Here is a 139,342-nt window from a genome sequence, read left to right as displayed (position 1 = left end):
TTTATCTATTCCATAAATTTGGCTCTTTCCATAATTTGGCTATTGTTGAAAGTGCTGCTATAAACATTGGGGTCCATGTGCACTCCTGTATCCCTTGGGTAAAATCCCAGTAGTGCTATTGCTGGGCCATAGGGTAGTTCTATTTTTAATTTTTGGAGGAACCTCCACACTGTTTTCCAGAGCAGCTGCACCAGTTTGTATTCCCACCAACAGTGCAAGAGGGTTCCCATTTTTCCACATCCTCTCCAGCATCTATAGTCCCCTGATTTGTTCATTTTAGCCACTCTGACCAGTGTGAGGTGGTATCTCAGTGTGGTTTTGATTTGTATTTCCCTGATGAGGAATGATGTTGAGCATCTTTTCATGTGTCTGTTGGCCATCTGAATGTCTTCTTTAGAAAAGTGTCTATTTAGAAAAATGTCTTTAGAAAAATTTCTTCTGCCCATTTCTTCACTGGATTATTTGTTTTTCGGGTGTGGAGTTTGGTGAGTTCTTTATAGATTTTGGATACTAGCCTTTTATCCAATATGTCATTTGCAAATATCTTTTCCCATTCCATCGGTAGCCTTTTAGTTTTGTTGATTGTTTCCTTTGCAGTGCAGTCTACCAAACATTTAAAGAAGAGTTAATACCTATTCTTTTAGAAGCTGTTCAAAAAAACAGAAACAGAAGGAAGGATCCCAAACTCATTGTACGAGGCCAGCATGACCTTGATTCCAAACCAGACAAAGACCCCACTCAAAAGGAGAATTAGAGACCAATCTCCCTAATGAACATGGATGCAAAAATTCTCAACAAGATACTAGCCAACCGCATCCAACAATACATTAAAAGAATTATTCACCATGATCAACTGGGATTTATTCCTGGGCTGCAGGGCTATTTCAATATCTGCAAATCAATCAATGTGATACATCACATTAACAAAAGAAAGGATAAGAACCACATGATCCTTTCAATAGATGCAGAAAAAAGCATTTGACAAAATACAGCATCCTTTCTTGATAAAAATCCTCAAGAAAGTAGGGATAGAAGTAGGGAAACCTCAAGACCATAAAGGCCATATATGAAAGACTCACAGCTAATATTGTCATTAATGGGGAAAAACTGAGAGCTTTCCCCCTAAGGTCAGGAACATGGCAAGGATGTCCACTCTCACCACTGTGTTCAACATAGTACTGGAAGTCCTAGCCTCAGCAATCAGAAAACAAAAAGAAATAAAAGGCATCCAAATCAGAAAGGAAGAAGTCAAACCCTCACTGTTTGCAGATGACATGCTATTCTACATGGAAAACCCAAAAGATTCCACCAAAAAAAACTGCTAGAACTGATCCACGAATTCAGCAAAGTCACAGGATATGAAACCAAGGTACAGAAATCGGTTGCATTTCTACACACCAATAATGAAACAGCAGAAAGAGAAATCAAGGAATCGATCCCAATTACAATTGCACCAAAACCCATAAAATACCTAGGAATAAACCGAAGCAAAAAGGTGAAAAATCTATACACTGAAAACTATAAAAACTTATGAAGGAAACTGAAGACACAAAAACATGGAAAAACATTCCATGCTCATGGGTAGGAAGAACAAATATTGTTAGAATGTTGATACTACCCAAAGCAATCTACGTATTCAATGCAATTCCTATCAAAATAACATCAGCATTCTTCACAGAGCTAGAACAAACAATTCTAAAATTTGTATGAAACCAGAAAAGACCCCAAATAGCCAAAGTAATGTTGAAAGAGAAAACCAAAGCAGGAGGCATCACCATCCAGCTGTGTTACAAAGCTGTGTTACAAAGCTGTAATCATCAAGACAGTATGGTCACTGGCACAAAAAAAGACACATGGTTCAATGCAACAGAATAGAGAACCCAGAAATGGACCCATAAGTGTATGGCCAACTAACATTTGACAAACCAGCAAAGACTATCCAATGGAAAAAAGACAGTCTCTTCAGCAAATGGTGCTGGGAAAACTGGACAGCGACATGCAGAAGAATGAACCTGGACCACTTTCTTACACCATACACAAAAATAAACTCGAAATGGATGAAAAACTTAAACATAAGACAGGAAGCCATCAAAATCCTAGAGGAGAAAGAAAGCAAAAACCTCTTTGACCTTGGCCGCAGCAACTCCTTACTAGACATGTCTCCAGAGACAAAGGAAACAAAAGCACAAACGAACTATTGGGACCTCATCAAGGTCAAAACTTCTGTACAGCAAAGAAAACAATCAACAAAACTAAAGTCACTCAACGGAATGGGAGAAGGCATTTGCAAATGACATATCAGATAAAGGTTTAGTATGCAAAATCTCTAAAGAACTTACCAAATTCAACACCCCAAAACCAAATAATGCAGTGTAGAAATGGGCAAAAGACATGAACAGACACTTTTCCAAAGAAGACATCCAGATGGCTAACAGACACATGAGACACATGGTCAACATCACTCATCATCAGGGAACTACAGATCAAAACCACAATGAGATACCACCTCACACCTGTCAGAATGGCTAAAATGAACAGCTCAGGAAACGATAGATATTGACAAGGATATGGAGAAAGGGAAAGATTTTTGCATTGCTGGCAGGACTGCAAACTGGTGCAGCCAACTCTGGAAAGGAATATGGAGGTTCCTCAAAAACTTAAAAATAGGCCTCCCCTATGACCCAGCAACTGCTCTACTAGGTATTTAGCCAAAGCATACAAAAATGTTGATTTGAAGGGGCACATGCACCCCAATGTTTTAGCAGCACTATCAACAATAGCCAAAGTATGGAAAGAGCCCAAATGTCCATCAACTGACAAATGGATAAAGAATATGTGGTTTATATATACAATGCAATATTACTCGGTGATCAAAAAGAATGAAATCTTGGAGCTCCTGGGTGGCTCTGTCAGTTAAGTGTCTGACTTCACTCAGGTCATGCAATCTCACAGTTTGTGTGTTCAAGCCCCACATTGGACTCTGTGCTCTGACAGCTTGTAACCTGGAGCCTGCTTCAGATTCTGTGTCTCCCTTTCTCTCTGCCCCTCCCCTGCTTGTGCTCTGTCTCTCTCTCTCTATCTCTCAAAAATAAACATTAAAAAAATTAAAAAAAAAAAGAACGAAATCTTGCCATTTGCAACAATGTGGATAGAACTAGAATGTATTATGCTAAGCGAAATAAGTCAGCCAGAGAAAGATAAATATCATATGACTTTGGTCATATGTAGAATTTAAGAAATACAACAGATGAACACAGGGGAAGGGAAGGAAAAATAAGATAAAAATAGAGAGGGGGGCAAACCATAAGAGACTCTTAAATATAGAGAACAAATTGAGGGTCTCTGGAAGAGTGTTGGGTGGGTGGATGGCCTAAATGGGTGATGGGAATTAAGGAGGGCTCTTGTTCAGATAAGCACTGAGTTTATATGTAAGTGATGAATCACTAAATTCTACTCCTGAAACCATTATTACACTATATGTTAATTAACATGGATTTAAATTAAATTTAAAAAATAAAAATAAGAGAGGTGGAATGAAGGTATCTCCCCTCAGTGAAAAAAAGAAAGAAAAAAAAAAACGAATAAGGAAGCCACAAGGAGTGTTAGGTGGGTCTGGGTGTGGGTATAAATTTAAAACTCAAGCTCATGCACATGAAGCAATAAAGTGTGTGTTTATACTGCCAGCATGGTGCAGGACTTCCTGAACTGAGTAAGTAACCTGGAAACACATCCAGACTAATGACTAATGCAAACTTTGAGGTTCCAGGCAGGAATAAGTGCAAAACCACCGTTGAAGGAAATGTGGGTAATCCAGAGAGCACGCTGTCCACAAGACACCCAAATTCCACTCAAGATGAGCTTCCAAGTAAATGAAAACTTCAAGCCATATAAGGAAGCCATCTACCACAAGAGAGAGCTAGCAAAACACAATCAGTAAGAAGATAAGCACCCCAATGATCTGATGCAATAGAACAACCTGGACGAAACTACAAAGGAACTAGTTTTTCACTGATGAAGGAAACAGAACCATAATGAAATCGTAGGACTTCAGGGGTTAAAAAAAAAAAAAGAACAGTTAGATTGGAAAATGAACTCAATGGAAATTTCTAGAAATAAAAATTATTGATAATAAAATGAAAAACTCAGTGAATAAGTAAATGGGTTAGACACAGCTATAAAAAGTGAGAGAATTGAAAGAAGTATCTAAGGAAATGATCCAGAATTTAGCAGAGAGCTCATAAATAAACGGAAATTACAGCTGATCAGCTAAGAGGCACGTGGGATGGGATGAGAGGGCCCAACATACATCTAATGGAAATTCGAGAAGTTATGGGCCAATAGAACAGGGAGAGGCAGTAACTGGAGAGACAGTGACTAAGAAATTTCCAGAGCTGATGAAAGACATTGACTCCAAAATTGAACAATTATGCTGGGTCCAAAGCAACTAGGTTGAGAGGCAGACAGGGGCCAGATAATGTAGGACTCTGGAGCCCATGCAGAGAATTTTGCCTACATCCTAAGACTCTCGTTATTCTTGTTGAGTTTTTGGCATGCAAGTTTTGCTTCTTGAAGCTGCTGTGGGGAAGAGATTGTAGGGGATGCCACAATACAGGAAGACATCAGGATGCAGAAGGCTATAGATGAATCCCCATAAGAGATCATGGTAGCCTGACCTAGGGTGGAGATGGAGACAGAGAAAAGTGGGTAGGCTAGAAATATTGAGGACATAAGATGGACAGGAGTCAGTGAAGGGAATGAGCGAGAAGAGCAGGTCAAGGGCTGCATGCAAGGGAAAGAGAGACATTCCTAGAACTGAACTCAAGGGTTGGAAGGGGTTGGTCTGCAGGACCATGCTCTGTTAGAACAGAAGAACAACAGCAAGTTGGGTGTGTATGTGTTACAGGAAACAGGAAGATGAGGGAGAGGTTCTGTTGACAACACTGCCCAGCAATCTGGAAAGTAGGGCACAAGGCTGATTGCAGGGAGAGAGCTGGGAGATAGATAGGAGGGGGCAGCTGCAAATTTCAGGATGGTGGAGAAGGATCAAAGATATTGTGGCAGGTGGAGAGGAGGGTTGACCAGAAAGCTGAGGGAGGCCTTACTCAGGGCAAAGGTCTATTGGAGGTCATGGATTCTCAGTGGAACCTCACACTGGGGAGTGGATTATGGACACCACTGCCACTGGGCAGAGCAGGCATAACTTGTGATCTCTAAGGAGCCTATGACCTTCAAGGAGCTTGCCTGAGGTCGACTTTGGAATTGGGAGTAACCGATAGTCACATCCTATTGCTGGGACCCTCTGAACCTGAGTTTGGTCATGGGGTTGCAGCTCTACCACCCCCGCCCCCGACTAGGCCTTATGGCTTGAGTAATGCCCATCTAGCAGGGGCATGGAGCAGAGTCTTTGGGGGCATCATGGCTGGGCTCAAACCCCACTCTGGCACTTACTAACAGCTGTCCTGCATGTAAATGAAGAACATAAAAGTGCTTTGCCCATGGGATTTTCGTGAGCACTGAATGAAGCGATGCATAAAGCATCTAGCTCTGTGCCTCACACCTAGAAGGAACTTAGAGTTAGTTATTATAATGGTTGTCATTGCTATTGGCTCTAGGGGGTGCGGTGCTCCTGAAAAAAAAAAAACAAACGCAGGACTGGGTGTGCATGAGATAAAACCCAAGCAGGTGAGGAGGCAGGCCTTGGGTCTCCAGTGGGCATGAGGTGCATGATCAAAGGTGGGTCTCAGCAAGGTCGTCTGGGTAACAAAGACCAGAGGGCAGAGACTGGAGGCAGGGAGGCGGGAGGCCACTGGGACACACTCAGACTCTCGGACCCTTTGACTCACCCAAGCCCTCACCATGGGCCTGATCTCAGCCTGCAGAATACAACACAATGAAAATAGCTATTGCTACTGTGTGTCGGGCACTGCCCTGAGGGTTTGTGGGCATTTCCCACATTGATCCTCACAACGTCACGAGGTGGTTACTACTGTTGTACCCATAGAACACAGATGGCAATGGCTCAGAGAGCTTATGTGACCTCCAGAGAACTGGGATTTGATCCTGGGTCTGTCCCAGCCCAAATTCTGTATGTGAAGCCACTGTGATCTCATGTGCCCACCAGCGAAAATCCAGATATCCTTGGTGTTCTCCCTCTCTATTCTGTTCTATTCTTTTTTTTTTTTTTTTCTTTTCTTTTTCTTTTTTTTTTTTTTTTTTGCGAGAATGATATAAAGAATTCTCATTGTACCCATCATCCAGCTTCATCTAATGTCAGTCATGGCCAATCATATATTAACTCTATTCCACCCATGTCTGTTTTGGCTAACAATGATATATTAATGAGATTTACTCTATGGCAATCTGGTCTTACTGCATTATTGATGATTTATTAAGGGCAATCTTTCTTTTAACTTCTACGGGCACGTTTGCCATCTCTGACCTCTTGTGACATAGGTCTAAGTTGGCTTTATCTGCATTTTACAGAAGGGAAAATTGAAGACCAAGGTTCCACAGGGAATGAAGGACTGGATCTGGGACACCCGCACTCCAAACCCTGGCATCTGGTGCTTTCCTCCTGCAAAGTATGTGCGTTCCGGCATCACCAGCACCCCCTCGTGGCTGCAAGACGTTTGCACCGCTCCAACACCAGCTTCTCTGGGTAAATCTCATTCCACTGTGGTGAGCTTATTTCAGAGCAGGTTGAGGCGGAGGAGGAAGTTGCTTTTAGGACAAAGATAAGGTTTCTGAACAGTGTCTTCCCCACCCTTTGGGCCTCAGACGCACGGACACGGACTCAGGCTCAAGCTTTGTGCTCAGACCTGCGCTTGAGCCTGAGACTGCTGCTGTCTCCATGTGACCTCCAAGCTACTTGACCTCTCTGAGTTCCTGTCTCCTTGTTTGGTTAGCAGGGCTATTAACAGGACGTGATGAGGATAAAATGAGATCTGATTTGTAAAGGTGCCTGGCCCATTGCATGCTTCAGCACTTATGGAGTCAGGAGACCCATTTTGCTAGGCGATGTCATTACCCTGCCTTCCTTTACCAAAAATAAGACCCTCATCTGCCTAAGGCAGTGGAAAAGGGCTCTTTCAAGGCCTGAATCTTACTGGGGTTGCTGAAGTATATCCCCAGTATATCCAATCTATCCCCAAAGGGCATGTAAGGTTGGGGTAGATTGAAGAAGCATGGCCAGGGGGTGGGCGGGGGTATCAGGCTCCTGCTCGTGGAACCAAGTTAGGTGGGGAGGCCTGTGTGGGCTGGGGGAAAGTATCTCTCTGTGGGCTGGGGGAAAGTATCAGGCTACTCCCACGACCCCAGTGTCCAGCTTGTTCACATGCCCCAGGCCTGACTTACTCAAACAGATCATATTTGACTTGGCCAAGCATCATAATGACCTCTCACCCTTGTTATCTGGGTAGCTGGCTCTCTGGGCCACCTTAGTGGTCTCCTGGTTCACTAGAAGAGAGGGTAGGGGTGAAGGGCTACAGGCCCAGGCGCAGCCCCCTACAGGCACCCGCAGCCTTGGCCAAGGCTCAGCCTCTTTGGGATGAGGAGTTGGGCTGCGCTGCCTTCCTATGTAAGTCAGATGACTGTGCTGAAGGGACACAGAGACAGTCCTGACCCCTAACCCTGGCCAGAGATCCCGGTCATATGATAGCTTCTCGGTCCCCCACACAGTAGCCCTATGACCCCAAATGGCAGCTCCTGAACCAAGCCGTGGTAAGTCTAGCCTCACCCAGACCAACCTGGGACACCTCCTCCCCCCAGTACAAGCTGAGTGTACAGTCCTGGGCCTCAAACTTCTGGTACCCTCTGTGTTAGAGATCATCACATTTGGGCCCCCTATGTCCTAACTGTATTGAGCAAGAGGCTGAGGCCCAGAGAGGGAAGAGGAACTTCCTGGAAAAGTCACACAGCAGTCAGTGAGAGGGCCTCCCCACCCTGGGCTCTTTCGTCACCCCTAACCGGGGCGTTCAGGCCTTGGAACATTGACCCGTCCTCTCCCCAGAACTTCTGCCCTCCTTGGAGTCTCCCAAACCCTGTCCATCACCAACAGCCTGTCTCTGGGGGCAGGCTGAAGCCAGGGGCCCTCCTGGAATGCAGCTTCATGACCCCTTGCCGGCACCCTTCAAGTTTTTCTTGTTGTTACAGCTGCCCGGAATCAGAATTTTTCTGGGTGTCTGGACCACTCCTGCACCTGGGCTCCCATACTCTTGGCTTCCATACAGGAGGGGAGCACGTCTGAGTGAGTGCCTCCTGTGCCCAGGCTTGCACCGAACACTAACCATCACAGTGGCCCCCAGGAGCCCTACAGATGGGTGAACACAGGGCAGGAGAAGCCAGCACTCACCTGGCACCTCACAGGGGCAGCTCAGAAGGTCTGGGGAGCCTGGGTCCAGGGGGTAGGAGGCCTGGGGACACACTGAGAGAGTGGTGTGCAGGCCTGCCTCACATCCTAAGCTAGTAACAGGAACCAGGCTCATAACGGTCCTGGCTCCCGTGGCCAAGGTCTCTGCCTTTATGGCTGGTTGCTGCCCTACCCACTATAGGACTCCTTCCTTGACCACCCACCTTGCCCTGCCCTCCCGGATGAATTCTCACCGTATCTGCCACCGGACACAGCACTGTTGACCTTGATGAGCTCTTGTGCCATAACATTTTAAAAGATCGATCATATTAATTTTTAAAATATAAAATGGGTGCCTGCATGGCCAAGATGATACAGGGAAAAGGAAATCAAGCCACCCGATAGTCCTTCCATCCTAAAGCAGTCCTGTTTTGTGTGAGGGGTGGGGAGCGGGGGACAGAGGCTTTCCCCTAGCAGGTCTTTTCTGCTTCCACACACTCACTGGACAAATACTTACTGAGCATCTACTCAATAAATGGCCCCAGGCAGGGATGCAGAGGTGGGAGAAGAAGAGAGCTGCTCGCCCTTCCTCTCACGGTTCCACATTCCAGTGGGAGACACAGACACGGTCTTGGGCTCCCGTTCTGTGGCCTCGCCTCCACTGTCACAACCAGAAGGCCATGTGACTATCTGCTGAATAATAATGTCCACTGTTCATTGAGCTCTCTCCTGGGCCTGCTAGACCGTGAGCTCCTTGAGCCAGGATCGTGGCTGCATTGGATCCTCACGTAGTAGGTGCTTGGCACATAGCAGGCGCACGATAAATGCTTATTGGGTGAAGACTGAAACAGCAGGAGCCGTGCTGAGCTCTTCACCCACCTTATTCCACTGTCACGATCACTCTGTCAGCAGCCACTGTCTGTAATCTCCAGTTCCTAGGGGGGGGTCTGAGCCCAGAGAGGTACAGCAAGCTGTTCTAGACGATGCAGCTGGTGGCGTTGAGAGCCAGGACTTAGACGGCAAGGCCATACTCTGTGCAAGGCCCCAAGCCCGAGTGAGGTTCGGGTGAGGGCATTCACTGGCGTCAGGGGTGTGATCTAGCCACACCCTGACTCAGTTGCTGTGTCACCATGGGTTGGTCACTAGCTCTCTCTGAGCCTCAGTTTTCTCATCTGTAAGATGAGAAAGTATTGATTGCTGCCCTTTGCATTCAAAGAGATAAAGGGAGTAGGACCCATAAAGCATCCTACGTGTAGGCTTTCTCCTGATTTGCACACAATACCTCCGAGTGCGTGGCGCTGAAAACAGGGGCTGCCTCTGGGAGGAATTGGGTGTTTGGGAGAAAGGACAGGGATGCTTTTGTGCCTTTGGAATTTTGACTCATGTGAATGTGTTATTTTTAAAAACATTACAACATCCAGCATTTTACCCACAGCTGGAGCCAAGTATTCCCTTTGGCAAAAGACCAGTGGTCAGTTCCTCTTCCTCAGAGCTCCTGGGCAGGAATCCAGGCCCACAGGGATACGGCAGGACCTCTTGGGTGGGTCCTTCCTTAGGCCCATGTCATACTCCCGCTCACAGAGCAGGGTGAGCCTCGCTGATTCCCAAGGCCCAGCAGGGAGGCCTGTTTCTCCTGGGGCACCCACCTGGCCCTCGGGGGTTCACACCCACAGTAATTGCGGGGCTCCCCTTAGCTGAGCTGGTGTGTGCCCACTGGCCTCGCCAGGGCAAGGATTGGAGGGCATTGGTTTTGCCAGGCCTCCTGACACCCCCATCTGGATGGGGAAGCCCTGTTAACGGCTTCCCAAAGAGCAGGAGAACTTCCTGGCAGGCTGCTGTCCTGGCTGATGTTTCCGTTCTGCTCCTGGGCCCGTGGAGGGCAATGAATGTGAGTGCCCCTGGCTGGGGTACTGGTGGTCAGTGGCAATGCCTGCCAAGGAGCGGGAGGCATGTCCCTCTGCTGGTGCAGCGGGTGCTGGGACCTGGCACAGGAGTGTGAGAGGTCATGGGATCAAGGTTAAAAAGCAAAAAAGTAACAAATAAATAAATAAATACATAGATAGATAGATAAAACCAAACAAAACCCAGAAATGCCTATCCCTGCATCTTAGACTCTTAAAATGTCGTCGGCACCACCATCATCCCATCAGCTATATTTTTGAGTGACGCACTTTTTGCCTTCTCTCATTTGATCCTTGTTCTTCCTCTTTTTGTTGTGGTAAAATACACACACCTTAAAATTCATTATTTTAAAGAGAGTACAGCTCAACGGCATTCAGCGCATCCACAATACAACCATCAAATTCCAGAACATTTGCATCATACCCACTAAGCCCTTCTCCTTCAGCCCTCCCACCCCCACCACCCCCCGAACCACAGATCTCCTTTCTGTCTCCATGGATTTGCCTCTTCTGGGCATTTTATATAAATGCAATCATGCAATATGATGATTGCATAAGTACAAATGCCGGCCTTTGCGCCTAGCTTTTCGTAAGAAGTGTAATGCTTTCTTGGACCCTGTTGTAGCATGCATTGGTGCTTGGTTCCGTTATGTGGCTGGAGAGTGTCCCATTGCATGGCTAGACCACGCTGTGTTCAATCCTCATCCATCACAGACTCTTGGCTGGTTTCCTATCTCGTTCAATCTTCATACCCACTCCCTGAGGTACCTTGGTTGCTCCTGCTTCATCACAGCTCAAAAAATGGAGCAGAGAGAAGTTGACATGCCTCAGGTCAGGATTTGAACTCAGAGCTGGGCTCCAGAGTGGGCAGGCCAGTTAATGGGACACGCTTCCCCTTTGTTCCTTGATGCCCAGAATCTGAGAATCATGGAAACACAGGACAAGGACTTTCAGAGCATGACAGCTCCCACGACCCTCCTGGTGTGGCTCCTGGGGAAGGGGCTCCCTGGGGTGGGGAGGGCCAATGACATTTTAAGGTCATGATCCCATGACCTCTCACACTCCTATGCCAGGTCCCAGCTTAGCAGAATACATTCTACTTCCATCCATGTTGTTGCAAATGGCAAGGTTTCATTCCCTTTGATTGCCAAGTAATACTCCATTGTACATGTATATACCACATCTTCTCTATCCATTCATCTGTCGATGGACATTTGGGCTCTTTCCATACTTTGGCTCTTGTGGATAGTGCTGCTATAAACATGGGGGTGCATGTACCCCTTTTAAAGAGCACTCCTTTAACCTTTTGATAAATACCTAGCAGTGCATTTATCCAAAATTTTATCCAAATTGATCCAATTTATCCAATTGCTGGGTCATAGGGTAGTTCTATTTTTAAATTTTTAAGGAACCTCCATACTCTTTTCTAGGGTGGTTGCACCACTTTGCAGTCCCGCCAGCAATGCAAAAATCTTTCCCTTTCTCCATATCCTTGTCAATATCTATCGTTTCCTGAGCTGTTCATTTTAGCCATTCTGACAGGTGTGAGGTGGTATCTCATTGTGGTTTTGATCTGTAGTTCCCTGATGATGAGTGATGTTGACCATGTGTCTCATGTGTCTGTTAGCCATCTGGATGTCTTCTTTGGAAAAGTGTCTGTTCATGTCTTTTGCCCATTTCTACACTGCATTATTTGGTTTTGGGGTGTTGAATTTGGTAAGTTCTTTAGAGATTTTGCATACTAAACCTTTATCTGATATGTCATTTGCAAATGCCTTCTCCCATTCCGTTGAGTGACTTTAGTTTTGTTGATTGTTTTCTTTGCTGTACAGAAGTTTTGACCTTGATGAGGTCCCAATAGTTCGTTTGTGCTTTTGTTTCCTTTGTCTCTGGAGACATGTCTAGTAAGGAGTTGCTGCGGCCAAGGTCAAAGAGGTTTTTGCTTTCTTTCTCCTCTAGGATTTTGATGGCTTCCTGTCTTATGTTTAAGTTTTTCATCCATTTCGAGTTTATTTTTGTGTATGGTGTAAGAAAGTGGTCCAGGTTCATTCTTCTGCATGTCGCTGTCCAGTTTTCCCAGCACCATTTGCTGAAGAGACTGTCTTTTTTCCATTGGATAGTCTTTGCTGGTTTGTCAAATGTTAGTTGGCCATACACTTATGGGTCCATTTCTGGGTTCTCTATTCTGTTCCATTGAACCATGTGTCTTTTTTTGTGCCAGTGACCATACTGTCTTGATGATTACAGCTTTGTAACACAGTTGGATGGTGATGCCTCCTGCTTTGGTTTTCTCTTTCAACATTACTTTGGCTATTTGGGGTCTTTTCTGGTTTCATACAAATTTTAGAATTGTTTGTTCTAGCTCTGTGAAGAATGCTGATGTTATTTTGATAGGAATTGCATTGAATACGTAGATTGCTTTGGGTAGTATCAACATTCTAACAATATTTGTTCTTCCTACCCATGAGCATGGAATGTTTTTCCATGTTTTTGTGTCTTCAGTTTCCTTCATAAGTTTTTATAGTTTTCAGTGTATAGATTTTTCACCTTTTTGCTTGGGTTTATTCCTAGGTATTTTATGGGTTTTGGCGCAATTGTAATTGAGATCGATTCCTTGATTTCTCTTTCTGCTGTTTCATTATTGGTGTGTAGAAATGCAACCGATTTCTGTACCTTGGTTTCATATCCTGTGACTTTGCTGAATTCGTGGATCAGTTCTAGCAGTTTTTTGGTGGAATCTTTTGGGTTTTCCATGTAGAATAGCATGTCATCTGCAAACAGTGAGGGTTTGACTTCTTCCTTTCTGATTTGGATGCCTTTTATTTCTTTTTGTTGTCTGATTGCTGAGGCTAGGACTTCCAGTACTATGTTGAACACAGTGGTGAGAGTGGACATCCTTGCCATGTTCCTGACCTTAGGGGGAAAGCTCTCAGTTTTTCCCCATTAATGACAATATTAGCTGTGAGTCTTTCATATATGGCCTTTATGGTCTTGAGGTTTCCCTACTTCTATCCCTACTTTCTTGAGGATTTTTATCAAGAAAGGATGCTGTATTTTGTCAAATGCTTTTTTCTGCATCTATTGAGAGGATCATGTGGTTCTTATCCTTTCTTTTGTTAATGTGATGTATGACATGATTGATTTGCAGATATTGAAATAGCCCTGCAGCCCAGGAATAAATCCCAGTTGATCATGGTGAATAATTCTTTTAATGTATTGTTGGATGCGGTTGGCTAGTATCTTGTTGAGAATTTTTGCATCCATGTTCATCAGGGAAATTGGTCTTTTGTTCTCCTTTTTGGTGCAGTCTTTGATTTTGGAATCAAGATAATGCTGGCCTCATAGAATGAGTCTGGTAGTTTTCCTTCCATTTCTATTTTTTGGAACAGATTCAAAAGAATAGGTATTAACTCTTCTTTAAATGTTTGGTAGAATTCCCTTGGAAAGTCATCCAGCACTGGACTCTTGTTTTTTGGGAGATTTATGATTACTAATTCAATGGCTTTCGGTTATGGTCTGTTCAAATTTTCTACTTCTTCCTGTTTCCAGTTTTGGTAGTTCATATGTTTCTAGGAATTTGTCCATTTCTTCTAGATTGCCTGACTTGTTGGAAAATAATTGGTCATAATATTCTCTTATTATTGTTTGTATTTCTGCAGTGTTGGATGTGATCTCTTCTCTTTCATTCTTGGTTTTATTTATTTGGTGCCTTTCCTTCTTTTTAATAAATCTGGCTAGGGGGTTATCAATTTTGTTAATTTTTTTCAAATAACCAGCTCGTTGTTTCATTGATCTGTTCTACTGTGTTTTTTAAAATTTAAATGTTTATTTTTTTTTGAGAGACACAGAGACAGAGCATGAGCATGGGAGGGACAGAGAAAGAGAGGGAGACACAGAATCTGAAGCAGGCTCCGGGCTTATAGCTGTCAGCACAGAGCCTGACATGGGGCTTGAACTCACAAACTGCAAGATCATGTCCTGAGCTGAAGTCGGACGCTCAACTGACTGAGTCACCCAGGCGCCCCTGTTCTATTATTTTTTTTATTTCAACATCATTGATTTCTTCTCTAATATTTATTATTTCCCATCTTCTGCTCGTTTGGGGCTATATTTGCTGTTCTTTTTCCAGCTCGTTAAGGTATACGGTTAGGTTGTTTATCTGAGACCTTTCTTCCTTCTTTAGGAAGGCCTGGATTGCTATATATTTTCCTGTTATGACCCCCTTTGCTGTATCCCAGAGGTTTTGGGATGTCATGTTATCATTTTCATTGGCTTCCATGTACTTTTTAATTTCCTCTTTAATTTCCTGGCTAGCCCATTCATTCTTTAGTAGGGTGGTCTTTACTTTCCAAGTATTCATGGTGTTTCCAAATATTTTCTTTTGGTTGATTTTGAGTTTCATAGTATTGTGGTCTGAAAATATGCATGGTATAATCTCAATCTTTTTGTACTTGTTGAGGGCTGATTTTTATCCCACTATGTGATCTATTCTGGCAAACGTTCCATGCGCACTGGAAAAGAATGTGTATTCCGCTGCTCTAGAATGAAATGTTCTGAATATATCTGTTAAGTCCATCCAGTCCAGTGTGTCATTGAAAGTCATTGTTTCCTTACTGATTTTCTGCTTAGGTGATCTGTCCACTGTTGTAAGTGGGGTGTTGACATTCCCTACTATTATGGTATTATTATCAACGAGTTTCTTTATGTTTGTGATTCACTGATTTATATATTTGCGTGTTTCACGTTGGGGGCATAAATGTTTACAATTGTTAGATCTTCTTGGTGGATAGACCCCTTAATTGTGATATAATGCCCTTCTTCATCTCCTGTTACAGTCTTTATTTTAAAGTCTAGATTGTCTGATATAAGTATGGCTACCCCAGCTTTCTTTTGTTGACCATTAGCATAATAGATGTTCTCCATCTCCTTACTTTCAATCTAAAGGTGTCTTTAGGTCTAAAGTGGGTCTCTTGTAAACAGTGTATAGATGGGTCTTGTTTTCTTATCCATTCTGATACCCCATGTCTTTTGATTGGAGCATTTAGTACATTGACATTTAAAGTGGGTACTGAAAGATATGAATTTATTGCCATTGTGTTGCCTGTAGAGTTGGAGTTTCTGGTGGTGTTCCCTGGTCCTTTCTAATCTTTGTTGCTTTTGGTATTTTTTTGTTTTGTTTCATCTTTTCTCCCCTCAGAGAGTTCCCCTTAACATTTCTTGCATGGCTGGTTTAGTGGTCATGAACTCCTTTAGTTTTTGTTTGTCTGGGAAACTCTTTATCTCTCCTTCTCTTTTGAATGACCGCCTTTCTGCATAAAGAATTCTTGGGTGCATGTTTTTCCAATTCTTCACGGAATATATCCTGCCACTCCTTGGACTGTCAAGTTTCTGTGGATAAGTCTGCTGCGAACCTGATCTGTCTTCCCTTATAGGTTAAGGACTTTTTTCCCCTTGCTGCTTTCACAATTCTTACCTTGTCTGTGTATTTTGTGAATTTGACTATGATATGCCTTGTTGATGGTCAGTTTTTGTTGAATCTAGTGGAAGTTCTCTGTGTTTCTTGGATTGTGATATCTGTGTCTTTCCCCAGATTAGGAAATTTTTCTGCTGTAATTTGCACATAAAACTTCTACTCCTTTTTCTCTCTCTTCATCTTCTGGGACTCCTATGACTCAGATGTTATTCCTTTTTAATAAGTCACTGAGTTCTCTAATTCTTGTATCATGGTCTTTTGCCTTAGTTTTCTTCTTTTTTTTCTGCTTCATTATTCTCCATAATTTTGTCTTCTATATTGCTGATTCACTTCTCTGCTTCATCCATCCTTAATGCTGTGGCATCTATTCGCGGTTGCGTCTCGATCATAGCATTTTTAATTTCATCCTGACTAGATCTTACTTCTTTTATCTCCACAGAGGGGATTCTATGCTTTTTTTCCACCCCAGCTAGTATTCTTGTTATCATGGTTCTAAGTTCTAGTTCAGACATCTTGCTTATATCTGTGTTGATTAAGCCCTTGGCTGTCATTCCTTCCTGTTCTTTCTTTTGGGTGAATTCCTTTGTTTTGTCATTTTGGAGGAAGAAAAAATAACTAATAAAATTAAAAAATTAAAATTAAAAAATTAAAAACAACACAAAAAAATAAAATAAAGGAAGCTAGAACTTAGGTGTGTTTTGGTCTGGTTGTTGAAAGAAGCTTAATAGAAAAGAGAAAAAAAGGGAAAGAAAAGAAAAAAGACAAAGTTTAAAAGTTAAAAAATGTATATAATGATTAAAAAGACTACAATGAAGGAAGTGAAATAGAATAAGAAAATTTACAAAAAAAATAAAAAACAGAGTAAAAATAATTTACAAAAAATTTTTAAATGAAAATAACAATAAAATTTTCTCTTTCTGTATTCAAGAAAAAGAAAAGAGAGGAGGGGGGAAAAAAGCCAAATAGATGGACCAGCAAACAGAATGAAACCCAAATAAAGTTACATCCAGTTTTCCCTAGAGGTCAAACTATGAAGCATTCTATAATCCGTACACTAAGCAGATGGAGAGACTTGTGGCAGTCCTCTAGGCATGTGCTGGGAGGGCACAGTTGGACGGGATTTGGTGTAATGACTCTGTTCTCCACTATCGGCGCTGCTTAGCCTACTGGGGTAGATCAGTGTGGCACCCATGTACATGCATGTGTATGCACATGAACAGGAGAGGTGAAAATGGTTTCAGCCAGCTTTCTAGTCTCTGGCACAGGTATTCTGCGCCCCCACTGACCCGCAATCAAGCATCCCTCCTTTATCTTAGGCTTCCGTCCACTCCCTCCTTCAACACTGTCCATGTCCAAGCCATCAGCCTGCCAGGCAGCACCTCCCTCCAAGATTATATCTCAGATGGGGCTGTGTTTCCAAACCCCTCACTTCAGAGAACCCTGTGGCTTGGACCCTCTCCGACTCTCTGGGGTAGGGTCTCTCTGAGCAATGGCCAGATGCCAGCTTGCCCCAGAGGATGTTTGTGCAACTGCACTGCAGCAGAGGTTCAGAGATTGTGGCCAGGTGCTGTCTTGCCCTAGAAAAAGTCTATGCAGTCGCCCAATGGCAGAGGTTCAGAGATTGTGGCAAATCACAATACATAGCCAGTGCCAGGTTTCACCGCACTCTGGTGTCTTTGTTCTAATACCAGCAAACATGGCTGTTCTCAGTACGAAATTGTTGAATGTTGACTGTAGGGTATATGTGTCTGCCTGCATGTTCTTCAGCCGCTGAGTGGACAGGGAACCACAAGCACCTTCATGCTCAGGTACGCACAAATACAATGGGCATCAAAGAGTTTGCCCCCGTGCCTAGGCCACTGAGACTGCTGTGAGCAAAGCTACTCTTGGATGTCACCGAGTCGGAGACAGCATTCCCTACCCTCCTCCCCAGGTTCCTACGCCATTTATAGCCCACGACTTCTAGCCTAACACCTTCCTTCTCCTTTTTTATGGCCATGCAACATTCCATCGTATGTATATGTGTGTGTGTGTGTGTGTGTGTGTGTGTGTGTGTATATCTCACATCTACTTTTTTTATTAAAATTTTTTTTAATCTTTATTTTTGACAGAGAGAGAGAGAGAGAGTCAGTGTGAGCAAGGGAGGAACAGAGAGAGAGGGAGACACAGGCTCCAGGCTCTGAGCTGTCAGCACAGAGCCTGATGCGGGGCTTGAACTCAGCAACCGCAAGTTCATGACCTGAGCTGAAGCTGGAGGCCCCAATAACTGAGCCACTCCAGGTGCCCCTATGTTTATTTTATTTTTGAGAGAGAGAGAGAGCATGAGTAGGGGAGGGGCAGAGAGAGAGGGGGACAGAGGATTTGAAGTAGGCTCCGCACTGACAGCAGTGAGCCTGATGCGGGGCTCGAACTCACAAACCATGAGATCATGACCTGAGCTGAAGTCGAACACTCAACTGAGCCAACATATGCCACATCTTCTTAATCCACTCATCTGTTGATGGACACTTGGGTTGCTTCCATATTTTGGCTATTATGATAATGCTGCAATAAACATAAGAGTCCATCTATCTTTTCAAGTTAGTGTTATTATATTCCCTGGGTAAATATCCAGTAATGGAATTACTGAATCACATGGTAATTCTCTTTTTAATTGTTTTGAGAAGCTGCATGCTAACATAGTGGGGTCTTTTGAGTTCTGCGTGATTTTTTTAGGACAAAATGAGCTTTCCACCTTGCTGTGATAGATTCACGTCACTCAGACCAAGGCTGGGACTAGGGTGAGGCAAAGGATACACTCATCTTGGGCACAAAATCTAAGAAGCCAGAAAAATTAAGGAGTCAAGATAAAGATTTTAACGAAATACTTTTAGAAATCAGACTTAGGGAATCAAAGAGATATTTGTACACACATGTTCATAGCAGCATTATTTACAACAGCCAAAAGGGGGAAGCAACTCAGGTGTCCATCAGTGGATGAATGGATAAACAAAATGTGGCATACGTGTACAATGGGATATTATTCAGCCTTGAAAAGGAAGGAAACTCCGACACCTGCCACAACACGGATGAGCCCTGAAGACGCTGTACAAAGTGAAATAAGCCAGTCATAAAAGGACAAATATTATCGTATGCTCTCCCTTAACCCCCAGCGGCCACCATTCCACTTTCTGTCTCTATGGATTTGACTATTCTAGAAACCTCATGTAAGGGAGAGGGGAACGGGGAGTTAGTGTTTAATAGGGACAGAGTTTCAGTTGGTGAAGATGAAAAGTTCTGGAGATGGATGGTGGTGACGGTCCCACGACCATGTGAATGTACTGAATGCCCCCAAACCGCATACTCAGAAATGGTTAAAATCAGAAATATAGGTTATGTATATTTGATCACAATTTTAAAAATCAAAATTAATACAAAAGATCCATAATGAATACAGTGTCAAAACTTCAAGGAAAGACTAGGTCAGTATTACTGATTTCTCCCTTGTGTCTCAGGCTCCAACATGGCTTTGTCAAAGTCTATCCTGTGGCAGAGAAGGCGACAGCCCTTTTCCCCCAACATGTTCCTTTAACCACTCAGTGCTGCCTAAAATCACATCTTCAGAGGATACATCTAGGGGGAGAAATTTATGGCAAAACTGGACCCAGAACCCAGGTCAAAAATTCCCATTCTAATAGGGGGATTCCATTGACTTTGCCATTTAGTCAAGTACACAATAGTAAGAGCTAGCTAATAAATTTCCTTCCTAAGAGTAAGCATTCATCATGAAGAAAGGAAGAAGTATGTAGGCATTAGGTAGGAGGAAAATAAACTTAGGATGGGGAGACTGAGGCAACAGTGAGAACCGACTTTATCATTTGTCCCAGTGTGGGCGACTCTGACCAAGGATTTGGCATGGCAGGACCTGTACCCCAGCCATGGAGGGAGCGTGGATTAAAAGCAGCTGTGGCCTGAGCAGAGTCATGGCCCTGTGGCCTGGCCCCCTAATTCTCTTGGGGAGGGTCCCAGCCTGGGAGATGGAGGGTGGTTATGACGACCCCTCCCAGAAATGTTCGGCCTCACTTCCCGGGAGAGAGCTGGTGGAGGCCTCTACATTCACAAGAGAGGCAGGACAAGGGATCAGCCGGCTTGGGCAGGAAGGCCTCACCTAGGTTGCAGGGACTGAGCTGCCCCTTCACTGGAAGGACATGAGGCGCCCAAGGCCTCCTGTTAGCACCAAGGGCTGAGGCAGAGACTGGCATTCTTGTTGCAGGTCAAGGGCCTGGGGAAATGCACACTTGAGGACACAGCCCTGGCCATTGTCACGGCTCAACTCCAGTGGGATCTCAGGCTTGGAGCACCTCAAACTCCAAGAGATGGCTTCACGGAGTAGAGAGGAGACCTGACCTACCCATAGGAGTCAACTGTTAAATGTTTAGGAATTTTGCAAGCCAGTTATTAAATGCAGCTATTATTAGAAATTAAATGACGTAAGTGGTATTAAAAACAAACTTAACTCAAAACATCACTTCCGAATTATTTCACTTGGGGTTACTGGCATCCGCTGGATCTGTGGAGCGGCCGTAACTATAGGGTGCCATGCTACTGTGCATCTCTTGCCAACTTTGCATTCTGTGACATCATGTTGGGAGCTTGAACTTGGCCATGGTCAGAGTACTTACGCCCCAGAAGTTAGCAAAGGCTACTATATACCAGGCTTTCCGCTCTGCCTGATCACAAGAACTGATTTTTAGGCTTCTGCCAGCACACCACTGACTGGGAGCCCGAAATCTAGTCCACTGGCTCCCCCAACCCACCCATGGCTTCCTCCACCTCCCCCAGACCTCCCTTCCCAGCTCCGATGGCACCTCTTCCAGGAAGCCTCCCCTGAGTTCTTAGCCTGAACTCCCAAATTCTTTCTCACCTCTTCTGTCCTCACATAGTCAGTTTTGTACTTCAGCCTGGCCTTTTCTCCTCCTTAGACACTGTTTTATTTAATTATATATTTTTCTTTTTTTTTTTTTTTAATTTTTTTAACGTGTATTCATTATTGAGAGATAGAGAGAGACTGAGCATGAGCCGGGGAGGGGCAGAGAGAGGGGGAGACACAGAACCCGGAGCAGGCTCCACGCTCCAAGCCATCAGCACACAGCCCGACGTGGGGCTCGAACTCACGAACCGTTAGATCATGACCTGAGCCGAAGTCGGATGCCCAACCGACTGAGCCACCCAGGCGCCCCGTAATTATATATTTTTCTTTATTATAAATAGATTTTGTGCTCCTTAGAAAACATAAATCAGACAAGCAAAGTAAAGCAAAGCTTAGCAGCACCGACGGTCCCACTCACCTCTCACCACCTACAACTGCTGTGTGCACCTTAGTTTCTATCCCTGCAAACACTTTTCTTCCTATCTAGGTGATGATTAGTATTTATTTTTAAATGAGATCCTATTATACAAATTCTTTTATAACGGCCTTTCTTCTTACTTTTTTACTTCCTGCCTTCTTTTTTAAAAAAAAAAAAATCTCTATAGCAGTCGGTACATTTACACAAGATTTTTGTTTAAAAAAATCTGTACGTGGGGGAGCCTTGGGTGGCTCAGTCGGTTAAGCGTCTGACTCTTGGTTTCGGCTCAGGTCATGATCTCACACTTCATGAGTGCGAGCCCCACGTCGGGCTCTGCATTGACAGCGCGGATCCTGCTTGGGATTCTCTCTCTCCCTCTCTCTGTGCCCCTCTCCCACTCCCTCGCACTCTTTCTCTCAAAATAAACACATAAGCATCAAAAAAATAAACATCTACACAGTGTTCTACTCGGCAGCTGCATTATGATTTACTGAACCCTACTGGACTGGACTGGACACGTATAGCCTTAATTATGTCTTGAGTTTAAACGCCTTGCTGGGTAATGAGCATGTACGTGAGTCTCCCCAGTATTTTCCCATGGCTGTGTGGGTCCACACGCACACACACACACACGCCACATTTTTTACAAAAATGGGTTCCTACTACACATGCTTCTCTGTGTCCTGCCACTTAAAAATCGTTTTATTATTTTGATGATGATGATGATGATGATGATGATGTTGCTAATACGTCCTTCCTAGTCATTTGGTGCCTGCATTGGTCTCCTGCGGCTGCTAGGACAAATCACCAAGAACTTGATAGCTTAAAACAACAGAAATTTATCCACTTACAGTTCTGGAGGCCAGCCGACTGCATTCAGTGTCCCTGGACGGCACTCCTGCCAAGGCTCTAGGGTGATCCCGTTCCTCGCCTCTTCTGGCTTCTGGCGGCTGCCAGAACGCCTTGGCTTGTGGCCACATCTCTCCAATCTCAGCCTCCGTGTTCATGTTGCCTTCTCCTCTTCTGTCCATGAGTCCCATCTCCCTCTGCTTCTCTGAGACCGCATTTATGAGCCACCTGCCTAATCCACGGTGATCTCAAGTCCTTAATCACATCTGCAAAAAAAAAAAAAGAAAAAAAATATTTTGTGGCCATATCAAATAACATTCACAGGGGCCAGGGATCAGGACAGGAATATCTTGGGTGGGGGGAAGGCATTACTCAGCTTGCCACAGTGTTTTTGCGGGGAGAAGCCTATACATCATGACCCCATTTCCGCAAAGCAGATAATGATGACAGGCCCAGAGCTCGGTCTGTACAGGATTATTTGTGAGGACACACACTAGATTGTGTTGTAGAGGCTGCTAGGCAGTCCTCCCACCCTGCCCACACTGGATTATTAACTTGTCACCTGGGGCAGGGGTGGGAAGTAGCGTTACCCCTGAGATGCAGGGGACGGCCTAGCTCCTTGTGTTTGGTCACAGCCAAAGACGAGGCCGCCGTGTCCGGGGGTCTCTAAAGAAAGGGAAGGACTTCTGAATGAGAACAAGCTATGTGCGACTGCCAGCACGGGTCACTCACTGGCGGCGTGATCGGATGCATCAGGTAACCTCTCAGAGCCTCAGTTTCCTCAACCATGAAACGGGCTGGGCATACCCGTTGTGCGAACTCGAGGAGCTATTGCTTAGTACAGGCCTGGCCCACAGTTGGCTCCAGCGGGGAGGAAAGCCGCTGCCCATTCATGTATTCTGCCCCAGCGAGGCCTTGTCACCAAGGCGGCAGCAGAGGGAGCCGCCCATCCCTGGAAGGTGAGTGCCTGGCCCACAGGAGGACTTCGGTAAGGATTTGCGGAGAGAAGGGATCTGAGAAGGAGCTGGGATTTTTTGTTAAATGTTGCCGTGGCCTCCAGGCTGGCCTTGGGGTGGTGCAAGTGGTGGCCTCGGACATGAGGACATCTGAACAACACAAAGGCTGTAGGGTCCAGCGGCCCCTCTGATGCCCACTCTGGAGCCTCAGAGAGGCCCGTTCCCCACAAGCCCAAAGGTTTAGCAGAATTCTGAACAGGCTTAGGACTGAGAAGAGTGGAGACAGACAGCTACAGAGCAGCCCTGAAGAGACCCAGAGACAGAGTGACAGAGCCGAGGCTGTGGAGGAGCCAGAGGTGGCCAGGCTGGCTGACTCCCAGACGTCCAGGTGCCAGAACTCCAGGGGTCCAGACCAGGGGGGTCCTTTCTCCCAGGACCCCAGGAGACCACCGGAGGCTGCCCACGGGTCCCAACCCACCCTACAACAAACATTCCACTTTTTAGTCCTAGACCTTCCAGAAGGCCTCCGCCAGAGACAACTGGCAGAGGCCTGGGGGAGGTGGAGAGGGGCACAGAGAGACTTCGGGTGGCCTCCAGCGCCAGGCTCAGAGTGGAAGTGGAGATCCTGAGGCTGCAGGTTGAGGAGCCGGCAAAAGAAGGCCCCGCAGCGCCGTCTGCTGCCCCCTAGTGGCTACTGACCAACCAGCCGCAGACTTTCCGCCAGCCCAGTCTCCCTCGGGTAGAGCTGAGGGCTGGGGACGGGCAGGAGGCTCACACGCATTCTGGCGTCACTGTTAACCGCAGGGACTCAAGATGCACACACACCCGATGCACCCCTACCCACGCGCCTGCCCAGATAAAGCAGCGCACGTGCAGATAACCTTGTGCACACGTGTGCACAGATATGCCCACCCCCGTGCACAGACAGGACCCCTACTCACAGGCTCTTACACAGCAACCCCAGCGACATGTGCCTCTGAGACCCATTTGCCCATACACGTTCGTGTACAGCCACAGGAACCATCCAAGGCACATACAAACAAACGCACTGCTGTCCCTGTCTTTTTTAAAAAACATTTTCACGGGCCATATGTTCACAAAACTCTTGGTGTTCAGTGTCTCCGGGACGTCGATCATTCAAGAACTCCGATCATGATTTCTGTCATCTCTGTATGTGCTTCTATTTTTTTACACCACGAGGAAATTCTTTACTAAGCTATTTTAAACGCTTTAGAACTGCACTGTGCTTTATTCAGTCTATTATTTATTTAACCTTCGAAACTGACTTGGCTTTTTACTTAAATATATTTTTGAAGGGAACTTTATATTCTCACTTTAAGTGGAAAAATACACTTAACTAAACCATTTAAAAAGAAAATAGTTACTGGTGTTCGGGTGGCTCAGTCGGTTAAGTACCTGACTTCGGCTCAGGTCATGACCTCACGCTCTGTGAATTTGAGTCCCGCTTCGGGTAAACACAAGTCCCACTTCGAGTGAGCCCCACTTCTCTCTCTCTCTCCTTTTCTCTCTCTCTCCTTCTCCCTCCCTCTCTTTACCCCTCGTAGGATTCTCTCTTCCTCTGCCCCTCGCTCACCTGCATGCACCCTGTCTCTCAGAATAAATAATTAAATAAATAAAATGTATAAAAAAAATAACATGGTTATTAAAGGGTTCTACCATGGACCCTCTAGATTTGTTCTGCATGCCCATCCCAGGTCACCCCTGCCGACTTTGGAAAGCACTGCATTATTCTGAGCCTTGTGTCCCCCGTGTGGTGGGCAGAGCAGGTTTGATATGTCCCCAGGGGTCTGCGTTATAGGTGCGGAAGCAGGAGCTCAGCACGGAGGTTCAACTTCCCCGGGGCCCCATGGCTAGGGCTGAAACCAGCTCTCCTGTCCCCACACAGTCTGCCCTTCCCAGGGGACGACCCCTCTGGCCTCACCCCTCCCAACAGCTTCCTGTCGCAGGCCAACCCCAGCAAGAACACAGCACCGCCTTCCCTGCTGTCTCCCCGGTCAGCCTTACTCTCTCTGACCCCGCTTCCCCCAGTCCTGCCCTGTCATCTACAATCTCCATAATCCCATTATTCTCGCTCTTGTCTATGCTTTTATCCCCCCTCCCCCATGTCATTGTCCGTCCACTTGTTCCCTCACACAGTCTGTTATCCCACCAGGATGGAAGCTCCCTGAGGGCAGGGATCACCCGGCACCAGGTAGGTCCCCAGTGGGTGATCGTTGAGTGTTGACTGTAGGACACGTGTCTGCCCGCGTGTTCTTCAGCCACTGAGTGGACAGGGAACCATGAGCACCTTCTTCATGCTCAGGCACGCACGAATACGATGGGCATCAGAGAATTCACCCCTGTGCCTAGGCCACTGCAACTGCTGTGAGCCAAGCTACTCTTGGATGTTACCAAGTCGGAGACAGCACCCCCCACCCTCCTCCCCAGGGTCCCATGCCATTTATTGCCCACCACTTCTAGCCTAACACGTTCCTTCCAGTTGAGGCCTCCTCTTCCGGCAAGCTTACCCAGCCCCCTCCCCAGAACGGGAGACCTTTGCAAGGCACAGAGCGAAGCCTTCCCTGGAGCCACCCCGTATGCTTTCGGTCTGAAGCACAGCCAGAAGTGCCCCCTGAGTAAGGGACACAGCCTGCCTGGAAGCCACCTCCCACTGGCCAGCACGGCACACAAGGAGAAGGAGCTGGACGTGTAATCTCCAGAGCCGGGACCCAGTATCAGTCAGGGTTCTTTCCGAGAAACAGAACGGGTAGGAGATTAATGTTTTGTTTATTTCAAGGAAGGGGCTTACGTGATGGTAGAGGCTGGCTGGGTGGAGGCTGGCCCGGCAGGTTGGAAGTCACAGGGCAGGACGGCAGGCCGACCGGAAACTCCAGAGCATCTCCGCTGCATTCCATGGGCAGAACTGTTGCTTCCTCAGGGAAGCTTCTGTTTTGCCCTTCAGAACTTTCAGTTAATTGAATGAGGCCCGCTCAGATTATAAAGGATAATTGCCTTCACTTCAAATCTACTGATTGTAGGGGCACCTGTGTGGCCCAGTGGGTTAAGTGTCCGACTTCGGCTCAGGTCATGATCTCGTGGTTCGTGGGCTTGAGCCCCGCATCGGGCTCTGTGCTGACGCCCGGAGCCTGGAGCTTGCCTCAGATTCTGTGTCTCCCTCTCTCTCTGCCCTTTCCCTGCTCACACGCTCTCTCTCAAAAAATAAGGAAACATTAAAAAAAAAGATTAAAAGAAAATCTGATTGTAAATATTAATCTACACCTGCAAAATACCTTCACTGGCAACACCTAGCTAATGGTTGATTGAATAATTGGACCTAGACACATTGACACGTTAGACTAACCTTCCTCAAGATCACCCTTTGTCAATTCGGTACCCACGCACATGTTCTCAAACCACACTTAACCCCCAGATAAAGACAATAACAGAGTCATGATTGCTTTCAGTGTGATGCAACTCCTGTGTTTAAAACAAAAAACACGCTGAGCTTTTTCCCAGGAAAGGATGCCAAGTCCTTGGGTGATGATTACTTTGCTCCTGGATATCCTGTAACTAAAATCCTGTGATGTGACGTTAGGTATTATTAATTCACCTTATGTTAGAAGATAAGGAGATAAGGGAGGAAAACATAGGTAATATACAAGTTTGCATGTGCGTATAAACGTATACATAATATGAGGAATATTCATGACAGCTACAGTCTTCATTTCTACAACTAGTCACATGGTTGTAGTTGGTATTTGCAACTCTCTTCTACCACTATTCCTTCCGTGTCCTCAGCGAGCACCTCAGATGGTTATGGTTCTCTACCTGGCAGTGGGGGTGGGGGGGGAGGGGCAGTGACCCAAACTTTCACTCCCGAAGAGTCAAGGCCATTAGTAATCCTACCTGAATTGGGTTGTAACTTTCCATTGACTTTAATCACAGGGCATGGTACTAAAAGACACCCTGATGGATCTCCTGTATTCCCCAAATCTTATCTTCATTGTACGGTAACAGCCTAATTTCTTCCTGATAGCCAGGATCAATCCACCCAGCCAATAGAATAACGCCTATTGATTCAGAAGCATGAGGACCCCAAAGTGGCCAGGCGGTAGTCTTAGCTTCCAGTTCAATGGAATCATCGTTGTGTCTCCTAGCAGAAGCATTGCTCCCTGTTGTGGGTTAAACTGTGTCCCCCAAAGCTCATGTCCATTCAGAACTTTGAAATGTGAAAAGGGGCCTTTGCAGGTATAAATCCAATGACTGGCATCCTTATAAGAAGGTCATATAAAGCCAGAGACACAGAAACAGAGGGAAGAAAGCCATATGAAGGAGGCAGAAATTAGAGTCACACTGCTACAAGCCAAGGAGCACCAAGAATTGCTGGCAACCACCAGAAGCTGGGAGAAAGGCCTGGAACAGGTTCTCCCACAGGGACCCCAGAAGGAAGCAACCTGCCGACACATTGAGGTCAGACCTCTAGCCTCCAGAACTGTGAGAATAGATGTCTTTTGTTGTAAGCCACCCGGTTTGTAGAATTTCTTACGGTAGTTCTAGGAAACGAGTATTCTCTCTTAGGAACGAAGACCTCTGGAGCAGAACCTAAGACTGTGGGAAAGAGAAGCAAAATTTTTGCTAATGGATCAGTAGGGTGATAGTGGGTGTTATCACTCCCATTTCTACCCCTTGATTCCTGGACCCATGAATCCTGGCTATGGGAGAAATAGCACCGTACGTGGGACATTGATTAGAGCACAAACAGCCTTCTGGAGAAACTTGCCCCAGTCCTGCAAAGTATCCCCACCTAAAGGTGCCACGTGGTTCAGTCCTAGGCACCTTCAGAGGAAGGAACAGGCTGTAGACCATATGCCCTCCCCTTCAGGCCCGTCAGCATTTTGAAGGCCCCCGAAGTCCTGCAGTGGGATCAACCTGAGGTTTCCAAATTTACTTGACCATGGTATCTATTTTGCGATGTTTCTCCTTCGGAACTAAGGTTCAAGAAAACACATCTCGGAAAATGCAAACTCAAAAAGCTGTTACGGTTTGAGTGGAAATAAGGAAATGTTTGTGGTTTTCAGCTATTTAATTGCTACTTAATAATGGAGATCCAAACCAGTAATTTTCTAAATATTGAGTGACATGAAGTACATTATTTTACTACATTTAGCTACCTGCTGTGGATGCATTGACATTTCTGCCACATCCCCGTCAGCTGTCTTAAGCCTGATCTGTTGTCTGAACATTCCCCACTTTGTCCTGGTGCAGCTTGGGCCAAACTGAACGCTTGTCAGCTGTCCTTAGGAGCATCTTCCTGGAACTATTTTGGGCCCATGGAATCTGGAGGTTAGGGGTCACAAACTGACCCCCACCTCCTTTAGAAACAGGAGATGGGCACCTCGCCAAATGGTGATGCCCCCTCCTCTGAAAATGAACAGGCTTTTCTACCCAAGACTGGAGTATGAACTCCTAATGATCACTTTCATAAATCGCCAAAACTAAATATCAAGCATGCCAAGAATCCAGCTTTGAGGCAGGAGGCGGCAAATCTCACCTCTGCGCTTTTGCTTTCACTGGGACCCTTCATCTCCTCAGATTCCTTCCATTATTTCAGACCCACTTCCTCACTCGCAAAACCCTCAAATCCGCAATCTCAAGTCCGTTCTTCCGTCAGGCAGATCCTGCCTTCTTCATAACTTATCCATAATGGCTGCCTTCTCGTCGCTCCTCTGCTCTGGAGGCCCAGAGTTCTTTGAAACTCCAGGCCATTTAACTCCTGGCACAATTATATTTACTGGCTTTTTAAAGCACAACCGTACACAAAATACCTTTGTGTCTACCCAGCATCTTGCTTTGTTCGATGAAGGTATATTTGACGTAAACGTTTTCAGTAATGATTCATTTAAATGATCACACCACCATAGTATAAGAAGTGATTTAGTGTGCCAAAAACACACTGCCCAGGCCTTTAGCATTCTGCCTGTAACATTATTTGTGTGGAAAATACACAGGACTGTGCTTTTAAGATTAGTCTTAAATAGTTAAAAGATTAAAATCACAAAAGCAAGCTCAGCTTACAAAAGCCTGATATATGAGCAGGTGTAACTACCGCAGAATTGTCAAGGTGGAAGGTACTTAATGCCTTTTTTAAGAAAATTTTTTAAAGGAGGCTCCATGTCCAACATGGGGCTTGAATTCACGACCCTGAGATCAAGTCACATGCTCTACCGACTGAGCCAGCCAGGTGCCCCAATGCTACTAACTTTAAATCTGGAGAATTCAAGTTTGATGGGTTAGTATATAAGCCAGTACTGCTGGAAACAGGGAATGGGGACAAACACAGTATATTCTTAGTAAATTAAAACTTTCATGGCCTTACCTTATCATTCTTTATTGGTACAAATAGTCCTTTTATAAAAAGAAGCAAAACATTCAGATTACTTGCAAGTCAGCAACTCAACTATTGACCCTCCAGTGATAAGGGACATGAGCAAAATGCTAAGATGACAGGAGTCTCTTCCACGGTCATTCATAGTAAAACTTTATTGAACAGAAAACCCAGCAAAGGTTTTCACCTCTGCGAAGTTCCCTTGGTTTAAAGTAAAGCACTGCATTTTAAAAAGCAATTATACATAAGTCTTCCCTAGAAAAGTCCTGCTAAAACATGTCTAGCAATTTCATTGATTATATAAAGTAGTACACTTAGTGTAATTTAAACATTCCAACAGGAATCAAATCGTACCAGCAGAACCATTTCTGCATCTATGAGATCTATGTACAAACACACATGCAGACACACACATCTGAAAAGTTCCTCAGGCATAAGCATGCGACACTAATGCCTTCTACTTACAATGCCTATTAAACTACATACAGTATATATTAAAGCTCTTCAGAATAAAGACAGGAGAAGCCTTGGGCAAAATTTTTGTTCATCAATTTGTATCATGGCTTCACGTCTTAGTTTCTGCTTTTGCTTGACCACAAAAGCATGTCCTTCTCCTTGTTGGTTCTTTACTAATTCTGTGCCACTGCCATGGCTGGGTGAGGAAATCTAGCTGGAGCTAGATGATCCAGTCCACGCCTGTCGAGGCCTCCAGCAGCCAGAAAGCAAGCACCATCAGTTTGCTATGGCTGGGGGACCTTCCGGGAGAAGAGAGGCAAAGAAAGTCTTGAAGACAAGCCAGGCTGTGCTCATAAATGAAGGGCTGGTCTGCTCGTCATCCAGTACGTCCCTGTCTGGAGGGAGGTGGTTGGGGTCTTCGATTTCAGGATCGGGACCTTCCTGCAGTTATGAAATACAATGAGAACACAATCAGGACCTTGATAAATACCAAATAATGTAATAATGTTAGGAGAGGGCAGACTAAATCCCTGCCCCCATATTCAAAGCAGCCAGGCAGACAGGACCCCAGGGAATGGTGTCCTAGGCTGGATGGAGTTCTCAGGCCTCACAGCACAACCGTGCTAGTGACGTTCTCACAGTCCTGAAAGTTCCTGGCAGTAACATTAAAAGAAATGAGGTAACTACATCTTTATTATTAAACTCATGAATTAAGTTAACCACTTCATTAACTATGAATATTCTAATTTTGGCAGTATTCTGAGTTAAGAAACAAAAATAGAAACCCAAGGTGATAATTTATATTATAAAAATGGTAATAGGGTGATAATTAATAATATAAAAGAATTCCTTTAGGATTATGCATTAAACTGCTTTATAAATCTAGGGAAGTTCTCCAGGACATCTATTCTGTGAGACATGCTTATATTCTTAATCCTTAATTAGATTAACTATCCATTAGCTGGGGTGCCTGGGTGGCTTAGCCAGTTAAGCGTTCAACTTCAGCTCAGGTCATGATCTCATGGTTTGTGAGTCTGGGCCCCGTGTTGGGTTGTGCTGACAGCTCAGAGCCTGGAGCCTGCTTTGGATTCTATATCTCCCTCTCTCCCTGCCCCTCCCCCACCCATTCTCATTCTTATTCTCTCTCTCTCTCTTAGAAATAAACATCAAATTTTAATAAAAAAAAAATTATCTAATAGCAGTTTCCATGGTAGAACACATTGTTACAGACCACTGAACACTCAAAAACAGTGTGCTAAAAAAACCATTATTTACATATGCCAAAATGCAAACTGCAAAATGCCAAAAAATACCTGATGGATTTTATGGCACATTCAATGTTGTTGTTTTTTTTTTTTTTTTTTTTTTTTTTTTTTTTTTTTTTTTTTTTTTTTAACATTTATTTATTTTTGAGACAGAGAGAGACAGAGCATGAACAGGGGAGGGTCAGAGAGAGGGAGACACAGAATCTGAAACAGGCTCCAGGCTCTGAGCTGTCAGCACAGAGCCCGACGCGGGGCTCGAACTCACGGACCGCGAGATCATGACCTGAGCCGAAGTCGGCGGCTTAACCGACTGAGCCACCCAGGCGCCCCACATTCAATGTTTTTTAAAAATAGCTACTGCTCGGGGCACCTGGGTGGCTCAGTCAAGCATCCAACTTGGGCTCAGGTCATGATCTCACAGTCTGTGGGTTCGAGCCCCATGTCAGGCTCTGTGCTGACAGCTCAGGGCCTGGAGCCTGCTTCAGATTTTGTGTCTCCCTCCCTCTCTCTCTCTGCCCCTCCCCCACTCATGCTCAGTCTCTCCCTCCAAAATAAGCATTAAAAAAAACAATAGCTACTGCTCTAAGAATAAATTTGAAAAAATCTTGAAACTTCCGCCTAATGAAATGGTAAACCATGAGGCTAAATATCTAAAGGTTAAGGATTTGAGAGCCCGGCACTTCACATCAAGCTTGCTGGACTCCAATGGGAGTTCCTTACCTGTAAGTTATTGTTGGGGTCCTGATTTACAGCTTCATGAGGAGGACCATCATTGGGGAAGTTCTGAACTGGCCTCTGTCTAAATGGAAACCATCCAACGTGATGCCTTCAAAGGAAGCACATAAAAGCTCATCTTAGCTAATCACAGTGAAATTTACTCAAGAATTTGAGTCTTCTTGATCAGGTAACGTTCCCCTTGCTCCCCTCTTCCAATCAGAGCAGTGCTCTGACTATAAGCTCACAGCGGGCAGATCTGCAGAGATGTCCTGTCACACCATCTCCTAGACTTCCTCACTTGCCCATCAGCTTCTTCAAGGTCACTATGGGGACTATGTTTTATTCATCACTGTATGCCCGGCAACATTAACAGCACACAGTATGTGCTCTATAAATGCTTGCTCATCCAAACTAAACTTTACACATGAAAACCTGAACCGGGGTATGGGGGATGGGGGATGGGGGGTGGGGGGTGGGGGATGGGGGAGGGATAAATACACACACACACACACACACACACACACACACACACACACACAGAGGCAGGACTGGGATTACATGTAATAACCTAAGATAATAATACCTAAATTTGATCACTTAAATATATGATTCTAAAGACTATAAAACTTAAACTGACTAGAAGTTTTATTTGGAAAATCCAATTAAGTGCAAGTTTTGAAACAAATATGACAAAATATTAGTAATGATTAATTCTGGATTTATGAGTATTTTTTATTTTATTCAGGTATTTCTCAAGATTTTTAAATCTAAGTAAAAATTCTTTTTCACCACAGAGGAAATATTTGTCAATCTCGACCACAAAGAAGGACATGTCACTCGGTACCAGGGTTTCTTAACTTTGGCACTACTGACGTATTGGGCTAGGTATTTACTGGGGGGCTGTCCTATGCACTGTAGGATGTTTAGCAGCATCCCTGGCCTCTACCCACTAGATAACAGCAGGACCACCCCTTAGTTGCCAATCAAAAACGTCACACTCTGGGGATGCAAAATCATCCTGGTTGAGAACCACTACTCTGAGCTAAGGACAAGCCAAATGTCAGGTCTGTACAGGTTCCTTGGCCCTTTAGAGCTATGCTGACAGTCAGTGCCTGACCTTTATCCTGGAAAGCAGCAGCTGCAGCTTGGTAAACATGTTTTTATTCAAAACAAATCAATTTTCCCTTCCATGCCTCAGAACGGCCGTTATTATTGTGGTTCATGAGCCTGGCAGGTACCTTATCTAGAAGAAAACAGAATGTTCTCCTTGCATTCACACACGATTGATGTGTTTTCAGTAGTGCCCAAACAAGCCATCAGTTCCTTGGATTGAAAGTGCCAGAATGATATGCTATTGAAATACACTTCCATTAACAATGACCGAGACTGCTCAAAAAGAGAAAAACCTGTACTTGGCTTGAGTCACCATGCAGTGTTAATTTGTATTAAGGGAAAAAAGGAAAGCAAAATCATGTGCTTACAGGTACATAACAACGGTGGCCCCCATGACCATGAGGAACCTGCTCAGGGAGGAGTAGAAGTAGAGGATACTGAGAAAAACGGAAAACGTGGCTGCTGAATAGGTCCAATCCAACCAATCTCGATTTATCTCATCATCTTCTTCCACAATAGGGCCACCTTGTGCATTCATCCGCAAATTTTGATTCGCCCCAGGATTAACCACCACTGGAGGAGCAGCGTTCTGATTAGCTGGCTGGTTCTCGGCTGGAAACTGGTTGTGAATAGGGGCTGGAGCAGGTGCAGAAACCACAGGTATCTCTTGTGCACTTGGTGAGGGGACAAAAGCCCCTGAGGCAGCAGTGGCTGCTAAACTAAAATAAAAATGATAGAGGCGGATACTGTTGAAAGCAAATCACCGTGAAGACTGTGCTTCTCATGATCTTATTTACACAGGGTCTTTTACCCTGCGTTAAGAATTGTCCGTAGGTACATGAAAAACCTGACTTTTAAATTAGTGAAGAATTTCTTTACTAACAGTCATATCTATAAATGCCTCTTCTGCTCCTAAGAGAGACCGGCCATAAATTTCATCTGGAGTTAAACATTAAGGCCACGATAAAAGTATGGTGTGTTAAAAAAACTAATTAAACCTTCCACAAAACTTTAAAGCTACCACATACTGAAAAGGAAGTAAAGTAGGTACAGACACAAACACTCCTGAATTAACACACAATTTAGGTAGCAGATATCATTTATACTCTCCTCCACCCACCGAACCAGACAGAACAGAGCTCTGCAGAAACTGATGAAAGTACACTCCTTCCTCCATTCCTAACCCCGGGCGTGCCTAGCATGACGGGAAAGGACTCACTATTGCATGTAGTACTGCCGTGCGTAGATCTGCTGGAACCAGGAGAGCTGCAGCCAACCGTAGGTAGTATAGCCCGAGAAACCAGGCCCCAAGCCTTGGAAGGCTGGCTGGGCAGCTTCAGGCCTACGAAACATTGTTAAAAAACACTCATTTTGACTTGGTTTAGTATGAATAAATGAAGTCTAAATGACAATAAGGATTTCAAATCAAAGAGACAAAAACTCCATGACAGCTACATGGTAGATTACTGTGCGATGCCCCCGTGTGACCCACGCACGGAAAGTGCTGCCCAAGCCCTCCTACCATGGTCCAGACCCCACAGAGAAACGAGCACCCGTGGCCAGCACTGGGTTCTCATGCCATGTCGTTCTATGGCGTATAAACAAGCTGGACCCTTTCAGACTAGATGGATCCTCACTCCCATTTTTCATTTGCTGAGTCTCACTGCAGCTCGAAACCCATTGTTTATCCTTCAAAGGACAGCTCTAAAAAGCCACATCTTTCTCAAAGCCTTTCCTGAAGGAAATTCCCTCTTCCGACAGCCATTTCTCCCCACCCCTAAATCTGACTACATGGGGGGCAGAGTTCTGTGTATATGTGGCATCACTCATACATGCTTTCTGACCACTTGTGCCCTCTACAAGCTGCTGGGTTGTTGCCTCACTGGATTCCCGACAACCTTGTGGGGAGGGGGCTATCCCCTCCATTTCACAGAAGGGAGTCTGAATAGAGCTCAGGGAAGACAAGGGATTTGCACAAAGTCACTGAGCTGGTTAAATAGCATGCTGGATTTGAGACCTGTTTGACACCAAACTCCTGTTTCTTAAACAGCCTAGGGCAGAGCATAGGAGTGTCATCTTTGGCCTTGTGTGCCTTAACAGAGTGAACTCCTTTGGCAGCAATTCGCAAAACTGAAACTATAAAAATTATGGTAAGATCATGAATGGATTATGTCAACACCTCTGCTGGTTAACTCGCATCCTTAAACAAAGTTATATGTATTGACTGTTCAATAAATACGTGTTGGATAAAATCGGTAAGCTTTATCCAGGTGAAATTCACATAGATACGGGCCACAATTCTCAGGCTGTATAGCCAGAATAAGGGAGGCAATTTTAAGTGGTTCTATCCAATTATCCAATTTATATAGGCTGACAGTCTTTTACCCAAATTCCCTACCCAGAGTGCTTCTAAAATGGTATTCCAGTTCAAGTAGGTCTTGGTAGAATACTGGTTTTGATCATTCAAAAAAGTTGCAGTGCAAGGAAATGAGACCATAACAAAGTGCTTTTGTAGCTCTGATGAGAACAGCATTGTAGATATACAAGATAACTCTATGGTTTTACTCAAGTATGTAGGGGTGAACTGACATGATGTCTGGGAATTACGGCAAAAGGAAAAAGCAAAAGAGGAATAGATGAAACAAGCATGGCAAAACCTTCATCATTATTGGGCCTGGGGGACGGCTATGCAGAGATTCATTGCACACTTCCCTCTGCTTTTGCGTGTATTTGAAATTTCCATGAAGAAAAAAAACAACTCCTCATTCCCTAAAGACCTGACTTGTCAAAATCAAGTATTCAAAACTAGTAGGAAAAGGGAAGCAGGGGAATTGAGGGGTTATAGAATTTCAACTCATAGTTAATGATTTTTTTCTCATAAGAACTTTCATAATAAGGTGTTCCAGGAGTTATGAAATCCAAACATCAGAGCATTTAGTCTAGAGCTCTAACTGCTCTAAAGAAACGATCTTTTTTCTAGCACCACCAACTCAGTCCTTGGCAGAGCATTTCTTAAACAATTTTTCGCCTTTTGTCACCCATTGTTATGATAGACAAAGCACAAAGCCACTCAGCAAAGCAGCTGCGAGATGCTTACACCAGCTGTTTCCTCTGCAGCAGCACGAATTCCCTATCATGAGGTCAGCACAATGCAAAGCATCTCCATGTGGGAGGGGAGATGCCTACGTTGTCAACACACGCATCCCTATGTTTATATGTACTTAAAAGGCTACATATTAAGAAGAGTTAAATAAATAAAAAATCTTTAAAGTGAAACCCTTAAAGCAAAATTCTGTACATTAAGTTCTGCGACTATATACTATCAACACACTTTATTCTTAAAATTGACGCAAATGGTACACATCCATGTTGTATAAACCTGGTTCTTTATCATGACACTCACCTTGAGATGTTCTCCCATCCAGAGGGAGAAAGGTTCCGAAGAATCTCCCTTTGCCTTAAGCTATCACCTGAGGAATCCCCAGGATACTGTCCCTGATGAAGACCAGCAGGCTGCTCTGTGGATTCGGCAACCTAAATAAGTGGAAGATGAACATTAAAACAAAGGATCTGATGCAACAGTCTGCAACCAAACTGAAAGGATTATTCTGCTGTGAATGGCTTATATCCCTCACCCCGACCTCTGAACTTCACAAAATTGAACAGATGCAGTGTTATGTAAAAAATATTCTGAAATCTGTTCAACCCAAATTCAATATACAGATATTCTTTAAATCCGTATTTTTTCCTAGAATAACTATGCTGTAGTTTCATTAAAATCTTCCAATGAAGTTATCACTGGTGAGAAAGCATCCTGATAACGTTCTACAGATCCTACAGTGCTAAATTTACTAAATCAAGAGACTAAATCTGACCAACAAGATTTATAAATACAACCCAGCCAGCAACCTAAAGGAAAGAATGTTCTATACTATGTTCAGATGTTTTAGGAAGTAGAGCTGTAATGCTAATGTAGAGTCCATCACTACACTAGAATATTATTACTATATATTCAAATCAACACCATGAAATGAAAAATAAACAATTTTGACTGTCAAATGTAAGGCTTTAGAGATCACTTGATAGAGATTGTGGTCTTTTCCTATCCAATTAAATAAATCATGATGAAAATTTCCAAAGAAGGGGTGCCTGGGTGGCTCAATTGGTTGAACATCAACTTCAGCTCAGGTCATGATCTTGTGGTTCGTGAGTTTGAGCCCCATGTAGGGCTCTGTGCTGACAGCTCAAAGCCTGAAGCCTGCTTCAGATTCTGTGTCTCCCTCTCTCTCTCTCTCTGTCCCTCGCCTGCTCATGCTCTGTTACTCTCTCTCAGAAATAAACATTAAAAAAAAAAAAAATTTTCCAAAGGAAATATATTCACTTTTGTACTGTTTATAAAAATTAGTGATTCCTTAGAAGAAATTTATTATGTGCTAAATTTAATAAAAACCCATTTTGAGTGCCTTGCTAATTCAGAGAGCTGGATACACAGCTATTGTAGGCCAAATTATGTCCCAAAAGATAGAGTAATGTAGAACTCTACTCTTCTACTACAACGCTAATGGCATACAGTCTACTACTGTAATAATAAACACACACTTGTATTGATAAGTTTCTCATTCTTTATTCTCACTGGGGAGAAACAAAATTTTACTTGATAAAAAGGTAATAAAATCTCTTCAGAGTTTTATCCAACTCCCTTTATTTTTACCATGTGGGTCTGAATGACACAGATGGTTATAATCTTGAAAAAGCAGACATACCTTTGTACTGGTCTCTGACACTTTTGAAGGACCCTTCACATTGCATACCAGATGCAAAACATGCCGTTTTTCCTGCTAAAAGTAATAAGGAGGTACTTTAGGACCTGAATTCAACCTTGTAAGTGCTTAAACATTCAAAAGTTAATGTGTAAATGACGTACCTTTGGAAGCAAGTCCTTGAGACACTGGTGATCCAACAAGAGCTTCCCAGAATAAATTAACCTCTGGTCCTCTGGACGCTTGTCATGGAAAGAAAGAGTAGCACAGGTCAGTACTTAGCTCACACAAGTTCCCAAAAACAGAAGAAACTGTTTTATACAAACAACTTGAATATGTGTGTTTTTTTCCCAGAATCACAGGAAAACATTTTTTCAAAAGTCTCATATACACACCTTTCCTTCAGAAAGTGCTGAACTTTGAATTTCTAACATGCAAATAAATTTAGGATGGCAAAGTATCTCTAGTCCACAAAACCTACGGCGAACTACTTGACTTTTAAAGTCCTAAGGAAATTCCTTTCTGCCACTAAAAACACAAATTTTATTTGGGGATCCTACAGCCTAAGTTCAAAACCTGGTTTGGTCTCACACAACAGTCAAAGTACTCCCAACCAAGGTCAGCCTTCACCAAAACCACCTCGTACTGTCCTGAGATAACATAAGGCAATTCTAAATTAAGCTCTCAAAGAGACTTCCCAAAATACAAATGCAGTTATAGAGAAGACGGTGTGTAGGTACCATTTCATATAACCCTGTGAGATTTAGTATCCCTATGTGAAGGGAGGAAAAGTCTGAAATTGACTTGTCCACAGTCAACCTGCTGCTGAAGAGTCAATATTCCAAACCCGCTTCTCCATTCCAGTGATTTCAAAATCACAGGGACTCTACACACTTTCATACAAATCTGATTTTTAAAAATCTAGTTTTAATTCCTTTAAAAACCATACTTAAAAATAATGGCATCAAATGACACATACCAAAGTAGGTAGTGATCACCAAACAATGCCATTATAAACAATTTTGCAAAATTTGGAATAAAGCCGCTCCTGCCAAGTAGCTGGAGATTATAATGCAAACTGTTTAAAACAATCAAAATAACCGCATCTATTTATCTGCAAAAATCAGGATTTTTTGACACTGTGCACCTAAAACAAACTACAGAACCGAAGTGGATACTGCGTTCACCACTGTTCTGATTGACTTTATAGGGAAATCCCATACACATAATTTTGTAAAATGCTACTGCAGAGGTGGGATCCTACATTAAAGAGTTCCACACTAGTAAAGGTTTTGAAATCAATAGGTGCCTGTAATTTAAATTGTTTTCCTTTTTAAAGGGCTCACTTGATATTCTGTGCCTTTACCTAGAAAGCTCATTTGAAAAAAAATAATGTTAAACTATTATAAAAGTAAGACTTCTCAGGTTAGAAACCAAATGCTGAGTGCTCTCTAGCCATAATTTTTAAGCACCAATGTACACACCTGAGAGACCTTTTACAACTTTGGGTCTTCAGACTTAATAGGAGTCATGTTTGTCACCCAAGGAAGCCCTTAAGGGAAGCTCTCCTCCAAAACACTGCCTTTTACCAAGTGATGCAACTAGAGACGACGCCAAGCTGTATCTAAGCCATTCTCGCAGCAACACGGCCACCTGGTTTCTTGGAAGCAGGTGCAGTGAAACTACAAACGGTCCCAAGGTGAGTGCTAAGGAAATGCAAGCTTATTAGATAAATACACAAAATTCAAAAGAGTAAGTCAGAAGGAAAACTCACTTCTACATTCCACCTTGAACAAATCAGGAACAAAAACCACCTGACCCGTGAGCTACCACACACTGCAACTCTTCGGATAATGAGGAACAATTTCACAGTGTTTTTGGGGTCCCCATGCTTTCTCTGGTCTGATGGGGATTTACACTTGTGGGCAGTAAGGCACACTGCTGACACTTACATAATATCAGACAGAATAGAAAGTAAATACAGGAAGGTCCAGCTCACAGCCTCCATCACGTGGTGGGGAGAGAGGGCGGTGCTAAGGGTGATGTTGACAGATGTGTCAACCAAAACAAAGCGAGGAAGTCTAATTGAGGGGCCGAAGTCTTAAAACGCAGACTCAGGAAGACTCTTGCCGCCTGCTTCCCTTCTAACTCACTCTACCCAGAAAGCGCCAGGGGCTCCTCCCTGGGACTAGGCAAAGGCTGCGGAGTCCGGCGCGGCAGGGAGGGGCCCCGGGCGGAAGGTGGACAGGGCGGGGAAAGGCCACGTCTCGCTCCTGGGCGTGGGACCTTAAGTACACACTCCCTGGGCGCTCACCATGGCTCCCTAGCACTGGCCCAGGGAGCCTCCTCCGCTCCGCACCGACACGCTGCATTCAGAAAATTCACTTCCAACCATTTCCGTGTCCTCGCTTCTATCCAGTGGATGCATTCCTAATGCGGAACACCTAGTCGCCCTGTCTTTTCGGGGAAACTGAGGCTGGGAGGGTGAAATAATTCACCCAAGGTCAAACTGCTGTCTCAGCGGCGTGGCTAAGGCCGGAAGCCAGATCTAGGGGACGGGGCAGTGGTCCGGGTTGGGGGGAGGGGGCGAGGAGAGTGGCTGGGGTACAGCGGGAGGCGAGGTGACAGGGGAAGGCGAGACGACGGTGGCCTAGGACGTGGAGGTGACGGCCACTGGGCAAGGCGAGGCGGCGCCTACAGCGGTAGGACAGGGAACGGGGAGACCCCAGCCAGGGGAGGTGAGCGGGTGAGGGCCAGCCGTCCGGGGAGAGATGGCGAAGGGAGAAGAGAAGCTGTAGGGGAAGGGGGGACGGACGCAAGGAGGGTTGAGGTGAGGACAGCGGGGCCGGGAGTGGGCGCTGGCAGCGGGAGTCGGGGGCCCCTCTCACCGGGCGCTCGGGATAGACGCGGCTCAGATGGGCCTTGAGGCGGCCCACGCTCCAGCTGCGGTCGCCGCTCAGCTCCAAGTCGCGGTGGCGCTGGTTGGGACTCTTCACCAGGAGCGTGACGGGCTCAGGTTCGGGCTCGGGCTCGACCTCCATGTCGGCGGCGCTTGGGGCTACCGCGGCGCTCTTCAGATGCCAGGCAGGCGGCGTCGCAGCCGCCCCGCAACCTCCGCAACGACTGTACGCGCCTCTGGGACGCGCGCCCCCGCCTCGGGCGCCTTTTATAGGCACCTCGCACGAGGGCTCTGCGGCGAGAACACTCTGTGGCTGCCTCCCATTGGCTGAGGCGGAGGTCACGGCCCTAACGTGGCCCAATCAGCGCCCGGATCCGTGGGCGGAGGGACGGGCCGAGCACGTGGGCGCGGGCTGATGCAACCCGCCGCCGTTGCGTCACCCGGAGTCGCGGCCGCGGCCCCGGAACTCCCGTTCGGCGGCCATGTTGGGGTGCGCTTCGGCCCTGACGGAACCGGAGTGCTACGTAGCTTGGGCTGCTGCCGGTGCCTCGCGGAGGGTCCGGCCGGCGGACCGCCGATTTGGCGGCCTCTGCAAATTGTTTCCTCACAAAGCAGCAATCCCCGCCCCTTTTCACCCCCAGCCGCCGAGGCCCACCCACTTCCCCTTTCCCTGCCCTTGCGCTCCAACCAGCCCTGCTAGGGAGGCCTCCCCACGCCTACCGCCGCCCCAGCCCAAAGAACGGCTGGGTCGACCCGTTTCGAGCCCACCCGGAAGGGCAGCCCCACAGGCCTTCACAGGGCGAGGAAGAAGCCTGGCGGATTCTTCCTGGGGCTACGGACAAAGGCTTCCGAGCCGCACTTGCCACTTACTTCATCTGTGGCCTCAGACGTGAACCTTACACCCTCAAGCGTGGGAAATCACCTTTGTGCCTGGCAAACGGGCCACAGTCCAGCTTAGGCTAGGAGACCCTTGCAGAGGGCCTCGCCTCAAAGGATACTAACACATGCTTCCTTTAAATTGGAGTTGAGACAAGCCAGGGAGGGTTCTTAGTTAAGGCCCCTCTGACGTAGGCCCCCTCCCTCCCTCCCCTCTGTAGGAAAAAAAGATCTTGAAAAACAAAACTGACATTGCACGGGCCCCATCCTTATTACACTCCTGTTGGACATCTGTTTGTGCAGGTGTCGGGAACTTGACAAGGGCAGGAGGCTAATGGGAGGAGCCTGGTCTGGTTGGTGCCTATAGTACCACAAACCGGGCGCCCTGAAGGACAGAAATATGTCATCTCGCAGTTCTGGAGGCCAGAAGAGGGACATCAAGGTGTCGGGCAGGGTTTGTTCCTTCTGAAGGTTTTGAAAGAGAATCTGTTGAATGCCACTCTACTAGCTTCTGGTAGTTTGCAGGCAGTCTTTGGAGTTCTAGGGTGTGTGGCTGCATCATTGCGTCTCTGGCTTCGTGGTTACATGGCGTTCTCCCGGTGTGCATGCCTTCACATCATTTTCCCTGCATGCACGTCTGTCTCTGTCCCAATCCCCCCTCCATCCACCCTTTTTATAAGGACACCAGTCGTAATAAATTAGGGTCCACTCTAATGACTTCACCTTAACTTGATCATGTGCAAAGACCATATTTCCAAATGCGGTCACATTCACAGGTACGGGAGTTAGGAATTCAGCATCCTTTTACACAATTCAATCCACAACAGTCGGCCTTACTGTAACACAAAACTAGGATGGCTTCTTCTTTTTTTTTAATATTTATTTTTGAGAGAGAGAGATACACACCGAGCACAAATGAGAGAGGGGCAGAGAGTGAGAGAGACACAGAATCCGAAGCAGGCTCCAGGCTCTGAGCTGTCAGCACAGAGCCCGACTTGGGGCTCAAACTCAAGAACAGTGAGATCATGACCTGAGCTGAAGTCAGACACTCAACCGACTGAACCACCCAGGTGCCCCTCGGGTGGCTTCTTTTTCAGCAGGCTTTAGGTTAAGAAGGGAGGTGGAGGGGCGCCTGGGTGGCTCAGTCAGTTAAGCGCCGACTTCAGCTCAGGTCACGATCTCGCGGTCTGTGAGTTCAAGCCCAGCATCGGGCTCTGGGCTGAAGGCTCAGAGCCTGGAGCCTGCTTCCGGTTCTGTGTCTCCCTCTCTCTCTGCCCCTCCCCCGTTCATGCTCTGTCTCTCTCTGTCTCAAAAATAAATAAACGTTAAAAAAAAATTAAAAAAAAAAAAAAGGGAGGTGGAGGGCTTTAGAGAGAAATTGTCCCCATGGTGCTTCAACTTTCTGTGATTGGCTTTTCTCTGCTGAGGAGGATCTCTGTCCCTTTTCATCAGGGCTGGCTTTACAGAAGTGGGACCTATACAGTCACGTGGAACCCCACTCTTGGTTTAATGCTCTGCCGTTACCATGTGAAAATTCTTAATAAATTTTGAACAAGAAGTTCTGCATTTTCCTGTTTCTCTAGGTCCCCATAAATCATGTAGCTGGCCCTGCTTTTCATACATCAGGATGGAAGAAGGTGACTGATTATGATCTGGTAGTTTTGCACCTAGCTAGAAGCTGACAGATGGGGCCAGGCCATGTAAAACAAGCAGAGGCCTTAAAGGAGGCAGCCAGGCAGGTGATATTGACTTCCCTGGGAAATTAAGTATGCCACATGGCATGGTTTCCTCTAGCCTGCAGTGACCATTCTTAGGACCCCTTAAGACAGCCCATCCACTTGTACCCAGTAGTAAGAACGTAAAGGGGTGTAGTTTTTTTCCTTAGGGCAAAGGGAATCTAATTTCTGTGGTTCCCTTTTATCTTCCAACAAGAGAGCTCCTTTTATTTTTATTTTTTAAGTTTATTTATTTATTTTGAGAGAGAGAGAGAGAGAGGGAATGCTTGTGAGAGCACAAGTTGGGGAGGGGCAGAGAGAGAGAATATCAAGCAGCCTCTGAGCTGTCAGCACAGAGCCCGATGCGGGGCTGGAACTCATGCACCATGAGATCATGACCTGATCCAAAGTCAAGAGTCAGGTGCTTAAGTGACCATCCATCCAGGTGCCCCTAGAGAGCTCCTTTTAAAGGACTTTGGTGATTTTGCCTATAGCGTATTCAGAGAAACGTTGCCACAAATAGGAAGATACATGGCCATAAACATGCCAGAAATAGGAAGATAAACATGGAGTGACCCTATTCTTAGTAACCTTACAAACAGTATGGGCGTGATAAGACAGTACAAAAATACAAACTTAAAGGACAGCCCAAAAGTCTCCCACTTTCCTGAAGGAATCAGGATTACATTGAAGGACTCCACAGTGCCAGGAGGACAGGGGGAGTCAGAGAAATCTTGATGGAAAAGGTGGAATCTAAGCTGAACTTTGAACGATGCATGTTTGAATACAAATAATAATGGCAGCAATTACTGATTAAGCCCAACAGGGTGCCTGTATACAGAATTTGTGTAGGCAGTATAACTCAGTGATTAAACTCAGGGTCCCACATCCAGACTGCCTGTTTTCAAACCTAGCTTTTGCCACTTGAGAGCTATGTGACGTTAGGCAAATTACTTAATTTCTCTGTACCAAATTGTCCTCTTCTGCAACAGAAGAAAAATAATAGTATCTACTTTGTAGGATTGTTGTCAGGCTTGATGAATAGAACATTGCCGAAGGTCTTGCGACAGATGCAGACTGTAAGTGCTCAACAAATGTTGGCCGTTAGTACTTACCAAACTGAAACAAGTCCAGCCCAGTGGTCTTTAAACCTGGCTGTGAAAGAGGATCACCCAAGGAACTCTCTTATAAAGTGAAGACTCCCGCAAGACTGAGTATTGGCGAAGCTATGAAGCAATTGGAACTCTCATACGTGGCTGATAGGAGTGTAAAATGGTACCACCCTTTTGGAATTCGCTCTGGCAGTTTCTCATAAAGTTAAACACACTCCTCCCTACAACCTAGCCATTTCACTCATGGGGATTTACCCCAAATAAATGAAAGACTGGCACAAGAACAGCCATGACAGTTTTATTCCTAATAGCACCAAACACTGGGAAACAGTCCAGGCGTCCATGACCAGGAGACTGCATGAACAAACTATGGAACATCCACACGAGGGAATACTACTCACTAATAAAAAGGAACCACTGGGGCGCCTGGGTGACTCAGTCAGTTGGGCGTCCCACTTCGGCTCAGGTCATGATCTCGCGTTCGTGAGTTGGAGCCCCACATCAAGCTCACTGCTGTCAGCCTGTCCGCACAGAGCCCACTTGGGATCTTCTGTCCCCCTCTCTCTGCCCCTTCCCTGCTTGCGCTCTCTCAAAAATAAATAAACCTTTCTTTTTTTTTTTTTAAAAAAAGGAACCAACTACTGATACAGGCAGCAGCATGAATGATTCTCAAAACCACAAGCGAAAGAAACAGACAAAAAGAGTACCTATTATAAGGTTCCATTCATATGAAACTCTAGAATAAGCAAAGTTAATCTATGGTGACAGGAAACAGATTTATGGTTGCCTGGGGGGTGAGGTGACAGAGATTGACTTGGAAAGGACACAGCAGTGGTGTGCCGAGGTCACCTGGAACTGGGTCACAAGAACGCACTGTGAACCTCTTCAGTGAGAACTCTTTCAAGGGACATCCTATTGATAGCTTGAAATTGGCCATGCTGGGAATATTTACACCACAGAGATCAGCAAACACTACAAAGAGAGTCTGCTTTTTTTTTTTTTTTAATCCCAGGGAATCAGATATTAAAATTTACCAACACACCACCGGACACGAAGAAAATTTCTGGGGTGTTGAAATGCTCTGTCTTGATAGGGTGTGGGTTATACAGGTCCAGGCATTGGTCAAAACAGATCAAGCTGCACGCTTAAGATTTATGCATTTCCCTGTGTGCACATTATGCCTCAACTAAACGTGTAAATGAACAAACAAGAAACCCAGGATGGGTGTCTGGGTCCCTTTTTAGGCCTAGCAAACGGGGCCTGATGCATCTAAGTTGGTACTGGTTCAAGGGCCAGATTTGGAAGTCACTGGTCAAGTTTGACAGTAAGTACAGGGCTTATTTTAAACTAGTAATAATGATAATGTCAGCGAGAGGTAAGACTGGAAAGAATTCTCGGGACCACCTTAGGAAAGACTTTACACGGCCACCCTTGAGAGCGGGAGCCTCTTTTGCGGGCAGTGGGAAGTTTTCGAGCAGTAGTTCTGCCTGTTCTGGAAGTCCATATAAATGAAATCATATGTACTTATTTTGTGTCTTTCAAAGATAGAAATTCAAGCAGATCAGAAAAAAATATAGTGAGCTAAAGGGAAATCCATATTCTTATTTTTTAAATGCTTCTATTTATTTTTTGAGAAAGAGCTCAAGTGGGGGAGGGGCAGATTGGGAGAGGGGGACAGAGGATCCCAAGCAGGCTCTGGGCTGACAGGCCGACAGCAGTGAGCCCGATGTGGGGCTTGAACCCACGAACTTTGAGATCATGACTTGAGCTGAAGTCCAACCCTCAGCTGACTGAGCCACCCAGGTGCCCCAAGGGAAATCCATATTCTTTTCTTCTTCTTTTTTTTTAACGTTTATATATTTTTGAGAGACAGAAGGAGACAGAGAATGAGGGGGGAGGGGCAAAGAGAGAGGGAGGCAGAGAATCCAAGGCAGCAGGCTCTAGGCTCTGAGCTGTCAGCACAAAGCCGGATGTGGGGCTCGATCCCATTGACTGTGAGATCATGTCAGATGCTTAACAGACTGAGCCACCTGGGTGCCCCGGGAAATCCATATTCTTAAATGAGATTTCTGGAAATGTGGAAATTGAACGGACTATGGAGATATTTTAACTTGATTGTAGTAGCACCTCCGTGATGTTGTCTCTGCTGTGACCTAATTCATATTTAAATTCTGAGGAGGGGAAAGGGAAGAAGGAGCCAAGAACTGTTTTCCTTTACAGTCTGGTCGTGAAGGTCTGGAAGGGGCCTTTGCAAATCTCGAACAGGCAAAAGATCACTGACAGTGCACGTGCTTTATTCTAAACAATCTGGTGATTAGGGCCCACTGCACCTCTGTACTTTCTTCTTGGATCTCTTATTTTACTGGGGTGTTAGAGATTCCCCCAAGCTCCAACCCGAAACCTTGCCTTTTATGGTCATTTCTGAAGTCCCAATTTGGCCACACACACACACACACACACACGCGCCATCTTCTTTGGCCCAGGAAATGGACATCCTGTACTATACTCACGAAATCCATTCCATAGCAGCTCTGGTGCCCTTGCTAAGCAAGGCCGGAAGCAGCTTTCTTTCCTCACCAAAAGTAGCTACCCCGCCCCAGGCAAATCCTCCCTTTTGCCGGGCCAGTGATGGGGGGAAGTGTCTTTGCTTGATAAAGGAAAGAGGTATCTCAGATTATGGTTCTCAATCTTTGAGCAGTGTGGCATCCACTTCCTGCAGCTTCCCGACCGTGCTGCTGATCTCTTAAAAGTGTTTATTACATGCCTTTTTAATTCACAGAAAATTGAAACCGATTTTTGAAAACCCCAGGTGCCTCTTGAATGGGAGACACCAAGGGGCATGGCCAGTCAAGGTTGACCATTGTGGCCAACAACGGGCCTGACAGTTACCTGCAGAGTGCGTTTCTAAACCTGGCCTTTACAAGGTTTAAAAATACACCCGGGGTTCATTTACCGGGTAGGTTAAACATAGAATTACCATATGCCCCAGCAGTTCCACTCCTGGGTATATATCCAAAAGAACTGAAAACAGGAGTTTAAACAAAAACTTATCCGCGAGTATTCAGAGCGGCACTGTTCATAATAGCCAAATGGTAGGAACGACTCAAATGTCCGTCACCTGAATATGAATCTATTTATATGAAATATCTAGAGCGGCCAAATTCACAGAGACAGAATTTGTGGTTGGCAGGGGTTAGTGAGGAGGGATTGCTTAATGGGTCTGGGATTTCCTTTTCAAGATGACAAAAAAGCGTTTGGAGCTAGGTGGTGGTGACGGTCACACAACAGCGTGCGTGTACTAAATGTCACTGAACCATATGCTTTAACACCAAGCTGGGTGTCGGGGTGCAACGATGAGTCAGATGTGGTCGCCATCATGGCTGACGTGCACTCACTGAGCTACTTCGGCAGTTGAGATATTGAAATACCCCGTGCCGGTTGGTAAACAGCCTCTCCCCTGAGTACCCTTCAGCTGCCCTGGGCCCTCCCCTGAGACTTCTAGATCTCACTACCATCCACCCAATAACCCAGATGTTCACCCCACTTGCCACATTCACAGATCTCATAGTCAAATGGTGGACATTGGGTGCCTTGGTGGCTTAGTCGATTGAGCATCTGACTCTTGATTTAGACTCGGTTCACGACCTCATGTTTCGTGAGATTGAACCCCTCATCAGGCTCTGTGCTGATGGTGCAGAGCCTGCTTTGGATTCTCTCTCTCCCTCTCTCTCTGCCCACCCCCCTGCCCCACCACCAAATAAATAAAATAAACTTTAAAAAAAAGCTCTAGATTTTGCTAGAATATTATTACCTCCTGCAGAATCTCACACATACTAACCACAAACTACCTTATTCTTCTGTCTCCCTCTCTCCCACTTGCACCGAGCACCCTTTCTGTCCTCATGAGACCAGCCCCACAAATCTCAACTCTTGTGGTTCACTTCTGGCCTCTTAGCAACCTTGGAGTTCATGGTCAGCCATCTCCAGGTATTTTTATCATTCCCCTTGACTCCCTTCTGCCTTGGCCTTCCATTCTTGCTTGGCCAGCCCCATTGCTGGGGAACATGTCAGCTGCCTTCTGCATGTTCACTATCTGCCCTGGTGCTCAGGAGCCCCGCCAGGGAAAGTCACAAGGGCAGGTGTCCTGAGAGTTCTGCACCCTTGGGCTGGCAGACATCAGCGAGGCCTTCCCTTCTGACTGGCAAAATCCCGCCGCCCCCACCCCCCGCCAGTCATTTTCTTGATTCCCCATTACTGCCTCTTTGTCAATTATTTTCTTTCTTGCATCCTGAATCTACCCACCTCTGACCTGTAAATACACTCAGGTCTCTATTACTCACCCCCACCCTATAACAGAGACATTTGTGGCTCAGTGAATATTCAAATGTTCCCTCCAATTTTCCAGCACTCTTGCAGTGAGGTGGAGACAGGCGACTTATCTGGCTAATGCGCTTTGAACGGAAGTAACATGTTGCTTCTGGCCTGAAGCATTTGGAAGCCAGAGCACGACATTCCAGCTTTCTTTTCCCTTCCTCAGCTACCGGCTGGAGTGGTGTCCTCACTAGCTGGAAGTAGTTGGGATCACTGGCTGTTGATGTGGAGAAGAGGGGCCCCGAAGAGTTGCCTAACCAGCATAGAGATGTTCGGAAAAGAGAAATCAAACTTTGCCATGTAAGCCACTGACAATGCATAGCCTAGCATTGTCCTGACCGATACGCGCCCTGAGATAACAATAATCCGAACGTCTCTGGAATCTACTTCTCCCTCAAGTTTCCAACTTGTTTCTCCCCCACCTTCTTGTCCTTATGTTTCTCTCCCTTGCTGGGTCACTCATGCATAAGGTCTATATATGTATGTCTGCCGCTTTCCTTTTCTCTCTACAAATTATTCCTCAGTCCCTGGGCCCTGACTCACCACTTTACCAGATTATTCTCTGCAAAGCTCCCAGTGATGCCCAATACCCCAAATTCAACAGCACTTCTCAGCCGCTTCAGCCCCTCTGCAGACAGCTGCCCCGAGGGCTCTATTGTGCTTCTTTGACCCTTTCTCTGGGGTCTTCTGCGGGCTTGGTTACCTGGGTTTTCCTCCTGCTCCATCAATGCTGTTTTTTAGACTGCCCCTTCTTCTTTCTTCCCCCTAAATATAGCCCATCCCAGGGTCCAGTCTATACCCCTCTCCATCCTCTGTACTTTCTCTCTTGGTGATCTCACTCAAGCCTTGGCTTCAGTATTCCTGTTCGAGAATGTGACTCTCAAATCTGTTTATGGTCTCTGTTCTCAAAGAGCACCCAGCTAACAGTGGACACCCTGAGCTCTGGGAGCCCCAGGACCCCAATTCTGCCCACTGGGACGTCTTCACACTTCAAGTATTCAAAACCAAACCCACTCTCTCTTTCTCCACCAGAAAGCTTGGTACCTCATCCTCCATATTACATGGTTTCTCCATTCTTATAGCTGCCCAGGCTCTCTACCTCCACCCACACATATATCCAGGAAACCCATAGCTCTGGAAGGTATGGTTTCTTCATCCTCTTTTCCTTAGCTTTTGCCACTCCTAGAGCGTTGGGCCTTGCTGACTTGCCTTTGCAGTCTGCACAGCCTCCTCCCTGGGTGCCCTGCCTTCTCTCTTCCAGGCTCCTCCGTCTCTTGTCCAGCCAAGCTTTCTAAGGCTCTGCCCCTTCACCTTCAGTGGCTCCCCAGTGCCTCTGAGTCAGTCATGCGCTCCCCGGTCTGAGAGGGGGAGCCTTCCACATTATGACTTTCCTGATCTTATCACCACCCCGCCCCCCCCAGCTCTCATGCTCCGGGAAAACTGGCTTATTTCTTATTCTCCAAACAAGGGCTCTCCTTATTCGAGTCCTTGTTCAAACCACCGATGCTGCCTGAAATACCTCCTCCCAACCACAGTCCTTGTTTCTGTCTGTAGAATCCTACTGATCACTCAAACCTATTCTAAACACCATTTGCTCTAGAGAGACTGGCCTAATTCCCTTGCTCTTATGGGTTTTCTCCCTCCTTCGCATCCTTAGAGCCTTTGATTTGTAACTCTCTTATAAGCCGGGATCAAAAACACTTGTTCTCTGTTGACACTGTCCTTCATCCGTATGACATGTTGCTGTCCGTCCTCTCAGCCAGGTGGTTCTGCACAAGGTTCTGCCCACATGGCATTTTTAGAAACTGAATTTATTTTGGCTCCCTTTCAGGAAGCAGTGCTTACATGATGCCTTGTGCTTTCGATCATAGGTTTTGCCGTCACGTCAAGTGGGGAGTTACCGATGCAGGGGTGGCTGGGCTCTCCTGGGTCCTGTTTTTGTGAACACTTTTGAATTTAGCAGCATTTTTTGGGGTAACTTCCTGAGCTAAACACAGCTACAAGCGTAACCTGGCTGCTCTGCCTGTGCCTGGGGGCCTCGCAGCTAGGTGGTCCTTTTGGAACATTCCAGCTGGTCTCATCCTTGTAACACCCATCTCTCCCTTGCCACGCAGGAAAGGCCAGGCAGGTGTGTAAAAGGGAACCCAGTCCAAATGGGGACTCTCCATGTGCTAATGAGGCCCACAGCTTTCTGCCTGGGAGGTTGAACTCAGCAAGCCTATTGGGTGAAAAATGGGCCACACTGTGCTTACTTCAAAGCCACAACAAGTCTGAGCAGGAACTGAAGGAGGATGTGAAATCTGGAGGCTGAAATGGTGAGGGGAACATTGGGAGCTGACTGGGCAGTGGATCCTGGGGGGGGACATGAGGGAGGAGTCCCTGCTGAGGTGGCCAGTGTGGCTGCTGGCTGCCGCTGGGCTCCGGCCATACCCAGCCACTTCCCAGCCCTGAAACTCACGAAAGTGGAAGATTTTATCACTCAAAGGCAGACACACACACACACACACACACAGACACACACACACACACACACACACACACACACACGGGACTGAAATCTGTCACACCTGTGCTGCCCTGTGGGCCAAACAATGAGCTGGAGGACCTTGAGAGCCTCTGATCACACATTAAGGCAGGAGGCAGTGGTGGCTGAGGGTGGGGGGTGACTGAAGAATGTGGTTTTCGCCCCACCCCCAGCATTCACAACTTTGATCAACCATGTGTGGTCCAAACCATAGCCATCAGCAGGCAGCTGTCTGGTGACACCTGTTCTGGTCCAGTTCTCTCGTTCTACACAGAGGCCCAGAGGGGTTAAGGGGTATCCGAGGTCACACTGCCGGTTTGGGGAGGAGACAGAAACTCAAGTCCAAGCCTCTTGGTGGCCATGCTGTGACTCTTTCCGAGGTCACACTGCCGGTTTGGGGAGGAGACAGAAACTCAAGTCCAAGCCTCTTGGTGGCCATGCTGTGACTCTTTCCACTTAACCCCTCCACCTCTTGGCTTGAGGTAAGATTGAGATACTCAGAGACTTTTATTAAGACAGAAGATGGGGCACCTCGGTGGCTCAGTTGGTTAGGTGTCTGACTTCGGCTCGGGTCATGACCTTGGCAGTTTGCGGGTTTGAGCCCTGCATTGGCTCTGTGCTGACATCTCAGAGCCTGGAGCCTGCTTCAGATTCTGTGTCTCCCTCTCTCTCTCTGCCCCTCCCTGCTCATACTCTGTCTCTGTCTCTCAAAAATGAATAAACATTTAAAAAAAAAAAAAAGAAGAAGAAGAAAAAGAAAATGAGTTCCCTGTGAATCTGCAAACACAAGCCAGAGAAGCAAAGGGAAAATTAGTGGCTCCTGTAAATGTTCATGTGGAAGTCTGGCAATATGACCTAAAGATCTAGAAGAAGCTCAGAGAAAAGTTCAATCCAGGGTTGATAAAACAATACAGTTAATTTTTTCAAAACACTCAGCAGAGTTGAGAAACAGCATGCTCCAAAACAAATAAATTCTGTTGACCAAGTGAGCACATTTTTTATTCATTTGTTTTTGACCTTACTGTTAAGGCTTTTTAAAAATAATTTCTTTTTAATGTGTATTTATTTTTGAGAGAGAGAGAGAGACAGACAGACAGACAGACAGAGTGAGCGGAGGAGGGGCAGAAAGAGAAGGAGACACAGAATCCAAAGCAGGCTCCAGGCTCTGAGCTCAGCACAGAGCCCGATGCGGAGCTTGAACTCGTGAACCGTGAGATCATGACCTGAGCTGAAGTCGGACACCTAACCGACTGAGCCACTCAGGTGCCCCTCAAGGCTTTTTTTTTTTTTTTTTTAAACAAAGCTATTATCATTGCTCAAAATGCAGTTTCCAACAGAGTGAAAATTGGTTTTTTGTTTGTTTTTCTAACGCCCTAACCCAGAGCATTTTTTGTCCTTGGATCAGGGTCTCCCTGAGATCTGAAAAGGGAGCACCCATTCGCCAGGAAATGGTTTTCTATGTGGTTCTAGAAAGACAAGCGTTCCCTGACTGAAGCTTCACCTCATCTGGAGTTGGGGATTGGTCCCAGGTCTAAAGAATGGCTCAGAGGCAGGACCCCTCTCCGGTCCCTCAGGAGCAGAGGAGCCATCCCTAATGAGCTCAGCCAGGCACTAGGTGACCCTCACCAAGTCCCCATGCGGTGAAACTACTGTGGGGCTTGTAACAGCCTAGAAGCCCCCAGCCTTTGGTGTCTGCAGCGACAGGACCTGGGAGACTTTGAAGTCCCTTGGGTCCCGATCCTAAGAAAGAGATTTTTGCCTTCATGACTAAGTGGGCACTTCAGTGGGCTTGGAGGGGGCTTACCAGACCCAAAGATGCCTCGTTCCTTTGGCCGCCCTGAAGAAAGTGGCCATTGCAAGGAGGCCCAGCCAGTCATACCTCCCAACTAGTTGCAGGGGTGCATCTAGAGCTGAAATGCCCTTTCAGGGAGCCTCGCCCGCCAGCACGGGGCATCTCTTAATGTAGCTTCTGCTCTTGCGTCCTAGCTTGGTTGGCGCAAACGCTCTGTAAGTATCCAAACACCCTTACCTGAACAAGGCTCATCTTCCCCAGGTTCCCTCTCACTGCTGAGCCCCGTCTTGCACTCACCTCCACCGCAGCCCCTCTGCCCCTGTCTTTGGCTGGTGCTTCCTTACCCCTCGCTCTTCACCAGGCCTTGGACGGGGCGTGGACCTTTCTGATCCTTTGCCAATCTGGCCATCTTTATACCTCTTCTCTGCTTCTCCATTCCTGACCCACCAAACCTGCATCCTGAACATCCCTAACCAGACCTCCATCCTCCCTCCCCAACCACACCTGAAAATTAACATCCTTCCATGAGACACCCTAACTCTTGTCCCTCCTTTGAAGCTCATTCTCGACACGTCCACCACCAGTACCCCTCCTCACATGTTTTTTTCCTTCCTTTTCCTTCTCTATGGGATATGATGGAGAAACGCCAGTGATGCCCAACATGGCCTTTCTGCAAATATGGGTCACCACCCATTAGTGGATTGCAACCAACGACAAAAGAGAAAAAGAGGGGCACCTGGGCGGCTCAGTCTGTTGAGCATCCGACTCTTGATTTCAACTGAAGTCGTGATCTCAGGGTCATGGGATCAAGCCCTGAGTCTGGCTCCATGCTGAACATGGAGTATGCTTGAGATTCTCTCTCTCTCCCTCTCTCCCTCTACCCTCCCTTAAAAAAAAAAAGAGGAAACAAAATATAACAGAAGATATCAGAGCGCATCACCCATAGTAAGGATAGCTATCGTTTTGTGACACTTTATAGTTTCAGTGCATGTTTGTTTCAAGTCTCAACAAAAAATATATTTCTCACTGGGGGTTGCAGCCCAAACAAGTTTGAAAGTCCCTCGTCTACTAAAGAACCAACCCAAATGCTGAAGACACATTATTGAAAGTGAAGAGAGTGAGAAGTGGTTAAAGAAATTTGCATCATGGAGGCTCAGAGGGCCCTGTGATTCCTCCTTGGAAGGGCTGCAGGGGGGTGTCCATCCTCCTGACTGTTGGAGGAGGGAGGTACACTGAGGGAGCACTCCGAGGGAAGGTCTAGAAACTTCGAGATTCACACTCAGCACTCCGACTCAAATTTGCAGATAAATCAAAGACGGAAATCTTAATTCATTGTAATCAAGATCAAAAGAAAACTTAAAAGGAATATATATCCACCAGAGAACTTTCCACACAAATTCATCTGCTACTTCCCTAGCCTATAAAAACAAAGCCCAGAGGACGTGTCCGTTGGGAGTGGGGTCTAGCCAAAGTCTGGAAATCTACCAGCTTCTTCAGTCGGATCATCAGATGCTACCAGTTAAAGTACATCAGGACACGAGTCTTGTCCCCACCGACAGACAGATGTCCCAGGCCTCCTCAGCTTTGGGCAGGCGTGGCCATGCCTAGAGTTACTGGCAGTAAAAGGTGAGCACGTTTTCCTGGTTTCCTCGGATCAGGATGACCGGAGGTCTGAGGTCCTGGGACAGCGTCTCCAACCAGGCCATGTACAGCGAGCTCGGACACTTTCCTTTCCTCCCTATAGGCAAGGTACTGCAAGGCAGGAAGAAGCGGCAGATGAAAAATTACCAGGAGACCTTCCCCGCACAGCCCCCCCCAGCTCATGACTTGCTTTCTGAATAGCAACTCTGTTTATGGAGTCCTTCACCACTCCTTCTTCCTAGCCACCCTAAGAACGATCTCCCCTTCTCCTTGAAAGCTCGACTCCAATGTACCTTTACCCACAAAGCTTGTGTAAACAAAGCCATGGCCCTGGTAAGACTCACACGATCTGGTCTCCACCTATCTCCACAACCTCACCTCCTCCCAGCCTGGGCCTCGCTCACACCCCTGTGGACACAATGACTTTCTCTCCATTCCAGAAAAAAAAAGAAAAAAAAAATGGCAAGCTTGCTCTTGCCCCAGGGCCTTTGCATGTGATGTTCTCCCCACCCAGAAGGCAGCGCCTCCAGCTCTCCACTTTGTCTCCTCCTTCAGATCACTCAGGCCTTGGCTTACAAGCACCTCCTTCTCTGATCACCTTATCCAGAGCCAGCCTGTGAGGGGGGCGTTGGTGATACAGTGGTTAACATAGCTGCCTTCCAGAGCAGGCCACTGTCTCTCTTTATCACAGCACCCTGTTTCATTGTCCTCACAGCCCTTCCCACTCTCCAAAACCTCTTTTCATTTGTTGTCTGTGCTGCTCACTATCCTTTCCCTGTGCCTAGAGCACAGACTGGTACAGTTGGGCCATCGCACGGGTGATCTCACCCCCTCAGGCCCCTCGAGTCGTGCCAGCCTGTGGCCACAACAGTGTGATACGCTCACATGTTTCAGTGTGTTCTTGTCCTGCCTCCTGCCGTCTATGTGAGGCCCTGGGAGCAGCACTGTCCCCTTGCCTTGGGACAGCCCTTTGTCCGCACTGCAATGCCGTGCAAATAACGAGGTGCCCTGGGGCGGCCGTTCAACCACATAATTACGGCTATTTCAGGAAGTGACTTTTCCACCACCTTAAGATTCCAGAAATACTTCAGGATGACAGCGGCTGCCCTGCTCTTGGCTCCAGGAGAAGGCGAAGTATCTCACAGGCCCAGCGGGCATTACATGAACTTGAGACACCGGCATCTCACACGGGGGCTGCACTTTACAGTCTGTTTTCCTACGGTCCATCCCAACCGTTATTTCATCTGAACTTCAACACAACCCTGGGGGATGGGCAGGGCCTGCAGCAACCCCCCTTCTTCCCAGCTGAGGGCACCCGGGCAGAAAGGAAGACTGAGCAACTCTGGGCTGCAGAGCACGGGCGGGAGCTGGCAGCAGGGAAGCTGTGAGCAAGGCTCTGCCCCTCCTCGGTCACGTGGCTTTGGCAGGTGGCTCACTGCCCTAAGGTGAGGACACAGCAACCCCCCCCTCACAGGATGCTTGCAAGCTCTAACGAGGACAAAGCACACAAAGGGAGCCACACAATGCCTGGCACACAGCAAGCACCTCCTAACGCCAGCCGCTGATGTCGCACTCATTACTACTTAGCAGCCAGAAAGGACGGGGCAGAGCTGGGGCTCCAACCACGGTCTGGGATCACCCCCCTCTCCCCCGCCAGCTGCCTCTGCTCACTGCAACCCTCACCTCTGCTGAGAAGGCCAACCAGGGTCCCTGAGCAGCTGTCTCTTATTTAAAAGTCCAGCCTCAAAGCCTCCCTTGGGACCACCTCTACCCTCCTTTAGAAACCAAGTTCCCTAGGGGGTGCCTGGGTGGCTCAGTCGGTTAAGCATCCAACTTTGGCCGAGGTCATGATCTTGTGGTTCATAGGTTTGAACCCTGTGTCATACTCTGCACGGACAGCCCAGAGCCTGCTTTGGATTCTGTCTCTTTTTCTCTCTCTTTCAAAAATAAACAAACATTGCAGGGGCGGGGGCGGGGGAGGGGGGCGGAAAGCAAGTTCCCTAGGACTGGGAAAGGTGGCGGGAACAGGGGTATTTCAATCAGCTAGTGTCACCACAGTTAGGACATGTTTGTGTCTGGTGACACTCAGGGGAAGGGAAGTGGAAAGATCGAAACCCAACTTTTCTGATTTAACAGGCTGAAGTTTCAGTTACATTGAAAGACTCTCCGGGAACTCCCACGTCATTCTCAGGCACTGAAATCAGAAATTTCAAAGCTGGTGGCTCCATTACCAGGGGCAGGGGACACCCATCACTCCTGCTGTGGCCTTTCAAGCTTCAGCACCACGTTCCCTTCCCCAGCGGAGCCTGTCCACCTGTCCTCCCTTTGCGCTCCACCCTAGGCGCATCACTCCTGTTCCCAGGATTAACAGCTTTCAGCTGTTAATCTTTAGAAATAACGCTGCTCCAGAATAAAGGAACCTTTTGTTCAGATTTGCATCTGACCTGGATCCAAGGTTTCAGAAAACAATCCCCATTTCACAGCTGTGGGATCCCGGGCAAGTTGCCCTAACTCCCCTGAGACTCAGTTTCCTCATCTTCAATGTGTGTGTGTGTGTGTTGTGGGGGAGACAGGTGTAAAACAGAAGCACTTCACAGCGTTGCGAAAATTACTAAGGCCCAATGCCTGAGTGTGGCATAGAAGCTCGATCCACAAGATGCAATGTCGACGACTACTATTGCCTTTGAGGAGGGCGTCTTTATGGAAGAAAGACGGGTCCAAACCCAAAAGTGGGACCAGAGACAGGTTGTTCATCTCGACAAAAGTTATCGGGCTGGCTTATCATCCTATAAGGCTGGTTTATCAGCTGCTCAGGTTAAGCTGAACTCAAACACGGGCCATTAATCAGATAAACCGCTGATGGGTACAGAGCAAACACCAAGTTCTGCCCCAAACCTGCTCTAGAAAATGGTCCAAGTGCGCTCTTCAAGATGCTGAAAAATGTAATTTTATCTTTTCACCGCGGCCTGGGAGGATTCTTTTCCTTCCTCGGAATTTCTGGGGAATGCAGTTTCCTTGACTCTGCCCCAGACACTGATCTGGAGGGAACAGAGGAACTGGCCATTTTGCTCAGTGCCCCGGTGGTTCTGATGGAAGTGACCCTTGCTGAACTTGTAGAAACACTGGTGGGCGTGTCTCCGGGGTGGAGATGGGCAATGCCCAGGTGTGGCCGCCGTGCCCTCCCAGTGAAGGTGGCCCAACGTCCGGGGACCCTTTGTGCAGCAGATGTAGCTGGTCCCATGGGTTTGGACACCATGCACAGGCATCTTCTCTAAGATGTCTGGACCCATGATTATTTGTACCTGCCAATCCCACGAAGGTTGGTGGGGGTGGGGGACTGGCTTTCCCTCTGAGGTCCCGGGGATTGGGAAGTGGGAAGGGAGAGGTATCAGCGGGGGCTCATCTCCCAGGATGAAACTGCTCGACTTATGGCTTGAGAGACCGACTCATTTTAGTGGCAAGTAAACTTAGAATCACAGCATGTTAGAGTCAAGGACAACCTTGGAAATAATTAGGTTTAACTCTTCTCTATTATCAGGGAGACGGAGACACAGAGAAGTAGGGTTACTTGCTCAAGGCCACAGAGTGAGCTAACGACAGCAGAGACAAAATGCAAAAAACCTGCTTCTCAGGGGCACCTGGGTGGCTGGGTCGGTTAAGCCTCCAACCGGTTAAGCCTTCGGCTCAGGTCATGATCTCACGGTTCCTAAGTTCAAGCCCTGCATTAGTCTCTGTGCTGACAGCGTGGAGCCTGCTTGGGATTCTCTCTCTCCCTCTCTTTCTGCCCCTCCCCTGCTCATGCTCTCTCTCTCTCAAAATAAATAGGTAAACATTGAAAAAAATTTTTTTTGAAAATCCCACTTCTCTTGGCTCAGTTAAACATCCGACTTCGGCTCAGGTCATGATCTTGCGGTTTGTGGGTTTGAGCCCCGAGTCGGGCTCTGTGCTGACAGCTCGGAGCCTGGAGCCTGCTTCGGATTCTGTGTCTCCCTCTCTCTCTGCACCCCGCCCCCTCACTTTGTCTCACTCTGTCTCTCAAAAATAAATAAATATATTAAAAAAATCAAAAACAAAATCCCACTTCTCCGAACACAGGTAGCACTCATGAAGAGGTGGTTTCGCACACACCAGGTACCACACCCAAAGAAAGTTCCGGGGAGTCAACCCAGGATGCAGCCATCCCCACTGTCTTGCACTCTGACCCAGTCCACAGCCTAGTCCAGCCTTGCCCTGGGAGCATTCTCTGCTGGGCGTTGGCCAGAGGCTCACAAATAAACCCAGCTCTTTCTCTTACCACAGTTCGCACATCAAAGAAACACGAAGCGCTTCCTTTGTACAAAAAATGATCTCCCTACCGGCCCCGGGGAGCACTGCTCCCGCAGAGCCAGCCACGTGGGCGTGCAACCCGTGCAGTCGCGCGGGGCCCCTGCACTTGGAAGGGTCCCACGCTGGGTTTAATCCTCTGCTGCCGCCATCTTGCCATCCTTAATAATGTTTGAACACATTTTCATTTTGCTTTGGGGCCTGCAAGTGGTGTGCTGGATCCTGGTTTCAGGAGAGGAAAAACCAGTCTCCGCAGGCTTCTGGGCTGTCCCGAGGAACTCCCCGGTGACTAGCCCTCAGGAAACGTGAGCCAGGTCAGCTAGCTGCCTTGCCCCATAGCCCCATTCCCTGGGAGCTGGGCTTCTCTCGGGGAGGGCGCTCAGAGGGCTTGGCCGACCATGTTTTTCCCCCCCGCCTCCGAGAGAATAGAGCCACCCTGAGACCCTCAGTGCCCCTGCCACCTGTCCCCTCGCCTTCCGCATACTCAGAGGTGGCCCATAACCGGACACGGCCAGCAGCAGCGGAAGCCGGAGGGTCTGACGGGCATGGAGCCTGGGATGGCGAGCCTCTCCTTCTGCTGCCCGGGCTTGGCACCAACATCAGTCGGGGGTGGCCAATGGCCAAGAAGGGCCGGGTGATTCCCAAACAACCAGGAATTGATTTTCTTCTGGAATGGACTGGGTCCTCTTTGCCAAGCTGAGTTTGGCAGGAAAAGGAGGCGAACGAGGAAAGACCATGGTCAGGGGAGTCCGTGAGGCCTGGGACGTGTGAGGCCCTAGACCTCTGCCAGCTGGCACTCAGGCGAGGGGGGTGCGGCGGACGCAGGCCCAGCCACGTGCTAACGAGCCACCCGGACTGTGTTTCCTGGAACTTCGGGCCCTTCCGCCTCACAGGGGAGGGCTCGGGTCCCCAGCTCTCCTGAGGTGCGCACCTCCTGAATCCCTACCCAGAGCGGACGCCCCGGGCCTCTGCGACAGGCTTCCCCTCCCACCGGGGACCACTTACATGACCACTAGAGCAGCGTCCTGGGAGGAATCCAGCAGGATCTCGTTCAGCCTCACCTGCCGAAGGGACTGGAACGAAAAGCCACGTGGTCACTGCCTACATTCTTGGGAAACGTCCCCGCTAAGCCCACCAGCCTCTTTTAACATTCAAACCAGATGCACGAATTGTTCCCCCTAAACTATTACAGACTCTCCTTCCTCTGAGATGGAAGGGGCCCCTCAGAGTCACTGAGTGCCAAGTTCACCTTGAGAAGCCCTCCGTGGCTTTTCCTTGCCGGACCTTATTACCACGACTGGGGGCGTAGTCGGGGGGAGCGAGCGCCTTCTGTGGTGCGGAGAGAGCTGGGTCTGAATCTCAGCCCTGATAGCTCACAGCAGAGAGAACCCGGGCAAGGCATGCGGGCCCCCCAAGCTTCACTGTCTTCGCTGCAAAATGGGTAGGATAATCCCCTCCCTGGGGGAATTTGGGCAGCATCGAGAGCGATGACCCATGCAAATCACCAAGCCGAGGTCCTGGAGTGTGGAAGCCTCTCGATAAGGTAGAGTCGGAGCAGAGGTGGAACATGCCATCTCCTTCTCTGCACCAGGCTAAGCCAGAGCCTTCTGGGGACACTATGCTTTATCCGGCATTTCCCAAGGAGCTGTGGGCCCTCTGGGGTAGAGCCTCAGGGCTCTCACAGATCAGAACTCCCCAAAGCTTACGTGAGGTTGGGTTGGGAGGCTCCCTCCCACCCCAAGACCTGTCTCCAGATGGTTCAGAAATGATTGACACTCAAGAGTCTGACCGTGGGAGGACACCCCAAAGAAGGAGGGAAGTGAGTTCACTGAGATCCCAGACTCCAGATCCTGAACTGGTGACGTTTGCAGGGAGTAATTCTTCCTTGCGGGAAGGTGGGATGGGATGGTGTCCCAGAGTGTGCTACATGTCCTCTAAGGGGCAAAGTGGGGGTGGGGGGACCACCAACCCAGAGCACACAGGGAGCAGAACTGTGATCCCCAGGCGCTCCCACAGCTCGCCCCACCGCAGAGTGGCCACGGCAGCCACCACTTTCCTTTAGGCCTTGAAAGAGTCTGGAAGCTGCTACCTGGGCAGGGGCATCCATGGCTTTAGGCTGCTTGTGGGATGGGGTCCACAGGCTAAGGGGAGCCACCAGGCAGCTTGTTGGCCCATAGCACAAGGTCTACCTTGACCTTTGCCACCTGTCTCAGGAATCCCTCCCACCAGCCATAGAGAGGAGAGGAAGAGCTCCGGCCAGTCCTTTGCCATGGCCGGGGGTGACTCAAATGGGCAGGAGGACCAGGCTCTCGTGCCAAGAATGGCTCTGAGTTCCACGACTGGGCTACCAACATCTGTGGCTTGAGGATACCCCAGAGGCTGGGGCATGGTAGAGGGGGAGGGTTAAGAGGAGAACGTTAAGAAAGTTCAGATCAGGGGCGCCTGGGTGGCTCAGTGGGTTAAGCATCGGACTCTTGATATTGGCTCAGGTCATGATCTCACAGTTCATGGGTTCCAGCCCCTGCATCAGGCTCCATGCTGACAGTGCAGAGCCTGCTTGGGATTCTCTCTCTCCCCCTCTCTCTTTCTCTTTCTCTCTCTTCCCCTCTCCACTCACTCACTTGCTCTCTCCCAAAATAAATAAATGAGCTTAAAAAAAAAAAAAAAGAAAGAAAGTTTAAGACAGATACGGCACATGGCCCTGACCCAGAGGAGGGCCTTGACCCCCACCCACCCCGGCAAGGCCCTTCTGTCTCTGGTACCTTGACTCTGTTCTTGTTAATCTCCTCATCTGAGATCTTCCAGGGGCAGTCCCGCCTCATCTCGGTGACAGCAGCCTCATCCTTGAAGCCGTCATTCAGGCGGAAGGGTGCAATCATGTCCTCAAACCTCTTGGTGCTAGGGACAGAGAGAGGAGGTGAGACCAGGTGAGATGGCCCAGTTTCCATGGGAACCAGGTCCCCCGAGGGAGATGGGCATGGGAACCAAAGGGACGTTCTTTATAGGCTGAACCCATTCTGCCACTGCGGTTTACATCAAAGCAGCTTCTGCGCAGAAATCGGCACTGACGCTGGCTGTGGCATTCAGCCAACCTTCCGCAAGCTGTCCACACGACCGCCTCGGGATCCACTTCTACCCACTCGACCGGTCCCCAGGTAGCTCCTGAGTACCATCCTGGGCCAGGCTTTGTGCTACTTGCCAGGGAACAAACCCCACAACGTCCGCTATCTACAGAGCGCACAGTCTGCTGGGCAATAAACAGGCCAATATAGAGGGGAAGTTTCCTGAAGGCACAAACTGAGTACCAGGACTGGGAATATTTGGGGTGGGGAAGGCCTTCCTGAAGCTGAAGGATGCCTGTCCTTCTGAAGCCAGCTCCTCACAGGTCAGCGGGTGCTGAAGCACACAGAACTGGAGGTGCAAAGGCCCTGAGGCGGAAGTGTGTTTGGTGTGTTTGGGGAGCAGCAAAGGAGCCAGTATGGCCAGAGCAAGGTGAGTGGGGCACCCAGATCAGACAGGCCTTCGTTATTTGCCCTGAGTGAGACAGGAAGCTGTCTGTGGCTGTTCTGTGACTTGACTTACATTATTTAAAATAGAAATTGGGACTGGTCAGCATTCAGATGAAGCCGCCTGAAGCCATATGGATGGATGAGCTCACATGGGGGACAGAGTCAAGAGAAAAAAATGCCCAGGGCCCAATCCCAAGGATGTAGACTAGTTTATATCAGATAAAGGAGGAATAATCAGCAATTAAAACTGGAAAGTAGGATGGGGCACCTCGGTGGCTCAGTCGGTTGAGCGGCCGACTTCGGCTCAGGTCATGATCTCGCGGTCCGTGAGTTCGAGCCCCACGTCGGGCTCTGTGCTGACAGCTCAGAGCCTGGAGCCTGTTTCAGATTCTGTGTCTCCCTCTCTCTGACCCTCCCCCGTTCATGCTCTGTCTCTCTCTGTCTCAAAAATAAATAAACGCTAAAAAAAAAAAATTAAAAAATAAAATAAAAAACTGGAAAGAAGGATCACTAAGGTAGGAGAGATCCTGTCAAGGGCGACGTCTCCAGAGCCAAAAGAACTGTTTCAGGAAGGATCGCTGTGTCAAATGTAGTGGAGAGGCAGAGAAAGATAAGGACAAGGTGGTGCGGAGGTGAGCACTGACGCTGGCGAGGGTGATTTCCGTGAGGTAGTGGCCACGAAGGGCTTAAATCTCTTTGGAGAAGTTTGTGCAAAGGAGGAGACAGTGGGCCAGGAAGTGGAGGCAGAGAGGGGCCAAGGCGGGGGTTTTAAAGATCAGGGCTGCTGGATGGGGTCTGCGTGCTTTTGCTCTCAGTCTCCTCCCTGCTGGAAGGTATTCCCCAGTGTCTCTGCTCGAGGCCTTTCTCAAGGCTTTGCCAACAGAGACAGCTGCATTGTCTTGTGCGTTCTGGTCCGTGTCTGCAGCGTTCTGATGGCTCTTGACTTCCTCTAGCCTGCACTTGGGCGAGAGTAAACTCTGGTGGTGGGAGCTGTGATTACTCACCTCTGCCCCAACACACAGTAGGGCCCAGTATACCCATCACCACTGACTAGTTCCTTTCTTGATTTCCTTTCCTTTCCAGGAAATGGGGAACCTAAGGGAGAATTAAGAGGTCGGACGGACCTTACTTTTTACTAGGGAGGTGGAGTGCTGGAAAACCTCGATTAGACTGATTTGCAGAAAGCAAACCCTATTGTAAACGTCTTAGTTTCAGAATATGAAATTGAATCATTGAGCAAGCAAATAATCTTCCTTCTGACCCCACCATTGAGCCTAGCTACAAGTTCACATGGGGGTGTTGCTTGAAGTCTGTGTGCTTGCTGTTGTGGGGGTGGGGGGAGAGGAGGAGAGCCGTGGCCCAGACCATTCAACATTCGCCCCACTCTAAGCACCGATGTATTTATAAAAATAACATCAGGGGCTGTCGCTGCCATGTTTCTGCCTCAGGGACTTTGTTTCTTCAGTTCTGGAATGTGCCTCTGCCACGGCCCCTGCCCTCCAGCCATGTGCTTCTGGGCCTGTGACTCTGCCAACCCTGGCCGCAGCCAACTGGAGCAAAGGTAGCCAAGAAATAGGCTTTGCGGCAACCTCTACCTTCGCCTGGCAGGAAGAGATAAACTAGGCCAGTCATAGTTCCTTTCTCAGGAACTTAAATTAGGCAATGCCTAGAGAAGGAGTAAGTTCGTAGTGGAGCTGAGACCTCACAAAAAGGTCAAGGTCTAGAGCTCAGAAGCCACAAGTAGGCAGAAGCCATCAATCTGGCATTTTTGAACATTGACTCAGGACTGTCTTTAAGACAGTGGTTCTCAAAGTTGGGTGCCTGGACCAGCACCTGAGAGCTTATTAGAAATGCAAGTTCTCAGGCACTGACCCAGATCTGCCGACTCAGCATCTTGGGGCAGGGGGCGGGGGAGGGGGACCCAGCAAGCTGTGTTGTCATACACCCTTCCGTGTGATTTTGACAGGGGCCAAGGTTTGAGAACCACTGCTTTATGAAAACATTCAGGGTGTTGGAGAAAATTTAGAAACTTATGAGTAGCAAGCAGTGGGAAGTGTGAAGCCAGACATCCCCCCCACCCCCCGCAGGTCCTTGGGGAGGGTGGGGGGTGGGGTCCCTTCAGGATGAAACACCTGCCTCCCCTCGAGGGGCAGAGCAGCCGGGACGCGCGCCAGCGTGAAACACGTGCTCTGAGAAAAGCACGAACTGACCATTCACTATCCTCCAGCCCAGCTGTGTTTCTGGCAAAGCCCAGAGCTCTGATATGCAAAGGAAGAAACACTGGCAGGAAAAGAAGTGGCTGCAAACTCCTACCCCTTCCTCTTTCTTCCCCTGAGCCCCGTGTAGGTGGCTGCCTGCCCGTGGCTCACCAGACACACAGGGGCAACACGCACAGGGGTCTGCAGGGCACATGGCTGGTCCTTCTGCCTGGGAAGGAAGTCACCGCAGAGAACTTACTGCTCAGCCCGCGGCTTCTGGTTGATGTCGGGAAGGACGTGAACGTCGTGGAATCCCAGTCGGAACTTGCTCAACAGAGAAATGATCCTGGAAGGTGGAGAGTTCTAAACATGAGCTCTTCCCGTCAACGGGTTGGTCTTGAGTGTCTACCGAGGACCCCGCAGCGAGTACAGCAGATCAAACCCTGCCCTCAGGGAGTTTGCATTCAGGACAAGAGCCGAATATTGGTAGAGTAGGTCAGATGATGACGAGCAATGTGCAAAAGTGATGAAGCAGGGTTTCCCCGAGTATCTCCGTACTATACTAGCACACCTTACGGTTTAATGTGTCTATACATCTGCCGGGGACCTTGTCACAATGCGCAGTCTGATTCACCTGGTCGGGGGCGGGGGCCTGGGATTCTGCATTCTGATAAGCTCCCAGGTGATGTATACGGCTGCTCCACGGACCACACTTTGAGAAACAAGGGTCTAAGGGATGGGAAGGTAAACCACAGGAAATTACAGGGTGGGCTAAGGAAACAGAGATGCCACACATGAGCTAAATGCAGAACCAGGAGCGACAGCCACATAGCACTGGCTTTGCATGCAACAGGGGAGGAGACGCCAACGCCATGGTTTGTGGCAGTCAGGGAGGGCTTCATGGAGGAGGCGGCAAGCTAGCCGGACAGTGCCTGGTGTGTAAGATTACTATAAGGGGGTGTGGGGTCCACACCGGAGCCTTCTAAATAATATACCTGACTTGGCTCTAGCCCACCCACTGCACCAGAATTCCTGGACGGGACGGGACTTTGGGGATACTCCGGAATGAGCTGGCAGGGTTTGAGTGCATGGGGGTGGGAAGTCCCAATGAGTGAGAACATGGGGGTGCAGGGGGTGAAGGGGGGGCAGTGAGTGGCTAGCTGGGGGAGGCAGGAGGGAGGGATAAACCTTAAGGATCAGGCTGGGGCCCAGGTATCAAGCTGCTGTTGGCCCCTGAACTCGGGAGTGAAATTAGGAAGCAGATCTGTGGGCAGATGTGTTGGTGTGCAGTGTGGGGGTGGCAGGAGGCAGCACAAGCCTGGTCTTGGGGTCACAAAGAGGGGGGAAGAGGGCTTGGCCTGGTGGAGGGACGGTTGGGAGGCAGAGAACACTCTACAACCTTCCCATGCAGGACAGCCCGTGACCCCCACGGGGCCATGGCCTTGAGCTCAACTAACCCTGCTGAGCCCGGCTTCCATCGGGGGCTGGAGCTGGAAGCTGAGCCGGCAAAGCAGCCTTCCTGGCCTGTTTCTGGAGATCACAGAGAAGCTGGATGCTGCTCTTTCTTTTTTTTTTTTTATTTATTTTTGGGACAGAGAGAGACAGAGCATGAACGGGGGAGGGGCAGAGAGAGAGGGAGACACAGAATCGGAAGCAGGCTCCAGGCTCCGAGCCGTCAGCCCGGAGCCCGACGCGGGGCTCGAACTCACGGACCGCGAGATCGTGACCTGGCTGAAGTCGGACGCTTAGCCGACTGCGCCACCCAGGCGCCCCGAGATGCCGCTCTTTCTAAGCAACGCTTTCCTCGGCACTGCTGGGAAGGGCCTTCCGGTATAGAAGCTCTCAGCAGGGGTGAGGACAAGGAGATGGGGTTGCTGGGCACCCTTAACTCTCACAAGGGGTGACTGAGAAGGCATCATGGGGACGTAGTCCTGGTGCAGGACCAGGGTGGCAAGGCCACAGGGTCCCGGCCCTGGGGCGTCGTGGCTGGGATCGTTGCAGAGGGCACCAGAGGCTGGGCGGAGTTTCTTCTCTTTCCTTTTCGACTTAGAAACCTAGCCACATCTTAAAAGGAAATGTCACGTGGCAATGTTCAAGAGAAACCCAGCATCTCCTGCCGGAGAGAGGCGATCAGTAAAACCCACAAACCACCATGGCTACGTTGTGACCGGTAGCCGTTGCCGGCCAAGCTCCCCAGCCAGGCCTGTTCTTTCCGGGTGAGACAGATTAGCCTGGGTTTCCCGGCAGAGGGCCCTTCTCCTGTGGAGTGAGCCACACAATTGGAGGAGAATTAAACGTCACTTCTCACCAAGAAATTCAGTAGGATCTGCGGCCCCGTCTCCTGGCCACGGAAGTCACCTCCTGTCTCACCAGGAACAGCATCCCAAGCTCGGGGGGATGTCGCCCTGAAGGATCCTCAGCCCCCCTCACCTCTCAGCAGGAGGGGCCTTCTCCATCCTTCCTTTCACACAGATTTCTCCTTGAGCAGATTTTGTGGTTTTAAAGTGTAACACTCCTCCCCCTCATGGCTGGAACTAGAGCGCCTGCCGCTTATTAAAAGGGGGACAGGACACCGAAGCCTGCCCCGGCCCAGAGCCCCCTCACCGCTGCTGTGACCTGGGGAGAGCTGAGTCCACCCGGGGCAGTGGTGCAGGTGTGGGTAGCGGGGGTGGGGGCACCCCTGGGGAGAGCCGGGCTGGCGCTGGACCAGCAGCCCCCACTTACGCCTTTCTCTCCTGGTCCATCCTGTTGATCTGGCCCCCCACGAACACGCGGATCCTGCATTTGTTCCACCTCTTCTTGCGGCCGAGGAGATAGGGGATGAGGAGGGTGAGGCCTGGCAAGGAGGGTCCCCATAAATCAAGAGGGAAGTGCTCGCAGGACCAAACACCCTCCGGGTTCTCGCCCCGCTCTGCCACTGGCAAACCTCTTCCCCTGGCAAACCTCTTCCCCTCTCTGGGCCTCGGTTTACCCATCTGTATAACGAGGGTGCTAGACTAAAGCAGGGTGGCACACGGGGCTCTGTGGGCTGGGGTTCATTTGGCCTGCATGATGTTTTTATTCTATTTATTTGTTAATATAATGTATTGTCAAATTGGCTAATATACAGCGTGTCAAGTGTGCTCTTGGTTTTGGGGGTAGATTCCCGTGATTCGTCGCTTACATACAACCCCCCAGTGCACATCCCAACAAGTGCCCTCCTCAATGCCCATCGCCCATTTTCCCCTCTCCCCTAACCACCCTCAGATTGTTCTCTGTATTGAAGAGTCTCTTATGGCTTGTCTCCCTCCCTCTCTGTTTGTAACTATTTTTCCCCCTTCCCCTCCCCCATCGTCTTCTGTTAAGATGCTCAAGATCCATATGTAAGTGAAAACATATGATACCTTTCTCTGACTGACTTATTTTACTCAGCATAATACCTTCCAGGACCATCCACGTTGCTGCAAATGGCATGATTTCATTCTTTCTCATCTGCATGATGTTTTTAAATAAGTGAGCTGACATTTAATAATTGGGGGCTCCTGGGTGGCTCAGTCGGTTAAATGTCCGACTGCGGCCCAGGCCAGGATCTCACAGTTTGTGGGTTCGAGTCCCACGTCGGGCTCTGTGCTGACAGCTCAGAGCCTGGAGCCTGCTTTGGATTCGGTCTCTCCCTCTCTCTCTGCCCCTCCCCCGCTTGCACTCTGTCTCAAAAATAAATAAGCATTGGGGCGCCTGGGTGGCTCAGTCGGTTAAGCGTCCGACTTCGGCTCAGGTCACGATCTCGCGGCTTGTGAGTTCGAGCCCCGCGTCGGGCTCTGGGCTGACAGCTCAGAGCCTGGAGCCTGTTTCAGATTCTGTGTCTCCCTCTCTCTCTGACCCTCCCCCGTTCATGCTCTGACTCTCTCTGTCTCAAAAATAAATAAACGTTAAAAAATAAATAAATAAATAAATAAACAAGCATTAAAAAATATGTTTATAATAAGTGGGGGCTTTGCATGTGAAAATCTGGATTGATGGCATTTTTTGAAGATGAAAGATTTGACCAATGGATGGGAATCCTCATCCTTCCTTGTCATCCCTTCATAGAAGGCCAAGAGCAGCTGTCACTCATCACTGCATAACCCTGGACAAATTACGTCACCACTCTATGTCTCAGTTTCCTTATTTGTAAAGGAGTCTCAAACAACTTCCTACCTAGGGATTGCATTAGGTTAGCCCACGGAAAGCACTTAATGTCGAGCAAGGGTAAGCGTTCTCTCTATATTAACTTTCACCAACAGGATACATACTACTGGAGCGGGAACATTTTCTGTCTACCTGGGGCCCTATTTCTGTCTACATGGAATAATAAAGCTGAGAGGCATGTATCTTAAGAAAAATGGGAGAGGGTATATTTCTTTGGGAACAGAAGAACATTCCTACAGCTTTTCTGTGCACTGGCCCATCTCCCCCAGTTATGGCGGGTGCCCGTGGCTCCTAAGGCCCAGCTTGTCTGAACATTCCATCCTGTGCCAAACTCAGCTCCTCCTATAAAGTGCTCTATTTTACAGCTGAAACACTGGGGGCCAAGAGAGGGGCCCGGCCAGGCTCCCCCAAGCCCAGAGGTGGGCCCAAAGGCCCCTATTCCCCTTTTCTGGGCCCCGGGGTCCCTCTAGGAACCTTGTCCAGAGTGGCCAGGAAGGGTAGGCCATGTAGGGAAGACAGCCTTGGGGAGAGCTGGTGTCCAGGGGGGCACTGACCTCCGTCGTCAAATAGCCAGTAGATGTCTATGGTCTTCTTGCCCTGCTCAGACTGGAAGATGGTGCTGGCCTGCTCCTCCCGTACCAGGGCCTCGGGGTCCACTGCGGGAGCACAGGGGCAGGTCACCTCAGAGCAGTGCACATTCAAATGCCTGTGTCTGTCTGAAAACAGAGCCACCTGCCCTGTGAGGTGGGCTCGCTCTCACCCGGGCCACGCACACAGCGGCCAGAAGCACCCTGCTCAGGGCATGCATGGTGGGGACTGGCCCGGATCACCACCCGTGGCTCTCCTGACAGTGAGACCCTCATACCCGATTGTCAGGCAGGTGGACCAGGAGCGGCAGTCCCAGACATGCAGTGCTAGGACGTGCCCCTCCCTTGCTCCTAGCGTCTCTCTCCCAGGGTTCTGGTGGGCATTGGAGACCAGGGACCATTCTCTTAAAAACAACCCTGTGCCCCTCTCAAATGCCCACTGGATGCCCCCAACTCCTGTGCTGTTCCCCTGCCTCCCAGAGCATCAGTGGGAAAGGACTGAAGGAGAAGCCTACTCCTCTCCTCCCTGACATCTGAGTGTGGCCAGGTGCCTTTGGAGGGGTCGGACATGGGCTGCAGAGCCAGCTGGGTGGGTCCTCACAATGTCAGGATACTGAATTCCCAAAGAGAGCTGTGATGTTGAATATTGCCCCAGCCCACCTGCTCTGGCTCCCAGTTATCCACCCCCAAGGGTCTCGAGCACCTCCTGCCCTTGACCAGCTTCCCTCATGGCCCCCCACTAGCTGCCCCACGAGGTGAGAGCGCCTTGAGTGGGGTGGGGACTGACGTGTGCCTGAGACCGATGGCCTGGCCCCGCTGGTGGCGGCTTCTTTGCTGTCCTCCGCTGGGTCAAACACTGGGTCAAACACTGGGTTAACTGCAAGAGAGGGGACAGTTTTGTTCCCAGGCTCTCCTTGCCTAGGGCACTTCCAGGCTCCCCCTTATACTGGAAAGTCCTGACTCCTCACCTTCCACTGACCTGGCCCCTGCCCCTGAGCCAGGAGCCCTCACAGCATCTCCCCTTCTCAGCGAAAGTCCCCCTCCTCCGAGAGGCCTTTCGGACCACGAGCCCTGTGTCGGCGTCACTGTCTAAAATGACTTGTGGGTCCACTGCACTTCCTATGGGAACAGCAGCTTCCCAGGGGCAGACTTTGTTTTACCCCTGCAGTACCCCTAGCGCCTAGCACAACGTCTGTCAGGAGCACGGGCTGCTGTTCGGTAAATATTGGTTGCATCAATATTCATTGCACAGCCGCTGTGTGCCAGGCATGCTGTCTGCACAGGGTGACATGGGTCAGCACGCCCCGGTCCCCACCTGCCAGAACTGTAGCATCTGTACCTGTCAGCTCCCCCTGTGCCGCCCCCACTTATTTTCTAGACCATATATTATTTCCTTCAGCCCTGCAAACATGACTAATTCAGGGTCTGCAGATTCCCGCATGACTAAACGTAAAACACATCCCTCCTCGGTGCCCCAAAGACCGTCTCGGAGATGTCCTGTCTCCGTGGCCTTTCTCTGTGTATTTTCATATTCCAGTGTCTTTATCTGGGCATTCTCCTTTCTTCCCTCTTTTTCTTTCTCCTCTTAGATCCTCTTTATCTCATCTGGTTGCAAAAACCCTGATAGTGATTGGGGAGCCCTGAGTTCCAGTCTCATTTCTGCACCCAGCTGGAAGTGTGGCCTTGAGCTGATCACTTCTCCTTTCTGGGCCTCGGTTTCTTCATTTGGAAACCTGATGAGTTCTGAGAGGCCATCAAAAGCTAACTTTTTATGAATATATGAGCTTTTATTCCTTACTAACTTCTCTCTCTCTTCCCTCTACCACTTAAAAAAAAATCGGGTTCTAGAACTTTCTGGGCTCCTGTTCTGGCTTTTGACAGGCATGCCAATAGGTGGGGCGTGTACTCACTGTGTGCCTGCATCACTTCTGAGACGTTGAGCCCCTCACGCATCCTCATGACACACACACCGTAGTTGAAATCAAAAGCATCGCTGGGAGGAGAAGAGGTGGGGTCAGGTTCCTCTCGGTCCCAGCCCTCAGCCCCCAGCCCCCAGGAGACCAGATGCCTAGAGTTGGCCTTGCCTTCCACCATGCCCCTCTTCTCTGGGCCTCATCTCCCCCTCTCTGTGGCACGCAAGTGGAACTGGAGAGCCCCCCAGGACCCCTCTGGCTCTATGGTCTGTGGCACTATGGATGCTGTGAACCCTGTACTCAGAGGGAAGCCAAGTCAGGCCAGTCTTTGAAGCAGGCTCTGTCCTCCTGATACATTTGGATAATCTGCACAACCCTGCCAACAGAGGTGGGCATGGGAATCGCTAGCCCCATCTTATAGATCCAAAACTTGAGTTTTGGGGAGTAACTTGCCCATGATTGCACGCTAAGGAAGTGGCCAGCTGGGTCTGGAGTCAAATGGCTGAGACAGAACCCTGAGGGCAGGCACAGACACAGGAATGGCCTTGCTCAGGAAGGCAGCCAATAGCTTGTCTATGTGGAATGTCTAGAAGACTCCTACCCCGGAAGTGTATTTACTGCCCGGTTGACAGAGGGCCCCGGAGACCACCAGTAGGGCTTGATCTGATGAGCCAAGCATTGCCCCCGTGGGTTCTTTCAGTTACACATCTCTGGGACAGGGGCTTCTCAGGCCCCAGCATTTCGGGGTCTTGGAGCGCCGAAGCTGGGGGGTGGAGTGCTGAACAGACATCCCACCACTTCCTGCTGTGACTGTGTCCGCGGTGGCTCAGGTACACGGCTCAGAGTCAGGCAGCTGGTTCACAGCAGACCCGGAAGCAGGTCCCAGGTACCCAGCACTCAGCCTTTGTTCTGGAAATGCTACTACACACTGCCTCTCTATGCCACATCAACACAGAAAAGCAACCCAGGCAGGCATTTGTTGGCCATTGAGCAGCAAGAGCTGAAGGAGAAAAGGTTCGGAGTTCACCCTGAAGTCCGCAGGGAGTCCCCACACGGTCGCCTCCCGGGAGGCCTTCTGTAGCCCACAGGCGTGCACAAGGTTTTCACCTAAAAACCCACATTTTCAACTTCTCTGAAAAACCAGAAGATCTGGGCAACACTGGGCCCAGGCCCACATTTCTGCCTGGGCACGGCTGGCTGCAGCCAAGTGACAGCTGCTCACTCCAGCTCGCTCCCCATCGTCCCACACCCGGCCGGTCCCCTTCTCTGTGTTCCCTGCCTGCCCCTGCCCATCTTGGTGTCCGTGCCCCAGAGTGGCGAGCCCTCAGTGGGTCTGTTTCTTTCTGAGCTTTGAACCGCCTTCTTCTAACACACACTGCTTCCCAAGGCCCAGGAAACTCCCAAGGCGCAAATCAAGAGACCCCAGGCCCTGCCTCCCTCGTGCCCTCACTCACTGCAGGATGCCAATGTAGTCCTCCACTGTGGCCGGGTGAGCCGACTGCCAGTTCTTCTTGAACCCAATCACCAGAATGTTGGGCTTCATTCTCCCGAGACCTGTGGCCTGCAAGGGGTAGGGGGTTGGGGTGAGGGACCAGGCCTCGTGCCCCACAGGGGCTCTGTGCTGTGACGAGGGTGGGGCTCTCTCAGCCCCCGCTGCCCTCTTTGCCAGGTGGCGAGGGCTCAGAAATCCCATCCTGCCAGTTCAGGGTCCTGCCTGTCTGGACACACCTGTGAGAAAGGTGACGTGACAACCAGAAGCTACGATCACCGCACCGTCCCCATTAGCTCTGGATTATTCCAGTTCCTGCTTCTCCAGCAAATTATTCCTCGTCACAAGTGACTTAAATTTGGATGTCAAGCTTTAGAGTATCCCCAGGCCATCTCACCTGCCCATCTTTTGTATTTCTTTTTTCAGTGTTTAAAAATGTAAAAAAAAAAAAAAAAAAAAAAATCCCCAAATGTGGGAAACTCGACTGCGTAATTTGTGGTAGTGGGGGACTGCGTTCACGCTGTCCCCTGTAAAATAAATAAATGAATAAATAAATAAATAAATAAATAAATAAATAAATAAAATAAAAATAAAAATGTAAAAAAAATTTTTTTGACGTAAAATTTACATAACACAAAATTAACCATTTTAAAGGGTATAGAATTCGGTGGAATTTAAGATATCCAGAATGTTGTGCAACCATCGCTGCTATCTATTCTCAAAATATTTTCATACCCCCCCCCCCAAAAGACCCTATATGTTCTTTTTTAAAAAATCGTGAGAAATATTTAGAATTATTAGAAAGGACTCCCAGTGTTGACTCAGAATTAACACCTATTATTTTATCCCATTTTACACATGAGACACCTGAGCAGTAAAATGAATGGCCTGGTGGAACATTCCGGAACTTGGTCTGAGCGGTGGCCTCATACCGCTGGGTGGTATCTGCTTACGTAAACATTCAACAGGCTATACACTTAATGCTTTTTCACTTTGCTGTCTGTAAATTATATCAGAAAAGAAAAACAAGGACGGCTCAAGCTCCCACCATCCCCACAGACTTCCAGGTCAGTTTCCCCTAGGCCCTGGGCACCCCGAGAAAGTGCCCCAAATTAGCATATCTGGAAAGGGGAGGAAGGTAGGAGACTCCTGTGGGGGTAGGAGCTTCAGCTAGCCCCTTAGGACATCCTGCCTTCCGGGTTGTCCCACCAAAGCCACGGCACCTGCATGAGAATCTGTACACCGCTACGGAGGTCCTCGGCAATGACGTCTGAGTAGAAAGCCTTGATCTTCCTCTTGTTCAGCCACTTGGTGTGCCCATTGGCAATGAGCCGGAGCTCAGGCATCCTCTGTTTGCGGGGTCCCTGCAGGTGGGGGGAGCAGGTGACCTCAGGGGCTCCTTCCTTCACCCTCTGGCCTGAATGAGATTCAGCCCCTCTCCTCCCTGGAGGCTGCCCCATGGGCTCAGCCACACCCAGAGGTGCCCATTCTCCCATATGGAGTTAGGGGAGGGAAAGAAGAGAAGGGAAGGAGGGAGCAGGGTGGGGGAAGGAAAATGGAGGCAAGAGGTGAGAGGTAGGGCAGTGGGGAGAAGCTGGTGACTGGAACAGGGGAGGGGAGAGAACCAGGCCCACAGCAGGGTCCGGTAGGCTTTGCTTCTCCACAGCCCTTCCGTCTCCCATGGCCCCCAACGCTGCCTGCCACCCTTCCAAGTATGGACTTCATGCCCGGGGCTCCTCCAAGGGTATGTGCCCACCCCACCCGCAGGGGCCACTCACAATGAGCACGTGGCCACAGACCATCAGGCTGAGGTTCCGGGTGAAGGTGCCCACAAAGTCAACCAGGGCCGGGCGGAAGTTGGGGGGCCCCGTGAGCACCAGGCACTGGGGGCTGAGGAGGGGAAGGGAAAAGGGCGTGAGCCATCTGGACAGAGCCCACAGGGGTCTGGGTGCAAAACGCAGGTGCCGGGAAGCGTAAAGACTGGGAGTGGGGAGGCATAGCATTTACAAGATCTCTGTGTCATCTGGGTGGGTGACTCGGCCTCTGGTCAAGGGCCGCTGCCACACTCAGCTGGAGCCAAAATTGGCCACTCCTCAGCCGTGTGACCGTAGGCCAGCTACGTAATTTCTCTGTGCCTCCGTGTTCTCATCAGTGACCGCGGTAATTTCATACACCCCAGAGGGCCGTGGTGAGACGGCGGATGGCACTTTGTGCAGCAATGCAACGTAAGTACTTAATGGCTGACTGTTAGCTATTAAGGTGTGGTGGGAAGGGGTCCAGGACACCCGAGTCTCCCTCTAAGGAGAGGTTCGTCATAGTCAGCCTGACGGACACCTGTGGCAGGGATGGCAACACCCGATCGCCCTTCTAGAGCCCTCTGCATTTCAAAGAGCAGATCCTGCTGTGGAAACTCAGGTACAGAGAGGTCACTAGACTTGCTTGGTCCCCACTGAGCCCTGTCAAGCAAGTCTCCTCCCCGCAGGGCGGTTCTCCTCCACCTCTGTTCCCTCTCTGAGCAAGGACCGCGCCCACCCTGGGTTTTCCCCGGGGCAGGGGCACGGGTCTTGGCCTGGAGCCTCCCAGAGCAGGGACATGGCTTTGCTCACCGGTAGTTCTTGATGTGATCCTCCACCTTGTTGAGGCCCACCGAGTAGCTCAGGGCCAAGTTGTAGGAGCCGGCCTGAACCGAGGAGCCCCAGTTCACCTCTGAGCGGGAGGGGTGAGCACAAGATTAGAAATCCCCGGGAGAAGCCAGACGTGCCAAGTGAGGGGACGTTGACCTTCTTTAGGAATCGAGCACCACGGGAGCTGGGCTGGCTGGTGGGTGGACAGCCTACAGATCTCTTCCTGATGTTTGCACACGTCATACGGCTACATATTTAAAAGTTATACCTCATAGGATCAAACTCTATAAAATATTCTCCTCCCTTGACAAGCAGACAACGACCTGGAAAACCAGGTTCAAATTTAGAATTCCAGGCCTTCCCGGATTGCTGCATCCTGTCCCCAGACCACTGTCACCCCTGGATCCGCACTTGCGCGTATGTGGGCACCACGCTGTGTCCACCTGCCCTGCGGTCAGCCAGCCCCTGGCCACCCGCAGGCCCGGGTGTGCACACCAGCAGGCCGGCCTTTTCAAGAGGATGGACCTGGGCAGGCAATTCTTGGGTCCTGGGTGCCGGCGGGGGTGGTCCGGACCCAGAGATGTGGGTTCCGAGCAGACACATTTCCCGTAGGCTTCTCACCCCACTGGGAGGGACGAGGCTGGAGGGTCAGAGCAGGGCCCTTGAGAGCACAGAGCCCGACACAGGCCCTCCAGCCGGGCCGAAGGGCACGATGGCATGCTTGGCACCCTCAGGGGGAGAAGGGGCACCTGGGCCCCTGGGCAGCCTGAGACCGCACACCTGGCTTCTTGTAGATCACGTAGAGCAGGAGGAAGAGAACGACGCCGATGGCGATGAGGGCTGCCCACCAGGTGAGAAGGAACATGATGACCACAGAGATGACCGCCCCGAACAGCGCCGTCCACTTGCTGTAGTATCGGAACGAGGGTCTCCACCCTGGGCGGGGGACACAGGTCACACTCGAGCCTCCCCCTGGGCCGGTGCTGCTGGGGCAGGGCCTGGGTGGCAACACCAGCAGAGCCCAGAGCCGGGATCCCGGGCTGTGTCCACCACCCGGGTCTCCTGGGGTTGGGCCTGGAGGCTCCGGGGAGGACCGCCCGCCCGCCTCGGCTGGCACTTGGCCACTCCAAGGAGGAGGCATCCAGCTCTGGCCAAATACAGCCACGCGTCAGCAACAGCACCGGCTCCCGTGTCTCCCAGGGATGCCAGGGGGTGAGAGCACGAGGAAGGATGTGGTTCTGCGGGGCTCCATGCCACCGGGCCGTGCCCGGCCCACCACTACTGACAGCTGCCCCACGGCACGACTGTGGGGCACCACAGCCCCCAGTCTAAGGCAAAGGTGGCCTGACGACCAGCCCACTGGGGATTTGGGGCCTAATAATAATAAGAAAAAGGTTTTCTCGAGACTCTTTACTGCCATCTGCTAGAAGTTTTTCAGGACAAACATAGAAATCGATGACGCAAAGAGGCGGCACCCCAAGAGCTGTGGAGTAAACGACCTACAGCAACCCTCTCTGTGACTTTGGGCCATTCTCTTCCTTTTCTGGGGAGTCAGACTCCTGACTCCTGTAAAATTGGTGCAGGAAGGCACTAGAAAAATCTCTGCACCCCGGAAACAGTGTATGAATCCACATACAGGGGACGCTGTCCGTGCTTGGGAAAGGACAGCAACTATGATGATGATTTCAATGGTTCCTTGAATCGGTTTTGATTTGGGAGGTGACTCTGGTCTGCCCACCTGCATCACGTCTTCCGCTCCCCCACCCATGCCCCCGCCCCAGGTGCTTCCTCCCACAGAAGGGTGGAGGGGGCTGCTTACCGGGCGAGTTGGTGATGGAGGCGTGGAAACAGCTGAAGTTGATGAGGGCGTAGGAGCACAGGAAGAAGTTGGAGATGATGGGGGCAATGGTGTTGAGCTCAGCTTCAAGGACCCGAGGGGAGAGAGGACAGTCTGTTGGGCAACCAGCCAGGGAGCCACCCGGCACCCTCCCTCGCAGTTGGGGGATTCCAGACAGGCCACAGAGGCTCAGTGAGTCTCGGCTGTGTGCCACTCAAGGGGCCGAGGTTTTGTTAACTGTAAAATGCCAGCTCTTAAGAGGGTGCAGAGCAGTGGGAGAGGCTACGGGATCACAAGGACAGTGGCTGTCACACAAATTATAGTAGGAAATATACTTTACAGCGTGACCGAAGACACGGGACATATACCATCTTTTATCTGAAACCCTGAGACCACAAGACACACACAGTTCCGCCCGCAGTAGAAACCCACTCAAGAACAACTTCCTTCCCTGCCACTGCCCCGAGAAACCCCAGACAAACTTGTGTATGTGTATCCTTGTCCCAGGGCCTGCTTCTGGGGGATCCCAAAACAAGACGAGCACCTCTTATGCATCAGGGCCTCTGTGCACGATTCCACTGAATCCGCCACAAGAGCCCTGCCCCAGAGCATCTGAAATGATGGTTCTCAGTCTGAAGTGTAGTCAGAACCGCCCAGATAAAAGGACATCAAATCTGAGTCGGTGGGGGGGGGGGGGGGGGTGGACTGCACGGTGAGCAGGAAGCAGAGGTGTGTCTGGGGAAGCCCAGGCCTGACTAGTCATTTCCATCCCCCGGGGGCGGCCCTGCTGCCTCCTCATCTGGTTCAGGATCCAGAGCAGCCGGTGTCTGGAAAGGTTCCCTTGAGTGGACGTGAGTAGATTGGTAGGGATCGCTGATGCCAGCGTGAGGAGCAGGACCACGGGACCACCAGCCGAACCCCCCACCCTGCTCCTGCATAGACAGCAGGGGCCGGAGGGTCAGCATGCCGTAGCGTGGCCACCGCCCTCGCTTGGTGCGGCCGCCTTTCTTCTAGCAAGTTCTGCCTTGTTGGTTAAGGAGACCAGGAAGTACTGGGGAGTGTGTGCGTATACGAATGCATGCGTGTGCATGTGTGTGTGTGTGTATGTGTGCACACCGGTCTCTTCCTGCCCATCTATGACACACCTTTTCTGCACTATCTCTCCCATTCTGCAAATGAGACCAAGGCTCAGGAAGGTAAAAATGATGTGTCCAAAGCAATACAGCTGGCTTATGGCAAAGCCAGGATAGAGAGACAATCTGGGGCGCCTGATGGCTCCGTCGGTTAAGCGTCCAACTTCAGCTCAGGTCATGATCTCACACTTCGTGAGCTCGAGCCCCACCTTGGGCTCTGTTGTCGGCTCTGAGCCCACTTCGGATCCTCTGTCTCCCCCTCTCTCTGCCCCTCTCCAATTGTTCTCTCTCCCTCTCTCAAAAACGAATATAAATTTTTTTAAAAATCTAAAAAAAAAAATGAGAGAGAGAAAAGAAAGTCCATCTAACTAACTGATTAACTGGGATCTGTCTCCTCGGGCATCTTCTATCTTGAAGTCCAAGGGAGCTGGCAGCTCAAGGGTGGAGAAATGAGTTTAGACACCTACAGAGATACTGACTGAGCTGTTTGTATCAGCTCCCACGAGCTGTCCTGTGCTCCAAAGTTGTCCCAGGGGCTAATTCAGACCTGGTGTCTGGGGGGTCCAGGCAACTTGCCAGGACACGGGAATACAGAAGCAGGAAAAGAAGGTAGGGTCCCTTCTAACAAAATAGAATGGTCCACCTGCCTGGTGTGGTGTGGGAGCCACCCTGTCTGGAGGCGGGGGAGGGGCGGGCACCGCATGACCCTCCCGAGTGTTCTCCCAGAGAGGGCCTCGCTCAAGAGTTATTCCACGAGTGCCCACTCCCTGCCAGGCCTGGCTGGGCGCTGGGCGCCAAAGTGAGCGGCACAGAGAGGAGCCCTGCCGGCCCTCACAAGCCTCTGCACCCTGGCAGCCTCTCACCGATGATGATGAAGGCCACGGCGATGGCGTAGGCCAGCAGGTAGCCGCGCACGGGCTCCTTGTTCTTGCCGTAGCCCTTGCCGAAGAAGCCGATCAGTGGGTACAGCTGGTCCTCGCACAGGCACTGTGGGCACAGGAAGACGTGTTCACCCCAGGCTGGGCGCCCCCCTCCCCTCCCTTGCAGCCCCAGCTGGCCCTGCTTCCTCCCTCCACCTCAGCAGACTACTTGCCCCAGTCTGGGTCCTGTCTTCTCTCTCTCTGTCTCTTTTTTAATCGTTTATTTTTGAGAGAGCATGAGTGGGGAAAGGACCGGGAGAGAAGGAGACACAGAATCTGAAGCAGGCTCCAGGCTCTGAGCTGTCAGCACAGAGCCCGACATGGGGCTTGAACTCGCGCGCCAACCCACCAACCGTGAGATCGTGACCTGAGCCGAAGTCAGACGCTTACCTGACCGAACCACCCAGGCGCCCCCTGGCTTCTGTCTCTTAAAAGGGAGTCATCTCCCTGCCCACCCCCACGTCACCAGGGAGCTAGCAAGGGGGCAAGGAGAGGGGGTGGCCCACGTGGGGGTGAGACTGGGTCAGAGAAATTGCAGGCAGGGCGCCAGGCTGCACAAGGGAGACTCTGGGAGGGAAATGCGGGTGCCCTTTGCGGCACACCATGGGACGGGGGCCGCTTCCTGCGGGTTTGCTCGCTAGCCCCCTTTCTCCTTCAGTCTAGACGTCCCCGTCCCATGATACCTCCAGGCCTCTGTAGGGGTCACCCGGGGACCCTTCCACCGGGCCTTCCGACACTCGCGGCCCCGTTCCGCGGCCTCACCTGGAAGACCTTGGCGGCGGAGACGAGGCAGGCAAGGGCGGAGGAGAGCGTGGCCCCAAAGATGCCGGCCGTGATCAGGGGCGCGAAGCCGGACACCATGCTCATGGTCTGCAAGGACATGGGGTTCGGGCCCCTCACGGTGGGGCCCCTCACGCCCGGAGTCCTCGCCTCAGGCAGGGGCTAGGTCCTGAGGCCCCCGAGTCCACACTCCCCGCCTGGAGATCCCAGTGCCCACCGAGTCAGGGACTGGGCCCAGGGGCCCCCCACCTGAGCCTGAACCTCTTTCCCCCGCGCCCGGGACCCAGCCCCCCAAACCATGTGTGTCCCAGCCTGTTCCAGCCTCTGTCTGGTCCTTCCCCGCGTCTGCTGGGCCAGACTCCCTGGCAGAGGCCGCGCGTACCTGGTAGTAGTTGATGAGGCCATAGCGGCAGCTGTGCTGGTGGGCACACTCGGTGAAGTTCCAGCCGTAGCCACAGGCCAGCCCCTCGCAGGCGCCCGAGCCGGGGGTCACCGTGGCATTCAGGACCCCGGAGGCATCGCGAACCACGCAGGAGCCTGAAGGGGCAGTAGGGCTTGGGGAGGCCTCCCTCCCGCCCTTCCCTCCTTCCTCCTCTCCTCCCACCCCAGACGCTGGCCGCTTCTGCACAGGGCGAGCGGCTGCTTGAGGGGCCAGCTCTCCCTTTAGCGTGTGCCACTACTAATGGACGATGATGATGATGACGATGACGGCAATGAAATCTGCTAACGTGCAGAGGCACTCACGACGTGCCACGCGCTCCGCTAAGCGCTTGAAACAACCCTGGGAAGCAAGTATGGCCATCGCTTTCGTTGTCGGTGCCATTCTACAGCGGCGCGGTGACCTACAGTGACCCGTGAAGATCACCATGTCCTTAAAGCAGAGACCTGGCTGGCTGTGACCGGGGCCGTGTCCCTCGGCCATCCGTGAGCGGCTCACCTCACAAGGGGGTGGCGGGCAGCCAGAGCGCCTGTGAGGATCTCAGTGAGAGGCAAGTGTCAACAGCCCAGGCCTGGGTTCAAACCTGGCTCCACCACTCAGTGGCTGTGTGACCCTGGGCAGGTCACTTAACCTCTCTGAGCCCTGCTTTTCTCCTCTGTAAAATGGCGGGTTGGCAGTGCCTGGATTGAATGTGGTGAGGCATGTCAAGGGCCGGGCATGTGGTTGAGTCAGCGGTTAGTGTCGTCTTCACCACCACCACCATCATCATTATTGTCATTATTACCCGTCCTTCCTTGGGTCAGAGTATTGTTTGTCCTCTAGGAATTTCCCACTCTTGAATCTGTAACCTCAGGTTTGAAGGGACCAGAGGAGCCTGGTCTGACCATCCCCATCCCCACCACAAACGACCATCCCCCCCCCCCCCAGAAGATGTTCTGGTCACCACCGGTTGTCCCCAAAAAGAAGGTTTGAGGGTCCACTTCTTGCGGTCACCATGCTCTCCCTGTTAGAGAGCTGAGCCCCCTGCCCCGTGTGACCCTTCCGGCGGTCTGGGCTGGCTACTCACCGATGGTGGCCGAGATGGCCAGGTAGGAGACAGTGGTCCAGAAAATGGCCATGAGCGTTCCCTTGGGAATGGCTACAGCAGGGTCCTGGGGGAGGGGGAGGAAGAGAGAGAAGGCGTCAGGCAGCCTCTGGGCCTCCGTCAGGCCCTTCTCTTGTCTGAGGCCCAGATGGGCCAGCAACTGTTGGCTGTGTGTGCATCACCATCAGGTACCCATTGATTTGTGTGGTTCCACAGCAGTTAACATACAGACAAGCCCCAAACTCTCCTCTGAGGAGAACCTCTCTGCTGGCATTTTCCTAGCAGAAATAACAAATCTTCACATGCACACATCGTATATTCTACTCTTCCAGACACTTCCTCAAACATAACTTCCTGGGCAGTGGCCAGGGTGTCCCTACCCTGCTGGTGGGGAAACTGAGGCCAGGAAGCGGAGCGGAGGCCCCAGCCGGCTGAGCCAGGGGCGGCTCTGTCCTGACCACACCAAGTCCGCAGCCTCGGGCCTCGGGGGGCTGGTGCTGGGTGGTGCAACACAGGTAGGGACCCTTACAGCGGGGTCCCCCCGTCAGGTGTAGACCCCAGCCCCAGGGGCAGGCCACGTGGGCACCGGGAAGGACATCCGTGCACCTCCCCAGCTTTTCCACAGCTGGCAGGTAGAACCACAAATTACAGAGCTTGGAGGGACCACGAGACCGTTCAGCGTCACAGGCAGGTCCAGACAAAGCTGGCAACAACCAGTTCCCTGCCTCAGACACTCAGGAGCCTGAGTTGGAATTGATGGTCACTCAGTGATGAACGAGCCCCGGACCCCGCCCTTAAGGACCCCGTGCCCCAGGGAAGGAGGTCCCGCCAACACAGGGTGGCACCTGTCACGGGACAGCCTGAAGTGTGCTGGAGAACAAGGGGAAGGAGGGAGAGCAACACGGTGCAGCGACCACGGAGGGCCTCACGGCAGAGGGGACGGCTGAGGTGGCTCTGAAGGCCCTGGGGTGGGAGGAAAGGTGAGGCAGGCCAGAGCCAAGCAGAAGCAGAGATGCGTTGCTGGAGCGAGGCTGGGGGAACTGGAGCTTCCAGATCTGCTGCGGTGTCTGCTTTGGGGGGCCCGGCAGCTCTTCCTTGGGTACCACGATGGCCTGACTAGGTCAGCACACAGAGTCCCCCTGGTCCCAAGGCCAACGGACCGCCTCCACTTCCCCTCCCACCTACAGTGGGTTGAACAGTATCTCCAAAAATTCGTGTTTGCTCAGAACCTCAGATTATGACCGTATTTGGAAATAAGGTCTTTGCAAATGTCGTTAGTTAAGATGAGGTCATACTCAGTTGGGTGGGCCTTAAATCCAATGACTAGTGTTCCTGTGAGAAGAGGCAGGGACACACAGAGGGAAGAAGGCTGGGTGAAGACAGTCACAGAGACTGGAGAGAGGCAGCTCCATGCCAAGGAATGTCAGAGCCACCAGAAGCTGGGAGAAGAAAGGAAGGATTCTCCCCTACGGCCCTTAACACCTTTGTTTTGAACTTTTGGCTTCCAGACTGTGCAAGAATAAACGTCTGGGATTTTTTGTTTGTTTGCTTGTCTTTGGTTTCTGTTTGTTTGTTTCTGAGAGACAGAGCATGAGCAGGGGAGGGGCAGAGAGAGGGGGAGACACAGAATCCGAAGCAGGCTCCGGGCTCTGAGCTCTCAGCACAGAGCCCGACGTGGGGCTGGAACCCATGAACTGTGAGATCATGACCCGAGCCGGTGTCAGAAGCTTAACCGACTGAGCCAGCCAGGCGCCCCAGTGTCTGTTTTAAGCCCCTGTGTTTGTGGTAGTTTGTCACAGCAGCCGTGGGAGGTGGGCACACCCGGCCTCCGTCCTACCCCTACATCTTGGCCTGAAATCTCTGAGCCCAGCTCACAAGTCAGGCACATCTGAGCCCACATCCCAGCCCGTCTCTTCCCAGGGGTATGTGCGCTGGGACAAGCCCCTTCACCTCTCTGAGCCTAGGGATGCCCCGAACCCCGATCTGTGAGACGATAACCCAACGTGGCACGCAGCCAGCACCCACAAATGTGAGCAGTTAGGAGAGGGGACTGTGTCGTGCTCGGGGACACGTGCTGGGACCACAGATGCAGCACAGACCCCACAGCTGTCACCTGGAAGTCCCTTGTCTCTCAGCCTCAGCCTCCCCATCAGAAAATTAAGCTAGTAAAGCTTTCCTCGGCCATAGCACAGGCTGATTGTGAAGAGACGTTGGTCACAAGATTGCTCTGTCACTGCTAAAGAGTCGGGGAGGTATGAGGGATTAATATGATGGTAACTCTGATGTCACCCTTTAAAAAAAATTTTTTTTTAATGTTTATTTTTGAGAGAGAGAGAGAGACAGAGCACAAGCAGGGGAGGGGCAGAGAGAGAGAGACACACACACAGAATCCGGAGCAGGCTCCAACGCGGGGCTCGAACACACGGACCGCGAGATCATGACCTGAGCTAAAGTCGGACTGAGCCACCCAGGCACCCTTGACGTCACCCCTTTAAATGTCACGTTCTCTGAGGTCTCCGGCCACCTTGTGCGAATTTGTACCAGCTCCTCCACCCCCGCCCCCAGGGATTCCCTACCCTCCCTCTGCTTCGTTTCTCTCCCCAGCACCACCCACAAGCCACTCTCACTCCACGTCCTCCTTATGTTTCGGTGCCTTGTCTCTCTCACGAGAATGTCAGCTCCATGAGGACAGGAACTTGTGCCTGTTTTCTTCCCCGCTGTGTCCACAAGATGCAGGCACAAAGCAGGTGCTCAAAACATATCCACTGAATGATAAACTTAGGATGACGCTGAAGCCTCTTGGTTCTAGAAACTTGCATTCCAGCTCCTCTGCCACCTGTGTGTGTGTGGCCCTGGGCCACCCCAGCCCTCTCCGCGCTTGGTTTGCTCCTCTGTAACATGGGGGTGATGAGGGCATGAGCCCCCTGAGTATAATGTACCCGGCGGCCACATAGTAACAATTACCACAACATTGACTACTAGCCATTAGTACATTCTCCATGCTGGGCACTGTTCTAAGCACATCACATAAATTAGCACATGGAATCCTTATTCCCTGCTCTGCGAAGGGGAGGGGGCGGTGGGCTGTTAGTCCCATTTGACAGTTGGCAGAGCTAAAGCCCAGGGAAGTTTTAAGGGACTTGCATAAAGTCTCCATGAATGGAAGCTTCTCTCCCGTTGAGGACATACTGTCTCACAAAATGGGCAGAGGGCTGGATGCAGGAGGGAAGGGCCGCTTGGGGGCTTGAGGGCATTTAGGACAGAGTGGAGGTGCACCCCCCTTCCCCCCCACTACTGGGTCCGGGACAGCTGCCTGCTACCTGAGAAGCTGGACGAGGTGTCTGGATAAATCGCTAGGCTGCGATGATCTGTAATGGGGCTGGCAGGGGAACCAGGCTGTCTGGGCACAAGACAGGCCACTGCAGGGACCTCAGGGCAGACAGGCAGACCAGGCCTCTCCTGGCCGCTCCCCAGAAAAGGAAGAGGAATCAGACAAACACAGCCACTCCGGGATTCCCAGGCCACGCTGGGTACCGCCCAGGCATACCCAGTTAGAGCCAGGCTGGGTGGAGACTGTCCCCAAGGCACAATTCTTAACTCGTTTAAGAAAATGCATCAAGGAGGGGAGCTTTGGTGGCTCACTCCAACTCTTGGTTTTGGCTCAGGTCATGATGTCACAGTTTGTGGGTTCGAGCCGTGTGTTGGGCTCTGTGCAGACAGTGTGGAGCCCGCTTGGGATTCTCTCTCTCTCTCCCTCTCTCTCTCTCAAAAATAAATAAATAAGCTTTAAAAAACTGCTTCAAGGAGCACCTTTCGAGTGGGACTGGAGCCTGGGGGAAAGGGCTCCAAGCACAGAGCCAGGCTCTCACCGATCACCCCACATGCACACCATCTATCTCCTTGATCCTGCCCTGGCAAAGACACCACACATCCGCCTGCCCTTCTCTCCCACCTTCTACCAGTTTGTACTTCACTCTAAGCCTCCCATCCGGTACGTTTCACCCTCTATCCACTCAATAAGCATGTTGTCCGACTCTCAGCTGGGAATCGGGACATAGAGGCAGGCCCCAGTTGTCCAGCTCAAGAGAACGGGACAGGCGAAGAGACACGTAAATGGCCCGATGTCTTTATGCTCAAGAGCCACGAAGGGCCGGGGGAGATTTAAGGATGGAAGCGTTATTTGAAAGAGAAACAGAACTTCTCAAGGTTAAAAAAACAAGCGTAGGGCATCCCAGGAAGAGAGCACAGCAGAGGCAAAGACGTGGAGGAGGGACAGACAGCAGCAGGTCCTCGGGACTGGGGCAGGGGTCATAGCAATGGCATTGGCAGGTTGGAACCTTGAGCTCTGAGCCTAGGAAACTGCCCACATCGGGAGGGTGGAGGGCCCTGGGAAGATGTCAGCCCACCCAAGATGTGCATGAACCAGCTGTAACTTTGGAAGGTCAAGCTGGCTCCGTCTTCCCCTTAGGCTGACTCCCGGGAACCAGGGAGGAGACTGGCCCGCTTTAGTCATTAGTCCTCCAGGCCCTAGAGCATAGCTGGTGCCAATCAACAAACCTCAGAACTGAGTAGAATGAACGGACCTGGTTTGGATTGACTGGGGTTGAGTTGGGTTGGAATGGACTGGATTTTAGAAGCTCTGACTCCATGGTGTCTGTGCCAAGCTCAGTGCCCAGTGGGAGATCCCAGCGGGACACAGCCAGGAAGCCGGGGGTGGGGGGGGGGGTGGGCGTCTGGCTCACCTTGAGGTCCCCAGAGATGTTGGCCCCTGCCAGGATGCCTGTAGCCGAGGGAAAGAAGATGGAGAACATCCCGAAGAAGCTGCCTTCTGCACCCCGCCAGTCGGGTACCAAGTTCTGGACAAAAATGTCCGCTGGAAGACCAAAGCCTGAATCAGGGACGCCTGGAAGGCTGGGCCCAGCCAGCCAGGCAGGAGGCTCCTCTCTGGCAGCTCCTGGCCCTGGGAGTTGGGGGGTGGGTCTCATCTTCCTCATGCTCACAGAATGGGCCCAACCAGTGGGCAGACTGTACCCGTCCCCAGAGCCATGGGCAGGGACCCCAACTTGCACGTACCCCGGTAGCTGAAGAAGCCTTTGGAGGCCTTGTCCTCAGATGGGGGGATCAGCGTCCCCACTAAGTAGTTGGCAAAGGAGATCATGATGACGAGGAAGAAAAGCACCTGGGCCTGGGGGGTGGGTAAAGGACCCTAGAGGTCAGATGGCCTGGCCCTACCTGCTCAGGGAGCCCCAGCAGGTCAGAACCTGTCCAGGATCCCATCCTCATTCATTCATTCATTCATTCATTCATTCATCACCCATTATGCTGCAGGTCCCGTGCTGGGAGTCGGCCACATAGCAAAGCTCTTGGCTTGTCTTGCTGGTGAATAAGGAACACGACTCCGGGGAAAGAACGAGGGTGTGATGGGGACTGTGGGTGGGGCTATGGAGCAGAGTGGCCTGCAAAGGTATCTTCAAGGGTCCTCAAGGAGGGGATGAGTGACAGCAGAATGATCGGGGGCACAAGCCTGGGACACCCAAAGAACGGCGAGGAGGCCGCAGAGCCGGAAGCCGGAGGGAGGGGGAGAGAGGGCAGGCGGCGGCAGATCTGGCCAGTCTGCCCGCTGACGCCCGAGATTTCTGCTGCCCTCGCCCCACGGTGCCAAGCCTCTGAATTTTGGCTGGATACAGGTTCACGTGAGGACCACGTCTCCCTGCCCTGCTTGCAGCTTAGGTGTGGCCGAGAGATCAAGTTCTAGTTGATGGAATGGAAGCAGAGGTTTATGAGGAACTTCCAGGCGGTGCCAGAAAAGGAAAAGGAAGGGGAATTCGCTCCTTTTCACCCTCTCCCCTTCCTGCTGAGCGGACTGTAGACGTGGAGCAGGTGCATGGAGGCCACACCCAGGGATGGAGCGGCCACAGGACAGAAGCAGTCTGGACGCCTGAGCCTCCGGGAGAGACACACACACACACACACACACACACACACACACACAGACTTTTACAGGTGAGAGAAACACACTGGTCCTGGTCCAGGCCCTGCCCTCAGGGTCTCTGTCACAACAGCAGAGCCGAAAGCCCAGCTAATACAGCGAGAAGAGGCAGGGCCGGGCCCAGGACCGGGGCCTCACGACTCACGTTCTTCACCTGACCACTCCCAACATCCCCTCCTCACCTTGGACTCCCACTCCATGCCAGCCAGGGAGATGGCCAGCAGCACAGTGACGGTGACCACGCCAATGATGCGGATGTCATTGATTGGGTCCACGATGGGCGTGCCGTACTCCTAGGGCGGGGCACAGGCCGGGCTGCACACCCCACCCTTCCATCACAGGTGCCCTCTCAGCAAAGCACAAACACAACCACCTTGCCCACCCACAGAACATCCAGAGTCGTGCTGTATCGGCCTGGACAGTTTGGCCCTAAAGGAAACACACACCCCTGAAGGGGACTTCTGGGAATGGTCTTTATGTGATGAGATCACCCAGTCACCCACAGCGAGCAGACAGCGGCCTGGCAGGCAAAGTGGGGCAGAGGGGCAGGAAGGCCTGGCCCAGGTTGGGGGAGGGGAGAGCGAGGTAGGCTTCCCCGGGCTCCCTCTGCCTGGGGTCCAGCCCCCAGCCTTACCTGGAGCAGGTCCCGCACGGTCTCTGCAAAGCCCACGGTGTGCATGGCCACGCCCACAGCATTGGCAAAAGCGAAAATGAGGCCGATGGAGCCCCCGAGCTCTGGGCCGAGACTCCGGGAGATGAGGAAGTAGGTGCCACCTATTAAGGACAAAGCCAGAATCCGTGAAACCAAAGGATCAGCTGGCTGGGGTGGGCTTGGGGCAGGCAGAAGCCGAGGCTGGGAAAGGGTAACCACGGGACCCACGGGACCCATAGCACAGGAGATAACCGAGGCCATCTGTGGGTGCCCAAAGCCTTCACCTGGAACCAGAGGGAGCAGCCTGGGGAGTCCCCGTTTTGGTGGGGGTGGGGTGGGTGGGAGTGGCTTGGAGACCCATTCCCGCGGAGGAGACCGGGGGAGCGACAAGAAAGAGGAGGGCCTTCGGGGTGGGGTGGGACCCACCTGACTTGACCTTGCCGTTGGTAGAGATGGCCGAGATGGAGAGGCCCGTGATGGAGGTCACCGTGACCGAGAGCAGGATGATGATCCAGGTCAGGACTGCGGGGGGTGGGGGGGGAGGGGATGTGATTACCAGAAAACTCAGCTGGGGCATTTCCCAGGTGGGGAGCCATGTGAGGAACCTAAATTAGTCAGCTGGCTTGCCATGCCACCTAAGTCACTGAGCCTTGGTTTTCTCTGAGCCTTGGTTTTCTCATCTGAAAAATGGGTCTCTGTCTACCTCCTGGTATATTCTGAACAGCCAGTACATAAAGGATCATTAGGTATGGAAGGGAAGGTACCCTCTTTTAGTAATAAAAAGTAATGTAGGGACACCTGGGTGGCTCAGTCGGTTGGGTGTCCGACTCTGGCTCAGGTCATGATCTCGTGGTTCACGAGTTTGAGCCCCGTATGGGGCTCTGGGCTGACAGCTCAGAGACTGGAGCCTGTTTCAGATTCTGTGTCTCCCTCTCTTTCCCTGCCCCTTCCTCTCTCTCTCTCTCTCAAAAATAAATAAAACATTAAAAAAAATTTTAAAAAGTAATAGTTACTACTTGATGAACACCTTTGGGTACCAAATCCTATGGTGTTTTACATGCATCATAGAAACCCTATTATAGGTCTGTGGGTAGGGACAGTTATCACTCCCAGTTTACTGATAAGGAAACCAAGGCTCAGGGAGGTTAAGAAACTTGTCCAAGGTCACACAGCATCAGAGCTAGCATCTGAACCTTGGTGTCTGTCCTGGATGCTATGCAGGAGAGATTGGCTCTGAGAGGTTCAGGGACCTACTGAGGGCAAACAGGGCCAGGGACAGTCCTCGGGTCTGTTGACTCCACTGCAGACTCCTCTTGCCACACCTCCCTGTCCTCTGTCACTGCAGGAGCCTGCGGGCTCTGCAGCCCAAATTCAGGATTGTGGCCTGGAAGGGTAAGGTCTCAGACACACTCTTCCCCTTCCTCCAGGAGGTGACACTCACCGATGCCCGCCTGGGCTGTAATCCAGGGGAGCCGTAGGTAGAGGATCACGCCCCAGATATTGAGCATGCAACGGATCTGGGAAGAGAGGGGTCGGAGGTCACCTGGGTGAGCCGGATACCCCAAAGCCAAACATACAAGTCCCTGTCCCCAGTCATGGCATGGCACGGCCTAGGGGACACGTGGGTCCTTTCTTGGCTCTACTCACTGCAATGGGTTCCTACTTCAATGCCCCTCTAACTCACCGGGGCACCCAGGGAGGGGGGGGGTACCCAGAGACTCACTTTTCTGCCCTCCCATTGGGGTCTGAGGATGGGCTGCAAGCATAATCACCCCTCACCCGGCTCCCAGCCCGGGATCCTGTGTCCGGCAGCCCCAGCCGGGGCCCCAGTGGCCAGCTGCTGGCCCAGGGCCTGGCATCCAGGGGCAGCTCAGCAAATGCCAGCTGAGCCAATGCCCCACATACAAGCAGAAACAGCACTCAGGTCGCTGTGACTTCAGCTTCCAAATTTAAAGCAAAGCCAGAGGCCACAGCTGAGACTGAAATTCCATGGAGGTGGGGGTGCTGATATGGTCTTGGGCCCCAGCCACGTCTTGGGGAGGGGCAGGAACATGTGGCATTTACAAGGCAGGGAGACCTCTAAGACCCTCTATACGCTCCGAGATACTGAACGGGGCCACGCGAGGCTCTGGCTGCCACAGCTCAGGAGGAAGATCCAGACGCCATATACGAGCTGCTGGGGTAGAGGGGAGCTCACAGTTCAGATGGAGAAACGGAGGCACAGCCAGTAGGCAGCTGGTCAGAGTGAGGTCAGAACCCAGGCCTCCCGCCTTCCAGAGCAGGACCAAAGCTTTCTTCTAAATCTCATGCGATCCCCTCTGTAAGGTCCCATAATGCCTTGCAAAGCCAAGTTCATTTGATTCTTTGCTGTTTGAGGACTTACTGGTGCTCTAGGCCACAGGAAACCTTCCCCTGCCCATCACTGAGAATGAGAAAAACATGCGTGCACACTGTGTGTTTCGTGCTGCCCCCTGGTGGCTGTGGGGGAAAACAATGTCTTCTAATAATACCAGGGGAAGCATTGATCCAAGCAATTCCCGTCTATTAACTCATTTAATGCACATCATTTACAGATGAAGAAACTGAGGCACAGACAGGTTAAATAACTTGTCCAAGGCCATAGAACAAGTGAATATACACATATCTTTCCTAGGGCAAGGTATCAGTCTGGGGGCTGAGAAGCACAAAACCAGGGAAAATCTCTGAGGCCCAGGCTGGACCTTGGGTCTACCCTGGCCACTGACATCTGAGAGTCAGAGCTGAGCCTGGATGGAACTCTGTCTCCCACTCCCATTCCTGGGCATCCCACCCACACCCTACTCACCATCACCCCCTTGACCCAGCCAAAGCGCACAGGCTCCCCAGGGTTCTTCTCACTGTTGGTGCCTGTCTCGTCCTCCACCAGCCCGTCAGTCATCTCATGGCCGGGCCGGCTGTCGAAGGCCAAGGCGTGCAGATGGCCGCCTTCCTGCTGGAAGCCCAGAGGCCACAGGTCAGGCAGGCGGGGCTCATGACACTCCAGCCCCCCATCTCGCCTCCTCCACAGTCCAGCCCCCCAGGCAGCAAACCCAGCAAGCCTCCTCTCCACCGCAGACCTTCCTCATTCCCACCTCCCTACCTCTTTCAGGTGCGTGCAGCCTCTGTTCACGCACCTCCACTGGCCGTGGCTCATTACCTCTCTAGGAGGCTACGATTGCTTGATTGGGTCATCGGTGCCCGGACAATAAACATTACAACATGTGCCCCGAGCTCTATAGCTTCCACGCTCACATTTCACTGAGGCCTCTTGACCCATGAAGAAGACACTTGTTTGTCCCCGTGGCACAAGAGCCAAGGCTCAGAGAAGTTAAGCACCCGTGTCAGGGTCACACAGCAGGACCGTGGCCAGTCTTTGAGACGGTGCTTACCTTGAGGAAGGAGTGCAGGTGGGCCAGCGTGGGCCGGACCTTTCGGGGCTCTCCGGGCAGGGCGCTGTTGGCATAGTGCTCGTAGGCGGGCACCACATCGATAGTGTTGTAGCCGAAGGTGCGCATGTAGAAGGTGCTGCCGTGGGTCAGGTGGCTGGGGTGGCTGCTGTCGTAGGCAGCCGGCGGCGGGGGCTCATCGCCCCCCAGCAGCGTGCTGATGGTGAAGCGCCCGCTGCACAGCGTGGGGTCCCCCGGCATCTCTGACCCCGGCAGCTCTGCCATGGTGGCTCTGGGTGTCCGGGGAGGGGGCCAGGGTCGGCGGGGATGTGCTGGGTGGCTTTATAGGCTGGCCCACAGCGGGGAGGAGGCAGGCAGTTTGGCCCAAACCGCCCATGGCTGGCGAGCAGGGTCCCTGGACGGGGTGGGAGGTGGAGCACGTGCCCACTGCTGTCCCGCCCGCCACCTGATCGCGGAGATAGCAGCCCGGCCTGGGACTGGAAGGGCTGGGCTGGACCACAGCCAGACGCAGAGCGGGAAAGGGGCAAACACGTCCAGCCCCTGGGTCCCTGAGAGGCTCTTCTGAGTCTGAGAGCTGAGGACGTCTGCAGGACCCTAGGAAGCAGTACTCACCAGAGGGGACTCTTAGGGACCTTATGAGGGACCCTAGGGACAGCCTGATGACCTGTGGCCCCACCCTATGCAGGTTCAAAAACCTCTCATTTTACCTAGTATTTAGTTTTAGTTTTTATTTACCTAGTATCTGTGAATAGATGAATGGTATGATGTTTAAAAAGATGCACACGTGTATATAAAAGGTTAGTCTCTCTCTCTCTCGGACCTCTGACTCCTAGTTGTGCCCGTCCTTCCAAAGACATCTCAGAGTGTAAAAGCCATTACGTGCAAGCACCCCCAGACCAGAATTCAGCATGCGATAGGTGTGATCTGTAGCCACCTGGGGCCTGAAGGGCCCCTGGGGCTGACTTGTGGCTGGCAGGGGCCTGCGGGGCGACTGGGTACCCAGCCTGCACATGCACCGCAGAGCCTGAGTTATAGAGCCCAAGGGGGCAGCGCCTCCCCTGGCCCAGCCCAGACAAAGAGCCCCCCATTCCCAAGGCGGACAGCAGCGAGCAGAGGCCCCATTTCATCGCTGGCCCAGGTCAGCTGCCCTGAGGCCATGCCTTGATTGCATGGGGTGGGGGGGGCGGGCTGCCCTCCAGTCACCAGAGGCACCTGAGCCATTGCAGCGGTGGGGGCTGAAATCAGAAGAGGGTTAGGAGAGATGAGTTAGTGTGGTGGGCGCCCAGATGTGCCACCAGAGGGAAGGGGTGCCTGCGCTCAAGGTGCTGTTAAGTTAGTGGGGAAAAGGGACATGGAAACGGACTGGCCTGGCTGTGTAGTGAGGGTAGCAGTGGGAGAGATTCCCCCGCAGGAGGGTCAGGGTGGGGACAGCAGGGACTCAACAGACCCCTGACCAGAGCACTGGAGGACGAGTTGTTTCTCTGGAGGCAGGGGATGGACGGAGACCCCGAGGCCACCACCAGCTCCAGGCTTCTGAGCTGGGCTTCTGCTCAGGGGCCAGCCATCCCTGGGAGGGACAAAGAGGGACACATTTCTCTCCCTCCCTCCCAGAAGGGGGCAGGTAGAAATGCTTAGACTGTGTTAGATAGTAAACTGGGTTAAGGAGTCACCCTCCAAGATAAGGGTACTTGGACTGGGGTCCGGGAGCCCCACAAAGTTGTGGACAAGTTTTCATACCTAAGTGCATTATTCCGGGAAGGGGGACATACCTTTTGCTGCTAGAAGCTAAGCCCACGGGGGCAGGGATCTGGGCCTATGTCGTTCACAGATAATCCCAAGCAGCTAGAAGAGCTGTAAATACTCCATAAATGCTTGCTGGACGGGTAATGAAGGGGGAGCCAGAAGCCAAGAGGGCAAAGAGCGGCTGCCATAGAAACCCCCGGCTGGCAGTCTTAGCCTGAGTCAGGGGTGTAAGGGGCAGCTCCTGGCACTCTCCCAGCCGAGCCAGACATGGGGGTGAGCCGAGGATGACAGGCCCCCGATGACAAACCCGAAAGGTTATGATCACTGTGTATCTGTTTGCAAAGTTTATATATTCATCATATGTGTTCATTTTTTTAAAGAGACTCTCCTCGGGGCTCCTCTTAACGAGCCCCCGGCTTGCCTACCCCCTTCCCAGGATTTCTAGCTGCCCCTCAGAGAGGCTTCTGGAGAAGTGTGTCCCCAGCCTCCACCCAGTGGGGCCGAAAGCTAGGAGGTGAGGTCTCCAGGTCAGTTTTCCACCTTCCCTGCAGGTCTGGGCAGGGAGAGGCCGGCAGGTTACTCATTCCGTCCCATGGGGCCTTGGGGGCAGATCTTATCACCCTCTCACTTTTAAACTGAAAGTCACAGCTGCCTAACACCCCCTTCCACCCATCCAACACACTCCACCCTGGAGCAGCTGTGGAAATTTCCTGATTCCCATCTCAGGAGGGGAAGAGGCCAGGAGGGGCCAGGACTGGTTTCCAGCAGCAGAGGGGCCACAGGCAGAGAGAGGGGCCACAGAATTGCTGGGTGATCTTGGGCAAGTCACTTCTTCATCCCTCCATGACACCTAGGCCTAGGGGAGCCCCAAGGTCCCTGCTAGCCCCGCAGCTGCTTCAAGAAGCCGCTCCTGCCCCTCTGCATCTCTCTGGGGTGAGGTGAGAGTTGAACAGGACCCCTTGAAGGGCTTATCAAAAGACCACGTTGAAGGGACTGTCAGAACACCTGGTCCCAAAGCACAGACCCCCAGGAAAGCGGATTCTTATACGTGGATGGAAAGTGATCCAATTGGAGACACTTTCCAGGTGGGGGACACAGTGCTGGGTCAGACACAACACCTGCCTTGCGGGACACCAGCTTCCATGTGGGCCCCAGAGTCCTGCAGGTCTGGGACCCAGGACTCAAAGTCGGATGTACCCTGAACCAAGCCCTGTGATGTGAGTCTCAGGCTCACACCCCAGGCCTCAGTTTCCACGTGACTTTGAGCACGTCACCTGACTGCGGTGAGCCTCAGCTGCCTCAGCAGCAAGATGGGAAAGCCACCTGCCCTGGGTCATTGGTGGCTCACCTGTCCAGCGTCAACCCCCAGCGGAGAGACTTCGGGCTCCTTGCGTCTCCCGAGGGGGATGGAGAACAGAAGGGGGAAAGGAACTGACTCAGTGGTTGAGAAACTCCCTAGGAGCGACAACTCTAGCCACAGGGCTGATATGGTGAGGACAGGAGGGCCTGAGGCAACCTCTGCATCTCAGAGCCTCCTGGCTTCGAGGCCACAGAGCCACTCAAGCATTTATTAGGCTCCTCCTGCATACCAGGCACTGGAACTCACAACCTAGCCTGGCAGGCAAACCAGCAACTGGCTAGGAGAGGGGGCGGCTGCCCCAGAGAGGGCGGGGATTCTGGGGCCTGGGGTCAGCGCAAGGAAGAGGTGGCCGGGGCTGGAGCACACAATGCCATGGGGGTAAGGGGAGGAGGGAAGAAAGGGGGGAATGTGAGGTGTTTCTTCAGTTACACACATTTATTGAGTGCCTACTGCATACCAGGCCCTGTGGTAGGCAAAGGAAGCACCATGGAGAAAAAGACAAGGACCCTGCCCTCTGGGAGCTTACATTCTAGTGGGGAGACAGTAAGTAAACAATCATTATGATACATTTAGTGGTAGGTGCTATTAAGAAAACAAAGCTTTAAAAGAAATTTTTTTAGGAGGGGCATTTAGGCCTGAGAATGAGAAATTCAAGGTAGGCTCCAGCAATGAGAAGGAGCCGCCCATATGCCAGCAGGAATGAGTTCAGGGCTTCCAGAAGGAGGAGAGAGCATGTGCAAAGGCCCTAGGATAGGAGTGTAGACAGCAAGAAGGCTGGTGTTGTTGAGCAGAGGGACTGAGGAGCTGGGGTCTGAGACACGCAGGGATCACTGGGCCTCGTAAGCCAGGGTCAGAAGGTTTATATTCCGTCATGTGACGGTCAGATTTCCATTTACCAGAAATCACTCTGGCTGTTGGATGGACGATGGACTGAGGGAGGCAAGGTGCGGCAAGGCTAGTCGGGGACTACCACAGGTGCGCCGTGGTGGCGGCCGGGCCAGGGCAGCGGCTGTGGGTGGCAGGGGGGTGAGGACTGTTGGGACCTGAGGTGTGTTGTGAAGGCAGAGCTGACAGGCCCAGCGCATGGATTCACGTAGAGCAGCGGTTGGAGGGAAGGGCCCAGGAAGGACCCTATGGGGCCAACGGCAGCATCGCTGCTGAGCAGGGAAGCCTGGCAGTGCCAGGGTAAGGCGCCTGGACTGCGAGATGTCACCTCTCTCTGGGAAGCCGCTGGCAAGCAGGGCAAGGCAGAAAGAACAGGGCCGGGGAGGGTCGGGAGGGGTTACCGCACAGCCAGGCAGGAACAGACGGCAGCCTGGCTTAGGAGCCCCCGGGCCGTCCCCTAACTGCACGCGGTCTCGGGCATCACACCGGAACCCCTAACAGACGCTGACTCTGTGACCCCAGCCTGGAGAGTCTTTGGGCTTGGGGCCGGCATCTCCCCGGGGGATCCCAAGGAGCGTGCTGAGATCCGGGGAGTTAAAGACCATAATCTTCCACACACAGACTCCCCGCTCCCACCTCACCCCATCCCCACGTCCGTGGCCGCCCGGTCCCACGAGGCTCGCCTGGAGAGGATGGGTATGATGCAACCCTGGTGTCGTGAAATAGCCGGGTAAGAGGATGCGCTGCTCGTCGGCCTGATTCACAACACCAGCTGCAGCAACGATACCAGAACTCCGCCGGCTTCCTCCTCTGCACGTGGTTCCGCGGCTCTGGGATGGCAACGAGCCCCATGCAAGCATCCTCCCCGACCGACGGCCGCCCGGGGCCAGTGCGGTGCCGGGGCGGTGACGGATGGAGGCAGGGTCCCTGCCCGCGGGGGGCTCACAGACTGGATGGCAGCAGGGAAGAGGAGGGCACGCTCAAAGCCCCGTACGGTGCAGGGGACAGAACAGCTACGGGGGAACCAGGCACTGGCAACCTGCAACCTCTCCAGAAACCAGACCCAAGAAACTGAGATTTCTCACGGGCCTTACGGACCACGTAAGCGTGTCTGTTGCAGTCCTGGTCCTTTTACCAGTGTTATAGCAGCTGGACACTGAAGTGTCACGAGGCTGCTGGCAGCTAAAGCAGAAAGGGAAACATGCTTGGTAAGATATTTTCGTTGTTAAAGGAAGGACTCCTGTTCGTTTTCTTCATGGTCAGGCTTGCTTTTTTTTTTTTTTTTTTTTTTTTACTTATTGAGCCCACATTCATTCTACAAGTAATTGTAGATATTAATAATGTATTAGACATAGTCTGATGAGTTTGGAGGATGCACAGGACAAGGCATGATCACTGTCTTTAAGAGACATATAGTTCATCAGAAGAGGCAAAGCCAACAGTAACCATAACCTAAGGCATAACAGCATAAATCCCTGGATAAAATGCTACCTGGGTTCAGAGAAGGGACGGCTGCCTCTGGCTGGGGCCATGGGATATACAAAATAGCACAATTAGAACAAAGGTAAAAAGAAATAAGCAGTCGTTTAAGGAGGGAGAGTGTCATATGTTAGCTTGGAGCTTCCTGGCAGGCAAGGCAAAAAGCACAATTATGATCAGTAGTCACTATCTGATGAAAGAGTGAGATTTCAGTTTTCCCCCATCTTCCTTTTCTCATGAGGAAAAGAAATCTCCATCAACTCTTTACCCCTCCATCCAGGCTTAGCCAAGAGGATCGCCAATGCAAGGGTGGCCCAAGCTCAGTCCAGCCACACCAACACAAACTGAAGCTAGAATTCTAACACAAATTCAGTCCTGTAGTAACAGATATGACCACACGTCCTTCTGTTTTGCAGGTTCTGTCAACGTGCTCTCCAAGAGACCAAGAAACCCATCATCTCTCCTGCCTCCAGCCTCTCACGTTATAAGATCAGCGTTCTAACCCCTGAACTATAGAGACTAGCCTTTCATTTTAAATACACCTTTAGCTTTTCCAACTTGACTGTAACCCTTTTTGCCTTTCCTGAAAGCAATAGGAAACATGGGTATTCTGCTCGATTTTGAATTCCACGTGTATTTCTAATCAGAATACTCTTTAATGGCCTCTTTAATGGAGCCCGGGAGCTCCCATAGCGGGGATCAAGGGGTCTAGAATCACAGAGCTGCCTTCAGAAGCTCAGATCCTCCACCCGGTCCCCCAAGCCCACACAGAGAGGTAGTGGGAAGGATGTGAGCCAAGACAGGCCTGGGTCTGGCTCTGTAGCCCCTACCTCAGGACCTCAGGCCTGTCCCTGCGTGCCTTAGCTTCATCATCAAATGGAGAATACCTCTCAGTCAGTGGGGTTTTTTGATGATCAAGAGAGGGAGTAAAAGAAGCATTTCAGAGGATATTAATACCACTCTGCAATGTAAATGATATGTATATAATTTTATCTCAGCTCCTTAGCTACCAGGAAGGAAAGGGAGGAGAAAACCAACCCATCTCGACTGTTTAAGGCAGTATTTTCCGGTAAGGGCAGCTGCTAAAGTTTATGAAACAACAAAAAAAAGTTGGGGCATGGGAGAAGTGATGGGAGGAGTCACTCAGCATTAGGAAGCAGAAACCCAGAGAGTTGGTTTTGGTCTTTTGCAGTCATCAGAGCTCAGGATTTGTTTGACAGAAGTTGCGTGTAAAAAGGCAGGACATGTTCAGAGGATCCTAGAAACTCAGAGTGAGGCAGGCTTCTCCCTCAATGGTTGCCTCTTTCCCGGATACTTGAAGTAAGCTGCTGGCCACCTTAGTATCCCAAGGCAGAATCCCAAAGGATCTTCTGCCGAAGTCACCCAGCATCCCGGGGGTCAGGTTGCAAAATGGCACTTGCCACTCAGGCTGCATTTGTGCTAAAGTGGGGCAGGGGTTGGAACCTAGGGGAATCTCCCCTCCAGATTGGGTCACTATGGCAGAGTGGGGGTCCCGCAGGGTATGGAGGCCCCCAGCAGGAAGTTTGAGGGGCTGCATGTGGAAGGGAAGTTGAGTCTCTACCCCTAGAGAGCTCAGTTAGCAGCACCACTGAGCATGCGCACTAGAGAGCCTCGGGCAAGCCCCAGTCAAGGCACGTGCCTGCTGATGGTGAGCGCAGGAAGGTGGGGGCAGGTGGACACTACCAGAGATTCAATCAGAGTCGTCAGATGGTCATTCGCTTGTGATTTCCTGCGAAATGTGCACCACCCCCATCGCACACACCCAGTGATGCTCTTTAATGGAGGTCATTTTTCTTGGTTAACCACCTGGCATTGAAGACCAGGCTGGACAACTGCCATTGACCTTGGTGGGTACACAATGGGCAATCTAACCTAGTGAGCTTAGGTACGATGCATAGTTTCCCTAACCAGTTATAATTTTTATCTTCCTATTTAGTGCATCTCAGACATTCTAGGATTTATCGAAAACCTGTGTGAAAAGTGGGGGAGGGGCTTCCACACTTAGACCTGGAGGCCTACTTCTCTACTCCCTGTGTTCAGTCAGAACAAAGGTTCTTGACCCAGGGAAAATAATCTGGGGAGCTTTTTAAAAAAAACCTGAATTACTGCCCAGGCCCCTCCCCAGTCCAACTAAGGCAGAAGCTCACGGGGCAGGGGTGTGGACAGCAGTTTTAAGAGCTCCCAGGGTGATCCGCATATGTAGCCAGGGCTGAGGCCGGCACAGCCCGAGCTGTGAGCTAGAGAAAAGATGTGTTGACTGAGCCTGTGTGCAGCCCAGAGTCTGGGTCTTTCTTCTTCAGTAAAGGTAATGCTGATTTAGAGTTTCTTAAAAACTATCTTCCATGTTGTAAAATGTTTCTAGAAAGCTTTTTCTCCTGGATAGACTTGTGGATACATAAGCAGGCCACCAGCCCTTTGTGCTGAATTCATTGCCCAAGGCCAGCAAGTAGCCTTTAAATTATTGATTTGTAAGACAAGTGTGTGCTCCCAAATCAGACCACCCCCCATCTCTCTGCCTTAGGGACCATACCTCCCCCAGAGCCCCCTTCTCCCCACCCACCCCGCCCCGGTCCCACATACTCACCTCTTGAACAAGGTGCTTGGCCAGGATGGGCTGAACATGAGGCCTACAGCCCCTGGCAGGTCTCCACCTGGCTCCAGGGCCCCTCAACTCACCTGAGTCCTGCGTGGCTCCTGCTTCAAGGTCGTAGGAGAGATTAACAGTTGCGTGACACCACTGGTATGCGGCTAAGAGACGAGCTGCTGTTCTCTGTGTCCTGGGGCAAGCACGTCAGCCACACCCACACCACACCCCCCATGTCTGTGGGTCTGAATCCTGGTCACTTGCAGATGGCTCCCACATCCCCCAGCCACAGGAAATCCTGCCTTGGATCTTCTTGATCTGGCTTTTTCTTGCAGCATTTCTTAGGGCTTCCTATTTTATTATGGTGGGTCTGTGGGCACAAGTACACACACCTGCTTATCTCTTTTCCCCAACCACACTGTGGGCTTAAGAAAGCAGGGACCGTGCCTCAGTCCAGAAATTTGCCCCACAGCTCTGTTGGGTGCTGAGTGGTTGCGAGAGGTTGTAGGGAGAGGACCTTTGCTGTGGGTCTCACTCCAGTAAAATGTAAACTCCTTGAGGGAAGGGACCTGGGTTCATTTCATCACTGTGTGCCCAGGGCACGGGATAGATGCTCCCACATTCTCCATTTAGCAGCCACTGAATCAACAGGAATCACAAGCTGAACTTGACATGGCAATGTCTGTCACCTAAGAGCAAAGTTTTAGCCTACCAATTTGGACCTAATTTTGTTTCTTGCGGAAAAAAAAAAAAAAAAAAAAAAGCCATCCCTGGCGTGGGGGTAGTTGATCTACCCTGCACCCATATGAAAAACCTGTTGTGAAGGACAGAAGCCAAATGGTAGAGGACATGCCTAAAACCCTAGAGACCCGTCTAAACGAGACTGGGAGCAGGGTGGCCAACATTAACTTTTATTGAGGGCCCACGCTGTGATAAGCAATAGGTAGGTGACTTCTATAAACTGCCTAAATCTTCCTAATAGGCTGGCAGAATAGGAACTGATGTCCCTGCCTTCTACCTGAGCAAACTGGCTCAGAGCGGTCAGATGACTTTCCCTCCGTCATTCGATCACCGAAAGATGAAGAAGGGGCTTTAGCCTAACTTTCAGTCTTGCTCCAAAGTTTGTGGTTGTCTCTGGAACATTCCGGGACCTGAGGCCTGGTGGAGCTGCTGCCGGCTCGTTCCGTTCAGGTCTCTGTGCGCTGAAAGCCTTCAGTTTCCTCACCCTGCCCTCTCCCCACCCCCACTGTTGCTGAGCTCTTTCCTTGCAGGACTGAGTTGTCAGGGAAGTCTGGAAATCCTTTGGCAGTTTGTGCTAATGACAGCCGCTGGCCACCAGAGGGCCACGGGCAAACATCTGTATTTGAGGAACCCAGGTGCCCTTTATGGTTTGGTTTAACTTTCCTGAAAATACATGCCAGTTTATCTGTCAGGCTGATCGGCATGAAAGCTCACTCACAGACCCACAATGGGTCTTCATGTGGGGTGACCAGTGGCCCTGTCATCTTTCCTTGCCACTCGGGTGGCATTTTACAAGGTTTAAACAGAGGGCTCTGCTGTAGAACCTCTAAATCCGAGACCTAGAAAACAGGGCCACACTCTGCTACGGGGCCACCTCTCCATCTGCCTCCAACCCCCTCCACAGTTTCCCTCGCCAACCACAGGCTCAGGTGAGCCATTCCAGGAGGTGCTACAGCGTCCTGGGAGAGACCATTAAACCCAACAATGGGGTGTGGGGCACCTGTATGAGGCCCAAATTCCCAGGTGACTCATCAGGAAATGATTTCCCATAAGCCCCGGGGGCCAGAACAAGCTGAGGGACCCCATGCAAAGGGAATGGGCTGAAACTCTCCCATGAAGCCCCTCTGGGACAGGACCCCTAAGCCTCCATGCAGCTGGAGCACAATCCCTTCAGAGCCTCTCTCCAGGACAAGGTCCCCGTGGTGGACGGAGATGGACACCTCCTACCTCCTCAGCCATTTGCATATTCCCAAGCCAAATCCCACACCCAGACCCTGAAAGCGCCCCTCCTGGTCAGAAATACAGGCAGATACTGTCCAAGAGAGCAAGAGACATCTGTCCTGTGACCAGGCCCCAGTCTCTCCCACCATCTGATCAAAACATAGCGCCCCATCCCCCAAGTCCTGTATCCCCTTCCCCAAGGCCAATAGCTGGCTCTCAACTCCCATTTAAAATGCTTTCCACTGAGAGTGCGAAAAAAAAAAGCCACAGACTTTTAGCAGTTCCAAGTTCCAGAACGCATGCCACATGCTGGGTTGATCACCAGATGTTCTTATCATCACCCCACCACACCTCCAGCCAGACTCTGACCCCTGGCCAGGGGTCTGAGCTCTGAGGCCAGTAGGGGAGAGCAAGACTTCAGAGCTGGTATGGGAGTCCTGTACTTACACAGACCTGCGGGGACTTCGCAGACCCAGGGACCGGGTAGGCCGTAGCCTTCCTTGCAAGGAGTGGAGAAGGGGCCCGGCTCAGTCATCCCCAAAGGCTGGGAAGAGGCACTTCTGCTGCCTTGTGAGGAGCCCCAGGCTGTGCCTCAGCTAAGAACATTCCCAGGAAAGAAGGCCCAAGAGCGGTTTCAGCTCCACTGAAGGATGGAACAAAGGGAGCACATGGCATTTGGGGAGAACATTCCAGAAATTTACTGGCTATAGACAGGGGCAGTGGTGAAAGAACCATCCTAAACAAAGTAAATGCAGAAGTTACTGTACGAGAAAGGAACATGCAGAACACATACACTGACTCTCCCACCTGCCCTTCTCCCCACAAACACCACACAGCGACAGTATCAGAAAAGCAAAGACAAAAGGAAATAACTGAATAAAGCAAAGAATTCTCCCCACTGTGATTCTAATAAAAGTTACTGACCAAGTGAGAAAAGGCTGTGCTTTCCCTCCCTCTTTTCTTTATAAGATACACATTTGAAAGTCCCGATGGAAATTTACCCAGTAGATGATAGCAGCTGGGGTCAACCGGTGCCCGCAATCTCCCACGCAGCCAGCCTGCCTGGCTCATCGAAACTAAATTCCAGTCACTGCCCTCTCTCAAGTGACTTCATATCTCACTGTCATTTCCGCTGCCCACAGAAGCACAAACAGTGCAACAAATCAGGGTAATCCAATTTAGCTGGAGAGCTCCTGGAGCCCCGGCCAAACCTGGAAGCCTCTAGGCAGCAAAAGCCAGCAGAGGCAAGCGCCTGGATAGGGCAGCCAAAGAAAATTGGCACATACTTACAACCAAGAACTTATTGTTTATCGGAAATTTAAATTTAACTCTATGTCCTGTATTTTTATTTGCTACATCTGGCCCAGATGAAGGGACCTCAGCTGTAGGTCATGCAGCCTTGGATGCCACCTGAGAGCCTGTGTAGGCCAGCTAGGCTGAGGCCATCAAAGGGGCTATGGGTATGCCTATTTCCCTGCTAGAAGTCCTCTCTGGGATCACTGGCTCCCCACTTTCTGCTCAAATAGAAGCCACGGTCTGAGACACTGTTTTACCCTCTCATCCCCCCAAAACAGATTCTCAAAAATCCCAAGGGTAAAGGCAACAAGGAGGAGAATATGCCAATGCAATGTTGGGTTTCGGCCGGCCCTCCCTATCCCCTTTTCTCTATCTGGCCTTTACTGTTAACAGGAAATCACATTTCCACCTCCTTCCTCTCAAACTTTCCCTGCATACCGCGCAGCTCTGTACCCTTCCGTCTTGCAAAGATCAGCTGTGTTTCATCTGACCCCAAGAGACACTCCTCTCCACCTTCTTTCAGATTGAATGCCTTTAGTAGGAAACAGGGAGTCTGAATCCAGGCATATGGAGCTGGCGAGAGGATGTGGGGAGGGGGCTGGCACAGGAAGCCAAAGCAAAGAATCTGTTCAAACATTTGCTGAGCAATCCATCGTGGGCTGTATACCCAGAAGGCACACAGAAGCTATTTCAACAATCAAGGTTAGGACAAAAATTTTCCTCCTTTCCTGGGTTAGCAACTTCAAACCACCGATATTTCCACTTAGGTGATGGCGGCAAAAAGAGGACTAGAAAGAAAAAAGCCCACATTCTTAGACTTGTTGCACACTCTGGGAGGGCGACTTGAGCACTCTGGCTTATCCCCAGTGACCGAGCCTGGCCCAGTACACGCAGGGGCTTTGTAACTGCTGAGCTGAACTTGGGCTGGCAGATACCTTGGGCTTGTTCAACCAGGCCCTGGATTCTAGCCAGCCACATCAGTTGCCTAACAAGGTGAGGAGAGGCACAAATAAATCATTTGTGTTTAGTTTTCAAGACATTTTAGTTAGTGGCTTTAAGTTTTTTTCCACCAACCTTTGCAGTTAGAAACAACTGGCAGGAGGACAGATTTACTTCCCTCCTCTCCCTGCCCTGTGAGGGGTACTAATTTACTATGAAACTGTCCGAAGATGGGCTGGACGCAGGTGACTTCTGAATTCAGCCTGGAAGAATGAAGAAATGGGGGACCACCCCTCCCAAAAGCTTCATTTTTCTTGAGGGCCACACAATTCCTGTTTTAATAAGTTGCTGACTTCTTCCTGACATATCCAAAACACAGGTGCAAGAACCTAATTTTACGGATATAAAGTGAGCACTTTGAATAATGCCATAAAACGCACATTTTCTCCCAATTTGCTGGACGCAGGGCCCGATCTCTGTGGCTGACTGATGCTAAGTGAGAGTCTAGTCAATGTGGGGCTCGCCAGCACCTTGGCAGGCCTGGAGCAACCCACCAGCCTAGGGTTTTATTCAGGGGTCTGGCATGCTGGAGTCGCCCCCTGAGTGGTGCAAGCTTGGCAGTGATAGGAGTTCCCTAACGAGCTGGACAAAATTCTGATGCCTAACGGAGAAACAAGGATTGCAGAGACCCAGTCTATGGTAGTAGGACACGGGCACATCCACATGTAACTGCTAAATTTAGTATTAAGAGTTTGGCCCGGAGAGGTTACTCAGAGCAGGCAGGGGTGATAATCTAGAGTGAATAGTCCTCCATTTGGTTTTTTGTTTTGTTTTTTTTTTGTTTTTTTTTTCGTAAATCATCAGTGCTGGATACTGTGGGGGGAAAGTCTATAATACTGTGTGTAGGTGCATCAAAAGAATAACAACAATGGCTGCTATACTACCATTAAAAGTCTCTAATTAAACCATAAGTTCTAGAGAGGCAGGAGCAGGGCTTACATCCTGGCCCCAGTGTGAACGGGCACTGCCTGCTCTTTGAGGAGCCCGTCCAGCACACCAGCGACAAAACCAAAGGATCCGTTCTCAGAGAGCTCACCAGCTCCTCTCGTTTCCCCCTTTGAAGTTAGGCAGCCGGGGTTGTTTGACTTTAAAACAAACAAATAAATGAATAAAAGGAACAGAATCCTTGAAATCAAATCTCAAGGTCTCTGAAAAGGACCCTGATTAAGTCTGTACTTCCCTCTGTGTCTGAGTAAGACGGTGAGCCACTCTAAGGCAAGCACTAACTCTGTCAGTCTCCAAGTGCCCTTGATTTTGTTACAAAGATTGGAATCACATCTCTAGAAGATGCAAGGTTCCCAGTTCCACTTTCTTTGCTTCTCTGCACAAGTGGTAAAATCACAGACCACCACCGAGGGAGAGGATTTAGTTCCCTGAATGGATGATCCGAGGATGACTTTTACTAACGACCTGTTACAGGATAGGATTTTTGGGCACAAGCTGTAACCATGGGTACACGGGAACCTGTTCTATGCCTTGCAGACTCAGGCTCCCATCTCTCAGGTCTCTACACGGAGCAGGCCGTGCATCACCACAGAACCGGCCGACAGGACAGGCCCTGGGATTTGCTCCGGGAGTCTGATCCTTCTGGTGTGATTCCAGTTATCTTATCTCTCCTACAGAAGGCTCTCTGGGCAAGTCCTCAGTGCCAAACAGGGACTGCTTTCCTCTGAAGGGTGGAGCCCCCCCCCCCCCCCCCCCCCATGCAGGGCTCACAGGCAGTTCTATTTGGAGCTAGCAGGGCTGCATGATGCAAGGAACAGCAAATTCGCAGGTAATTCCCGTGGTGGGAAGGACGAACAAGCGGTGAACCAGGGAACAAACACGCATTTAACCTTAGGCTCCTCATGTCTGCAAGGAAGATCCAATATTTACAAGCAGAACACTAAGTCACACTTTATGCAAAGTCCACTGAGTTCTCTTTTTGTAAAAAGCAGTTAAAGCACTGGGCGACTTGTTTTAAAAAATATAAATCAGCACCTATCAACAGGGTACAACTTACTAAGTCAAGTCCCCTGCGGGGCTCATCTTTTAACACTTTCCTAGTGACGCTCAACTGAAGACCAGTGCTCCAGGGTGAACAGGTGGGACAGGAGGAAGGCAGCCGCAACCCCTGCCAACCCTCGAGCTACGTCCTTGATGGATAGTGGAATCCAACTGATGAACAGCAGATGGCCCCGTTATTATTCTGGGAAAGATTAGTGCTTTCCCCAAAGGAAAGTTAACAACTATTTTAACCACCACAGGATAGCAGGGATAACCATGCCGTGTGATGAGAGAGACTTCTGTTTAGGAGGAAAAGCACCTGTGGAGACTCCGGGATCCGCTAACCTCCCTCTGGGAGAGCCGGCCCTAGGAGCAGTTGGTAAAACCAGCAGGCCTGACTGCTGCCTGGCGTCCTGCAGCCCGCCTGGACTTCTCGTGTCCTCTCTGGTTTTGTACAGAGCTTTGGGACTGGCGGTGGGAGAAACAGAGTCAACGATGGGGGTCAACCTCTGCTCAGGGACCGCACACCCTCAGTGCTGATGCCCAATGGTGTCTGCATTCCATACCTCAGCAGTCAGAACGCAACCCGTGAGCTTGCCCGGCCAGTGGGCTCCGTGAGTGGGGGAGAGGGAAAGGTGGGCTGTCCAAGTAGAGGAACTGACCACCAGAGAAGGGAAAAGAGAGCCTAGAAGTCCTGCGGAAGAGGGGAGTGCACAGGCCCACACAGGCGCCTCGGCGGGGCAGCTACAGAGGGAGAAGCTGTTGAGGTCTGCCCTTCCTCAAGCTCCAGCCGAGAAACCTACAACGTTCCCTTTTAAAGCTATGTTTTTCTAGGGCTGTTTTCATTTCCAGTGGGATTCCAACTGAACAGCAAACTAATTAACCTTGGAATCAGAGCAGATGATTTGGGGGATGGTCTTGGATCACCCAGACCCCAGGGCACATCTGGGAGAAGAGGGGCCACGGAGCACTTGCTAGTTCACACACAGATCCTAAGTCGCCCACGGCTGAGGGTGGCTTTCACAAATGAAAATGTAAAACATGGACAGTGACCCTGCCATAGGGATACTGTATCTAACAAAAGCAACTCCCAAAGGCTTCATTTCCTTGCTCATTTTGGGTGTTTTTTTTAATCATTTAAGGTCAACTTTAACCAAATCACAGATGCCTATATAAGCCTAGCATTCTCTGGCCCAAGCACTAGTGAAGACATTTCCTCCCACACAAATAAAAATTGAAACAAAATTTCAAAGGAAAAAAAAATGAAAATAAAAGAATGTGAAAAGAAATACAAATCAAAGAAATTTATTGGGTGCTGACAAAAATACATAATACAAAAAACAAAACAAAACACAACACAACAGAAACAAAACCAGAAACCCCACCCCAGCGGGCCCACGCGCCTGAGGTACTGACAGCGCGCAGTCCCAGAAGCCCCGCAAAGCATTGCACTTAATTCATGAGGACCTCCATCTGCACCAGCCTTGCATTGGTGTCCCCAGATGTCCGGTAGGGGATCATCCCAGCAAAGGTAATCAGGGCTCGGGCTTGGCTTCGGAGTTGCTGAGAAAAAGGGAAAGAAGAGAAGAAAACCAGTGAGCTTTTGCATCTGGGTACAATACTGGGAACAACCACCGTGTTCTTCCATTTTCTACCCCCTCGTGTCAGGGGGCAGCTTTCTGGTGAGTGGATGAGAGTCTCACCCTCAACTGTCATGTTACCCATAAGGTGCAGACTTAAGCAAAGCTGGTCCACTGAGGCCCCACTTCCAAAACCCTTCTACTAAGCAAAAGACAGACGGGGTTGCCAGACAAACTGCCTCGCCTGACACACGGGACCAGCTTCTGACACAGCCCCATGCTTCAGACGGCCTGCTCTCCTTCTCCGAGCCTCCCGCTCTCTCCTGGCTGGTTTCTGACCACCTGCCTCTGCGGGGGTCTGAGCTTCTCAGACCTCCCCACAAAGTGGGTCCAGTCACATTCTGGCTCTTTTCCTCTCCTGCTTCTTCCCTTTTCTTTCCTCCCACGCCTCCCATTTCTTCTTTCCTGACATAAACGCTGGGCCCTCCATTCCTTGGTAATAATATTTATGAGGTTCCTAGATTGTTCCAGGAGGGAAGAAGATTTAAATTTAGGTAATTCCAGTAACAGGGGAAAAAAAAAAAAAAAAAAAAGACAATCTTCACCCTGATTTCCAGGGGATAAATTACTAAATACAGAATAAAGAAACTTAGAAGAACAGCTTCAGGTTGCCCCGTGTTGAGATGTGCTGGATGCTTATAGGAGCAAGAAAGGAAACTAGATCTGGAGTACAAAGGGAGAGTCTACAAACCTCTTTTAGACCAGTAACAAGACTTTTAAGGATAACTCAGGGGTCACTTACTAGGCTTCCTAAGGACCATTCAAGAAGAAATCTGAAAGCCATGGGCTTTTTACCTGATAGATGAAATAAACTGGCAAGCATACATCCTAGTTAATGTCCAAACCGAAAGAAATTTTTACTTTATGATGAGAGTACCCATTAGATTTTCTTCAAAAGTGCATGGGCTCTCATGCGTCATCTGAAGCTACTGTAAGTGAACTTTAGGAGTGTTCAGGCAGAGGGACTCACCCCCTCAACGGGCAGCTCCGCACTTTACAGCACGAAGCCACTTCTCGGGCAGGGAGCTTTTACACAGAAGTCTCTCTGTGACCCTGCACCCCTAGCTTTCAGAGAAAAGGTGTAGTGGGTGACAGGCAGACAGGAGAATGGCTTTATTCATGGTATGTGAAAACCAAGGGTCTAAAAAAGAAAGCTTGAGACACACAGAACGTGAGTTCAGCTGGTCCTGAAACTATTCCTTCACATGTGGGAAAAGGCCTGCAAGGCCATAGCGGCACTCTCTGTGGGGGCAGCCACCCGCCCCCCCCCCCGCCCTATGAGGAGCCCACAGAGCACCGGAAATGTCCACCACCTCAACACTTGTCTGCCAAGGCCCAGGCACAATGAGCCACTGCTGGCACGTCTCCTGACGTGTATCTTTTATGCGGTCCAGGTTCTAGCCTGCCCAAAGGGTGGATGGCAGACCAGCAGCTGCCTCTGGGGCACCCGGGGATGGGCCTACCACTCAGTGGACCATCCCGAGCACTGCCACCTACGCTGCTGACGGTGAAAATTTCCACCATCACTCACTAGACAGCAATTCTGTCACGACAGTGCCTGTAGGGTCACAGCTGAGAGAGCCCCCCCCCACACCCTTGGAGGCAGAAGACAGGATTTCAAACATTAAGTGGGGAAGTTAAGGGAAAGGTAGTTTTCATGGGGTCAAGCACCTACGCCCTTTTGTCAAATCAACCGGACAACATATGCCGTGCAAGCCCCAGGCTTCCATCCACCTGGACCTGGCTTGAGCCACACGATGCTGGAGGCCCCAAAGGCAGCGGAAGGAGTCCCGGCCGCATGTCAGACGGCTCAGCTTCCAGACACGGCTCCTTCACCATCACCTGAGGGGCCTGCAAAAGCAAACCGCTTCCTGACCCAGGGCCTCAGTTCCCTCAGCTGTAAAGTGGGGATAACAATCACTGCCTCAAGGTACCTCTCTGGGGTCACTGAGAGGTTCAGATGAGGGCAGAATCAAATTCATTGAATCAAATTCATTGCTGACCAGAAGTACTTATGATTCTGATGAAAGTGCTGAGCTGAGGCTCACAAAATAACCTTCCGATTTCAAAATGTGTATGAAATTCCTATGGAATCACCACAAATTAGTATTCTGTTTGATTTTTTAAAAGGTAGTATCTGCAGACTTCACTTTTTTTTAAAACTTGAGAGCAGCGGTGATCCCGTTAATGTTCAATTTCTTCCGAGAGCCTGACACAAGGTTTACTCAGCAGCTAGGCAGTGAGGAAAGAGCATTTGGGGTCAGGAGCGGGGGTCTCATGAGGTGCTGAGGACAGCAGACCAGAAAGGTGGTTCTCAGCGATGGTTCTGGCCAATGCTGGGATCTTACAGAGTCACGGTCCTCGACGACTCGCTGGGGCCTGGATGCCGAGGACGGACTTGTCCCTTTGAGCCTCTTAAACTGTGTGAACAAGATGTTCATGGTGGCGAGAAGCACTTCTGAGAGGTTGTGCCTGATCTGCCCAGAGAAAAACACATGAAGTAAGGAAAAAGCACCGAGCCCTGGGGCCGACAACCAGTGTATGTCCAGGCACATCACGTCCCACAGCTGCCAGGGAGAGAACTACAGGGTCACCAAAAAGCAGCCAATGGCACCGCCATGTCAAGCATGAGAGGAAAGCACAGGCAATGCTGATCAGGTGAGACAGATTATTCTTCTCCTTTCTGTATGCCATTCCTCCTAGGCATAAAGAGGGGCAGCGAGCCAAAAGCATGCTGACCGTATCTGGCCACTATGTAGGCTTGGACTGGCCAGCAGAGTGATTACCGTAAGAAGTCTGGATTTCAATGTCAGTAGGTAGGGATGTGCACACTGGTTCTCCAGGCCCCGCCACTCCCCACTATCTTAGACCTGCCAGACTGTCTCCACTGAACCTGCCCAGCCCTAGCAGAGTCGTTGGGAGCGTCTTCAAGGGCAGACCCTGGTGCACCACTTCATTCCGTAACGCAGTGAACAGTATATCCCGGGAAAGGCAAGAAACAACAACAGGGGAAGTGGCTGGGGTAGAAATGACAGCAGGTAAGAAAGGCAGGTCGGCAAGGGGCAAGACCTTCTAAACTGAGTACCACAGCAGGCAACAGCCCCCCACGTGCGGAAGCTGGCCTTCCCTCTTCCTCTAAAACAGAAACATGTCTTCATAAGAGGTATTTGCTTACTGTGTAATGGTTTTAAATGGAAACAGCTAGTGACATCCCAGGGCCAGGCAGCTGGCCCTGTGTCTGTGGTTCTAGAGAAAAGTTTTTTACATGTGGGAACAACCAGAGAAGTCTTAGGCCAGTCCAGATCAGAGAAGCCAGAATTTCTGGGGTAGGCCTTGGGTATGAAGATTTTTTACAGCCTCTTAGAAATTCCAGTGGGCAGCTCAACTGCGCACCCTTGGGCTAGATGGTGGCAATGTGCTAGAAACTCTGCAGAGAGACAGCGGCTCTGGGGCTCATGGGCTGGCAACTGAGTCCATGGTCACTGTTCTGCTTCTCAAGACAAACAGTTCAGAGAAGCGAAAGAAGGAGGTGCATCATGGTGCATGTTTCATACACCCAATGGAACTACTTAAGGAAGATCAGAGTTAAGCACTAAGATTCCCTCTAGAACAAGTGGACAATACAGATTTAAACCAGACCACACAGGATCAACCAGGAATCTGTGCCCCCAAGAACATGTCTAATCACTAAAGAGACTGTGTTTTCTGAGTCAGGAATTTGGACAATGACCTGATGGGGATATGTGTACTCACAGAAAACCAACCTAGGAATATCTGAAATTGGACTCGCCTTATTAAACTCAGTCTACATGGTTAGTGTACTGGGACTCTCAACATCATCAGCTACACTAAAACAAAAGCTTTCAGCAGAAGTGGGGAAAAAATTCTATAATGCAGGAAGAAAAGGACTCACTTCATCACTGAAATTTCTGAAGGCAGCCACTCTCTCTTCCACACTTTCCTGATTCAGGGGCACCAGCTTCAAACGATCAATGATCTGTTTAAAACAAAACCCGACCGGCTGCATATGAAATAACCATCAGTCATCTTGTCTCCTTAGACAGACAGCAAGCATCTCACATGTTACAAAGGGCTCTTTAATACAAAATACTACCTTCCCTCAAACACACAAAGGCTTTGGTCTTTCTAATTTTCTGACTAAATTCCCAACCACATTTTCTGAGGCAATTCTAAAATTCAGAGATTGCAAGTTACTCCAAGAAATCTCTCCATTTTCAGACTAATGAGGAAAGGAATGGGGAGCAGAGAGAAAAAAGAGCAACACAGAAATCCCCTTTCAAGTCCCAGGATCATACTTGTCTTCTTTGCTTAACAGGCACGTTGGTAACATTTCCTTTGTTTTAGATGCATCCCATATAGTGTTTTGGATTTCCAAGGGCATACATCAACCTGCACTTCAAATAGCCCTCTTAAAACTTACATCAAAGGCTCTGTCAATATGACCACTGTGATACTCGTCAAAAAAGGTGATCAAGTCCAACAGAAGATAGAACGTGGAATCCACAAATTTATTTGCACTGATTCCCTGAGCCCTATACCTGAAAGACAAAAAAGAGGGAAGAGGGGACAGGGATAATTTTGAATTTCTATGCAATCTGTAACTTTAGGATAGCATTTGAAAAATCTCAAAACCTCTTGAAATCTCTAGGTGAGGTGAATTAAGGAGTGGAAAATAGCGTTTCTTTTCCAATGGCCAAGAAGTTGATGGTGGATTTGATACGAATCCATCTGTAAATATTCTGCACGAAGCATGGCTCGTGCCACCTCGGCCTCGGCCACCATTAAGCATCCAAATCTCCAGGAAGGATAAAAAGGTTCTGATGGGTCAAAAGTCCAGTGGCTACCACTGTAGAGTGTTTGCTAAATGGATTATTTGATCAGGAGTCTTCTTCTGTGCTACCCCAGGAAAGCATCTCGAACCCAGTTTTCTCTAAGTCACTTTACTAGGAGTATCTGTAGAGAGCACAAAAGGTAATGACTGTGGCCTCAGCCTGGGAGCTCCACCAAATAAAGTCTGATAACTCCGTTATCTCACCAAAGAAGGAAGAAGGTGGCTCTTAAACACTGGCCACTACCATCTCTAAGAATTCCCCCATCCACCTATCACTAGCTTCGCTCCAGAATGTCTTTAAGATGGCTTATAAGTGTATAGAGGAGTACAATGCCCAGAGTTAAACTTAATGAGCAAGATTAGAATGTTGACATACGCTTTCATACCCTTCTTTCTAGCAAAACTTTAAAGTCTGATAGCGACAAGTACTGGTTATGATGTGGGGCAAAAAGAACTCTCAAGCAGTGCTGGGGGGATGGGGAGACTCTGGAAGGCCACCTGATGTGACTAGTAAAGCTGAAGACGCATGTGGTGGGCACGGGCAACCTGGCACTGGCGCCGTGCCCCCTCGGCGCCAGCTCTCGGTCTTACCGTTCCGCGATGGAGAGCGCCATGTTCTTCAGCCTCTCTTTGTTGGACTGTGGTGCGCTGATCTGGGGGACAACAGGGCTGAGCAGTTTGTTCATCAGCTCTAGCACCTTGTCAGCATTCTGTTCCATTTTTTAAAATTAAGGAAGGAATCGATTATAAATAATCAGTAAAAGAGAAAAGGAAAAACAAAATAACCAAAAGAGGGAACGTTCTGGGGTGATGGATTAAAACATTCTGTACCTTGATCTGGATGATGGTTACAGATATACACCTATGGAAAGCTCATTAAGCTGGACCCTTAATGTCCGCGCATTTTTCCACATCTTAATTAGAACTCATTCAAAACATCTTTGAATTAACAAAAAATGAATTATAAACCTTCTTTTGGCCCACTTTTCTCAGTTTATAAAAGAAAGAGCATAATCTTTTTTAGGCCACGTAATGATCAGCAGTCACCATATGTCCTCATGTCGAAGTACTTATTCTAGTTCTCTCGAAGCACCTCAGCTGTCACCGCCTTCCCTAACACACAGGCCTCACGAGCGTGTCTGTGGCGACCAGAAGGGTAAGCACGAAGGCATTTTGTCCCAAAGCTTCACCATCGAAATGTGATGGACGCCTATTCTGCTGCCAAGTGAGAGGAGAGCTCAAGGCCTACAGGATGTCCGGGCAATATGTTGTTCTTATTTGGCTAGAAATACTTTATGGGCAGAGGTAACTCTGTAAAATGGGAATTTCACCCTGACCGGACCATTAACTGCCAAGCACTAGGAGAAAATGCCTCATCAGGACAGCGGTGCAACAGTGGCATTGTCAAACTGTTTGTGCATTTAATGCCAAAAGGCCGACGGATCTATTAAGTACAGAAGAAGGAAAAGGGCATGTCTTACCTTGGCAAGGTCATAGAGCTTTGCTGCTTCTTCAAACAGTCCTTTATTTTCTGCCACGGAAGCAACTTTGTTGATAATAGGCTTTGTGTCACTAGTAAACTTATCTATGACTCCAGGCTGACAAGACAAATTACAGAGGGGAGGAGGAGAGAGATGGGTACGCAGAACTGTTAATTTAAACACACAGAAGCAGTTGGGATCTGAAAACGACTTTAACTGAAAATGCCTGCCCTAGGCAATGCATACATTTCATCTGCTAGACTCTGGCATTCTGGAAGATGTAAGGTCCTATTAAACATATGAAAGGGACCAAGGAAACTACAGATGAAGAAGCAGACTCACGGGCAGCACAGAGGAGTCAGCAATAAGACGTCTGTGCTGCCTGATTGTCCAACATGATCCAGAGGGTAGGTGAAAGAGTCAATGATTTTAAATTTGCTGATGCGTAGGCACTAGGAGGAAAAACCAGGAAGGAGGCTCAGAGAAAATACCTGAAAGATTCTGGATTTGTTTTCTAAGACAGATGGTAAAAGAAATTCGGTGCTGAAAAAATATATGGCAAATGGCATCAGGATATTTTTTTTTAAAAATCACCATTAACATTCAACAGCAACCAAATGGTCAGGAGAGCACGAGAGGCCTTAGGAACCACAGAAGAGCTAGTGTGGACAGAGTGACATCTGACAGGCTATTCTGATTTTCCATCAGCGCTAGACCAAGTCGGGGTGACCTGCTCCTGCCACCCTGGAGGCGGCACAGGAGACAAGTGAAGAGCATGGGCTCTGGAGTCACGAAGGACTGGATTCAAATTCCACCTCCCCTTCTTACTAGCTGTGTGATCCTGCGGGAAATAATGAACTGCTCTTGTTTTCTTTTCCTCATTTGAAAACCACCTTGTTGGATCATTATTGTGGTGATCAGTTAAAAAATACCTATAAAGCATTCAGCACAGTGCTTGGCAAATGTCACTGCTCAATAAGCATGGCCATTGTCACCAGTACTGTCACTGTCCGTTCTTCTGAGCTGGAAGGTGTGCACATTGCGAGCTCATCTTGAGATTGCTGGGTCCAAACCACCCATCTTTACAAGTGAGGAAAGGGAGTTCCTGAGAGACGCAGGTGACTTTCCCAAAGCCACCAGGAGAATGCCTGTGTGGGGTCAGACTGGTTTTTGGCACCAGGGCCTCTGCACCTTTAGCTATGGCTCCCACTGCACACGACAGGTCTCAGGGAATCACTAAGGTCACAGGCACAGCTGTATCTCCAGGGTCAGAGTGAAGTTCTCAGCCCTCAGAAACTACCTTCTGAGAGAGGTCAAGCATATTTCTAACTTTTTTATCTGGGGAGAGTAGGTGCAGTAAATAATTCCTTTTCTTGCATATTTTCTGAGCCAAGAATGACAGAAATGCAGTCTTCTTAGCTCAAAAATCAGCAGGCACGAACAGATGAGTCCTCTGCACATAATAAAAAAGCTATCTGATCGGGGTGCCTGGCTGGCTCAGTCAGTAGAGCCTGTTGACTCTTGATCCTGGGGTTGTGGGTTCAAGCCCCCTACTGGATGTAGAGATTACTAAGAACAAAAAAGCTATCTTGCTATACATTTACATAGTTTAGAGAAACAGATGTGTGTTAAGATCAAGGGCATCATTTGTGGCCATTCTTTGCTGCTTAAACTACAATTTCGTTAAGATCTGCATCTTTATTACTTTGAATCCTAAGATTTAACTATATTCTTTTGACAACTGTACATCCCCAACTGCAAACTAACACATCTCTAGAGGCACATTTAACCCACCTTTCTACTTCCATCATTCTCTAGTTTCCCAAGAATCATATCGAACTGTGGAGACAAAAAAAAGTGTACTCAATTTACTGGACAACGATATACACACAATCCACAATTCTCTGGACACAAAAGAGAGGAAGAAAACAGCGGAGGCAGGAGAAGTTTTACATGAATCAGAAAACAGTGAGACTGAATCGGTATTTTCGCGATCAGAAACCAAGAAAGCAAAGACAACCGAACCCCCCACTAACCCCGCCCCGGGCCTCATCCGCCACAGCCATGCTAGCGTGACCACACAGCATCACGTCAGCACGGGTGTGTGCACTGCAAATCGTGGGTGGGAGAAAGGAGGGACCGACGTACCTCTCGACTTTCTATCACAAGCTCACTCACGCAGCGCAAAAACATGTTTTCTCCTTGACTATCTTTCTCATCCCTGGAAGGGGACAAAAGCAACACGGTTTCTGGCGTGGACCTGAGGTCTCTAATCGTTCTCAGGATGACAGAGATGAAAGCCAGCCGAAGTCAATGGTCAAAAGTGGGTGTTACCTGAGGAAGTAGAAGTACTGGAGTGCCTCCCTCGGGTCTGTGGACTCAAACTTGCGGGTGTAGAGCATGAGTAGCCGCACAAAGTTCAGCCGCCGCATGCAGGGAGGGTCGCCAGGCTCGTGGCTGACTGCACCGTGGGGGACAGAACCGGTCACGACCACCCTGCCCGTCTGACCCAGGCAACCGGGAATTATGGGAGCTGAATCCAAAGACCCTGCAGCCTGGCCAACGTTTGCCAATGTAAGCTGCACTACCCTGTCCTCAGCTGCTTTCCAAGCAGAGGGGGAAACGGCATTCTGGAGTCCGTTACTAGCGCGCTGCTCTCACACTGGAAGGTGGAGACCGCTGGCCGTTACGGCTCGCGCTCTGAGGAGACCGGACTGCACTGCTAAGGAGTCTGCAGGCATTCATCCACATTTGTCTTCTGCCCCTCTTCAGACTCTCCCGCCCCGGGCAGGTGGGCACAGAGAGTGGCGGCTGGGGTTTCCGCTTAGGGCCCTAACGGAATGTGACTCAGGACTCCAGGGACTGCTTCCCGCTCATTCTCCGGGCGGTCTGACCGACTGGCCACAGAGCTAGCCCTTCACACAGTGCTACCTCCACTGCCCTGACACGACTTGCACCATGTGCCCAAAGCCTCGGTGGTGGCAGGTGCGTGTGTGCTGCCGCCCGATGGGGGAGGGGGTGAGTGATGGGGACGCCAGTGCCAACAAATACTCACGGAGCTGAGCACTCTGTCCCGAGGATTTTAAAAGCAGCTTCAGCTCAAAGAGGACCAGCGCCACGTGGACTGCATGGCAGCGCAGCCGCTCCATGCGGAAGAGAAAAGCGATGGCAGCCTCGAACTGTGCCGTCAGGAAGAGTACTTGGAAGTACAGGAAGGGCTGCTGGTTCACCGTGAAGTGGGACTCGCCTGGGGGAGGAGGAGGCGAAGCTGACTCAGGAGCCAGGCTCTCAGCAGCCCCGACCCCAGGCAGAAGCCCCGCGTGCTCAGAGGACCTGCTGACGGGATGAAGGGGGCCCCGGGCACGGTGGACTGCCACAGGAACCATGACCTGGTTCCACAACCTTCTCCAGACCTCACAACACAACTGGCGAGTGGGGTCGTGCTGTAAAACCCAAACCGCTTGCATAAGTGGGAGAGAAACAGAGTTCAGGACCTTAGGACGACACATAAAAGAGGCTGTTTATCTCCTTTGCCCTGCGAAGGGTCACTCGATAAGGAGAGGAATGAAGATTTCAAAGATACTTCAGTTCACTCAGATTCACAGGTGTGTGAATTCAATAAATGCTGGCCACTAGTTGGGACCTTCTTTTGCTCCCAGAATTCTTAAACAGAAACAGTGAGGAGGGAGAGCTATGTCCCCCTCATTTACGCTCAGATACAGTCATTGCGAGATCCACAAGCAAGCAATAGCCAAGTCCTGCCTCTGTCTCTCCCTGAGCAAACGTCTACCAGAGCAGTTCAAAGAACTGGGGTAAAATAGCTTTTACTGTGTATGACCATGTAAGTCACACACACTGCTTGAGCTCACATGGCCTCTACTTGAATTTGAAATCACTGATGTGTTGTGTTGTGTTCTGAAGATCCGGAGCTCAGAGACGAAGGACGTTCCTAGAGGAAAGCTAAGTTGTGACCTTAGGTGGACAAGACAGAGAAAGTAGTTCCATTCAGGGTATCTTACCATAGTCTTCCAACAACTGTTTCTGGAACTGTGAAAGAGTGAGCCTGTCTTGTGGGGAGCTGGTGCCGTCGTCATCAAAACACACTTGGTTCAACTAAACCCCCAAGAGAAACACATGCATTGGTACAAACTACGTCCCGAGCCAGGCATGCAGACCTGTCGCTGCTCAGCAGCTCGAGGCTGTGCTAATGGCTGTGGTTACTGGTTGAGAACTATACAACAAAAAACGGGGTCAAGAGGCAGGAAATCCACTAGCCCTATCACCCTACTGGCATCACACATTAAGCAGGTAAAATGTGTGTGCGGAACACAAGCAGAGGGAAGGGGCTAACGCCCTGCTCAGGCAAGGGAAGCGGTGCCTGCCTTCAGCCACAGGTAGTCCTCGGTTTTGTCAGCTACTTCGCTCTGGTTGTCGGTGATGTCGCATCTGCCAATGATACAGTACACGGCCCGCTTGTAGGGGTCCGTGTTGTTCCTGAGGGCCCTGCGGTAATGCAGTCGGAGCTTGTTCTCTGTGGCTGGTGACAACCTAAAGACACAAGGGAACAGACAGCATAGATACACATGCTGAAGACCCTCAGGGGTACCTGCAAGCACCCCGGGTCCCAACCACATAGCAGAGTTACGCAGCCTTCCTTCACAGACACCACCCCAGCCACATCCCCCGCTACCACCATTTTCATCCAACGTGTGGCCACCAACACCTTCGTCTCCCCCGCCTGCCGGCTTCCTCTGGCAGAGGCCTTCAGGGGCACGTCAGAAATGCTGGGGAATTAATACTCCACCGCACTCCCCAGCAACCCTCAAGCCGTGATGGACAAAAGTGAGTCCTTCCCTTAAGTGTCTTGGCCCCCACTCTGACCTCCTTGCTCCCTTATACATGTAAGATTACCTCCAAAATAAACTACTTGCACTCAGATCCTTGCTTCGGGGTCTCTTCACCATTAACCCTACTTTAAACTCACTAATGCGAGCAAAGAGAGAGGCTTATGGTTTACGACAATCTCTGGACATGGCATCATGAACACTGTCTAAAAACCTGCCTTGAAAAGTATCGCTAGTATTCCACAGGAGAAAATAGAGTAACCACCGTTATTCGTCTCAAATACAAATACATATATTTAAACTGGGTTTCAGTGAATATGAACTTAGCCCAAGTACATTAAAACCCAGAGAAAAATTAATCCTTAGCAGTTCCTTAATGGAAAAGAACTGAAAACAAAACAAACAAACAAAAAACCCAGTTTCAATGATTGCACTTCAAAATGACTAACTTCTCGTTGTAGCCTTTGAGCTACGAAGTGTGTGACAACACATTTTCATATTGGGCCAACCACAAAAGCACTGAGTGTTAAATGAAGTGTAATGCAGCAGAGTTTTTAAATAAAGCATCCTGGATATGCCCGGGATTTACAGGATATGTAAAATCGTGCTCCTAACCACAGTGCCTCCCTCCCACACAGGAACAGAAAAATCCCCAAACACAAACGCTTCAGTATCAGAATGGGGCTCTTTTAATGTTCTCAACTGATATTCTCGGGCAAGTTCTACTTGCTTTCTAGACTTCATTTTTTTCCCAAGCAGAAACTTATTCTGAGCCATGCACGGGGCAAAAAGAGCAAATGCCGGTGGAGCAAATCCCTGTTGATGGCACGTGGCGTCTTCTGGATGCACCATCTCGTTCACCATACCTTCTGTCCTTGCTGTTCATGTACTCCTGGAACCAGGTTTTAAATTCTCCCAGCTGGTGCTGGGCTCGGTTAACCACCTGCGAAGCGGCAAGCAGGTCCCCACAGCGCATGCAGTAATAAATTAATGCCCACACAGGATGGCCTTCCACTTCTCCATCCTAAAAGAGGAAAGATGCTCAAATAAGCAGGCAAACAAAGCTAACTGATGGCTTTCTGATACACTCACCTCTTCTCATACTAAGTCACTTCAGCTTCACAACCAGCCCGTTAGGTAGGGACCTCCCTGTTTTATAAACAAGGAAACTGAGGCACAGGGACATTAACTACCTTGTCCAAGCTGGTGAATGCAGCCTGGCCCTAGAGCTTTTCCTTGAGAACACCATGTGCTCCACCTGACTGAAAGCCAGCCTGTGGATTCACCTTGGAATCCCAGTAGCCAGTAACTGGGTAACATGCTCTGTGATAATTCACAGACGTGCGCTCTTGCAACCCCCGCAAAGCAAGGGCTAAAGTTTACCGACCAGTAAGAGACTACCATTACTATACTTGAGTTTATAAAGTGTTAACTACAAATGATTAGTCAAACGGACACTGGCACTTTCATTCATTTGTCGGCTGTTCATTCACTGACTATCTTTGTTTTCGACACTGGGGATCTGAGAAGGCAGCTCCACTCCCACTGTCCCAGTACCGGAGCTGGTCTATCCTCCAAATGCTTCTGTCATCATCTGTACGGAAGCCTGGGATTGCTTTTCTCTCCGCTTCTCTCCAGCTCCTCCAGAGGGGTGGGCCTCAGACTTCCTTTCTTGGTCCCTCAACCCTTCCCCCCACAGGACTCTTTCTAAAACCAGATCTGACCATTATCACTTCTCCACTTGAACCCCTTTGAGGTATTTACATCCAAAGTGCTGGGGCGCCTGAGTGGCTCAGTCGGTTCAGCGTCCGACTTCAGCTCAGGTCATGATCTTGCGGTTTGTGAGTTCAAGCCCCGCGTCGGGCTCTGGGCTGATGGCTCAGAGCCTGGAGCCTGTTTCAGATTCTGTTTCTCCCTCTCTCTCTCACCCTCCCCCATTCATGCTCTGTCTCTCTCTCTGTCTCAAAAAAAAACAAAGTGCTTTAGCCTGGCACTCAAGGCTTTCACCTGCCAGTCCCACGTTTTCCAAGCCCTACCTCACACCCGATATGCTATGCTAGATACTCTTTCCTGCCTCCACGCATCTGTTCATGTTGTTCCCTCCACCTTAAACACCCTTTTCTAAGACCTGTGGCAGGTGAGCCCCTATTTTTCAAGCGCAGTGTGAACCTCACCTCCTTTATCAAGACAGCTTCCTCTGTATCCCACCACCTTGGCACAAAGCTCCAGCTTAGTGCTGCTTTGCACAGGGTATTAAATCTATAAAATAATTCCCCCAACTGGACTATGTATGAGCTGAAAAGTGTCACATTCTAGGAATTGTATCTAACTCCATTCTTCCAGATGTTTGAAGCAACAATCCCAAGAGTCATCCCTGACTCTGCCTGTCACTCCCACATCCAAGTCTTCAACAAGTCCTACTGGGCCTACTTTCAGAACACGTCAAGAATCCAATGACATCCTCCCCCTGAGCCCTCCTCCACTGAGCTGAGCAGCCACCATCTGCTCATCACCTGGATTCCTGCAAGGTCCCCCCAGCCTTTCTCCTAGCCCCACTCTGGTCTCTTTTCCATACAGCAGTTTCCACACATAGCCTCATCTTCGCTGCCAATGCCTATCTCAGAGAGACGACTCCAGGCGTGTAACTCATCACACAGAGAAAGATGCCAGTACCTGAAGTCCAGGCAAGGGAGCCGGAAGTTTAATGTTCAAGAAACTTCGAACCAACTGGTAAGTCCCAGGCACCCCGCCTAGCTGGGCCTGATGCAAGTTTCCAAAGACAGTCACAAGGGTGTAATTCTTATAACTGGAAAAATTGAAAAGGAAAACAAAAAAAAGGTTGAGAACACATACAGGTATCTGTATCCACATCCCTGACATTAGACTGTGAACTCTACAGGGCAGGGCCTGGACTTCAAACCTAACGCAGAGGAGGAAACAGTGCATGCTTCATAAAGCAAACTATGTTACTGATTCAGTGAGGAGTAGACCACCGTACAGATCTTTCATCACTGTGGATGCTCAAAAGCACCCCTCGAGGAACAGAACAGCAGACTTCCAATGCATTAAGGCCTAATGTACAGGTTGCTTCAACTCACAACCGAATGCTTTGGTGCATTCTTTTTAAACTTTTTATTTTGGAAAATTTCAAACCTATCAAAAATTTTAAAAAATAGCCCAATGAATACTCATATAACCTTTACCGAGATTCATCAATTGTTATTAGCCTTTGTGCACATGTTTCTATGTTGATACATACATATATATATATGTATATATATATATATATACACGTACACACACGTGTACATATACACACCCACTTGTTTTTTGAACCATTTGAAAATGTATACAAATACAGAAAGCAGGGGCTACTTCATCTGTAAATACTTCACTATGTTCCTTGGAAGAACTAGGGCATTCTCCTACCTAACCTCGATACCATTATGACAGCAAGAAACTGAACATCAACACACTGCTATTATCTAAAATATAAGCCACGTTCAAATTTCCTAATAATACCCTTTATGGTTTGTGTTTCTCCCCCCAAGTCTAGGATCCAGTCAAAGGAATGCATGGCACTTGGTTCTCATGCCATTTCCATTTCCTGTACTCTAGGGTAATTCTACCACCATTTTCCATGACACTGACCTTTTAAAAAGAATCCAGGCCAGCTGTTGGGTAGAATGTCCCACAACCTAGACCATTTCCTCATGATTTAATTAAGATTCAACTTTGTTGCCAAGAATCCCACACAGCTGATGCTGGTACTGCCCACTGAGCCCCAGGTAATATTTGGTTTGATCACCTGCTTAAAAGTGTCACTCACCAGATTTCACCACCTTTTGTAAAAGTACCTTTCCCTCTGAAATTGATAAGTACCCTGTGGGGTAATACTTGGAAGCCATGTGAATATTCTGTTCACCAACAATCTTCTACTGAATGGTTTCAGTTTCCACTGATGTCCTTGCTGAACCAATTACAACACCGATGGTTGCAAAGGATTTTGTATCATTTCTTTTTCATTTATTTGCTAGTATTCTTAAAATCGTGCAATTCCTTAAAACCTGTAGTGTTTTTAAGGTGCTTCCATACTAAGATTAACTGGTTCTAGTTACAGATATTCAGATATGGCGTTAACAGAATAAAGAACTTTCTAAATATGTTTCTTGTCCAAAACAAAACAGACTAACTCAAAAAGTCAGGTGCTCCATATGCACAGATATTCAACACCAGATTAAGTAAAATAACAGAATGAGAGTATGAGAGAGACACAGAAAAACATCTAAATGTCAATTACCAAAAAAAAAAAACAAAAAAAAAACACCTCAATGGAATTCGATGCAGTTATGCAAAATGATACTGATAAAGATTTTAAAAAGCAAACTACATAAAACCACATACTGTACACATTTGGATCATAACTACAAAAAACAAAATCAAACAAAATATTCCCATATCAAAAAGTGGTGGGGGGGGGGAGGAAATGTGAAAAGGTACAAGAGCCTCTGGCATTTTTCTGTACCAGTCCTACATTTTCTCAACATTTTCAGCCTTATCTGCAAAAAACCATTTGGGGCTGGGTCTACTTTGCCACGCCATCACGATTCGCACCAGCGAAACTACTTTAAAAAGTGAGTATAATTATCATGAAATAGTCCCTTTATCAAGAAATGACAACAAATCCTTGAAAAGGATACCGGTGGGGAGTGATGCCCCTAGAAAAGAAGGGCAATAGGGTGACAGTAATTGTGGACAGCAAACTTCCAAGTAGCTCCCAAGTGCTGCCAAAGGAATTAAGGGGAAAAAAAAAAGAATTTTTAAGACAAATAAATATGTAAAATTAAATAAGCAAAATGAAGAGAATAAAATAAATGGGATGGCTTACCAGATATAAAATCAAGAAAAGCCTTGTACCATTGGTGAAGTCAAGCACCAATGTTGAAGAGTGGGTTTACTAAAGAAAAAGCAGTCACGAGCAGTCATATACCCATTAAAAAAACAAAATCCTAGGGGCGCCTGGGTGGCTCGGTCGGTTAAGCGTCCCACTTTGGCTTAGGTCATGATCTCACGGTCTGAGGGTTTGAGACCCATGTCAGGCTCTGTGCTCACAGCTTGGAGTCTGGAGACGGCTTCAGATTCTGGGTCTCCCTCTCTCTCTGCCCCTCCCCCATTTGCACTCGGTCTCTTTCTCTCTCTCTCTCAAAATCAAACATTATAAAAAACTCAGTCCTAAAGGTTTTTATATACTGTCAGAAATTTTGACTCTTACTCTGCTGCTTGTAGCAATATTACCATATACATTAGGATCTTTATGGCTCCATATCAATATACCCAAAACTTACATTAAAAAATTTAGCAAAAGCCTATTATAATACTCTATAAGCTCTTTTGTGCCTATGTAAAAAAGAATAAAAAACATTTGGAGTTCCAAATTTTTCTTAACAAGGGACGTTTTTGTCTGATGGCATTCATCTCATGTGACTATTGTATAATTATTAAAGTATTTGATAAAAACCTATTCTCTGCTATACCAAGTCTGAATCACCTCAGTTAATGCACAAGGAAATCTTAGGACTTCCTAATGAAGTATTATTTTGTTGATAAAGGGCAACCACACTATAAGGGGACCAGCAGCTGCACAGCTCACTGGCAAAGAACTGCAATTTAGCAAGTGTATTCAACTTGGCTTTCTCTTCTCGAGCTAGCAGAGGCCCAGCACCGTGGCTCTGAAATAAAGAGGGTGCGTTGCACACTCATGACAACCCCTGCTGGCAAATTCAGAGCTGAAAGGAGGGTCCACAGGGAGGGATGAATGGCATAGGTCCTACCAATGAAGGGGATGACAGGGCACAAGGGCATAGCCACAACCCCCTCAGTGACCGACTCCACTTAGTGAGGAGGTGGCAAAGAAACCCAGGCACAAATCACAGGCATTAGCAGCTGGGAAGGATCCAGATGCATAGGGATTAACAGAATAGAGCCAGAAAGAAAATAAAGGTTCAAGGACTCTTCCTAAGGCTCGAAGGTGATAATATTGCCAGCTGTAAAAATTAAAATGCTCAGAGAACAAAAGAGCTTAAGAAGTAACGGCTGAACCACATTAGGGAACAGGATCCTGACCTAAGGCATCATGGCCTAATAATCATGATGTCTCCATACCGAGGGCCAGAGAGTGGAGAAAGAGAAAATGAAAAGTCTAACAGCACTCCCGTTCACCATGACTTTATACTGCTGCAGAAACAGGCCCGGTAAAGAAGTGTGTTTGTGAAAGCAGGATTGTATCTCTCAGCCTCGCTCAACCTTGCTTAAATTATACCAGAGAGAGGGCACTCAGCCCAAGGACTACTAGACACGAGACAAGGCTGACTTCTGGGGGGTTCCGAAGCCAGCCCCGCTAGGCCAGGGCTGCCTTACCTCTGCTCGAGGTAAGCCAAGGCCTGCCGGACAAAATCCATGCGCACTTCCACGCTGTTGCGGCTCTTCAGAGCATCGGTCGCCGGCACCAACAACACATCTGTCATTTGTTTCACCATGTTCCACATGTCAGAGATGTTCTGCGCACAAATGAAACCGCACGTGACAACGCTGCAGGGCTGGAGAAACGGTCTGGCTCTTCGAGGCTCTGACCTCAAAGGCAGAGAAGGTAAGGAGGGGGAAGAGGTTAATGTCCTCCGTCTGAGGCCCTCAGGCTTGAAGCTCAGTACAGAAGACGCGCCTGTGCCCTGCCAGCTGCTAGACTCCATCTTCCAAGGAGCACCTTCCTGTCCCGAGCCGGTTTTCAGATCAGTTTCTATTCCAGGTCTGACATAACCACCCACATAATTGAGACCACACAACAGTAAAAGGAACACTGAATCTCAGTGGGTTATTCCTTACAAGAGAGTGAATACATTTATAATTGTCCAAAGCTCCAGGAGTTTAAACTCAAGTAGCTGCATTTCAGTCCTTACAAGGTCATTTGAGTTTCTTAAGGCTTAAAATAAAGAGTTTAACCTAAATAATATATAGGTTTTGTCCTCCCAGAGACTCTCCAGGGGCCGCTGCTCTTACCCCATTTTGTGAGTGTCACAGCCTCCCATTTTCCTTCCCACTCACTCCCTTCAAAAGACGCCTCCATGAGAGCCTCCCAGGAAAGGAATGGGCATTCTCTCCTTTGTGTTACCACCACACATATGGGACTCCCTCTCCCAAGAATCCTCCTGTCTGTAAATCTCTCCTTAAAAATGGATTCCCTGAATGCTCTGCAATATTCTAAAGTTAAGAATCCTTAGAAGAGAGCACTGATGAGAAAAGCAGGTTTACACTTCTCCCACAAAAAGAGACAAAATCCTGTTTTCATGTTCTCAGAAACTAAAACTGTAGAAAATCCACCCAAATGTGACTCTTGGTGGTGAGATGGTAGGTGGATTCTTGACTTTCTTCCTTAGATTTGCTTGCGTTGCCTTGTATTTTATTATTAAGAAAAAAAAAAAAAAAGCTGGATGCATTTTTAAGGACCAAAATAATAATAATACTTATAATCTGTGTAAGATTGTGTTTGCTTCCATTATATTCTTCCCTCCTTCTCCCATTCCTCCTGGCCACCTAACAATCCACCTATCTGCTTTTTTCCACCCAGGGTGAGAAAACTGGCCAGGGATAAGAATTGAGGGACAGGAATAAAGATGGGGAGTCAGAGAGGGTGGGAGCCAGCGGCATACAAAGAACGCACCTAAAGATCACATCTGAGTCAGGTTTAATGGGCTCCCGGGTGTAAAAACCACATCACCTTTACAATTCAGCTCTTGTAAAAGAGTCCGTTAGTCTAAGGAAGGAAACTGGTGAGGGAAGAATTGAAGCCTGACAGGACTTCAAAGCAATACATCTTAAGGAGACCTCTTGTGCCCATTAACTGATCCCGGCTGGGTCTTCTGAAGATGCATTAAAAATACACGTACATAGCATCATCATCAAAAAACCACCCCAAAGCTATTTAAAATGAAACTCTGAAGGACAGTTAACATTTTATTCCACAGAGCAGGGTGTCTCTTGAGCACGTTTCTGCCCAGTCAGCAAGCTGCTAATCCCATCTAAACACCGGACACCGCGTCTCCCCTTGGGTTAGCTCCGGGCGCTACCTTATCGTCCAGCTCTGCAACGGAAGCACAGAGGTCCACGAGGTTAGGCTGCAGGTGCCCATTTACAATCTTCTCGTTATAGATATAAATCTGAAATGAAAAGCAAAGTAAATGGCACAATTTCTATTTTCTCCTCTTCTTTTTAAAACCTCTTAAGGCACTTCCGAAGCCAGCTTTCTGCCCAACAGTCAGCACCAGAAGCTTCAGCCAACCTTTCCTTCCTCAGTGTGGCTGAGCTATCCATACTGCCTGGAGGTCAAGGCCTCTGGCCAGCTTCCCAGATGTGCCTTTAACTTTGGAAGGCAGCATCAACACACCCAAACTAACTGCTACACCAGCCCTCCTAAGAGCTGAAGAATGGAAGGAGGGTGGTCCCGGTGGAGGAGACCACAGGCACTTTTGCACCTCTCCACCCAGCAGATCCCCAGTTCCAGCAAGCAAGGACCAAAGGGGAAGACAGGACGATGGGAAGACTTCGGCTGCTGCTTTCCTAAGAACCTGGGGCAAAGTTTGGTAATCTTTGCTGGCAAAAGGACTGAATGGCTCTAGGCCAAGGCTGGTAGACTGAGTAAAGAGTGTCAGGCTGCAATCCTCCACATGGGTTAGAACAGCAGTCGCCGTGTGTCTGGAGTACCCACTTCTCCAGGAAAGAATCCTTGCTCCTTAGGAAAATTTTCTCAAGAAAAGGGAACTATGTGGTGTTTAAGGTACGGGAAAACCACTATTACTTTGAATTTTATTTTAAAAGAACTAAAATAATGACATTAAGAACTCGTAGGTTCTCCTCTTTGCCTGTGAAGTCCTTGCCCTACCAAGGACTGAACACAGTAGTGAGGTCAGACGACAGATCAGAACTCCCACTGAACCTCAATGCCCCCTACTCTGTATGAGGGACGGTATCGTGTAGCTTCCAGGGGCATTATAAGGATGAAATAAAATGGTTTTTACACGATAAGGTGGAGTTTATTCACTCACTGTGCATTTATTAAGGGCCTCCCCTCTGCAAGGTTTTTTGTTCAACATAGGATATAAAGATTCACTCTCCTCTGGTGGGATAGCCACATAAACGGGACATGGTGCTCCGAGTCTGGAAAATGTTAGTTTCATGGAGTCTTACTTTCACAGACAAAGAGGCACAGCTTCTCTGCTCACAAGCTTATAACTTCATGAGGCCTGAACTCTGGTGGTGGCCGCGGCAGTGGGAGGAGTCAGCCACAGAGGGAGGTGAAATTTAAAGGATGGAGGTGTGGCAGGGAGAAAGAGAGCAATCTAAAACATGGAGCAGAAAATAAATGAAGGCCTACTAATAAAACACAAGGGAGTTGGAAGGAGAGGGACTGGCAATGGTACGCCCAAGGAGAGAGACTTAGAAAACTGTTCGTAACAAAGGGGTGCAAGCTCACCATCCTCAATTCAAGAAACAAGATGGTTTCTCCTTCTTGATACTATTTTGTGTAGGAAAGCAGCAAATCAGAATAAAACACACAGGCAGCCAGCGCTGTTCTATTCAAAAAGTCAATTCCAGGTCTGTACTGTCTCCTTAGGGCAGCTTCAGTCCAACAGTCCCTGTGCTCGCCACAAAGCATCCCAATCCAACCCCATACCACTGTGTGACCATCACATACAGCCAGAGCCACAGCCCCTAAAATATCATGAGCTTCTCCAGGACAACAATATTAGAGAGTGGTAAATACACTATGCCTACCAAGGCAGAAAAGCATTTAGAAAACTTCTCTCAACCACAAGGGGTAAAGAAAGATTTCTGATTATACCATCAGCCTACTAGGTAATTCAGGTTAATAGAGAACTCCATTTGCTAAGCAGTGCAATTACTCAAGGCTGTACTGTACATGGGCTACTGCCAAATACAAAATGAAACGCCTTGGGTCAGGGGAGAGGGCAGACTTCCATTTCCCTAAGTCAAATGTGAGTCATTCTATTACCCAATTTGATGGAATTCTCCAGGGACCGAGGTGGCAAAATATTAACCAGTCCTCTGAACAAAACCCCAACTTGATTTCAGGGTCTGACTTTCACATGAAGCCTTGGTTCTCTTTTACTCCCCTGAGCACTCACATAGAATTTTCCTGGTTTTGATCTTCTCTGAGAGAATGCTCACCTGCCGGGCATAGGCCATCTCAATGCTATCCAGAGAGCTTCGACCAGGGGGTCCCCCATCGCTGATGTAACTTGGCTGTAGGTAAATACACAGGCAGCATTAAGAACAGCATTTAGTCATGTAAAGAAAAAAATCTTATAAACATACGTTTATCTTTAAGCTGTGAGAAGTCTCTTGCCTAGTCAGACTTCCTCAAAATGATGATTTTAGGGGTTTCAATAAGACAATACTCCCTTCCTATGAATACACAAGAAGGGAGCAGGCATGAAACCCAACTCAAAAGTAGCAGGAGGCTAAATAAACTGTAAGGAGACGTCAATGACTGTTCCTGGAAATGCATATCTTTCCAACAATCGGTTCAATCCCAAGCCCCATCTCCACCCCATCCTCTCCCTCTAGGTGTTCCCACCAGCGAAGCTGTTGTTATTTGTGGGCCTCCTGTTTCCTTCCATCAGTCACATCAGACAGTGAAGGGGCTGGGGCTTAAAGGGTTACAATATGAAGATTCAGGCATTTCCAATCCAGAATCCACACTAAGAGAACAGCTGCTGATTAACTTTCTACATCTGAAGATATGAAGCTAGTCTACATTGGGCACTCATTCATTCATTGCTTCAGTAAATGTTTGCGAAGTGTCTGTCTCCTGTATAGCTGAGTGCAAGTGCCACGGCCACAGGGATGACAATAGGCCATGGGTATGGAGCCTGTCCCCAGAGAGTCCACCATCTATGGGGACAATTAGACACAAACATAGGGAAAAGTTGATTACATTTTTTTTTTTTTTGAAGAAAGACTAAAATCAATCTTCAGCTAAGCTCCATTCCCTACTGTAATCAAGTATGGGTCAAAATCAGGTATCTCCCATTAGGTATATTCTGAAATTTCCACTACATTATAGTTTATACTGTGCTATAGCAAATTCTTTAAGTTTCTCTCATTAAAAAAAAAAATTCAGTGCTGGGGCGCCTGGGTGGCTCAGTCGGTTAAGCAGCTGACTCTTGCTTTCAGCTCAGGTCATGATTTCATGATTCTAAGATAAAGCCCCATGTTGGGCTCTGTGCTGACAGCGTGGGGCCTGCTTGGGGGATTCTCTCTCTTCTTCTCTCTGCACCCCCCCCCCCACACACACGATAAATAAATAAACATTAAAAAAAATTCAATGCTGTATTCTCTAAAATCTTTAAAAAAAAAAAAAAAAAAGGTGGGAGAGTTTAAAATAGGTTTTCTGGAAAACTGACAAGACAGCAGCAAAACATCCTGGCACTACCAAAGCTGGTAAAAGGAATATTTGTGTGGGTAAGGACGGAGAGTAGCATAGGGAGGAGAGAGGGCAGGAGGCAGAAAGGTGAGATGTAAGCCCTCAAGTTCTCAAGAATGAACTGGGACACCTGGGTTCCAGGAGGGCCATTGGACTCCCTGGTTCTGGGGTCTGGGGCAGAGCACATTCTCTTGGAGCCTCAGGTTCTCATCAGTTGAATGAAGGGAATGCCCTAGACAACCTCAGAAGGTCCTCCTCAATTCTGATTTTCTGCAGTCACTGCTATTAAAAACATTAAACAGTCTACTGACTTTGGCAGATGCTGCTGGCTTGATGACCCAACGACCATTTCAAATCCTTACTTCTCACCTCCATTCCCTGTGTGGCATATGGAGTTAAAGATACCTAACAGTGTGCTGGTAAATATTTAACAACCAGCTTGGGGAAGGGGCCTGATCTATAGTGTTGGCCGCTTTCCATGATATAAGTACTCCCGCCATGACCGATTTCAAGCTATCCCAAGGAGTATCAGATAGACAGCAAAATTTCTGAAAATTTAACAACACGCCCCCATGAGCTGACCTCTACAAGCTACCGAATATGCCCTTCCCCAGCCTCCACTGCAGCTAGGAGTGGCCGAGAACCCTAGTTCTAGTCCATGAGATGAAGCACAAGTCTGGAGTACATTCTGGGGACAGCTTCTGCTCTTTCTGGTAAAGGGAGCACGAAGAGCCTCGCATGGCCGATCAACGCCCCCGCCTTCTCCCAATGTAAATGGGGTGTGCAGAGCTGCAGCAACCATCCTGTGAGCCTCAAGGGAGGTGCCTCAAGGGATGTGCCGAGGATGGTGCTGAACAATGAGAGGCGCTGCGTGTCTGACGGCACCGCAGAACAACTGAATGGAGGCCCACACTCTCCACACCCACGGACTTCTTGTTAGGTGAGAAAAAGAAATCCTTAGGCAAGCCGCCGAAACGGATTTTCTGTTACTCACAGTTGAAAGCATTCCTATCTGAAACACAGAACTGGTGAAAACCACCAGGTTATAATAATAACAGCTACACTTACTGAGCACTACTATATGCTAAGCACTGTCTTAAGTCTCACGACCCTGTAAGATGATATACTGTTATTCTATCAATTTTATAGATGAAGACACCAAAGCACACAGAAAGCAGCCTGTCCGAGGTCACTCCAATAGGAGGCAGTGGAGCCATGGTTTGAGTGCACATTCTGGCCCCGCAATGTCTGCCAGGGCAGCCCAGGGCAACTTTCCAAGGACAGCCATCAAAGAACCAGAGAGCAGTGGTTAGAAATCCTGGCTCCACTACTCACTAGCCATGTGATCTTGATTGCATATACTGCTTCTTTTGAGCCTCGGTTTCTTTAGCTATGAAACAGGGGAGGTCATGGTATCCACCTTGGGTTTGTGGTAAAGATTAAACAAGGAGAAAAATAGTATTTACCGCACAGCATTGTTGTGAGAAATAAGTAGAAAGAACTCAGCACAGGGCCAAATACTTGGCCAATAAACACTAGCTATTACCACTTTTTAAACACAAAATAAACAACCATAATGAACGTAGGAATAAATCCTATAGTGAACACCAATGGATAGATATGGACTCTACAGAAACATAACCTAAAATATTTCAGTCTGTGCTGGTTGGAAATTCTCATGTCATTTTTCTAAAATAAACACAATCCTTGCATGAACAGAACTCCCAGCAGCTCATTTTCTCTGCTAACTCTGAGGGTTCCCAGTAACACATAGTTGAGGACTGTTCTATTCGACAGCCAGCCACCCTTCCAGAACAGAACTAACCGCCTGAATGTTGATGATCCCAAAGTCTTTTTAAAAACACAGGGCACTAAACTTGTTAATTCCAGTAGCCTAATCAAGGGGAATGACTAAGAGGATAAAAACGGGAACAACATTTCTGCAAGGACACAGTTGTTTCAGCTACATATACATAAACAGCCTTGAGAAATATTTTCCAGTACTAAAACCTAATTTTTAAAATTATCCATTTAAAAAGTAGTTGGGTTTTCAGCCTTCAAATTTCCATTTAAATTAATTTTGCCTAATGCTCTTGTTTTCAAGGGTAGCCTTCCTTCATTTGCCCTTGGCCAAGTCTCCATCTCACCGCACATAAAGTCAATTATCCCAGAAACAGGATGTGTACACGCACATTCCTGAGCTGAGGAACCAGCAAACATTCACTGGAATTTCAAACCCAGGAGCTGCTTGAGGGCTGGGCAAGCAGCCACCAGTATGCTGTGTGGGAGTAACATTCTGAACCCCTTGGACATTTGGGTTTCTCTGCACTGGGGCCTGATGGCACCAAGTGAGGACGACAGGAGCAGGGAATCAGAGACCAGAAAGGCAGAGAAGATGAGAGGGCAGGGCCAGAGAGGGACTCATCCAGGAGTCTAGAGACACGATATGTGAAGAAACAGCAGCCTCTGGGAGCACAGACAGGAGAAGAGTCTTCTCAGAGTAGACGATATTCCCAAAACAGTAAGAGAGCATTCCAGATCAGGTAGGAAGTGGCTGGAGGGTGGCAGGAGGGAATCACAAGCTTTTATTAAGCAACTACTTTTGTACAAAGACTCTCCAGATATAAATAAACTCTTTTCCCAAGAAGGGCACATTCTAGTTAGGGAGGAAGGAATGTAACTAGCATTCCTAGCAAAAGAAGTATGGAGTTAAAACACATACACACACACACACACACACACACACACACACACACACACACAAAATTGCCAAGTGGAATGTCTGGTTTTACATAAGCAAAATGGAACTAAAGTGATTAATTCACAATAGCTGGCTATAAAATCTGTACACAGAAGCCTAGTACTACTAGGAAGAAAAATACCAACTGGGGACCAGAGGACCCAGGTTCTAAATGCAATCTAACTGCCTGACCTTTGGTAATGACATCTAACTTCTTTGGAGCCTCATTCTTCACGGACAAAGTGGGAAGAATACTTGGGCCATTTAAATAATGAAACCTGTGGGGCGCCTGGGTGGCGCAGTCGGTTAAGTGTCCAACTTCAGCCAGGTCACGATCTCTTCAGCCAGGTCACGATCTCGCGGTCCATGAGTTCGAGCCCCGCGTCAGGCTCTGGGCTGATGGCTCGGAGCCTGGAGCCTGTTTCCGATTCTGTGTCTCCCTCTCTCTCTGCCCCTCCCCCATTCATGCTCTGTCTCTCTCTGTCCCAAAAATAAATAAAAAACGTTGAAAAAAATTTTAAAAATAAATAAATAAATAAATAAATAAATAATGAAACCTGTTGAGCCACTAAAAAATGGCAGACACCTACATGTACTAACCTAGAAAAGCCTCCAAAATAAGTTTAAAAAAATCAAAACATAATGATAAGTTGTAGACTTTAATATATAAAATTGTGTCATTTATGGAATACACTGATACTGATCAGATGAACGTACGTGGACCAATGTGCACATGGATGCGTGAGAGGGAACTGGCAGGGACAGCACATGCACCGCTGTCGGAGGTTACATTTGCGCGGGAGGAGGGAGGGGGTGGCAGAGTTCTCAAAAGTGTATCCATACACTTCTACCACTAGCATACTGTGCAAGGAGGTGCTCAGGTATGATACAGCATGATGTTAAAATGAAAGGTCTCTTTGAATGTTTTTAATGTTTATTTATTTTTGAGAGAGAGCAAGCACAAGTGGGGGAGGGGCAGAGAGAGACAGAGGGAGACACAGAATCCAAAGAAGGCTCCAGGCTCTGAGCTGTCAGTGCACAGCCTGACACACGGCTGGAACCCATGAACTGCGAGATCATGACCGGAGCTGAAGTCAGACACTTAACCAACAGAACCACCCAGGTGCCCCAGGGCCCGTTTGGATTTTTTAAACTTCTTTTTGAAAGAACCGCAGAGCGCTTTCTATACTTGAAATCCTATTCAAATTCTGATATGTGAAACAAATCCCTCCCCCACCTCCCGGCCCCAGGAAACTACCAGGGAGTCATAAAACACAGTTTGAAATCATGCAGTCTGGAGTTTTCCAATTAAACTCTGTTGGTCTCTACTTTACTGTACTGCATTGAATCTTAATATATCATCTATTATTAAGACATGTTATTTATGCACCACCAGGAAAGAAAAAATGTTGTCAACTAAATTATGACACTGGATTTAAGACACACCCTGATTTCAGAGACGTTAAAATGTAGAAGAGTTCTGTGACCGGGAATTGAACAAATTTGGTATTAAGTCCGTTATCAAAACGAGACATTATATTCAACACACAGTGTTCGCACATCACGGTGTGAAATGTTACCTTCACTATCTGCAGTTAAGCTACAACTTAGCTTCTCAATGGAGCCTGTTGCTTGCTAGGCTCAGTCATTTCCCAGACAATACATTACAGACCCATCTACTGACTATGTCTAAAACCAACACAGGCACTAGACTGTACAGAAGTTAGATAAAAGTTGACTTTTAAATACTGTTTTAAAAGTTGGCTAAGATACACCAAGGATTCCCAACACTGCTCAAACCCCATGTGCTGTCATGCAAGCAGTGTAGCACTGGGGGTGTTCTTCCTCCCACTAACCACATGCAAGTATAGCACAGGGATTCCAAAAGCCTCTTCCTTGCTTCAAAGCACATGTGTTCTCTCTCTCTTTTTTTTTTTTTTTTTTTGTAATGTTTATTTATTTTGAGAGACAAGAGAGACAGAAAGGAAGAGAGAGAATCCCAAGCAGGCTCTGTGCTGCCAGCACAGAACCCCACGCCAGGCTCGATCTCACAAACCATGCGATCACGACCTGAGCTGAAATCAAGAGTCAGACGCTTAACCAACTGAGCCACCCAGGCACCCCACATTCCTGGAGATACTTTATAAACCAAGGGAAATCCCTAAAAAGGGACAAATCCATATTGAAATGATTAAAATAAACTTAATGTGCAGCTTACCAAACACTAACACCCACTATAAAGACTGCTGGGATGTGCTGCGTGCACATTCTCTGCCATTCCGGGCGAGGCACCGTACTGTGCACATGCTCTACATTCCTTAGGACACTTCTTCCTGAGAGGCCATCTATAATAAGGACCCCCAGGCCCAGGAATTCCAAAGCCTATCTCTGGCCTTCATACCATGAAGACTCTATAAATAGGGTAGAGGAAAATGTCTGCCCAAATGGAGACGTACATCACCTTTCTATCATCTTGAAGAAAATTGCAAGGGAGAAGCCTGTAGAAATGGTTAAATTTTAAAAACACCCCCCCTCCCCCCAAAAGAAGTGTGGCAAGGGTATGGGACAAATGGAATTCTCACATACTGCTGGTGGGAGGGTACATCAATACAACCATTATGGAAAACCGTCTGGCAGGACCTACCAAAGCTGAATATCCTCTGACCCAGCAATTCCCCTCTTAGCTGTACCCAACAGAGATGCAAACATACGTTCACCAAAAGAAACCTCCAAGATCGTTCACAATAGCACTATTCATAAAGGCAAAGAACCAGAAACTATCCAAATGTCCATCAACCCAAGAACAGATAAATAGATTGTAGTTATACTACTCAGCCATGAGAATGAACGGCCCACAACTACATGCAACAATATACAGAATGTCAAGCAAAAGAGGCCAGGAACAAGAGCATATGCTGTATGACTTCATTTACATAAAGCTCAAAAAAACAAGCAAAATTAAACTATGATGTTAGAAGTCAGGACAGTGGTTCCGTTGGTGGTGCTGAGAGGCAGTGACTGGAAAGGCACACAAGGAGGGTTGTTGGGGTGCTGGTAGTCATCTGTTTCTTCATCTGGGTCTGTGCCATTTGTGATAATTCACCAAACTGCATACTTATAATGTGCACACTTTTCTGTATATATATTATACTTCAGGAAAGAAGTTCAAAAGAACAGCAACAAATAAAACCTAGAAGGTTCCAGAAAATGGCAATTCCCTAGGTAATCTGAAGAGAGAACCATCTGCATCCCTTGCCAGCTTTTACAGCAAAGCTATCCATTCTGCTAGGTGTCACAATAGAGAACAGCAAAAGTATCGATAACTTTCTTCCAAGGGGACTGGAGGTCAAGGAAGAGAATTCTTCTAAATAGACTAACCTATTTTTAAGAAAAGAGCAATCAAAAAAGAACATCTCATTAGCAGCTTATAATTACTTCCAAATCCCAATACAGACCACAACCTATTAACACCATTTTAAAAATTGAAGTTTATAAAACCATGAGCTGTTCTACTTATCTATTCAGACTCACAAGAAATAGAGAATGAAACATTAGGCTGACCAAGGGTTTTACACATTAATTCTTTCCCGAAGACTCTGATCTTAGTCTTTGAAGTCTTTGAGTGCAAGAAATGTGGAACAGGGTCCTTAATGAGTAATTTCCTAACACAAAGGTCTTTAGCATTTATTTGGGGGCTAACTTCATGGAAAAAACTGGTTTTCAAGTCAGGAACAGATGTGTAGATATGGGATGTATACAGTCATTACCCCGTAGGCATGATAAACTGCCAAGCCACTCACCTTAAACTCAGACTTCAACAGAATGATGGTGTGGAGCCAATACTCCTGAGCCTAACCAGTATATTACATGTCTCTCTGACCCTCAGGTGTCCTATCTCTTGTGAGAAATGAATGCTAGCTAGCCGTGAAACAAATTGTAGGAAAAAGATTTACCAGGAAGCATTGGTAACATTACTTGAAATGTCTTACATGGTAATTTTTACATTATACTTTTGAATCTGCACCTCTAAGTCATCTGAAACTACTTTTTTTTATAACAATAGTAAGGAATGGCCATTATGGGTCAGTTGCTCACATTATTACACAACTGAATCTGAAGTTTTTGATCTGAGCGAGTGAAAAAATGGAATTGCCATTTGTAGAGAGGATAAACTCTGTGGGGAGAGAAGGCTGGCATGGAAAGGGAGGTGGCGGGCAGTTGCTATCATGACTCGGGTACAGACACGTTTAGCTTGAGATGGCCATGAAACATGCTAGCAGAACCAAGAGGCCACCAGATAAATGAGTCCGGGGTTGGCGGCTGCAAGGTAAATCTGAGTCTTCGGCATAGAAATGGTATTTAAAGCTACATGCCCAGATGAGATCAACAGGGCAGTGACTGAGGGAGAAAGAGCAGGTCAGGGATTGAGTCCCAGACACTCCAAACATCTACAGGTCAAGGGGTCAGAAAAATTCAGCAAAGGACACTGAGCAGAAACAGCCAGACATGCTGAAGGAAATACCAGCAAATGTGGGCCTCCTGGAGGCCAAGTGAAGACAGTGTCTCCAGGGGGAAGATAGTGATCACCTGCGCCAAGACTGCCAGTAGTCTAGCAGATAAGCACTCCTTGACGTCACATTTTTATTAGTGGTGGTTTATCTTTTTTTTTTTTTTTAATTTTTTTAACATTTATTCATGTTTTGAGAGGAGAGAGAAAGAGAGAGAGAGAGAATGAGAACGGAAGGGGAAGAGAGAGAGGGAGACACAGAATCCCAAGCAGGCTCCAGGCTCCGAGCTGTCAGCACAGAGCCCAACGTGCGGCTCGAACCCACGAACTGCAAGATCATGACCTGAGCCGAAGTGGGACGCTCAACCGACTGAGCCACCCAGGCGCCCCGGCAGTGGCTTATCCTTTGGGCTCAACCTACCTCACTTTCTTGAGTAAAGTCCAGCGCATCTTCTCCTGACGCCAGCAGTGTGTGGAGGATTCGCTGTTTCACTTGCTCCCACTCAACCAGCATGGACTCCCGATGGTACTCCTCGGCCATGCCAAAGGTCTGTCAGAGAGGAACAGAGGGAGATGACCCCAACAGGAAAACAACACAGTTTCCTTTAAAGTTCAACAGAAACTCAAAAGTCCCTCAGATTCTCATCTTTCCATAAGTAGAGCAAAAGCAATCTACTTTAAAAAAATTATCCTTAGCGTCTAACACGTTAAAGAGATTGTTTTAATCGTGGTAAAATACACGCACAAATTTACCTCTTAACCATTTTTGAGTGTACGGTTCAGGATATTAGTACGTTCGGACTGTCATGTAGTCACTACCACCATAAAACTCCACAACTCCTTTCATCTTGCAAAACTGAAATCCTGTCCCCAATTCAACACTAACTCTCCATTTTCTCTTTCCCCCAGCCCCTGGGAACCACCACTTTCCATCTCTAGGACTTCAACTACTTCTCGGTACCTCATTTAAGTGGAATCATACAATGTTTGCCTTTCTGTGATTGGCTTATTCCCTTCAGTATAATGTCCTCAAGGGTCATCCGTGCTATACAGCGTATGCAGAATTTCCTTCCTTTTTAAGGCTGAGTAATATTCCATTGTATGTGCATGCCATGTTTTGTTCATCCAGCTGTCCATGCACACTTGAGCTGCTTCCACCTTTTGGTTACTGTGAGTAATGTTGCTATAAACATGGATGTACAGATCTCTCTTCAAGCTCCTGCTTTCAGTTCTTTGGGGTATATACCCAGAGGTGGAATTGCTGGATCACATGGTAATTCTATGTTTACTTTTTTGATGGACCTCCACATATCCATAGAGGATGCATCATTTTATATTCCCACCAACAATGCACAAAGGCTCCAGTTTCTCTACACCCTTGCCTCTTTGCCAACGCTTACTATTTTCTGGACTTTTTTTTTTTTTTTTTTTTGACCGTAGCCATCCTAATGGGTGTGAGTTGTTATCTCATGGTTTTGATTTACATTTCCCTAATGACTAGCAATGTTGAACATCTTTTCATTCGCTCATTAAGATAAATATATATTTTAAACCTTTGAAATAAGGCTACATATTACAATGGTCACAGTTTAAACTGAAGTATTTTTAATTGGATTATATAAATCCATGGTTTTTAATAAGCATCTAAGAAAAGACAAAAGCTAAAGATTCTCCCAGTGTCTTTATTTTTTTAGAGACAGTAATATTTTCATATAAGGAGGCAAATCAGTAAAACAAAAACAGAGCCTTCTACAATCAGGTTTCCTACCACTGTGCTCAAAGTCACTACTGAAATGTCTGGCAAACCTCACTCCTGTCTAGTGGTGATACAGCAGGTTGTTGCCAAAACAAAGGTGCTCAGAAAGAAAAGGAGAAAGAAAGAAAGAAAGAAAGAAAGAAAGAAAGAAAGAAAGAAAGA

At 49.1% G+C, this 139,342-nt stretch overlaps 3 protein-coding genes across 8 annotated transcripts in view; all 3 read right to left on the bottom strand.

Moving 5' to 3' along the window:
• Nucleotides 1-29,367: 29,367 nt before the first annotated feature.
• HERPUD1 (homocysteine inducible ER protein with ubiquitin like domain 1) lies at nucleotides 29,368-41,054 on the bottom strand. Of its 3 annotated transcripts, none has more exons than XM_049622164.1 (8): nucleotides 40,438-41,031; nucleotides 37,714-37,791; nucleotides 37,553-37,624; nucleotides 36,193-36,323; nucleotides 34,009-34,131; nucleotides 33,158-33,508; nucleotides 31,680-31,785; nucleotides 29,368-30,135 (listed from the first exon to the last, which is right to left on the bottom strand). In XM_049622164.1, the coding sequence occupies exons 1-8, from the start codon at nucleotides 40,588-40,590 to the stop codon at nucleotides 29,971-29,973; spliced, it is 1,179 nt and encodes a 392-aa protein (XP_049478121.1). In that variant the 5' UTR covers nucleotides 40,591-41,031; the 3' UTR covers nucleotides 29,368-29,970. The 3 variants fall into 3 exon arrangements, with proteins under 3 accessions (XP_049478121.1, XP_049478120.1, XP_049478122.1); XM_049622163.1 differs by having other exon boundaries at nucleotides 37,553-37,627; nucleotides 40,438-41,028; XM_049622165.1 differs by lacking the exon at nucleotides 29,368-30,135 and having other exon boundaries at nucleotides 31,706-31,785; nucleotides 33,315-33,508; nucleotides 37,553-37,627; nucleotides 40,438-41,054.
• Nucleotides 41,055-54,156: 13,102 nt separating this feature from the next.
• SLC12A3 (solute carrier family 12 member 3) lies at nucleotides 54,157-91,812 on the bottom strand. The gene is made up of 26 exons (XM_049622166.1): nucleotides 91,531-91,812; nucleotides 90,948-91,094; nucleotides 89,565-89,640; nucleotides 88,550-88,645; nucleotides 88,106-88,245; nucleotides 87,654-87,764; nucleotides 86,556-86,667; nucleotides 86,225-86,355; nucleotides 81,465-81,549; nucleotides 80,342-80,496; nucleotides 79,942-80,049; nucleotides 79,123-79,246; nucleotides 77,109-77,210; nucleotides 76,070-76,225; nucleotides 75,272-75,371; nucleotides 74,444-74,555; nucleotides 73,889-74,029; nucleotides 72,631-72,737; nucleotides 71,174-71,256; nucleotides 69,967-70,140; nucleotides 69,231-69,332; nucleotides 67,234-67,345; nucleotides 64,769-64,855; nucleotides 61,565-61,700; nucleotides 59,808-59,875; nucleotides 54,157-54,590 (listed from the first exon to the last, which is right to left on the bottom strand). Exons 1-26 carry the CDS (start codon nucleotides 91,810-91,812, stop codon nucleotides 54,449-54,451), a joined length of 3,189 nt encoding a protein of 1,062 aa, XP_049478123.1. The 3' UTR covers nucleotides 54,157-54,448.
• A 15,340-nt stretch (nucleotides 91,813-107,152) lies between these two features.
• NUP93 (nucleoporin 93) overlaps nucleotides 107,153-139,342 on the bottom strand; it is a 104,024-nt gene continuing 71,834 nt past the window's right edge. For 3 of the 4 annotated variants that reach the window (XM_049622159.1, XM_049622162.1, XM_049622161.1), the window contains 18 exons: nucleotides 137,846-137,974; nucleotides 128,920-128,994; nucleotides 126,801-126,890; nucleotides 125,098-125,237; nucleotides 121,354-121,486; nucleotides 119,547-119,704; nucleotides 118,219-118,384; nucleotides 117,856-117,949; nucleotides 116,892-117,083; nucleotides 116,171-116,297; nucleotides 115,985-116,057; nucleotides 115,631-115,675; nucleotides 113,837-113,953; nucleotides 112,947-113,065; nucleotides 111,945-112,062; nucleotides 111,417-111,500; nucleotides 109,852-109,980; nucleotides 107,153-107,426 (listed from right to left, as the gene is read on the bottom strand). In XM_049622159.1, coding sequence (XP_049478116.1) covers nucleotides 107,316-107,426; nucleotides 109,852-109,980; nucleotides 111,417-111,500; nucleotides 111,945-112,062; nucleotides 112,947-113,065; nucleotides 113,837-113,953; nucleotides 115,631-115,675; nucleotides 115,985-116,057; nucleotides 116,171-116,297; nucleotides 116,892-117,083; nucleotides 117,856-117,949; nucleotides 118,219-118,384; nucleotides 119,547-119,704; nucleotides 121,354-121,486; nucleotides 125,098-125,237; nucleotides 126,801-126,890; nucleotides 128,920-128,994; nucleotides 137,846-137,974 — 2,100 coding nt within the window. In that variant the 3' untranslated portion in view covers nucleotides 107,153-107,315. The remainder of the gene's footprint in view (nucleotides 107,427-109,851; nucleotides 109,981-111,416; nucleotides 111,501-111,944; nucleotides 112,063-112,946; nucleotides 113,066-113,836; nucleotides 113,954-115,630; nucleotides 115,676-115,984; nucleotides 116,058-116,170; nucleotides 116,298-116,891; nucleotides 117,084-117,855; nucleotides 117,950-118,218; nucleotides 118,385-119,546; nucleotides 119,705-121,353; nucleotides 121,487-125,097; nucleotides 125,238-126,800; nucleotides 126,891-128,919; nucleotides 128,995-137,845; nucleotides 137,975-139,342) is intronic. The other variant, XM_049622160.1, reaches the window with a different exon arrangement.

The sequence above is a fragment of the Panthera uncia genome (genome assembly GCF_023721935.1).
Source record: "Panthera uncia isolate 11264 chromosome E2 unlocalized genomic scaffold, Puncia_PCG_1.0 HiC_scaffold_19, whole genome shotgun sequence".
NCBI classification, from domain to species: domain Eukaryota; kingdom Metazoa; phylum Chordata; class Mammalia; order Carnivora; family Felidae; genus Panthera; species Panthera uncia.
This window is presented reverse-complemented; position numbering and strand designations above follow the sequence as displayed.

Bases quoted from the DNA above. Each gene is read 5' to 3' on its own strand.
- HERPUD1 (XM_049622163.1), bottom strand. From the start codon at position 40,590: ATGGAGGTCGAGCCCGAGCCCGAACCTGAGCCCGTCACGCTCCTGGTG. The intron at 37,792-40,437 runs GTGAGAGGGGCC...TTCCATGACAAG, and splicing joins GCGTCTATCCCGAGCGCCCG to CGTCCAGAGGACCAGAGGTT. The intron at 33,509-34,008 runs GTGAGTCCTTTC...TTTTTATTTTAG, and splicing joins CGGCAGTACTACATGCAATA to TTTAGCAGCCACTGCTGCCT.
- SLC12A3 (XM_049622166.1), bottom strand. From the start codon at position 91,812: ATGGCAGAGCTGCCGGGGTCAGAGATGCCGGGGGACCCCACGCTGTGC. The intron at 80,497-81,464 runs GTGAGTAGCCAG...CTGCCCCTTCAG, and splicing joins GGCCATCTCGGCCACCATCG to GCTCCTGCGTGGTTCGCGAT. The intron at 64,856-67,233 runs GTAAGTGGGGGC...TCCACCTTCCAG, and splicing joins ATGGACCAGGAGAGAAAGGC to GATCATTTCTCTGTTGAGCA.